At 38.9% G+C, this 144,179-nt stretch overlaps 5 protein-coding genes and 2 non-coding genes across 25 annotated transcripts; 4 read left to right on the forward strand and 3 right to left on the reverse strand.

Moving 5' to 3' along the window:
* Nucleotides 1-20,639: 20,639 nt before the first annotated feature.
* LOC141611938 (uncharacterized) lies at nucleotides 20,640-24,660 on the forward strand. 19 transcript variants are annotated; one of them, XM_074430597.1, is made up of 6 exons: nucleotides 20,640-20,890; nucleotides 21,176-21,292; nucleotides 22,654-22,692; nucleotides 23,608-23,662; nucleotides 23,829-23,894; nucleotides 24,396-24,660. In XM_074430597.1, exons 1-5 carry the CDS (start codon nucleotides 20,656-20,658, stop codon nucleotides 23,830-23,832), a joined length of 450 nt encoding a protein of 149 aa, XP_074286698.1. In that variant the 5' UTR covers nucleotides 20,640-20,655; the 3' UTR covers nucleotides 23,833-23,894; nucleotides 24,396-24,660. The 19 variants fall into 19 exon arrangements, 1 of the variants encoding a protein (XP_074286698.1); XR_012528910.1 differs by having other exon boundaries at nucleotides 20,655-21,292; nucleotides 23,097-23,662; XR_012528918.1 differs by lacking the exon at nucleotides 23,608-23,662 and adding an exon at nucleotides 23,097-23,146 and having other exon boundaries at nucleotides 20,658-21,292.
* A 1,156-nt stretch (nucleotides 24,661-25,816) lies between these two features.
* LOC141614095 (uncharacterized) lies at nucleotides 25,817-26,960 on the forward strand. The gene is made up of 2 exons (XM_074432849.1): nucleotides 25,817-26,458; nucleotides 26,502-26,960. The coding sequence occupies exons 1-2, from the start codon at nucleotides 25,817-25,819 to the stop codon at nucleotides 26,958-26,960; spliced, it is 1,101 nt and encodes a 366-aa protein (XP_074288950.1).
* Nucleotides 26,961-46,830: 19,870 nt separating this feature from the next.
* On the reverse strand, nucleotides 46,831-48,642 carry LOC141614096 (putative mitochondrial protein AtMg00860). Its single transcript, XM_074432851.1, has 4 exons — nucleotides 48,517-48,642; nucleotides 48,025-48,159; nucleotides 47,035-47,385; nucleotides 46,831-46,953 (listed from the first exon to the last, which is right to left on the reverse strand). The coding sequence occupies exons 1-4, from the start codon at nucleotides 48,640-48,642 to the stop codon at nucleotides 46,831-46,833; spliced, it is 735 nt and encodes a 244-aa protein (XP_074288952.1).
* Nucleotides 48,643-48,866: 224 nt separating this feature from the next.
* On the reverse strand, nucleotides 48,867-110,019 carry LOC141614097 (uncharacterized). Its single transcript, XM_074432852.1, has 2 exons — nucleotides 109,709-110,019; nucleotides 48,867-49,185 (listed from the first exon to the last, which is right to left on the reverse strand). Exons 1-2 carry the CDS (start codon nucleotides 110,017-110,019, stop codon nucleotides 48,867-48,869), a joined length of 630 nt encoding a protein of 209 aa, XP_074288953.1.
* LOC141616512 (small nucleolar RNA R71) lies at nucleotides 60,263-60,369 on the reverse strand. Its single transcript, XR_012530858.1, has one exon. It is a non-coding gene; the product is annotated as a small nucleolar RNA R71 (small nucleolar RNA).
* Nucleotides 110,020-113,203: 3,184 nt separating the features above from the next.
* LOC141614098 (uncharacterized) lies at nucleotides 113,204-114,232 on the forward strand. The gene has a single exon (XM_074432853.1). It carries the CDS (start codon nucleotides 113,204-113,206, stop codon nucleotides 114,230-114,232), a length of 1,029 nt encoding a protein of 342 aa, XP_074288954.1.
* A 2,159-nt stretch (nucleotides 114,233-116,391) lies between these two features.
* TRNAR-ACG (transfer RNA arginine (anticodon ACG)) lies at nucleotides 116,392-116,470 on the forward strand. The gene has a single exon. It is a non-coding gene; the product is annotated as a tRNA-Arg (tRNA).
* Nucleotides 116,471-144,179: the final 27,709 nt, after the last annotated feature.

Raw genomic sequence — 144,179 nt, forward strand, 5'->3', positions numbered from 1 at the left:
TGGAAGAGGCTGAGCAACAGTTGGAGCCACTGTTGCATGAGGAGGATGTCCAAAATTCAGGGGGAACTAATCGTCCTCCTACACAAGATAATGCTACCTCATCCAGGGGGAACAAGGATGGTGAAGAACAGCCCAACATAATCATAAACGAACCACAATCACCTCCTTCAAACAATCCTCATGCAAGAGTCCCCTCTACTGTTGCAGACGAACAAACCGAATCCTCTAACCCACTTATCCCCAAAAAATGGAAACACCAAAGCTCACATCCTTTATCAAATCTAACCAGTGACCGAACCTCTGGAATAAAAACCAGATCATCGCTCCAAAATTTCTGTGCACACAATGCTTTCATCTCGCAAATTGAACCAGACCATGTCACAGTAGCCTTCACTGATGAATGCTGGATGATAGCAATGCAAGAGGAATTGGAGCAATTCGAAAGGAACAAGGTATGGCATCTTGTCCCTAGACCCTCCCAACGTACTGTAATTGGTACACGGTGGGTCTTTCGCAATAAGCTAGATGATGTTGGAGAAATCGTAAGGAATAAAGCTAGACTAGTGGTGCAAGGTTTTAACCAACAAGAAGGAATTGATTATGATGAAACCTTTGCACCGGTAGCTAGGCTTGAAGCCATACGAATGCTTGTAGCTTTTGCGCCTTTTCAAGGTATAAAGCTTTTTCAAATGGATGTCAAAACCGCATTTTTAAATGGATACCTTGATGAAGAAGTGTTTGTTGAACAACCTCCGGGCTTTGTAAACAACGAGTTCCCCAACCACGTTTTTAAACTTGATAAAGCACTTTATGGATTAAAACAGGCTCCTAGGGCTTGGTATGATAGGCTTTCAAAGTTTCTATTGGAAAATGGTTTCTTACGTGGGTCCGTGGATAAAACGTTGTTTATCAAGTCACAAGGAGATGAAATGTTGCTTGTGCAAGTATATGTCGATGACATTATTTTTGGAGCAACTAACAATGTTCTTTATAAGTACTTTTCTGATTTAATGACTTCCGAATTTGAAATGAGTATGATGGGAGAATTTGGATTTTTTCTTGGTCTTCAAATCAAACAATGTGAAAATGGAACAATGATTCATCAACAAAAGTACTTAAAAGAAATGCTAAGTAAGTTTGGGTTGACTAATTCTAATCCTATGCCTACACCAATGGTGCCGAATGTCAAGCTTGACAAGGACGAAAATGGTAAGAGCATTAGTGAAAAGGTGTATCGAGGTATGATCGGTTCCTTACTCTACTTAACCGCTAGTCGACCCGACATACAATTTAGTGTGTGTGTTTGTGCCCGTTTCCAAGCAAATCCTAAGGAATCATATTTCAAAGCCGTCAAACGGATTTTTAGGTATTTTATTGGAACACAAGGGCTATATCTTTGGTACCCAACTCACTACGAACTTGATCTTGTAGGCTTTTCGGATGCGGACTATGCCGGTGATACATTGGATAGGAAAAGCACTTCGGACATTGCTACATTCCTAGGACCGTGTCTCATTTCATGGGCTTCCAAGAAACAAAACACCGTTGCATTGTCCACGGCCGAAAGTGAATATGTGAGTGTCGCTCTATGTTGTGCACAAATTCTTTGGGTACGTCAATAATTGCATGACTATGGCCTTATTTTCGAGACTACCCCTATATTTTGTGACAATACTAGTGCGATTAATATATCAAAGAATCCTATACAACACTCACGAACTAAACACATCGACATACGACATCATTTTTTACGTGATCAAGTTGAAAAAGGTAATATATGTCTAAACTTTTGTAAAACTGAAAATCAAATTGCGGACATTTTTACAAAACCGTTAGAAAGAGAACAATTCGAAAGACTTCGGTCGGAAATTGGTTTATTAGGTGACATATCGCTAAATTAAATCACTTTTTCCAATGATTGATTAGAGGAAGGATTTACATGTAATTAATTTTAGCTAATATGGTTGAATGCATGCAAATGTCGAACAACATAAAATCAATAAATGTTCGTGTGTACTTGAGCTAATTTTTGCATTGAGCCTCCAAAACCACTTTATATCCCATCATACCCAAAGCCTACACCCTAGCCTCACTCTCCCAACACTCAACCGTCCACTCACCTTGTTAACCACACCAACCCCTCATTTATTTCCATGTTCCCACACTAAGACTCCCTATTACCCACTAAACAATAACCAACCCTCACCTTTTTCGAATTACCAAACCGTCAACACCCCTTCCCTTTCCACTCTCTTAAAATGTCCCCAAAACAAAGGTTCTCAAAAGAGGTTCTCCAACTCAGAAATACATTCAACCCAAAATATATTGCCAAAAAGAAAATGTCTCCCAAAACCGCTGCCAAAACAAATGAGACCATCCCTGCCACTGCCAAGCCAACAGTTGCACGAAAGAAGACAACCGCCAAAAGAGGCAGTAGTCGTGGCAGAGGAGGTCGAGGTAGGAATCCTCCTATCTCTCTACAGTTAGATGCCGAGGTGGACTTTGACACCGATGAAGAAGACTCCGGTTCTAAGGGAACCAAAAAGGATGAAGACATTAAAAAATTAAGTGATGTTGTCGAAACAAATGAAAAAGAAGATCAACCAAGTGAGATGAAAGAGGGGGAACTTGAAGGCGAGAAATCGAAAGAAAGTAAAGAAAAATCAGAGGGAGACAAAGAGAAATCAAAAGAAAGTGAGGAAAAATTAAATGAAGAAAAAGAAAAAGAAAATGAGGGAGATTCAAAAGAAAGTTCAAAGGAAAAGAAGGAGAAAAGTGGTGATGGAAATAATACAGTTAATAAGGAAAAGAATGATGATAATGATGTGCTTTTAAAAGATTTAGTGAGTGAAAGTTTGGAGAAGAATGAGATGAGTGAGATGGATGCAACTAAGGCTTCCACTGTTGAAAGAGAAATCGGTCCTAATGCTGAAAAAATTGATGACGATCCAAAAACTGATTCAACAAAGACGGCGCATGTTGAAGAAGTAGTTGATGTTGAGGATCATGGTGATGCCAAGGAGGTGTTTGATGATGGGCTTGACCCATTATTTTCAAAACCCGCATCAAGAACCCGGTCCAGGCGAAGGATGATTGAGATCTTCGGTGATGATGATGATGATGTGACACCGGAGGCATCCCCTCCAAAACCCAAATTACTCAAAGGAAAAGGGGATCCAGTTCAAAGGCCAAAGCACCCAAACGGCCTCGTTATCATCGAGATTTGCCAAGTATAGATGAGAATGAGATTATTGAGGAGAAGGTTTCACTCAACACATGCATGGACCTTGTCATTGCTCCTTTTGGCGAATCATTCAAAAATGACGTCCTTAACCATCTTAATTCTCTCGATCTTCCGGATGAGATTCTCAAGCTATGCCACGGTATGCTGATCTGTTGCTTCCACAGTGGAAGGCGTTATAAGAAATCTTGGTATGACACCTCTCTTACTTTCAAATACTTCAAAGACGTTATGTATGCACAGGGTTGGGTGAATTTGTTGGACAAATATAGTCCCATGTACTTGTCCGAAATCATCCAAGTCTATGCAATAGTCAAGGTAGATGTTGCATCTGGAACTCTTTCTACCTACATAAATCAGAAACCCTTTGTCCTTACAATCGACCAACTTGCTGCCCATCTGGACATATGTGATGTCGGGCTTACCTCCTTTCCCAAACGTGATTGGGGTGAAGTTGACGAGGTCACCTCTACCCAAGTCATGAAGGTTCTTCGATCTCATGATGACAATGGCCCAACCAACATATATGCCCTCGAACTAACCGCACCCATTAGGTTCATCTTTAACCTTGTTTTCCGCAACCTAGTCCCTAGCAACAATAGCCGTGGGAGATGCTCTCTCCTTGATATGCTCCTTATTCATCACATTGTCAAACACAAACCCATAAACCTTCCTTGCCTTATGTTTCACCGAATTCATGAGATGTCCACTGAATTTCAAAGCGGCAACTTCGACAAAAATGCCGTAGTCCCTTATGGTATGTGGCTCTCTATTATCTTTATGAGGGAGGGGTTAGTGTTGAAGGGAAGCCCCGCAATTGAAAAATTGAGTGATGAAATGACACCGGGTCTTCTTTCTCGGATGAACTTGGAGATTAAGAATGGGAAATTGGAAAGGAAAAATCAGTCGGGTTCTACAGTGGGGTCTACTGTTGAATTGGGTGTGGTGCTAGCAAAGTTGGATGAACTTCTTGGAATTGTCAATCGGCTGGTCAAGGAACATGGCAAGTTACGGGATGAGGTGGGTGATCTTCGCACCATGAATGAAGATCTACTTGAACGTCTTGAGGCTAACAAGCCGAATTCCTCCTCTTAAGCTCATGCCTTCCTAACCCGTCAATCTCTTATTGATCTTCGGCTCTTTGTTGTTTTAAAGACTATTTTGCACTTTCGGATGTTTGTTTTTTATCTTGCTTGAACTATTTGTGTGTGTTTAAATCGTGTTGCTCAACTTTTGGACATGTTTTATCCTCCCTTGATGATGTCAAGAGGAGGAAGTAATTAACCATGCTTATGTGTGATCTTCTAACTCTTAGGCTAACGTCCACCTTAATTATGTCTTAGCTTCCATGATTAGAAGTTTTACCTAAGCCAAGCATGTTGCACCTTTCGACTACCTTGATCATGTTTATATATTATGTTTATGTTGAAATAACCAAAGACCGACTAACCATGGGCTAAGGGGGAATATCACACATGTTTGGACTTGTCATCATCAAAGGGGGAATTTGTTAGAACACATTGTGTTGATGATGCCAAGTCCCTTTGCTATTTGATTGTTTGTTCTTAGTTGAAATGATTAGTGATTGAAGCAATCAAATGGACTTTCAACAATGATTCAAGATGATCAAGCTAATCAAGAAAGTCAAGACAATGATATTTTCTAAGCCTTAGTCGAAAATGTAAGAGTAAGTGCAACATTCTCATTTAAGTCAAGTAATGGCAAAACCATGCAACAGTACGCTGTACTATGGTTTCTGGTACTGTCATACGGAGGAGGAATTTCGACCAAAATGTTTTAAGTGTTAAAACTTTGCAAAACTTCAAACCTTAAACATTTGAATTTTCAAAAGCTTGAAAATAATCTGAAACTTTGGAGTCACAAGCCCACTTGACTAAGCCTCTAGATTTGTGCAAATACCTTCTACTAAAATGGCAAAGAAGACTTGTCAAACTTCTAAAGTAAGAAAAGCTTTTTGCCATTTTGGTAAAATGTCACATGTTGAGTGTAGTAGCTTAAGTTTTCTGATTTCTTAAGCCCCAAGCCTATAGTCTAACACTTACCATCACTCAAGGCTATCATTTTAATATTGGATTTAGTTTTTCTAAGTTGTACTTACCTAAGACTAAATCCACTATAAATAGAGTGTCTTAGTCACATTTATTTCTTAAGACTTCCAAAGCATTTATTGTAAAAACCTTATAAATCATTTGTGCATTTAAAGCTTTGTTCTTCAAGTGTTTGCAAAACGTTTTTCTGATTTTAAATTCTTCAAATTATTTTCGAAAAAGCTGTAAAACCTCCAAGTATCAGTTCGATGTACTGTGACATAATGAGTTTGTTCCATGATTCTCGTGTTAGATCTTCATTGTGATCTCCATGTTCATTTAGTGAACTCTTGAGATTCAAGATTCTGTAATACCTTGAGATAGAACCCATAAACTCTTGAAGCGGAGTAGCTTTAAGTTTGAGTGCAACCGGAGTAGGTTGGCAAGTTATATTCATTGTAAGGGGTTTAGTAAGTTTGAGTAAATTTCTAAACAAGCAATAAAATAACGGTTGGACGTAGGCCTCGGAGTAGAGGCTGAACCAATTTTTAAAATGTCGTTTGTTTGTTCATTTACTTTTACGTTCTTCCACTTTGCTATTTCTCGCATGTACCTAATCAAGTTCTGTGTCACAGTCACCTATACTGTGACATAAAACTGCTGTACCTTATTGTAAACTTACATTCAATTAAGTTTCTCAAGTCGTGTACTTCAATATTCTTAGCTTAAGTTAATTAATTAACCAAGTTAAGGATAAAAATTTTAAAAGGTACACCTAATTCACCCCATCCCCCTCTTAGGTGTTAATCGTTCTTAACTCTTCAGGGTGGTAAGCAGTTATTGAGCAGGTATAATATGACGCGTATGGGATAGTTGGGATGAGTCATCCTGTGGCAGTTAGAAGTCTTCCGCTGTGTCAGACGATGTTTTATAATTTGACAGTTTTATCGGTAGACCGTCTGAGAACCTTGTATTTCAGTTTAACAGTTTTGGTTTTGGATCATGTAATCACTTTAAACTATATTGTTATTTAAATTATGTTTCTTCATTGTCATTTGATTATCATTGCCTCGGGTAACCGAGATGGTGACGTTCTTATACCTTAAGTGGTCCTGGTAAGGCACTTGGAGTATGGGGGTGTCACAAAAGCAGTTTCTAAACATCATTTTACAAAACCTAATCATACGTACGACATCCTAATCACTCCCGAATCTCTCCTCTGTGTGTGTGGTCATCGTAGCTTTTGCATTCAATCTTTCATTCTTCCGTCGATAAGTCCTTATCCCTATGTCATTGATGATTAATTATAAGGTTTGCTTTATTTATGAATTTTGGGGAAATGGGATTGTGCAATGTGTAATTGTGTTATGTGATTATTGTTTAGGCGAGGACTTCGTAGAGGAGCCGTTCTAGTGATTGTCTCCATCGTTGCTGATTGTTGCTAAGGTAGGGTTTCCCTACTCAGTTACTGTTAATTGATTTAAGATTGTGTTTGTTTTGCAATTGTTGTTATCTGCTGATAATCGGAGTATGGGTGTTGTGGTGACGGTGGTGATGTGGTTGTGTTGTGACGGTTGTGGTGTTGTGACAGCTTTGATGCTGTGGTGTGTGTGATTGTGGTGGGGTCACTTGCGGGAGTGGCTTCACACCCTAGTTCGCCCTCCGTGGAACCCGTCACGGGAGGGGATGTGCACATTAAGGGACAGGGATTGTTAGTTGCTCGTTGATGAGCTGGACTTGGTGGGGATGGGTGCGGTCACCCATCAAGCGGAGTGGATTACCTGTTGCGATGGGCAATGGGCGGGCTACACACTTCGGTGTGTAGTCGATTCTTGTGGAGGATGATCAGCCGGTTACATTACTTGTTTGTCTTATCTTGATTGAACGGTACTGACCCCGTCGTTGTTGTTTTATAAAACCTGCGGTGATCCATTCGGGGATGGTGAGCAGATTGTGACAGGTAATGCAGATGTTTAGCTATGAGACAGTCATGGGGAGTCATCACTCGAGTCTAGCTTCCGCCGTCAAGAGACTTAGCTTGCATTCGTTGTAGTTGTTAGACCTTTCACAGTTATACTTTGGTTTGGTGTTGGAAACATGTAATCACTAACTCTTTATACTTTAATAAAGGTTGTTTGGAATTGGTAACTTTGATATACTAACCTCGGGAAACCGAGATGGTAACAGCCTTTCATGCTAGGGTAGTCCTTGGTAAGGTACCTTGGTATGAGGGGGTGTTACATGCTTGGTCATTGAATTTAATCAATTTAGCTCCATTTTGCCATGAAAATGCAAGGTTTGCACTCCTTTCCTACCAATGGATCAAAACCTCAAAGAATATGCAAAACGGGGAACTAAATATAGTAAATGACCCAATTATGCACTAAAAAGAATAGGAACGAGCCTCATTCGGGAACTAAATATGCTCAAATATGAGTCACATCAATTGACAACCTTCCATCAATCATCAAGTACTTCTATTATTCTTGCTTTATTATTTGGAATCATCTTCATAGGTATAATTCTCCCTTAATCTTGTTTAATTATTGTTAATCACTTCCATTTATTCATCATGTTTTGCCTTGTTAGTATGATTGACAACCTTATTAGCATGTTAAACTTGATAATGAGTGAGTAGTTTCCTTAGCTAGGGGTAATGGGGAATTAGGGGAAACCAACATGGGGAATGATTCATGCTTAATCTAATATGTTTTCATAATTAAATTGCTTGTTTGTTATGATTTCAACTTATGCACATGTTATGTTTGATGAAATGCGAGCCTATGAATCCTTGCATTTTTTACCCATCACCTATCTTTTCAATGAGGCTTGTAAGCTTATACACCAACTCAAGCCTCATTAGACAATGCATATAGTTGAATAGGAAGGATTAAGTCGACTTGTAGGTGTTTTACAATCTAATCGATTCGGCTCCGGGACCCAAACCTTCCTAGGGATTGTAAGCTTATACACCAACTCGATCTCATCACAACAATAAGTGCTTGCTATATAATAGAGAATATGTTTATATGATCAACTCCCATGAATCCCCTATGAACCCATGACACCCTAATGCCTTTAATCAATTGTTTACACCCCTTTAATCATCTTGCTTGTTTTCAATGCTTTACTTTTATCTTGTTGATTAGTTTAGTTGATCTCCTATCTCAACCCAAATTGTGACACCCTAAGACACGACCATTTGCAATTGAAAATCCTACATCAATACCCGTCCCTTGGGATCCGACCTTTACTTGCCTCTTTGCTAAGAGTAGTTTGTAAAATTATAAATATTGTTTTGGTTGGTAATTTTTGACGACGAGTTTAAACCGGACCAAAAATGGCACCGTTGCCGGGGACGGTGTTAACTTGATTTGATTTTCATTAATTATTTTTAGTTGTTATCTTTCTTTACCTTGGGGAAGTCAATCTCCTCATGGTTGTTCTAATTGTTTTCGAGTTGTTTGATATTTTGCATGACTAGGAGATCACAAGGTAATCCTTTACCTATTGATCTTGAGATTGAAAGAACCTTAACCAACAATACAAGAGTTGCTAGAGGTACTTTAAGAGGTATTGGAGAGATTGTGGACATTCAACGAAATAACATTGAGTTTAACAACCCTTTTGCAAGAGAAGGAGAGGACAACCCAATACAAAATCCACCACAAAATCACCCCACAATGCCTAAATTTTCATCACATTCCGTACCAACCGAGGAGAACCTACCAAATGGTACTCCTACACCACCACATTTAACCGGTAATTTCATTGCCAAATCCGCATTCATACAATTAGTTGAGAGAAGTCAATTTGGGGGGATGCCTAGTGAAGACCCTCATTCACATATGGAGACTTTTTGTGACTATTGTGATGCGATTTCTCAAACCGGAGTTACTCAAGATCAAATCCGATGGGTATTATTTCCTTTTTCTTTGATTGGTACCGCAAAGCAATGGTTGAAGAGCCTAGACAAGGCTACCCTTGGTATTGATTCATGGAAGAAGTTAACACTTGCTTTCTACAAGAAATTCTATCCTCCGGAGAAGACTAACATGTTGAGAGCCCAAATCACCGGGTTCAAGCAAAGGGATGAAGAATCATTGTATGAAACATGGGAGATATTTAAGGACACTTGGCGTTCTTGTCCACACCATGGACTTAGCGAGTGGTTCCTTGTGCAACAATTTTGGAATGGTCTATATGAAGACTCCCGCAACATCTTCAACATGGGATCCAATGGTATGTTTACCGAAGTTGATGACAATCAAACATGGGCCAAAATTGAAGAAATGGCCCTCCATAATTCACAATATAGTAGGCCTCAAAAGGCTACTAGAGGGGGAAAGCATGAGGTAGATTCCATCACACAATTGGGTGCTCAACTAAGTGCTCATATTGACACCATCAATTTGAAGTTTGAGAAGGCCATGGCTAAGCCTGATGAAGCTTCCAAATCACCCAAACAACATGTTAATGCTATGGTGGCATCATCCTCAATTCCAAGTGGAGTATGTGAGGGTTGTGGAACTTTGGGACATGACCAAAGTGAATGTAGGGGAACAAGTGAATGCTTTCCATGCATACAAGAGTGGCACCCCTTATTCCAACTATTACAATGAGAATAACAAATTCCATGCCAATCTTTCATACAAAAGCCAAAATGTTCAAAATCCTCAACCAACATACACCCCACCTCCAATGAGAAATAAAGCTCAAAGACCCTTTTACAACCAAAACCAAGGTTATGAAAATCAACCCTCTTACAATCAGTCCAATGACCAAGGCTTTGATGTTCAAAAAGCGGTCCTCCAAATGCAAAAGAACCAACAAGAATTTTTCACCCAAATGCAAAAAGATAGCCAAGCCAAAGACATCACCATCAACAACATACTAGCCCACACCAAGATGCTAGAAACCCAAATGACTCAATTAGCATCTTCTAGCTCTCAAAGACAAAAGGGGCAATTACCACCTCAAAGTAATCCCCCAAGACATGAGTCGTTAGTGCCATCCATTTGAGGAGTGGTACAAGATCTGAAGGGCCGAAGAAGCCAATTGATGAAGATATTGTGGATGCTAGTAACAAGCAAAGAGTTGTGGAGAACTCTAAAGAATAAGAACCCACCATCCAAGGAGTTTCAAAGAAGAAGAATGAAGAGAAGGCTAAAGAGCCTATTGTGATTAGACTTCCATTCCCAAGTCGTCAAGCTAAGCCTAAGTTTGATGAACAATTTGGAAAGTTCAAGGAGATTGTGAAGAACTTAGAAGTTTCAATTCCATTCACGGAATCGATCAATCATGTTCCGGCCTATGCAAAGTACATAAAAGATATTCTTACCAAGAAGAAATCCATCCGGAAGCTAGAGACTATTGCATTCACTAAAGTGAGTAGTGCTATTCTTCAAGGAAGTTCACCTCCAAAACTCAAAGATCCGGCAAGCTTCTCTATTCCATGCACCATTGGCGACACTACAATCAACAAAGCATTATGTGACCTTGGAGCAAGTGTAAGTGTCATGCCATACTCGGTATGCAAGAGGCTAGGAATGGGAGAACTCAAGTGCACTAACATTACTCTTCAAATGGCGGATCGATCAACAAAGATAGCTTTAGGGGTATGGGAGGATGTGCCCGTGAGAATTGGCAAGTTCTTCATCCCGGTAGACTTTGTCATTATAGACATGGAGGAGGATTCCAACATTCCTATCATTTTAGGAAGACCTTTCTTGCACACCGCGGGAGCGGTAATTGATGTGAAACATGGAGAGCTTACACTTGAAGTGGGGGATAAAACAATCACTTTTAATCTTGACAAGACAATGAGAGCTCCCCGACTACATGAGCCATGTTTCATGATTGATCATTATAGCCGAGAAAGTGATAGGAAGAAGTTGGCATCTCAATGCAAAGATCAAGCTATAGGTAAAGAATCACCACCCATATGGAAGAAAAAAGTGGACAATCCTCAAGATACTCTATCCGGAGAGCAAGGAAATTTCAACAACAATGAGAGCTTGAATAACTCACCACCAATCATGAAAAGTAAGGAAGAAGGCCTCATTGGCCATGACAACAAGAAAGAGGAGTTGTTTTCATTAACCCATGATACAATTGGGGAGCAAGCTAATGAAGTATGTGGTCTATGGGATGACGAATTTGAAGGATTAGTCGATCCTTACATTGGCAATGCTATGACCTTAGACCAAGGCTTTGGTGATCAACTTGACTCAAGTCACCACCATGAAGAACACAATGTGCAAAGCTCTATTGAAGATCTTTATAATGAGAATGAATAATCCTTCGACTACTTCTACAAGGTGTTGAGCAACATCAACAACACCTTGGATATGCCCCCTTGATATCTCATTCAAGAATGAGAGTTTGGTGGAGTCCTCCCTAAACCCCCATTTGTAAATATTCTAACCCCTTAACTTGCATTTCATTTCTTGTATTGCATTTTTGTCAATTTTGGATTTGCAATTTCATACTTTGATCGAGATTCTTATCATGAGAGAAAGTGAGGGAGGTATTTTAATGTGTTTTAATATGTAGCGTTTGATCTAGGGTGGGGATATCAATTGCCTAGGCTATCCGAGCCTTCATAGTGCACCCACGATGATGAACAAAGGATTGAAGAAAGAATGACATGGGAAATGAAGATCCCCACGGGTGGAACTGAACTCTTGGGTACAGGAAGGCCCGAGCGTCCCAGAGGGAACCCGCTCATCTTGGGCATGATCCGAGCATCCTGGCTCTAAGACGCTTGTCTTGAGTGTGCTGAAGATTGAAAATTTCGGTCTGTTTTAACATCTGAGCAGACTACGTAGAAAAAGCCCGTCCCAGTCCAGAAGACGCTCGTCTCAGGAGAAATCCGCGCGTCCTGGCTACTTCAAAAGTTTATGTTCCTTGCTGTTTAAAAATCCGAGCGTCCCCAAGGGAAGACGAGTGTCTCCTGCAAAATATGCCCGTCTCCTGAAGAATTCGCGCGTCTCAGCACGGGTTAGAAATTACACAGCTCACTGACTGAGGATCCGAGCGTCCCCAACCCAAGACACCCGTCTCCCACTGCTATTTGAATATAACACGGGATTAAAATCCCACATCCCCAATTCATTTCTTTCTTTCAAAACACAAACACACACCCAAAACCCTCAATCCCTTCATCAACAAAACACAAATTCCTCAACCAAATTCCCCAAAATCAAACCCAAACTTCCTAAAATCACAATCAAACTACTCCTTTATCAACAAAACACCAACCAAACATCAAAATCCTCAAAAATTGAATCGATTTTCTAGGGTTTCAAGGCAATTTGGAAAATCTCAAAATCGATTAGGGATTAATTGGAGCTTGAGGAGACTAGGAGCATTCAAGCAAAACTTTGGTTTGTTGATACAATCTTAACAAGGAGAATAATATGGCAAGAACAAAAGGTGGAAACAAGGCACCCACAACATCAAATCTTTCCAAAAGGCAACAAGCTCTTTTAGCCTCAAAAGGCTATGGTAGTGCATCAAGCAAAGGTGGAGATTCAAGAAGTTGCTACTCCTATGGTGGAAGCTACTTCTACTCCGATCATTGAACAATTGCAAGATTATCCGGAGGTAACTTTCATAAGCGATTCTCATAGAAAAGCATTTGTATCCCTTGCTAGAAAGACAATTTTGCTTACCAAATTTATATGTCAATATGCTTTAGCCAAATTGGGTGTTCATGAGAGGACTAAGAATTTTTTCGAGTCTATGAAGTTGAAAACACTCTTCGATATGCAAGAATTGACTTAACCTTCCCTTACCTTAGAGTTTATAAGCTCTTTGAAAGTCACTAAGGTACAGACTCGGAAAAATGTTGAATTCCGCCTAGAAAACAAGGATAGAAAAATGTCTTTGGATGAGTTTGGCAAGGTGTTTGGTCTTAAGGACCATTCTCCTTATGTGAAGAAGCCTTCGAAATATGACCCCGCACCACTTTGGAAAGCAATCACCAGGAGAAAATTTGAATCCTTCCATGAGTGTCATGTTCTTTATGTCCACAATCCGGGCATAATAGTGTGGAATAAGGTTGTGGGCAACACTTTAATTGCAAGGAAAGGCATTAATCATTTTACCGAACTCGACTTTATCTACCTTGAATCCACCATGAATGTCAACAAAAAGTTCACCAATGAATACAACATACTTCAACTCTTACTTGAACGGTGGCTTACAATTGACCATGGTAAAGATTGAGCGATTTTTATTGTGAATGGAGGATTAGTAACATGGTTAGCCAAACACTTTAACACGGATTTCAACAAAGACAACACATACACACCGGTTAAAGGAGGCAACCTTCTTGATATGGCCACCATGATCAACATGTTTCATTGGATAAAGAATGATAATCTTGACAACATGTTTGAGTGGCTCACTAAAGAAGCTAAGTCCTTCATATTGCCTAACAAGATATGCCGTCTCAATGTCCGAAGTCCAAACTACCTTCTTCCCGTCTCCGATGAAGACGAGATGATTATGAAACAACATAGGGAATCTAATGCCAATCCCTCCTCCTCCTCTATTGTGACTCCACCTTATCCAATTACCTATCAAGAATCCACACCAAGTGGCGCAAACGTTATGATAGGTAAAGACTACTTGACTCAATTATTGCAACACATGCATAAGCAAGCTTGTGAAGATCGGGTCAATGCTTACCGGGCTCAATATCCGCCCCCCCTACACTTAGCTAGGCAAGGACTCCTTGATCCATCATGTCCTTTGCCTAGTTGGGCGGATAGGGAAGTATTCTTTCTAAGTCCTCCTAGAGATGCCACCGTGGAAAGTGAGGTTGCTAAGGGGAAGGAGATTGTTGTTGAGAGCGGGGAAGGTAGCTACTCTTGCCATGAGGAAGAAGAGGAAGAAGTGAAAAGCTCAAGTGATGAAGATTATGGTGAACCCTCCGGGTTTATGGAGGTAGATGATGATGACGATGATGAGGAAGTTGATGAGGAAGGTGATGATAGTGATGAAGATGTCGCCATGAGCGACAATTGAGGATTGACAAGCTTTTTGGAGGATGTCACAATCCATTGTGAGTTTCCTACACCTCCTCTAGCTTTGTTTATTTCTCTTGTTTTCAAAAATTTTATCTTGATCATTTGTTTGAGTCCTAGCAACACTTAAAGGACTCTCACCTCGGTCTCATTGAGGTGTCTTATTTTGTTGCCACTTTTGAAAATCCAAAATGACAAATTAATCTCATGCATTGCATACTTGTGCATGAATTTTCCTATTTTTGACATTAGAAATCGTGTCTCACTTGGTTTGGGGAAGTTCAAGCACAAGCATTGGGAGTTAATCTAAATTAGCTTTCCAACAAATAAATTCATGGATCACATAGTGTAGTATAGAATACATCACTTGTGTATATGTTATGTAGCTTGCATAGTAGTATAGAAATCATGCATTCTCATTTAGCTTGCATAATTTCCTATCGTTTTGGCCAGTGAGGACAATGCCCATACTAGTGTGGGGATGGGAAATTCTAACTTGACTTTTAAATTGAAAAATGATAAAAATTGAAAAATTTTGAAAAATACAAAAACATGTCTTTTTATTTCATAAACATAAAACCATAAAAATTTGAAAAATTGAAAAACCGAAAACATGTTCATTCCTTTATAGTGTAGAATTGTATATATTTTGTATATACTCGTTTGTTTATTTGTCTATCCTTCTTTCACATTGATCGACTATGCCACATCCGAGACATGAGGATTATGAAGACCGCATGGTATGATCTTTCCAATCTCCTTTTGCCTCTCTATGTTAATGACTATGTGGCTTTATTTTGACGGATGCGGTTTACACCAATGTGATTGTAGGAGTTGCATTTATCTTATATGGCATACTAGTTGACAGAAGCATATGCATTAGAGTTGTATATATTGTTGGAGTTAGTGTCCTCCACAATAGTGCGTTAACATAATAAATCTCATTAATAGAATATCATCAGATATTTAATTATTTGATCCTCGTCAGTTGATTAACGTAAATCGATAACGGTTGGCTGACTAGAGTTTGACGTTATTGTCGTGAGACGGCGGTGATCAACTGACCTCTTTCGGTCACACCTAAAGGAACGAACCCCAATTGATAACTAATTAATTGTATGAGATACAATTTATTTAGTCCCTTGATTTATAGACTAAGAGGTTAGTCGATTATTATTAGAGAGATTTCGAGTTGCGAACTCGAGGAGCGGCAGTTATTATTTAATTATGCGATAATTAAATAATAAGTTTTGGGAAACGGGTTTTAGTTAATTAACTGTTAATTTACTAAAATTGTACTAATTGATTAATGTGATTAATATTAGTACGTAAATAATATGTGTAGTGGTACACGTATATTTACGGAGTGAATTGGACGAATTAATTATGGAAGCATTTAAACATGATACGATGTTTAAAATGAAAATTACACGGATTTGTGCGACAAATATAAAAACCAACATGGACCCGTATATGGTCATGTGGACCGTGTAAAATAAGTGTAATGGATGATTACTCACATAATCAATTTACCTTATTTTGTATACTACCATAATATATATCTTATACTAGATTTTGCATGTGATGTAAGATAAAATTATAAGACAAAAAATTTGTCCACTTGAGGACTCCACCCGCCACTTCCATTTCCCCTTCTACACTCCATATATTTGTTCACTACTTCACTCTACCTCTTATACATACTTCACTTATTCTTTGCATGTGAACATCTTCTACAATCTCTCTACAATAATTCTCTAGTATACATTATTACTAAAAAAAGTTAGTAATATTACTAGTTTTATTATCAAGGGCTCATATTAACAAGTTACTAGTTCATACTTGTTAATATTTTTGGGTAGTTCTTGGGTGCAACTTGGAGGAGACTTTCTAGTTGAAGGTTTTTCAAGGAGGATCATCCACATCATTTTAGCTCAAGAACAAATTAGTAAGGAGAACTAATTTGTGCCCACTTTACCTTATATTGAATGTAAGGAAATTGTTTTTCCTTATACTTTCTTTTTATGCTTTCATATTAGCATGCATGTTACATAGATCACATAAACAATAATTTATGAGATAAATTTATTTTATTAGAGAGTCTAATATGGATCTATGATCTTTCAAGTGGTATCAGAGATAAGGCTTGTAATTTGCATTAGTTCTTTATTATTATTATTATTATTATTATTATTATTATTATTATTATTATTATTATTATTATTATTATTATTATTATTATTATTATTATTATTATTATTATTATTATTAAATCTCGCTTTAAATCTCGATCAATACTCATACTAGGCCTAATAAAATCGGCCCACTTAATATATCACACGACCTAAGGTCTTATTACTAATTAAGTCCAATTCCCGACTTGCTTACTTACTTTATTATTTAACTAACGTCTTTCTTGCAACTATTATTAGAAATGCCATTAATTAATTATTTGAATCACATTATTTATTCTCATAATTATTATCAAATTACGGGGTATTACATTTATGCAATTTGCAAACATTTGATTTTGATTTGGTACTTGAACTCAATTTGATATTTTGTGCCCATTTCCTTTTTGTTTGACAAAATGATGATAGAAGTGAAGGAACGATCGCATGGCTTCAAAGGCCACCTTGAAGTAAATGGTAGCCAAGGAGTTATCACACCACAATGCACTCTTGACTAGGCCTTTGACCATGGGACAAAAGATACTAGTATGACACATCCTAGGGTGTCTTGAGAATATTCTAGCAAACAAAGTCTCAAGGAGAAAAATTATCTATAAAGGCAAGTATATACAATTCTACACTACTAAATGAAAGAACATGTTTTTGGTTTTTGAAATTTTCAAATTTTTATGGATTTTGTTTTTATGAAATTAAAGAACATATTTTTGAGTTTTTTTTTTCGAAATTTTTCAAATTTTTATGTATTTTGGAATATAAATTCCCATCCCCTACTTTATTTTAGATATTGTCCTCAATGTACATGTAGGAGTAGGGATAAAAAGGAAATACATGTTTTTGGTTTTTTGAAGTTTTATGGAAATTGAAATATAAATGCAATGATATGATATGAATGAATGCATGCTCTAAGTAAATGCAATTCTATATGATATATATAACAAATGAATGCAATCTAAACTACACTAGATGATGTATGCTTGCTATTAAATTGGAAGCTAATTTAAATTAGCTTAGGTCACCTATGATCAAACCTCCCCAAACCGATTTAAGTACTATTTCTAGTGTAGGAGAAATGAGGTTTGGTCATTAGTGACTATGCATGAATGCAAATTTAACTATATGCAACTAACTATATGAGACATGTGATATATATTTTTTTTTTGGTGCGAAGACATGTGATATATATTACAATGCCAGCTATACTATATGAACTAACTAATGCATATGTAATATGGAATATAATACAAATACAAGCCTTAACTATATGATTAATTACAATGTATGTCACTCATGGCTTAACCTCCCCAAACTGATTTTAAACACTATTGCTAATGTAGGAAGAAAGGGATTGAATCATGAGGTAACTACATAAATGCAACTATACATGAGAGATAGGGAAAGAAAGGGTTCTTACAATCATGATCTCAATGGTTTGTATATTTGTAGAAGATGAAGATGGTAGATAGGATGCATATATAGCCATGTCACGAGCCAAATGAGAGAAAAAGTGAGTTTCAGGGTCAACTCGGGCGGGCTGGGCTTAGCTCGCCTTGATTCTGCTTCAGCTTTGGAATTTTAGCATCAACCCGCTCGAGTCAATTTTAACTCCCTCGAGTTACTGCTTGACCCGCTCGAGTCGATTCTGACCCGCTTGAGTTGAGGCTTTGGGCGCTCGTTTTCTCTAGAATCCGCCCGAGTTCTCATGCAGTGAAATTTTTTTTCCTTTGAGCTTCAACTCGTGCGAGTTTACCTCGGTCCCCACGGATTGATGCAAAAATCGGCGCAAAGCTCGAATCCTTCATTTTCTTCATTTCTTTGCATTTCCTACCTTCTCATTTTCCTCATTTTCTTTCAAAATGCTCAATTAAAATATGAGACCCATCCCTTTCATCTCTCATGCAATAATTAAATGAATGAATGCAAAATGGCACTAAATGCATATATACAAGTTAATGGTTATTGAGGAACTCCATCAAACCAATGATTGTCAATAAATAATTTCATAGAAAATTATCATTAGCACTCAATGCACGAGAAGTCGGTCAAATTCTTGGGAGTGGGACATAAATAGGCATGGATAGCACCACAAGATTATGCAATTGAATAATTCCCAAGTAATAGACCGAACAAGCATGTCAAGAACACTATGACAAAAATCATAAGAGATGTGATGGATGGAAGGAACATGAAACGAGTTATTGCTTAGCACTTCACTCAACTCGTCGTCAAAATAGTCAAAATCACCACATTCAAGGCAAGTACTCTCATTATCCTCCAAGGTGACATCAATGGTGTCTATTTGGGATTCCCAAATGTCATCATATTCTTCATCCCAACAAGGACCATTATCAAAGGGGTTGTCATAACAAGGCCCACCAAGTTCAATACAATTGTCTCCCGGCAATATGCCATCCTCAAAGGGTGAGTTTTCACTCAAGATCACATCCATCTCACTCTCAACTTGCCCATTAACATCAAATTCCATGGAAGTTCGGTTCATTGTTACACAATAAGAGTAGGATAATGGGGTCCAAGCATTGGTTTCACAATAAAAAAATATACTCCTTATCATCATCACTCTCTTCATCTATCACTCCATCTTCCCAAGAAGGGGCAAATTTGTGAACATAGTAGGTTGGCTCAAGGTTATAGGAAGGTGTCTCATTCTCACAAATCTCATTTTCATCATAGTTTTCCTCAATGAATTTTTAAAATGTGGTTTTTATCGCTTCCAACATACCTTCCTTGGCACTTTCAAATATGTCATGCACAATTTGTTTAAGATATACGATGGCCATGAACTCAACAAATTCCAAAAATTCCTCACAACTCATCTCACATATCCTACCACCACTCAAGTGAAATGCTAAGTTGTGGGTTTCAAGGTTTATGCCATCACAAACAACACAACATGCTTCATAATTTGAAAGAGTAAAACCATGATGCCAAGCATAAGTCATATAATCTTCAAATCTTGCAATATACTTATCAAATGACTCATTTTAAAATTGCCAAAAAGTGAAAATAGACATGTTGAACATATAAAATAAGGCAAGTACAAGAAATAAAATTCTCAAAGAACCAAGATCCATAAAGAAGAATCACAACTAAAACTAGACAAATGAAAGATTAAAATACACAACACCGTCCCCGGCAACGGCGCCATTTTGATGAACGTGTCGTTGTCCGCCATCAAACACATTTATACCCAACTACTAACATAGCAAGCATGTAGGAGTCGAACCCAAAGGACAGGGGTACTCAAATTGTTAAATGTAATTGTAGTTGCACTAAGGGTTGTCACAATTGGTTTGGGTTTATGATTTTAAACTAATGAAAGCAATAAATAACAATGAAAGATAAAACAAGCAATAAAAATAAGGATGTGAACAAATGATTAACAACACTAGGGAATCATGGGATCATAGGGGGATCATGGTGAAATAGCATAAATGAGTCACATAGATGCAAGCAATTATTATTGTTGGAATCGAGTTAGTGTATATCTTACAATTCCTAGGAAAACTTAAGTCTCAGAGCCAAGTCGATCAAGACTTTACAACACCTACAAGTCGACTTGGTTTTCCCTATTCATGGTGACATAACATAAATGAGTCCTAGAAAGGTTTAGGTCCCGGAGCCGAGTCGGTCACGACTTTACAACACCTACAATCGACTTAATTCTTCCTATTCAACTATATGCATGGTCTAACAAGTCTTGAGTTGGTTTATGTCTTACAAGTCTTGTTGAAAGGATAAGAGAAACATGCTAGGTTGTCAATCAAGCATTTCATCAAACATAACATGTGCATAAGTTGGAAATACAATAAGCAAGCATTCATATGATCTCATTAAGTATAGACTTATCCCATGATTGCTCCCCTAATCCCCAGTTAGGAAACTACTCACTCATTATCATGGAAAACATGTTAACAATGGTGTCAACATTAGTAGAAAACCATTAATTTACGGCTCTTCATTTGAGGCTTTTTTTTCTAAACGCAGCAAATAAGAACTGAATTTTAAATTTTTTTTAAAACACAGAATGTTATTTGAGGCGTTTAGGCCATTGAGCGCCGCAAATAGAAGTATATGATGTGTTTTTATCAAAAACGCAGCAAAAAACAATATTAAATAAATAAATGAAAAATACTAACCCCCCCTATTCATCATCACTCATAAGTCATCCCGTCAATATTCCCAACCCCAAATCCCTTTATTATTTCCTCACTCTCTCTAGTCTCTCCCATCTCTCACTATCTCACACCCTCTCAATCCACCGTGTCGACAAAGGTGGACAGCCACCACCTTCCACTACGCACCACAACTGGCCACTGTACTTCCGCGCACCATCGTTTTCCTATCTTTCCTCCTCGGGTTTGTACCCTAAATTTGTTCCTCAATTCGGGTAATCTTATTATGTTATTTATATTGAAAGTTTTGATCTTTGAGTTTGTATTGTCATCTTTCTCTATCTTCTGTTGCTATTGTTTTTTGGGTTTGTGTTTTTTGATTCATTGATTTGGAGGATTAGGGTTGATGGATGTTTGATTCGATTTAAGTAAAAGGGTGGAAAGGGCGTATTCCATGGCCACTGTACATCCGCTACTCCTCTCCCACCGTCGTTGTGCGCACACAACTAACACCAATCCTCTTCCACAGTCGTTGCGTCTCCCCCGTCCACTGCTCAGAATTGTTTATGGCTCGATCTCGCCTACGCCTTCATCTCTCACAATCCGGACGTCCCAGCACAAGTAGCACCATGCCCACGGTATTCAGGTTGTTGTTTTACTCGTCTCCTCTCTGCCTCCTTATTCTCTTTTCTATATTATAAGTACTCTGTATTATTTCAATTGAGTAATTTCATCTTACTTAGTTAGGGTTTACAGATAATTGAAATTGGGGCTTTTTATTCAGATCGAATTCACCATTTATTTTTATACAAGCTAATTGTTATTTACTAGAAATTAAGCTTGTTTAATCATATTCTTATTTCCGAACATTACTCATCTTTGATTTTTGATCATTTAACCAACCCCAGCTGAGGTTTATTTCATAATTTATACCGAGTTCGAGATGGGTGTTCGCCTAGCAATGATGCTCATATGCTTGTCGTTGGTGTTAACGAGCACGAGTATAAGACAAAGCTTTACATTATGTCCAAATCTAGCTCTACCACCAACTGCATTACTTCCTTGACCAAAATTTGCCCTCTCCTTGCACTCTTTCGTCTTGTCAGTGTATCATTATCTTTATTGTACTCTTTTCTTAATCTATAATACAAATTTCACTCTTGGTATGTTCTTTTTTAAACATTTGTAATTTATCTTACATTCTTACTAAGAGGGGTATGAATCGTATTGGATTAGTTATCTATGCAAATGTGTTGTTTTTCTACACAGACGACCGGTTTCAACTTTCAAGCGAAGAAAGATTTCTATTTTTCATTAAATGTACGCCCTTTCCATTTTTTTGCTGAAGCAAAAAGAGATTTCTATAGAAAATAATGTGTCTTTGCCTCTCATTTTTCTGCTGAAGCAAAATGGCTATCAGATAAATGGACACACCAAATTTGTTATGAATTTCAAAGGGCCTTAAGGATTCGTTTCCTGCTGACGCTACTACTGTGACTTGTGTCTAGTTAACTCCTGATGATAACCTTAGCTATATCCTCTTAAGAGGTAAAATGTATTTGCTATCTTGATTATCAATGTTGTCACTATTCGCTAGGTATAACTCTTTAATCTTCGTATTTATTTCTGATATTGTAAATGCCAAGTGAGGTTTCAATATAAAAAAAATTACTTATGCGCTTATTTATAACTGATGTGTTGAATATTTTGGAAAGGCAAAGGGATAAAGGTTTCTCAGCCTACATCATTATATCCCTACATGAATTTTTGCTCGTTGTCGACTCTATTTATCTACATGGTTAAATTAAGTTGAACTTTTCAACATCGGGCCAGATTACATGGTAAGTAATGCCTCTAAGAAATTCCACAGAAAGTGCTTCAATGTTAGCTTACCTATTGTAATTGTTAACTAATTTAGGGTTAGATTTTGAACTTACTGATTAATTGTAATCCCGTAGTCAGCTTTCCTTTTCTCTGCCTTTTGAACTTATGATGGCCATTTTTCAGGAACTCAATTGTGGCAGAGAAAGAACAAAGACATCAGATGTATGACAGATATTTTTCTCTGCCTTCTGAACTTCTATTTTTTTAATTGTTTTTATTGCAATCAGCTGCCTAATTATGACTCTGTTCCATACTTCCATATACCAGCAAGCTGCTAAATTATGTCTTCGCTTTTTTACATAACAAATGCATAGCAGCTGGCTGGAAAACGAAGCAGTTTAACAGCCGCATTAGATTCTATTAACTTGTAGACTTTTGTGAAATTTGTGATGCTACTGAATCTTGTGTATCTTTATCTTTAGTGTCACAAAGTATTGCAGAAAATTATGTTTTCAACTACTGTTTTAACTACAAACATGTTGTGCATTTTTGACATGCCACTCTTTACGTCATGCTTGTTCCGAAGTTAACCATTCTATGAGCCTCCCTTATCATATTCCTTTCAGAGATTGCCGACAAATATTTGTCTCGAGCTGTAATTGCAATTGCAGAAAAGGTGAGTTTGGCGTTCCTGTTGTGAGCAGGCCAGGGGGATTCGGCCCTTGTTTGGCGTTCCTGTTGTGAGTTTGGATTTCTTGAGCTATTTATTATAATGTAGTCTTGTATGAGATTGTTTCAAATGTGAGAGTAACTCAAGTCAGTATATATTCATCATCTCATAATAAGGTAAGTTGGTTGGTCTCGCATGTAACACAATCTCATATAAGTTCATTGTGATCATGCAACTGTATTTAAACTCTTTAAGTTACTGTTGCATGTCCTTATTGGTAATGTCAGACATTGCCTATTTATCACCTATGAAGATTTTTTACTAGACTTTTGGCTTTTAGCCTTTAGGGGTTTTTATTAGTGACACCATCCCACACAATAACAATGCATGCTGTAAAATATTTTCTCTCATAATTTTCTCATTAAATGTCTGCACTTCACAATTTTGTATGCCAATTGTGATGACAGTTCCGCTGCTCCGTGTTTCTTTTGCTGGTGAATATTGTATGAGGCAGTCTCACATGTGAGGTTTTACAAGTTTACTGAAACATTGATGGATTCTCCATTTATATTTGTAGTTAATAGTTTGGTCTCACATCTAAAACCATCTCAAAGGTGTTTATATTCATTTAAAGCTTTGCAAGTCCTTATTGCTGATTTTAGTTCTGCTCCATTTTCTGCTCATACAGGTAGGATATGTGAACTCTTTGGCAATTGGTAAATCAGGAAGGTTTCTTGTTGCTGGGGTTGACCAGGTGAGGCCCATTTAGTGCTTGTGTCATTTGTAAAACCCAGTTGCTCGTGAAAGATTAGGTGAGTCCCATATGTAAATGAATGTTTAGCTGCATTGTTGGTTGCCTAAATTCATGATGGATTAAAGTTTGCTGGCTTAGATACATATCAAAGTATGAGTTGCCTATGGGATAAGACTATTTTGAAGAAAACCACTTATGTGATTAAGAGTGGTCTGTTCACCAAAGATGTGAATTTGGTTAGAGGTATGTTTGGATGCATTAATTTGTCTTAGACCTGCTCCCTTAGAATTGGGAAGTAAGAAATAGAACAATAGATACAGATAAAAGATGTCAACTCGTTGCCACCAAACAAGTAAGCTTTTTCTGAATTTTAAGCAATTGAGTTTCCCATTTTTTTGTGCTCATTATGCAAGTATTTTTTGTGTGACCATTGTTTTCGCAGTTGACAAGCACGACCAATATGCCACAGCTTATTTTCCATTATTTGTGTGTTGAATGCAGAATTACTAGTAGGCGTGTGGTCGTTTGAGATGGAGATGCTGCTAGGCTTGTGGTTGGCTGAGATGGTGTTGCGGCTAGGCGTCTTAGAATATTTAGTTAATTTAGTTAAATTCTTTAAGTTTTAGATTGCATTTGTATTATTTTTGGAATCATGTATGTGTTTTATTTCTATTTGGTGTATGAATTTAGAATATTTACTAAAATCATTTAAGATTGTATTATGGAAGAATATATTTGAGAGTTAAATTAAATTCGTTTTGTTTTATTATTGTATTTAAAAAAAAAAAATTTTTTTTTTTGCTACTTGCTGCGTTTTTTTTTTTTAAAAAAACGCCGCAAATAAAACTCTTATTTGATGCATTTTTTTCAAAAAAACGCCTCAAATAGGTATTTATTTGCGGCGTTTTTGAAACGCAGAAAATAACTTTGCTATATGCGGCCCCCTTATTTGCTGCTACATCAAAAACGCCGCAAAAGACCCCTTTTTTGGAGCCGCAAATAAATATTTTTGTACTAGTGCAATCATCTTAACAAGTATAAACATGATGGAAGAGTGAAACAATATGCAATAATTAAGTAAAGAGTGTAGAAAATTTTACCAATCTTAAAATGAACAAATGGAAAGGAAAGAATAATAGATGAGAACTTGATTGATTCATGAAGAGTTGTCAATTCTCCAAATAATAACCCATTAATTTTCAATTACCCAATAAGAAATCTTGAACAATAATTGAAGAAAGATTAAATTGCAATTTGTGGAATGACTTAAGATTAATCTATTCTAATCTACTCCTAATGAGAGCTTAATCTAATCTAAGATAATTTAATCCCTTGATTATTACAAATGGAGTATATATAGTGGGTACAACATTAGGTTTACGCAAGGGTAGATTAGGAAATAAGCTTAAGTTTCGAATAGAGCCTTACACGTTTCAAAGGGGATGCGTGGGAGGCAGTTCTGGGCATCAACTCGAGTGAGTTGTGTTCGACTCGAGCGGGTTGCCTTCGACTCGAGCGGGTTGAGGAGCAGACCTTCTTCCCTTGCTTTTACGCCTATGATTCCTTCATATACTCTTATTCCTATCATTCTTGGTCATCATTATTGCCTCCTCTTCATACTAGTCCATCCAAGATCATCAACAAGCTTCTGAATATGCGCGAGAGACGGGAAATCCGCCCCATTATCTTTATTCCTACAAGACGTGTGAAATGCACTAGGAAAGCAAATAGGAAGCAATTGACGGATAAAATGGCTATGAAATGCTATATTAGTATGCAAAATTAGGTTCAATTAGGGGACTAAATGTGTGTAATCATGAACCACATCAATGACAGTAGTTTATGCTAGCAATAATGCTAGAATTAGGGATGCTCTCGAGTCTCAGCTGATCAGCATTAGTTAGTCAGTGGATGCTTGGATCATGCTTGGGGATTTCAATGTAGTCAGGGATGTTAGTGAAAGAGTTAGGTCTACTCCACCAACTCTTTCTGATATTTTATATTTCAACTCCTGGTTGCTTAACTGTGGAGTTGATGATGTTAATGGTTCTGGTTGTGAACTGACATGGAAAAATAAGCAGGATATAAGCACCTTAGTTTGGTCAAAACATAATAGAGCTCTTGCAAACACAGCTTGGATTAATAAATTTCCTGCTACCTCAGCTAATTTCCTTCCTTCTGGGGTTTCTGATCATTCTCCAGTTCTTGTCACTGTTTTTGCAGACAAATACCATGGTGCCAGGTTCAGTTTTCTCAACTGTTGGGTGAATCATCCAGATTATCACTCCTTGGTGAAAGAATCCTGGTTAGAGCCTTTTACTAGATGTCATATTTATAAACTCTTTGCACGGCTTAAAAATGTAAAGAAGAAGCTAGCTCAAATGCACAAAGAGAATTTCTCAAAAATCTCTCAATGGATAAAACTTTGTAAGGAAAACCTCTTTGATTGTCAAATGAAAATTCAGCAGAATGTTCATTCCCCTGAACTATATGATAAGGAGAAGGATCTTCTTCATAATTACATAGCTCTCAGGAAAGCTGAGGAGAACATCTTAAGACAAAAAGCAAAAAATTGATCATATCTCTTGCAATGATTCTTCTTCCAAGTATTTCTTTGCAAGAATCCATGAAAGAAAGCAGCAGCAAATTTTAGGGCAAATAAAAGATAAGGATGGTCTGGGAAGAGCTGGCCTGGATGATGTAGCATCTAGTTTTGTTGATTATTATAAGAGTTTGTTAGGCTCCTCATTAGCTATATCACCTATTGATGATCAATACATTCAACAAAGTCCATGTGTGAAAGATGCTGACTCACTAGTACTTCTGAGGCCTTTTGAAGCTGCTGAAATTAAGAATGCAGTGTTTAGAATTGGACCAGATAAGAGTCTTGGTTCAGATGGATTCTCATCTGAATTTTTCAAAGCCTCTTGGGATTTGGTTGGCCCTGATTTTTGTAAAGCTGTTCAAGCTTACTTCAGAAATGGTAGGCTCAATAAGCAAGCTAATGCAACCCTCATTGCTCTCATCCCTAAGAAAAAAAATCTCTACAAGTGTTATGGATTTTAGGCCAATTTCTTGTTGTACAACCTTTTATAAAACAATCACCAAGCTTCTCTCTAATAGAATGCAGGATATTTTGCCAAAAATCATTGGTGTTGAGCAAACTGCTTTCATTAAGGGCAGAAATATTCTGGAAAATATTATGATGTCCCAGGCTCTAGTGAAAGGATATGGAAGAAAATATCTAACTCCCAGATGTCTAATAAAGGTTGACATACGAAAGGCTTTTGATTCCCTCTAATGGGGATTTGTTCAGAGCATGCTTTCAGCACTTAAGTTCCCAAAGCAGATTATAGATTGGATTATGGGTTGCATCACAAGTTCCTGGTTTTCCCTTATGATAAATGGTTATGTACAAGGGTTCTTTAAGGGTGAGAGTGGCTTAAGACAAGGAGATCCACTGTCGCCCTATCTTTTTGTCATAAGTATGGAAATTCTATCAAGATTCTTAAGGAGAATTTGCTTTTAGGATAATGTTTCTTACCATCCTAAGTGCACTAAGATTGGCCTTACTCATCTCATATTTGCGGATGATTTGATGATATTCACAAGAGGGGATGTTCCCTCAGTGGCAGCTGTTACTCAGGTGCTGACACAATTCTCAAGCTGGTCTGGGTTGTATGCAAACACTCACAAAACTGATATCTTTTTTGGTGGGGTAACTACTGATGTTAAAGCTCAAATTCTGCTGAATAAAGGGTTCTTTGAGGGGTGCTTTCCCTTTAGATACCTCGGCCTTCCCCTAAATAAAGCAAGGATTCAAGCTGATACATATGGAACACTGATTAACAAGAACGACACTCACTTGCAGCATTGGTCGTCCAAATACTTTCTTATGCTGGAAAAGCTCAATTACTGAACTCAGTACTTTTTGGACTTACTAATTTCTGGTGTGCAAATGTCATGTTGCCTAAAAATATAATCAAAAACATTAAAAAGATGTGAAAAGATTTCTTTTGGAATATTGAGGAAGGGCATAGAAAGACGGCTTTTAAAAGCTGGAAGAGTATATGCTCTCCATGGAATGAAGGAGGGCTGAATATAAAGGATTTTCTTTCCTGGAATAAAGCAGTCCTTGCAAAATGGATATGGGTCCTAATAAAGCAGCAAACTAGATTATGGTATTCATGGAATAAGGCCTACCTTTTCCCTAACATTTCCATTTGGGAACTGCAAAGTAAAAGCCAGCATTCAGAGAGTTTCAGAAGCATCCTAACTGTAAGGAATGAAATGATACAAAGATCAGGATCTTTGTCTGCAGCTACTTCTCTTCTCACTTCCTGGTCCCATGGAAATACTTTCAGCATTAGCAATGCTTATAACTGGTTTCGAGCTCTCTCTCAATCATGGCCTTGGGCGTCAGTACTAAAACATAAATACATTCTGCCAAGTCATGGTATTATCTTCTCACTTGCTCTCCAACAGCAGCTTGCCACTATGGATAAGCTTGCAACTAGAGGAATTTATATCATCAACATGTGTATCCTCTGTAAAGTTGATGCTGAGACACATAACCATTTATTTTTTTAGCTGCTCCTATGCGAGAATAATACAGGAGGAAATACTTTAATGGTTGGGTATAGAATATCAGGGGCATGACTGTTTAACTATACTCAAATAGAGTCAGAACTGGAAGCATTACAGACATTGGAAAAGTGGATGGCTGCGAAGTTGCATTGCCGCAGTCTGCTACTATGTATGGAATAAACGTAATACTCGTTTATTCAATGGGATGGAAAGAACAGCAGGCCAGCTCTTAGGCATTATCAGGTTCACATTTAGTGTTCAAGTTTTGAGAAGCATACATTGTAACACCCCCATACACCAAGGTGCCTTACCAAGACCACCTAATGCATGGAAATGCTACCATCTCGGTCACCCGAGGCAATGTATATCAAATAGACCATTAAGAAACATACTTAAATAAGTAAAAGTGTTTAAGTGATTACAATTCCAAAACCAAAACTGTAAAGTAAATACAAATGTTCAAAAACCAAGCCAACTGAAAAGAAATTTAAGTTCATGACACAGCGGAAAACTCTAATGACAAGTGATGACTCTATCCCAGCTATCCCTCGTGCAAGCCATCTTATACCTGCTCACCAACCCCGAATGGATCACCACAGTTTTCAAAACATTCAAACGAGGTCAATTACTGATTACACAAAACACAATACATAAGATACAACACACAAATTACCCAAACTCCGTCACAACTCCACACACCTGACTACACACTAAAGTGTGTAGTCCTGCCAGAATACCCATCGCAACAGATATTTCATGCCGCCAGTGAAGGACCGCAGTCGTACCCACCAAATCCCCGCTCATCTATTCCGAGCGATAACCCATGTTCCTTAATGTGCACATCCCCTCTTATGGCGGGTTCCACAGAGAACGAATCAAGGGCGTGAAGCCACTCCCGTAAGTGACTCCACTCAGCCGAGGACATGCCTCACGAACCACAGACAATTACATAACTAACTATACAACAACAACACCAACACAATACCAATACGATAAAGATCAACAATAAACAAAACCATCACCAACATCTATATAATCAATAACCGACTAGGGAAACCCTACCTGGAAATAAGCAAATCACCAAATCGTCACAAAGCAGCTACTCAAAATCGTTCCTCTACGAAACCACCTCCTATAATCACATAACCATACTATCACTATCTAACGTACATCATACTCCCAAAATCCCCAAACATACCCAATTAGGGTTTTAAACAAAAGAACCAAAAGGTATAAAAACTATACAAGGATCTTACCCTCGACACGACGAACTCAACGGCGTAAAGAACACGACGATCCGACGACCCCAGCCTTTGGGATTTGATAGCAACGCGAAAATGAAAGTAACGTAACTTGCTTTTTCTCTTGAGAGTGTTTAGAAAAGATAAAAGTGATAAAGGAAATGATAGAATACTTTAAATATTAATCTCGCATTGTTAACAAAACTCAACTAAAATAATCCGCAGAACCGACTTACTCGATCGAGTAAGTCACTTACTCGGTTGAGTGACCCTTACTCGATCGAGTGCCACACTTACTTGATCGAGTACCCATCGGACAGTGTACTGTTTCATAACCAAACTCACTTACTTGACAGAGTAAGCCCCACTCGATAGAGTACCCATAAGCATAGAAAACCGTAGTATTACAGGCTTCCCTCATTAAAAAGAACTTCGTCTCCGAATTTCAACCCATACTCAAAAACAAAACAAACTAACTCAACCACGACACAACAACGCAACTAAAAACTCAAAACAAAACAAAAAAATTCTAAAAAAAAACTCCCAACCACAACTCAAACTGACAAAAAAAAAACTACTAACTATGCAAAGACTAACATAAAACCACACCCAAAACCTTATGCGATCATCTTCTACCCCCCTAAAAGAAACATGGTTACGTCCCCGTAACCAAACATAACTGGTCAAAAAGAGACGGATATCGTTCCCTCATAGCCTCTTCCGCCTCCCAAGTAGCTTCCTCAACCTCATGATTAGACCATAAGACCTTAAGCAACACTTTTTCCCCGGACCTAGTTTTCCCAACCTTGCGATCAAGAATCTGTTATGGCACCTCAAGATAAGACAAGGACTCATCCAACTCTATGTTCTCTACCTCTAGCACATGGGAAGGATCGCTCACATACTTCCGTAACTGAGACAGATGAAACACATTATGCACCCGATCAAAAGCTGGTGGTAACGCTAACCGGTAAGCAACCTCTCCCACACGATCCAAAATCTCATATGGTCCGATGAATTTCTGGCTCAGCTTCCCTTTCTCACCAAACCTCATAACCCCACGCATATGAGATACTTTCAGAAGAACCTTATCCCCAACCTGAAACTCTATCTCACGGCGATGTAGGTCTGCATAACTCTTTTGTCGATGCTGGGCCGCTTTCATCTTTTGCCTAATCACCTTAACCTGTTCTATCATCTTCTGTACTATCTGTGGTCCTAAAACCACTGCCTCAGTGCTATCATCCCAGCAAATCGGACTCCTACACTTCCTCCCATACAAAGCCTCAAACGGTACCATCCCAATACTCGTATGGTAGCTGTTGTTATATGAAAACTCAATCAAATCCAACTTATCCTCCCAGCAACCACCAAACTCCATCACACAAGCTCGTAACATATTCTCCAAGGTCTTGATAGTTCTCTCTGTCTGCCCATCTGTCGCAGGATGAAAAGCAGTACTCATCTTCAAGGTAGTTCCCATCAGATCCTGCAACTCTTGCCAAAACCGTGATATGAATCTCGCATCTCGATCCAACACTATATCCTTAGGCACACCATGTAACCGAACCACATGCTTCCTATAACCCAGAGCTAGCTGAACTTTACTCCATGTGTCTTTCATAGGAATAAAGTGAGCTGACTTAGTCAAATGGTCAACTATCACCCATATCATGGTGTTACCCTGCTGGCTCCTCGGTAAACCCACTATAAAGTCCATAGAGATAGATTCTCATTTCCACTCAAGTACCTCAAGAGACTGAATCTTACTCTGTGGTCGTCGTTGCTGTCCCTTAACTCTCTGACATGTCAAACATCGAGCCACAAACTCAGCTGTTTCCCTCTTCATCCCAGGCCACCAGAAAGTCTTCTTCAAATCTTTATATAATTTGTCACCGCCTGGATGTACTTAATACGGTGCGTAATGAGCCTCTGTCATGGCTAAATTTTTCAACTCCTCATCACTAGAAACACACCATCTCCCATCAAACCGAACACTCCCATCTATATGAATAGAAAATTGAGACACTGTCCCTTTCTCTACTCCAGCTCTCCACTCCTCAATCTTAGGATCCAAAGCCTGCTTCCTGCGAATGTCACCATAAAGATCTGGCTCCATCGTCAAGTCCCCTCTAGCATCCCCTTTTTGTATCACGTGTATCCCCATCTTCCCCACCTCGTCTCTCAACCTCATTAAAGACATAGTTGTGCATAGAGAATGCACACTTTTCCTGCTCAACACATCAGCAACCACATTCACTTTCCCTTCATGGTATATGATATCCATGTCATAATCTTCTATTAGCTCCATCCATCTCCTCTGTCTCATGTTCAGCTCCTTTTGAGTAAAGATATACTCAAAAGGAGCTGTTCCTTTTGAGTATATCTTGAGAGATGCTGCGGGAGAGTGGTGGGACAAGGTAAGGGAGAGTGCTTTGGACTTGTATGTGTGGCAACGGAAGTCAGCTCCTATGCCAATTGTCGAGAAAAATTGGCGCACATGTACCCATATAATCCTTTGGGTTGAAACGAGCTATGTTAATGCTCATTTTAGCAAAGTCTACCCCGGCCTCTTTGTCCTTCCCAAACTTCTTTAAGGCCTCAGTAAGCGCGTCTTGATGCTCAAGCATCTTAGCAACCACATCTATACTCATCAACTCAACTCTAGCATACAAAGCGGATCTCTTTGGCGGCATCTTCAAGCAATATAAGAAAAGAGGTAAACGTAAACACACATCCCACAACTAAACACGTATATAACTTGTGCAGACCCCACTCGACCGAGCAACTCAACCCACTCGATCGAGTTGAGGTCACTCGAACGAGTTGCCCACTTACTCGATCGAGTACCTCAACTCCAGAACCTGCCCAGAAAGCATCACATAACCCACTCGATCGAGTCCCTCACTTACTCGATCGAGTAGCCCTCGCTCGATCGAGTTCCCAACTTACTCGATCGAGTGCCCCAAACTAGCAGCGATTGTTCAAAAACGTCATATACCCCACTCGACTGAGTCCAACTCACTCGATCGAGCCCAACCTACTCGATCGAGTACCACCCCACTCGATCGAGTCATGCTGACTCGTTAGCTACCCGCATGCTCAACTTAACTACTTTTCACAACAACTATATATATATACATATATACAACAACGCAACATCCTATTCACATGTTTCTTTAAAACCACGTTATAAATCAACATCATGCAATTCATTATTCATAACAACATATTATCATACAAACTACTTACGTTTCGCCACCACATTCTCCATTTTCCACATTCATTTATCCACCGATTCATACAACACATCATTCAATATATATATGCATTATAACTTAAATAAACACATAGCGATCCCATGACACCCCATAGTGATCGGTTCAAAGTTGTAGGGCGAGATCGCGACTTTAGGACGTCTCCCAAGCCTTTGCATTAGCTCCTAACAACTCCTACCCGGGTTCATTTTATTTTGACTTCCTAGATTCATTGGGTTAATTAGTTACAGGTTCCAAAATCGTCGCTCTGATACCACTTTGTAACACCCCCATACACCAAGGTGCCTTACCAAGACCACCTAATGTATGGAAATGCTACCATCTCGGTCACCCAAGGCAATGTATATCAAATAGACCATTAAGAAACATACTTAAATAAGTAAAAGAGTTTAAGTGATTACAATTCCAAAACCAAAACTGTAAAGTAAATACAAATGTTCCAAAACCAAGCCAACTGAAAAAAAATCGAAGTTCATGAAACAGCAGAAGACTCTAATGACAAGTGATGACTCCATCCTAGCTATCCCTCGTGCAAGCCATCTCATACCTGCTCAATAACTGCTCACCATCCCTAAATGGATCACCATAGTTTTCAAAACATTTAAACGGGGTCAGTTACTGATTACACAAAACACAATACAAAAGATACAACACACAAATTACCCAAACTTCGTCTCAACTCCACATCCCTGACAACACACTAAAGTGTGTAGTCCTGCCAGAATACCCATTGCAATAGATATTCCACGCCGCTAGTGGGGGACGCAACCGTATCCACCAAATCCCCGCTTATCTATTCCGAGCGATAACCCATGTTCCTTAATGTGCAAATCCCCTTATGTGGCGGGTTCCACGGAGGGCAAATCAAAGGCAAGAAGCCACTCCCGCAAGTGACTCCGCTCAGCCGAGGACACGGCTTGCGAACCACAGACAATTACACAACCAATTATACAACAACAACACCAACACAATACCAATACGATAAAGATCAACAATAAACACAACCATCACCATCTATGTAATCAATAACTGAGTAGGGAAACCCTACCTGGAAATAAGCAAATCACCAGATCGTCACAAAGCAGCTACTCAAAATCGCTCCTCTACGAAACCACCTCCTATAATCATATAACCATACAATCACTATCTTACCAGATCGTCATAAACATACATCATACTCCCAAAATCCCCAAACATACCCAATTAGGGTTTTAAACAAAATCAACGAAAAGGTATAAAAACTATACAAGGATCTTACCCTCGACACGACGAAATCAACGGCGTAAAGAACATGATGATCCGACGATCCTAGCCTTTGGGATTTGAGAGCAACGCGAAGATGAAAATAACGTAACTTGCTTTTTATCTTGACAATTTTTAGAAAAGATAAAAGTGATAAAGGAACTGACGGAATACTTTAAATATTAATCTCGCGTTGTTACCAAAACCCGGCTAAAACAATCCGCAGAACCGACTTACTCGATCGAGTAAGTCACTTACTCGATCGAGTGACCCTTACTCGATCGAGTCCCACACTTACTCGATCGAGTACCCATCAGACAGTGTAATGTTTCGTAACCAAACTCACTTACTCGACAGAGTAAGCCCTACTCGATAGAGTATCCATAAGCATAGAAAACCGTAGTATTACAGTCTTCCCTCCTTAAAAAGATCTTCATCCCCGAAGTGCAACCCATACTCAAAAACAAAACATACTAACTAAACCACGACACAACAACGCAACTAAAAACTTAAGACAAAACCAAAAACTCGAAACAAAACTCCCAACCACAACTCAAACCAACTCAAAACAACTCAAAACAACTATTAATTATGCAAAGACTAACATAAAACCACACCCAAAACCTTATGCGATCATCTCCTACCCCCCTAAAAGAAACATGGTTACGTCCCCGTAACCACACATACCAGATCAAAAAGAGACGGATATCATTCCCTCATAGCCTCTTCCGCCTCCCAAGTAGCTTCCTCAACGTCATTATTAGACCATAAGACCGTAAGAAACACTGTTTCCCCGGACCTAGTTTTCCGAACCTTGCGATCAAGAATCTCTTTGGCACCTCAAGATAAGACAAGGACTCATCCAACTCTATGTTCTCTACCTCTAGCACATAGGAAGGATCGCTCACATACTTCCGTAACTGAGACACATGAAACACATTATGCACCCGATCCAAAGCTGGTGGTAACGCTAACCGGTAAGCAACCTCTCCCACATGATCCAAAAAATCATATGGTCCGATGAATTTCTGGCTCATCTTCCCTTTATTACCAAACCTCATTACCCCACGCCTAGGAGATACTTTCAGAAGAACCCTATCCCCAACCTGAAAATCTATGTCACGGCGATGTAGGTCTGCATAACTCTTTTGTCGATGCTGGGCCGCTTTCATCTTTTGCCTAATCACCTTAACCTGTTCTATCATCTTCTATACTATCTGTGGTCCTAAAACCACTGCCTTAGCGCTATCATCCCAGCAAATCGGATTCCTACACTTCCTCCCATACAAAGCCTCAAGCGGTGCCATCCCAATACTCGTATGGTAGCTGTTGTTATATGAAAACTCAATCAGATCCAACTTATCCTCCCACCAACCACCAAACTCCATCACACAAGCTCGTAACATATCCTCCAAGGTCTTGATAGTTCTCTCTGTCTACCCATTTGTCGCAGGATGAAAAGCAGTACTCATCTTCAAGGTCGTTCCCATCAAATCCTGCAACTCTTGCCAAAACCGTGATATGAATCTCGTATCTCGATCCGACACTATATCCTTAGGCACACCATGTAACCGAACCACATGCTTCCTATAACCCAGAGCTAGCTGAACCTTACTCCATGTGTCTTTCATAGGAATAAAGTGAGCTGACTTAGTCAAATGGTCAACTATCACCCATATCATGGTGTTACCCTGCTGGCTCCTCGGTAAACCCACTATAAACTCCATAGAGATAGATTATCATTTCCACTCAAGTACCTCAAGAGACTGAATCTTAATCTGTCGTCGTCGTTGCTGTCCCTTAACTCTCTGACATGTCAAACATCGAGCCACAAACTCAGCTGTTTCCCTCTTCATCTCAGGCCACCAGAAAGTCTTCTTCAAATCTTTATATAATTTGTCACCGCCTGGATGTACTTAATACGGTGCATAATGAGCCTTTGTCATGACTACATTTTTCAACTCCTCATCACTAGAAACACACCATCTCCCATCAAACCGAACACTCCCATCTGTATGAATAGAAAATTTAGGCACTGTCCCTTTCTCTGTTCCAGCTCTCCACTCCTCAATCTTAGGATCCAAAGCCTGCTTCCTGCGAATGTCACCATAAAGATCTGGCTCCATCGTCAAGTCCCCTTTAGCATCCCCTTTTTGTATCACGTGTATCCCCATCTTCCCCACCTCGTCTCTCAACCTCATGAAAGACATAGCTGTGCATAAAGAATGCACACTCTTCCTGCTCAACGCATCAGCAACCACATTCACTTTCCCTTCATGGTATATGATATCCATGTCATAATCTCCTATCAGCTCCATCCATCTCCTCTGTCTCATGTCCAGCTCCTTTTGAGTAAATATATACTTGAGACTCTTGTGATCTGAAAACACCTTAACGGTCGTTCCATAAAGATAGTGCCTCAAAATTTTGAGACTAAACACAACTGCACCCAACTCTAGATCATGTGTCGGATAGTTCTTCTCATAAGGCTTCAATTGCCTAGAAGCATAGGTAATTAATTTCCCATTCTGCATCGTCAACACACATCCTAACCCATTCTTTGAAGCATATGTATATGCCTCAAAGTTCTCACATCCTTCAGGCAAAGCTAAGACTGAAGCTGTGGTCAAACGCTCCTTTAATAATTGGAACGTTGTCTAACAACTTTCGTCCCAATGAAACCTGTTCTCTTTCCTCATCAACGCTGTCATAGGTCTCGCGATCTTTAAAAAGTCTTTCACGAACCGATGGTAGTACCCTGCCAAACCCAAGAAACTCATGATATCTGCCACATTCTTTGGTGATTCCCACTTAGACACTGCCTCTATCTTTGTTGGATCCACAACTACACCATCATTGGAAATCATATGCCCCAGAAAGGCAACTTCCTCGAGCCAGAATTCACACTTAAACAACTTTGCATACAGCTGATTGTCACGCAAAGTCTATAACACCAACCTCAAGTGCTCCTTATGCTCCTCCTTAGTCTTGGAGTAAACTAAGATATCATTTATGAACACCACCACAAACCGATTCAAAAACTGACTGAAGACCCGGTTCATCAAATCCATAAACACTGTCAGTGCATTAGACAACCCAAACGACATCACCACGTACTCATAGTGACCATACCTTGATGTAAAAGTTGTCTTTGGTATGTCCTCATTTCGAATCCTCACTTGATGGTAACCTGACCTCAAGTTAATCTTGGAAAAGACTGTTGCCCCATTCAACTAGTCAAACAGATCATCTATCCTTGGCAAAGGATACTTATTCTTCACTGTAACCCTATTCAGCTCTCTGTAGTCGATGCACAACGTCAAACTCCCATCTTTCTTTTTCACAAACAGAACTGGTGCTCCCCACGGCGATACACTAGGTCTAATGTATCCTTTATCTATCAAATCATCCAGCTGTTTTTTCAGCTCCTCCAACTCCTTAGGACCCATGCGGTACGATGCCTTAGAGATTGGTCCCGTCCCTGGTTTCAGCTCCACACTGAAATCTATATCCCTTGTAAAAACCCGGATTATAAAACAACGAAAAAACTTATATAAAGTAAATATCAGAGTACGATACTGATAAAAGGGGTCAAGGTGGCGGAAACACCTGACCAATCCGGTTCGCTACTAAAACCAAAACAGCTAATACATCATTCAAAGGGTTCTTAAAACTTAAAAGCAAACTCCTATTTATTATTAAGCTCGCCTCGCACATTCCCAAGCAAGCATCATCGAAACAGCAAACATCTGAACAACCCGAGAAAGGGGGGGGGGGGGGGTCGACAATCAGTCGGGAGTAATTAGATGCTCTCCCAGTCATGTTTACAACAATTGAATATAATAAATAATTATTAACAATTGAAATGCACAATTAGTAAACATGTGAGACCATCTATATTCATGAAGACTCATCATCAACATACCATCAAACAAGAACATATTAGGATAACTACCTAATTAATAATTCCAAAAATTAAACCACATGAGACGACACATGACAACAACCCATGTTATGACACCAATTAGAAACTTAGGATAATCAAACTCGGCGTAACCATAATCAAACCGATCAACCCTCAGAGCGTATAACGAATTGCCTCTGACTAATAGAGCGTATAACGAACTGCCTCCAACTACTAGAGCGTATAACAAACTACCCTAACAACAAACACATTGTATAGAATGAACACCGTTAGAGCGTATAACGAACTGTCTCTAACCACTAGAGCGTATAATGAACTGCCTCTAGACATGGAGCGTATAACGAACTTCCTCTATAGTCGGTATGGACCGTATAACGAACTGCATCCACTGTGGACCGTATAACGAAATGCATCCACACTATGTGTAGCGTATAACCACTGCATACATGCATAAGACCTGGCCAGACCTCTTGGTGAAACACAGTGCATATAACGAACTTCCTCTGCTACACCGAACGACACTCGGGGAACAGACCGTATAACGAACTGCCTATGCTACCCCCCCCCCCCCCGACCATAGACCTTAAGAATCCCAGAAGGGTAGAGTTTGTTCATTCCGATAGTATATAACTGATACTATCGTCATCTATACAACCAACCCAAATCACAAGTACACAGTATAACTGACATTACCAACAATGCATGAACAAACATCACGACTCAACTCGTAGAATAGTGTAACTGACTGTACTACTTATCATATGAATAGAGTAACCAAAGACTTAAGCTAACATAATGTTATACTACAACTGGATATGACTCTACATATGAAGCAATTACTAATGATCAATGTTATAGTAACCTTAACCATAAAATGAACTTTAGATGTGAGGCTATACTAACCTCGACTATAACTTCCACAATACCTTTGAAGTTATAGTAACCTCAACCATAACCTTGACACGAAACTCAAAGTTATACTAGCGTAAACCATAACCTTGAGCCATAATCCCTGGGTTACATTAGTTACAACTATAACCTTGACTCGCACTTCAATGTTATAGTAGGTCCAGCTATAACCTTGAATTCATATTTCCAAGGTTATACCTCGAACAACCCATAACTTGAGTAACAGCCCAAAGTTGTACTAACTTCAGCTATAACACTTGAATCATAACATAATTCAATATCTGTTCTGATGACGAGAGAGATGAGAGAGAAAAAATCTAGAGAAATAAGCGATTTTATAATCTGAGTTTCATGGCTCGAGCAAAAAAATCGATAAACCCTAAAAATAATTTCAAAAAAATTTAAATAAAAATCAGGATAATTCTATTAATGATCAACCTTTAATGGAGTCTCTTATTGTTACTGATGTTACGAATGAAGCAAGTTCTAGTAGAGTTTCTGGGCTTAATCTAGGTTCAATTTTGGAGGAATCGGAGGAAGAGTGGCAAAGCGTGGGGAGCAAGAAGAAGGGTTTTGGTAAGCAGGCTTCTCCTATTTCAACTCCGTTATTGCAATTATGTGATGAGGTTGTTCTTCAGGAGATTGAATATTGGTCCACGACGGTTTATGGGTTCATCCTTGGTGCTAACCCTCCTTGGGAAGTACTGAATGGATTCATAAAGCGGGTGTGGGTTAATCATAAGGTGGATAAAATCTCCTTTCTTCCTAATGGCATGTTTGTAGTGCATTTTGAGACGATGGAGTGTAGGAACTTGGTGTTGGCAAAGGGACATTATCTTTTTGACAACAAACCGGTTATCCTTAAGCCTTGGGATCCTAATGTGCGAATGTCGAAGGAAGGGGTGAAAGCTGTACCCACTTGGATTCGTCTAGTGGGTCTGGACCTCAAGTTTTGGGGGGAAGCATGTTTGATGAAGTTATATGGGTTGGTTGGGAAATTTCTCCACCTAGATGGAGCTACCAAAGATAAGACACGTTTAGGATATGCGCGTGCCTTAATTGAGGTAGAACTAAATCAACATTTTCCCTCTGAGATTAGGTTTTTGGATAGGAAAGGTCAGGAGATTAAGGTGTTGGTGGAATATGAGTGGAAGCCTGTTCTATGCACTTCGTGTAAAGGATATGGACATACTGCTAAGGTTTGCAGGAGGAAGGAGGGCAGGATGCCTAGGAAAGAGTGGAGACCTAAGACCACTGCTCCTGTTGTTCATCCCATCCCATCTGTCCCAAAGAAACTTCAGGGTCAGAAAAGAACTCCACCACCTCAAACTCCTGCTGTCCTGATACCACCTGTGAAGGACACACCTGTGGTCATAGGTGGGGTCAGAAGGAACATTGATTTTACTCCTGCTCGTATTATTACCAGAACTCTGAAGAATATGGGGAGTGATCAATCCATGACATTGGTGGAAAGGAGCAGGTCTTTCTTGGAAGGCCTGAACAAATCTATTCACACAGCTGCTAAACTGGGAGGAAGGGGTATTAGTTCCTCCAAATCCCTTGATAATGGTTAATCTAGGATTTTGGAACGTTAGGGGGTTAAATAGTCCAAACAAGCAGAAGGATGTTAAGTGGTTTTTACATCATCAAGCTGTTGGGTTGTTTGGCCTCCTTGAGACTAAGGTAAAACCTCAGTCTCTTAATAAAATTGCTAGTAATGTTTGTAATGGGTGGAGTATTACAACTAATAGTAGTTACCATAAGGGAGGGAGAGTGTGGATAATCTGGAACCCTAGGATTTTCCAAATTCTCAGTGTCTCCTATGATCAACAGTTTATTCATGTTTATGTGAATGAGCTTAGTTCCAATAAAACTTTTTTCATTACCATAATTTATGCTTTTAATAGAATAGAAGAGAGGATCCCTCTATGGAATAATTTGAAGCAGCTTGCTAGTAATATCAGGTGTGCTTGGTTGGTGTGTGGTGATTTTAATAGTGTTTTGAATCCTAATGAGAGATTGGGAAGTGAAGTCACTGTAGCTGAGACAAAAGATTTTAATGAGTGTGTAGAGGTTTGTGGTCTTATGGAGATGTGTTCTAGGGGGGCCTACTTTACCTAGAATAATAAACATGAGAGTACCACTAGAGTCTATAGTAAACTGGATAGGTGCTTTATCAATGACGACTGGTTGCTCTTATTCCCTGACTCTATTGCCAATTTTCTGCCTGAGGGTAACTTTGACCATAATCCTTGTGTCATTGATACTGCTATGGACAGACAGAGGGGGAAAGCTCCTTTCAAATACTTTAATATGTGGAGCACTGCTCCTGAATTTCAACAGATTGTTCATAATTGTTGGGAGACCCAAATTCAAGGGGTTAAGATGTTTAAGGTAGTAAGGAAGCTGAAATTACTAAAAAAGGAGCTTAAAGGTTTGAATCAGTCTCTGTTCTCAAATGTGGAAAACAGTGCTGAGGTTGCTTATGCTCTGATGATAGATCTTCAAAAACAATTGGTGTTGGATCCTGGAAATAAAGAGCTTATGGATGCTGAATTGGAAGCTGCCAAATCTTATCAGTTGTTCGCTAATGCTAGACACAGTTTTCTAGCTCAAAAAGCTAAAGCTGATTGGGTTATGGAGGGGGATGAAAATTCTGCCTATTTCCATAGTAGGATTTAGGGGAGGAATTCTAGGAACAAAGTGCTACAAATTATTGATGTTTCTGGCAATGTTTTAACCAAAGGGGAGGAGATTCAAGCTGCCTTCATTGACTACTATAAGAACCTGCTGGGGGTGAATGGTTGCACTGCAAAGGTTCAGATCCCTACTGTGCAGTATGGAGGCCAAGTGGTTACTGATGAACTAGCTCAGGTGCTACTGAAAGGGGTCACGAAGGAGGAGATTAAGGGTATTGTTTGGAGTATTCCTAATGAGAAGACTCCTGGACCTGATGGATATTCCAGCAAATTTTTCAAGGATGCTTGGAGTATTATTGGTGAGGATATTACCTTAGCTATTATGGATTTTTTCCATACTGGCAAATTACTTAAACAATTGAATGCTACAACTCTCACCCTTATCCCAAAGACTGATATCCCAAAAAGTGTCCTTGAGTTTAGACCTATAGCTTGTTGTAATGTCATTTACAAGTGTATTTCTAAAGCTCTTTGTGCTAGAATTAGTGAGGTTTTACCTTCAATTGTGAGTCCTACTCAAGGGGCTTTTGTTAAGGGTAGGCAAATAGTTGAGAATATGTTGATTTGTCAGGATCTTGTGAGGCTTTATGGAAGGAAATCTGTCTCTCCTAGGTGTATGATTAAAATAGACCTTAGGAAGGCTTATGATACAATTGAGTGGAGCTTTGTTGATCAGATGTTGAGTGCCTTGAAATTTCCTGGGCTCATGAAACAGTGGATCATGGAATGCATCACTACCCCTTCCTTTTCCATCAATTTTAATGGGCAGACCACTGGATTTTTTCAAGGAAAGAGAGGGTTAAGACAGGGAGACCCTTTTTCTCCCTTGATTTTCACTCTTTGTATGGAGTATCTTAGTAGGATACTAAAAGTGGTTGCTGATAAATGTGATTTCCACTTCCACCCTTTATGCAAAAGAATTGGCCTGAATCATCTAATGTTTGCAGATGATCTGCTAATTTTTAGCAGGGGGATGTCCAATCAGTCACTCTTTTACTTAGATATTTCCAAACCTTCTCTGAAGCAAGTGGCCTTCAAATGAACCCTACCAAATCCAATATTTACTTTAATGGTGTGCCCAAGGAGATAGTTGCTTAGATTTTGCAACTAACACAATGCTCTAAGGGTACTTTACCATTCAGATATTTGGGGATACCTATCTGCTCCAAGAGGCTAGGGAAGATGGAGTGTAATGTTCTGGTGGAGAAAATTGTTAGTAGAATTAAGAGTTTTGGCTCAAGAAAGTTATCTTATGCTGGCAGGCTAGTTATGGTGCAGGCTGTTCTCCTCTCCTCTCCTTGCACCAGTACTGGGCTTCTATCTTTGTGCTTCCAAAATATGTCCTGGTTAAAATTGAGGGTATTTTTAGGAATTACCTCTGGAATGGGACAAATAACTATACTAGGACACCTTTGGTGGCTTGGGACACTATTTGTCAGCCAAGGGAGGTTGGTGGATTGGGGCTAAGGAAGTGTGAGCTCTGGAATAATGCATTGATTGGCAAATATGTTTGGTGGATGGCCACGAAATCTGATCATCTTTGGATCAAGTGGGTTGACCATGTGTATATGAAAGGCATGGATTGGGTTTCTTATCAGCCTTTAATTAATTCTAGTTGGGCATGGAGAAGAATCTGCAAAATCAAGGATCTTTTTCTAAATGCTTACACTGATAGCAAATGGTTGGGCAGTGATAGTGCCTACACCCCTGATGCTGGATATACATGGCTAGCAGGAGCTAATCCTAAGGTTCCCTGGAGTAAGCTGTTATGGCACAGGCACATTGTGCCTAAACACTCCTTCCATATGTGGCTTATTATTTATGATAGATTACAGACCATGAGCAGACTCAGCAGGTTAGGGATTTGCAATGATGTGAGCTGCTGTATATGTGGACTAGGCAGTGAAACTATGGATCATCTTTACTGGCAGTGCCCTTACAGTGCAAGTGCTCTTTCTTTACTGCAGACCTGGCTGGGGTTGGATATTCCATCCACTAAACCTTGGCAATAGTGTATGAGGATGAGAAGGAGATCAATATTGCAATGGAGGTTGGTTGTTGCCAGTGTTGCAGGATTGATGTATCTGATCTGGCAGGTACGAAATGAAGCTCGAGTTCAGGGAGTTGTGAAGACACCAGAGTTTATTGTTCAACATTTGAAGCACAGCATGAAGTGTAGAATCGGGAGCAAAGCAAAGCGACCTCGATTCCCGTGAGATATGAATTGGTTATGTAATAGAGATTTGATGTAATGATTAGATTCTACTCTGTTTATTGTTGTTTGAATTATGGGGATGCCCGTTAATTCTGTTGGAAAAACTTTGTAATTGTTCGTTGGTTGGAATGAAAAGCTTACATTTTCACCAAAAAAAAAACACTTGAATCATCATTAAGGTTATACTAGCTTTAGCTACAACTTCGGAGAGCACTCTTGGCCGCCTATCATGCCGCCATTAGGGTTCACTCGTAAACCCTAATTACGCTCATGACACCCATATTTAACGCATAAGCAACATATGACATGTAATTAATGCATAAAAACGTATACAACCAAGCGAAACATATTTAATCATGATAACAAATAATCAAACATGTACCAATCATGTAAAACAATCATTAAATCATATTAATTACATCAATTGGCATAAATACAATTAAAAGAGAAACACCTAGTTACCTTATTAAGCAATTAAACCCTAGAGATCGTCTTCCACGATATAGATGTCTTCTCCAGGTGTAGTTTCCACGCCTTTATTGAAATCATCCACGTGCCAAAGATAACGAATCTAATAAATATACTAACTACATATATATATATATATATATATATATATATATATATATATATATATATATATATATAAGCTATAAAAACTATAAAACTATGCGAAAACATAAAACTTACGAAGAAGATAGATAAATCCCAGAACTAGGATCGATCTAAGCAGGAAAGATGATGAAGGAAGGAGGAAAGAGACGCGGCACGAAACCCTAGGAAGGGTGGAGGCACACGGCACAAAGGAGGAAGGAGGAGGAGAGAAATTAGGTTTAGGGTTTTGAGAAAAGAGAAGCAAGGGTTTGGTTTCCCTTCTTATTTATAGAGAAGCTCATGGGTTAATTTCAAGCTTAGGCCCAAAACTCACCCATATACACTAAACCACACGTGAAACCCAAGAAAAGAATGGGTCTTCACCGTTTTCGAACCCAACGGGCTAAAAAGACAATAGACGGATATTTTTCCGGAAAATAAAATATAAAATATGGGAAAATAAAATTAAGAATTATATTACGGAAATTAGGGGTGTTACAATCCAACCCTCTAAAAAGAAGTTTCGTCCTCGAAACTTGATAAGAGAACTACCTCACTAGAAAAGATATGGATGCTTCTCTCGCATAGACGCTTCAGTTTCCCAAGTCTCTTGCTCAAACTTCTGACTCCTCCACAGAACCCGAACCAAAGGTACAACCTTATTCCTTAACCTCTTCTCCTAAAGTTCCAAAATATGAACAGGACGTTCCTCATAAGTCAGGTTAGGCTCAACCTCGATAACATCGGCCTGTAGAACATGAGAAGGATCACTGCGATAACGACGCAACTGCGACACATGGAAAACATCGTGAACCTTCGACAGATTCGGAGGTAAAACCAACCTATAGGCTACCTCGCCAACTCTCTCGAGCACCTCATACGGTCCAATGTACTTAGGACTAAGCTTGCCCTTAAGCCCAAATCTCTTAACACATTTCATCGGCGAAACCTTAAGAAAAACCTTATCGCCAACTTCAAACTCAATCGGCCTACGCCGCAAGTCTCCATACGTCTTCTGTCGATCCTGGGCTGCCTTAAGCTTCTCACGGATCAACCTCACTTGCTCAATCGATTCCTGAACCAACTTTAGACCAAGAACGACAGCCTCACTAGAATCGTCCCAACACAAAGGACTACGACACTTTCTTCCATAAAGTGCCTCGAACGGAGCCATCTGAATACTAGCTTGGTAACTGTTATTGTAGGAGAACTCCACAAGCGGTAAACTCTTCTCCCAACTAAGTTGGAACTCCAAAGCACAAGCTCGCAACATATCCTCGAGCGTCTGAATCGTACGCTCAGTCTGACCATCAGTTGCCGCATGAAAAGCCGTACTCATCTTAAGCTCGCTACCCAAAGCCAACTGAAGCTTCCTCCAAAACTAAGAACAAAACCTCGGATCACGGTCGGAGATGATATCCTTAGGAACCCCAGGAAGACGAATGATCTCACACTGATAAGCATTCGCTAGTTCCTCAAGACTCCAAGTCTCCTTCATCGGAATGAAATGCGCAACCTTAGTCAAACGATCAACCACGATCCAAATCGCATTCATTCCTCTCGGCGACTTCGGCAAACCCATAACGAAGTCCATCGAAATCGAATCCCATTTCAAAAGTGGGAATATCCAAGGGTTGCAGTAGACCACCAGGTCTATGATGTTCTAACTTGACCTTCTGACAGATCAGGCAACGACTCACAAACTTGGCGATCTCTTTCTTCATACCCGGCCACCAAAAACGTAGCTTCAGATCCTTATACTACTTATCACCACCATGATGAACCGAATAGGGAGTACTATGAGCCTCCTTGTGAATCTTACATTTTAAGACCTCACAGCTAGGCACACACCAACGACCTTGGAATCATAGACCATCATTAGTTCCAACGTCGAAGTCTCTGGCGCGCCCTTCGCTTATAGTGACTCGAACTCCTTCTAAGTATTCATCCTCTCTTTGCTTAACTCGGATCTCATGAAGAATCTCGGGTTCAGCAACCATCGCACTCAAATCTAAAGTACCAGGAAGAACTACTTCAAGGCTCATCTTCTAGAACTCTCGACTCAAGTCGTCAGGTAACACCATCACCGATCTCATAGCATGGCAGACTTTGCGACTCAAAGCATCGGCAACAACGTTTGCCTTACCCTCATGATACTGCAGTTCAACCTTGTAGTCGTTAACCAGCTCCAACCAACGTCTCTACCTCATGTTAAGATCTCTCTGAGTGAAGATATACTTCAAGCTCTAATGATCCGTATAAATGTTGCAAGATACTTCATACAAGTAGTGTCGCCAAAGCTTAAGTGTAAACACCACTGCTGCTAACTCAAGATCGTGAGTCGGGTAGTTCATCTCGTAAACTTTCACCTGACGGGAAGCATAAGCCACAACTTTACCCTTCTGCATCAAGACACAACCCAACCCAAACTTTAACGCATCACAAAAGACATCGAACTCAACGCCCTCTTTTGGTAGAGTCAACACCGGAAAGGTAGTCAACCTTTTCTTCAACTCCTGGAAGGCAGCTTCATAAGCCTCAGTCCAAATGAACTTGGATTCCTTCTTCATTAACTGAGTCATCGATGTCGCGATCTTAGAGAAATCATGCACAAACCGACGAGAGTACCCCGCTAGTCCAAGGAAACTCGGAACCTCGTTCACATTCTTTGGACTCTCCCAATCGACCACGGCTCGGATCTTCGATGGATCAACCATAACTTCATCGCCAGATATCACATGACCCAAGAAGGTAACTTCCCTCAGCCAAAATTCGCACTTTGAGAACTTAGCATACCACTTCTGTTTACGCAGAGTCTCCAAGATAACACGAAGATGACTCTCGTGTTCAGCCTCATCTCTCGAGTAGATCAGTATGTCGTCTATGAACACCACGACACACTTATCCAAATACTCGCTGAAAGTGCGGTTCATCTGATACATAAAAACAGCAGGTGCATTAGTCAACCCAAACGGCATCACCACGAACTCGTAGTGGCCATACCTCGAACGAAAAGCAGTCTTAGGAATATCCTCATTTCTAACTGGAATATGATGGTAACCAGACCTCAGATCGATCTTAGAGAACACACTAGCACCATGGAGCTGATCAAACAAATCCTCAATCCTCGGCAAGGGATACTTATTCTTGATAATAACCTTGTTCAGCTCACGATAATCGATGCACAACCGCATACTACCATCCTTCTTCTTGACGAACAACACAGGAGCACCCCACGGCGAAGCACTCGGTCGAATAAAACCCTTATCGATCATATCGTCAAGTTGTTTCTTGAGTTCCTGTAACTCAGCTGGTGCCATACGATAAAGAGCTTTCGAAATGGGACCAGTTCCAGGTAGCAACTCAATCGAGAACTCTACATCTCGCTCAGGAGGAATACCAGGTAGATCCTTAGGAAAGACATCGGGAAACTCGTTAACCACAGGGATATCCTCTAACTTAGGCTCAACTGAAACACCCTGAGCACAGCACAGATAGATCTGATAACCCTTTCTACCCATGTTAACCATCTTCAAAGCAGAAACCCACTTAACAGTAGGTGTAACCCTAACACCCTGATAAGAAACCCTCGAACCTGTAGGACTCTTAAGCACGATCTTCTGATCACGACATAGGAACCTAGCGTCATAGCGAGATATCCAATCCATACCCAAAATCACATCAAACTCTCTGAGTTTGAATTGGACGAGATCGGCTAGGAGGATTGCCCTTGCGATACTGACAGGTACGTCCTTGTAAATAACGGAGCAAGAAATCATCTCACCTATAGGGAGGGATATAGAGGTATGAACGGATGAAGAAGAAGAGAGTCCAGCACGGACGGAAAAGGATTCGGATACGAAAGACATCGATGCACCCGTATCAAAAAGAACAAAAGCAGATAAAGAATGAACGAGAAAGGTACCCGTAACCACATCTGGATTAGCATCTACCTCAGCACGACTCATAACGAACACTCTTCCAGTCTTCGCAGCATCAGACTTAAGAGCATCAACGTTGGGCTTCTGGGGACAATCAACAGACTTGTGTCCCGGCATATGCAAGTAAAGCAAGTGATCGGGGCACCAGTAGCACAAGTCATACCCGGGTGATACGCCTTCCCACACTTGTAGCAAGTAAGGTCCCTCTTCGCTTGACCTTGATCACGCGTAGCATACGAACGAGCCTCATACTTCTGCTTCTTTTGGGAAGTACTGGGAGCAACATAAGGTCTCTTCACGAACTTACTCTTCGCACTCACCTCAGCCTCGGTAGCAAGAACTTAATCATAGATACTAAGAGCACGATCATGAGCCTGTTGGACAGAAGTTGAAGGAATACCAGACATAGCAATCCGGACTTTGGGAGCTAGATTCTTCTCATAGCGACGAGTCCTTGAAACCTCGTCCATATCCACAGAAGTAACGAAATGCGACAGCTTCACGAACTTGTTGGTGTACTCCTCAATGGTCATGGAACCTTTCTGTAGATGAAGGAAATCCTGCTCCTTCTGCCAATGCATCTCCTCAGGATAGAACCTCTTCTTCAGCGCTTCAGAGAAAACAGCGCAACCATATCCTGGTTGAACTTCCAGACCAGCTCTAGCAAGAGCCCACCAGTTGTCGGCCTCATCCTTCAGATAATAGGTGGCGATATCCACCTTCTGATCCTTAGGACAACTAGTAGCAAGGAACAGCTTCTCGATCTCTCGAATCCAAGCCTCCAAAGCAGTAGGATCATTCGCACCATCATAAGTAGGAGGACGGTGATGAGCAAAGCGATCAAACACAGTCTGCTGTGGATGGTTGTTATTGTTATTGTTGTTATTCTTGAGGTGATTAGTGAAACCTTCGGCCATGGATGCCAAAGCGGCCTCAAGTCTCCTGATGCAATCTGCACCAGACTCACCATTTTCGTTGCGCACCATCTATAAGAACGAAATCTCGTTATAAGTGGTAGAACCTAAGTACCACTCCAGACAACTACTAAAACACTTTATAAACATAAGAAAACCAACAAATACTAGGTAATTTATTTTAGTCATCAACTAAGCGAGAGTTGGGAGCGTGTTCGGTCTGATACCAACTGTAACAATAGGATTATAAAACAACGAAAAAACTTATATAAAGTAAATATCAGAGTACGATACTGATAAAAGGGGTCAAGGTGGCGGAACCTGACCAATCCGGTTCGCTACTAAAACCAAAAAAGCTAATACATCATTCAAAGGGTTCTTAAAACTTAAAAGCAAACTCCTATTTATTATTAAGCTCACCTCGTACATTCCCAAGCAAGCATCATCCAAACAGCAAACATCTGAACAACCTGAGAAGGGGGGGGGTCGACAATCGGTCGAGTAACTAGATGCTCTCCCATTCATGTTTACAATAATTAAATATAATCAACAATTATTAACAATTGAAATACACAATTAGTAAACATGTGAGACCATCTATACTCATGAAGACTCATCATCAACATACCAACAAACAAGAACATATTAGGATAACCACCTAATTAATAATTCCAAAAATTAAACCACATGAGACGACACATGACAACAACCCATGTTATGACACCAAGTATAAACTTAGGACAATCAAACTCGGCGTAACCATAACCAAACTGATCAACCCTCAGAGCGTATAACGAACTGCCTCTGACTAATGGAGCGTATAACGAACTGCCTCCAACTACTAGAGCGTATAACAAACTACCCTAGCAACAAACACAGTGTATATAATGAACGCCGTTAGAGCGTATAACGAACGGCCTCTAACCACTAGAGCGTATAACGAACTGCCTCTAGACATGGAGCGTATAACGAACTACCTCCATAGTCGGTATGGACCGTATAACGAACTGCATCCACACTATGTGTAGCGTATAACCACTGCCTACATGCCTAAGACCTGGCCAGACCTCTCGGTGAAACACAGAGCGTATAACGAACTGCCTCTGCTACACTGAACGACACTTGGGGAAAAGACCGTATAATGAACTGCCTCCGCTACCCCCCCCCCCCCGACCGTAGACCATAAGAATCCCCGAAGGGTAGCGTTTGTTCATTCCGATAGTATATAACGGATACTATCGTCATCTATACAACCAACCCAAATCACAAGTACACAGTATAACTGACATTACTAACAATGCATGAACAAACATCACGACTCAACTCGTAGAATAGTGTAACTAACTATACCACTTATCATATGAATAGAGTAACCAAAGACTTAAGCTAACATAATGTTATACTACAACTGGATATGACTCTACATATGAAGCAATTACTAATGATCAATGTTATAGTAACCTTAACCATAACTTGAACTTTAGATGTGAGGCTATACTAACCTCGACTATAACTTCCACAAATACCTTTGAAGTTATAGTAACCTCAACCATAACCTTGACACGAAACTCAAAATTATACTAGCGTCAACCATAACCTTAAGCCATAATCCCAGGGTTACATTAGTTACAGTTATAACCTTGACTCGCACTTCAATGTTATAGTAGGTCCAGCTATAACCTTGAATTCATATTTCCAAGGTTATACCACGAACAGCCATAACTTGAGTAACAGCCCAAAGTTGTACTAACTTCAGCTATAACACTTGAATCATCATCAAGGTTATACTAGCTTTAGCTATAACTTCGAAGAGCACTCTTGGCCGCCTATCACGCCGCCATTAGGGTTCACTCGTAAACCCTAATTACGCTCATGATACCCATATTTAACGCATAAGCAACATATGACATGTAATTAATGCATAAAAACGTATACAACCAAGCGAAACATATTTAATCATGATAACAAATAATCAAACATGTACCAATCATGTAAAACAATCATTAAATCATATTAATTACATCAATTGGCATAAACACAATTAAAAGAGAGACACCTAGTTACCTTATTAAGCAATTAAACCCTAGAGATCGTCTTCCACTGTAATACCCCGTATTTTATATAATCGATTAAACAGATATTATTATATATTAATTATTATACTTTTTTTTTTATGTTGGTTGCATCGTAATATCGTGAATGTTATTAAGTCGGGTTATATCATATATGTTGAGTCGGGCTATATCACCTTTTATCTTTTGGGTCAAGAAGCGTATCACCCTTTTACCCAGGCACGTTTACCCATGACCCATTTACCATCTAACCTAAACTTTAACCTTTTTACCCTAGCTCTACAAACCCTACTCCCTCACCCGCCTCCCTCTTTTCATCGGCACCAATTTCAACCCTCACGCAAATCGAGAGCAACGAGAGTGAGTGTGGGTGTTGACGGCGCATCAAGGAAGGCTTTAGGGTGTTTGTCGACGTCCGTAGGCGACCCTGGTGGCTGTTGTGGTGGCGGAAAAGGTAAGAGTACAACCCTTTCCTTCTGTTTTCGCCATTTCTGTCGGGTTTTGTTATTGTTTCGTGTCTTAGGGAGGTGAGGCTGGTGGTTGTTGATGGGGTAAGGGAATGGGGTGGAATGTGTCGAGTGTGGTGGTGGTTGTTAGGGAGGTTTTAGGTGGTGTTAATGGCAGGGAGAGGCGGCTTCGACACAGGGTATCAAACGGGTTTATATGCGGGTTTTCAGGCGGGTTTAGACGGGTATGTTTGGGGTGGCGCCACCGTGGACTCGGGGGAGGTCGAAACGGCGGCGCCATGGCGTGTGGGTTCGTGGACTGACGGCGAGCAGGGCTGTGGTGGTTTGGCAGGGGATAGGTGTTGGCTGCGGTGGTGGTAAGGCGAGAACAGGGGGGTGGTTGGTGAGGCTCGGTGCTGAACCAGGCTAAAAGACGGCCCTGGTTTGACTCGCCGGCAACAGTCGACCCTAGTAGGGGTGGTCGTTGGTGGCTGGGTCAGACTGGGGGTTTGGGCTGGTGGCTGACACGGGCTGGTGGCGGCGCGTGGGGGCGTGGGAGCGCGTGTGATGGGACGGGGGTTGATGACGGGTTGTTTTTAGCTGTGAAACGGTTTTTTCATAGATTAATTGTTAGAATTCGTTAATTTATTGTATTAATTATTTAATTTAATTCCCGAGTCTTTTAAAATAATTAGAGACGGGTTTTGAGTCGGGTTTGTTAAAATGGAAAAGCTGCGAAACTTTCCATTTTAAGAGGTTACTATTTTAATAACTTCTATTTTGGGAACGGGAATAGCTTAAGTAATTGTTTATCATTTATTTATCTTTCAGAGGGCGAATTGTTGTGGAATATTACTGAGCACCCAACTATTTGACTGCGGTATTGAGGTAGGGAAATACACTTGACTTATTATCGTTGTTGTTGAATTGTGTTGACTTGTTTGTGTTTCATATGACCAAACTGTGAACGTGACTTGATTCATGGTTGTTGATTCATGTTATGATTCATATCCTGGAATGTGCTTGACTGAATTGATCGTGTTGAGTATATTGTCACAACATTCGGTACCGGCATGATTCTATGATTTACCAGTTCAATGATATACATATTGTGTTGCATTAATTTCTTGAGCATTCATATGCATTGGAGATGGAGGATGTGGTGGTGACGTGGTGTGGTGATGATGTTGTGATAAGGCCCAGGCGGGTTCTGCAGGACTTGCCCTGGTGTCCTCAGCTGCGAGCTGGCAGATCGGCTACGGTCGATATATAGTCTACCGGGGATCGGTATGGCTGGGTTGTCCGGGTTATGAGATACGAGTTGAGATGGAGATGGAGGTGACGGAGGAGCATGCATATCATACTTTGTTGTTTCATTATATTCCCTACTCAACCTCGTGGTTGACCCTGTGTATTCGTGAACACCTGCGATGATCCAATTATTGGGGAGCAGACTTGACAGGTTTATGAGATAGGATGGGAGCTTGATGGGCGTGAGACACTGGATCAGAAGACTTAGTAGCTAGATCATCATTTAGAAGACTTCACTTTTATTTATGTTAGTTCTTTGTAATTTGATGTAAATGAGGTTTGTAAAAAGTTAAGTTAAAGAAATTATGTAATTTGCCTTGGAGTTTAATTTGTTATTCACTACCTCGGGAAACCGAGATGGTAACAGTCCGGTTTATTAGGGAATGTCTTGCTAGAGGCTCCTTTATAAATCGGGGTGTTACAAAGTGGTATCAGAGCGAACGATCCTCAGGCCTAAACCAATGAACTCAATGAACGTAGGAAGTGTCTAAATAAAATGAACCCCTGGGTAGGAACTGTTAGGAGCTCACAGTGCGGTTAAGAAGGCGCCCTTAATGCGTGCTCTTTTGCCCTCTTAGTTTTGAACCAGGTAACCGAGATAAATTGAGTGAATGGGGTAGTTAGAAGGAAAACCTTGGATATAATCGAGTTGATGTATACCTTAAGACCTATATATTCTAACCACTCTGCAGGACAACGTTACGGTAAGTATTTTGTATGCATGATGACGTGATCATATGATGTTGTGGAGATGAGAAATAAATTTTCGTGTTCAGGTTGATAATCAATGAAGTGTTGGATTGTGGTAATCGTGAGCGTAGAAATAATTGCGAATTGATGATATTTATCTGGATGGATGTTGAATGACGTGTTGATAGTGCTATTATGTCTAATGATATGCGGTTATGTGATCCCGAAGCCATACTAGTATAGTATTGTGGTAGTAATCAGAAACACTATTGAATAGTATGTTTCTGGTCATAGCAATCGTGATTTAGATGTCAGGAGTAGATCGAGATGCGAAGGGATTCTATGGGATAAATGTTTACGTAAGCACAAAGTGTGAGATCTAAGTTGGGATGGGTTAGTATACATAGTATGTTCATAAGAGCTTGTAACATAGTAAAGAATGACCTAGTGCTGAAACTCGTTTTGTTTGATTTTACTCTTTAATTGACCTTACTGCCATTTCTTTTCTGTTTATTGCCTATGGATGAAAATTTTATGGGAGATAGCCTCGGGAGTTAGTGTTCATTTGGCTTTAGTTTCATGCTTATAGGATATACGGATTAGGAGTAATAAATATTTTAGTGGGCTGTGGTCAGGAAGTTCCTGTGCAGTGATGTTTTGACTAACGATTTTGTAAAAATCGTCATTTAAATTATATTAATAATTTTTGCATAATTCCAACTCCATCGATCAGAATATTCGCATATGTTTTCAAATTGATAAGCCACGAAAATTCTTGATGTCTCTATATTAAATGGTAAGTTTTGCAAACTGACCCAAGTTTCGGACCAATTGCTGCCACATACTTGTTTGGACCAACTGAGTTGCAAAATCCTTTAAAAATTGAATTCTTGAGCTTTGGACCTCATTCTTTTTCTCACGAATTATTAACTCTCTGTATGTTATAAAAAGTAATATAACTCAAGTTTTCGTTGAACGGTTATTTATTCGTGATTTTTGGAAGTTACAACGTGAATCATAACTTTTAAAATGTGAATTCTATGTTGAGTTTTCATACAGTTGTTCGATTATTTCATGAGCCTTATTAATGTGACCTTGTAATGTTTTATATGATGATAGTAGCACGCATGTTCAGTAGTTATGTATCTTAACAAGTGATAAAATTAAAGTTTAGTTGATAACATTGCTGGCATGATAGCATGAGTGAAATTGAACAGCTTAAATTGATTCCTAATCGAGGGTGAAATATTTTATACGAGTCCAGTTGTTGCATATTTTATATGTTTGGCATGTTGTAATATCTCTGGTGTGTTCATCATATTTGTATAGTGGTCGGGTATATATAAATATAAAACTATATTATCATATCTTTGTAAAATGTTAACTTGATTGTTCTAATATACTCGCATGAATACTTATAGTAATTATGCTTAAATGTTTACACATGGGTGATATGGAAGTAATGTAGTATTGTCATGGATCATATGTTGTAACTTTTATTGGGAATTATGTTTTCAGAATTTATATCATACAAACTGACTAACTCGTGTTGCATGTCTGATGAGTCAAATGGTTTTGATTATGTGTTACGTTTTCTATGGTTTCAAAGTGTTTAAGTAGTGCATATGCACCGTATGTTTTAATACTCCTGGTGATTGATTAGTAGTAGGGGGGAATGAATGCACATATGGTTCAATTGTTCGGAATTAGTAATAGTTTTGACTTGGGAGAGGAATTTGGTGGGGTCAATGTTAGATTGTATGCTGGTATACGTGCATCCTTGTGGTTGATCTTTCTAAGGTTGTTGATCTCTAGTAGATAATGCGAACTGTGATGATCTTGAGTTGACCAAAACCCTGGTATTACAACAGCTACTCTGAAAACTTGTTATAGAACTTTCGCACACTTAAACCTCGTGAATGTATCCTCTATCTTAACACCCTTCTACGGTAGCATCCTTGTGTCTTAATTTGTTTAACTTTTCACTTTGTAGGATGGATCCCTACAATGTACACCCGCGAGACTCACATGTCACTTGATGCTGACTTCAATGAGCATTGTGAGAAACTTTGTCTTGCCATGGACAAGTATGGCCATAATGGGCATCCCGAGTACTTAACTAATACTCGCTTAAGAGCGTATACCCTTATTGATACTATCCCCGACTGGCATACTAAAGGACAAAGAAACACTTCTATATGAGAGAGTTGTCCACCCATTGCATGAGGTTATGCCGTGACCCCAATTACTGCGGTGGGGCCAGATACCCGCCCGAGCATACCTTTGACTTTATATCAGGCGACCTGAGATACGAATTTTATGCTAATGTACCTGATGCCGAAAGTACGACTGAACCACCCAAACCAGACTTTGGGGAAGAGGTGAACCAGGAAGGGAATGACATAGAAGTCACCAGAATCAGAGTAAGCGCGACCTAAGGGCTGTTAGGTTAGGGTTAGTAACACCATGATCGGTCTGTTGTGAAACCGTGTAAACCTTTGGCTCCCTTCTTATTGTTCTTTTAGTTTGATGATTGTGTTTTTAAGTTAAGCATGAGCTAAGTAATAAGTGTTACTTGTTGACAATCAATTAATTCCATGAATAAAACCTTGTTTTCGACTTTAATGTTAATGCGCAATCTCTTATCATGTGTTCTTTCCTGTTACATGTGGTTGACAGTGATTTTGTTGCATATGTATATGAAAGTTGAAAAGAGGTTACGAGGACGTAACCATGTTTCTAGTTGGGTAGGATTGTAAAATCTTAATGTTTATGTTGCACTTGTTTACAGATTGTAGTTTTGATCAAGTTGATGTTTCGTTGTGGGGTACCTATGCAAATGAGTTCTATATGTTTTGTTCCTACTTCTGTTAGTTGGTTGATGTGTAAAAGGAGAGTGTGGTTAAACTACTGGTATTGAGTTATGAGTTATGGGGCCTATGAGCCGAGTTATATTTACGGGAGTTATGTTCACGGTCTAATGTGACCATGTTTATTGAGTTATTTGAGTTTGAGATCGAAATTTAGATGGAAGATGACGGTGTTCTCAAGTGATTATTTAGTTGTTATACATTTGTGTTCTCAGGTAATTATTGGTTGTAGTTAGTTGGGTTAAGTGAAGAGGAGTTAAACTTCGGGACAAAGTTTATTTTTAGGAGGGTAGAATGTAACATTTCGTGTCTGTTATGTTTAATTGATGTGTCAAAAGTGTGTGTTAACTGTGTTAGAAATGCGTGACGTCCGTATGTACGATATACAATACCCCTTCTGATGTTTGAGTACGGGAGCGAACTTCGGGACGAAGTTCATTTTAGGGGGGGGGAGACTGTAATACCCCGTATTTTATATAATCGATTAAACAGATATTATTATATATTAATTATTATACTTTTTTTTTATGTTGGTTGCATCGTAATATCGTGAATGTTATTAAGTCGGGTTATATCATATATGTTGAGTCGGGCTATATCACCTTTTATCTTTTGGGTCAAGAAGCGTATCACCCTTTTACCCAGGCACGTTTACCCATGCCCTATTTACCATCTAACCTAAACTTTAACCATTTTACCCTAGCTCTACAAACCCTACTCCCTCACCCGCCTCCCTCTTTTCATCGGCACCAATTTCAACCCTCACGCAAATCGAGAGCAACGAGAGTGAGTGTGGGTGTTGACGGCGCAGCAAGGAAGGCTTTAGGGTGTTTGTCGACGTCCGTAGGCGACCCTGGTGGCTGTTGTGGTGGCGGAAAAGGTAAGAGTACAACCCTTTCCTTCTGTTTTCGCCATTTCTGTCGGGTTTTGTTATTGTTTCGTGTCTTAGGGAGGTGAGGCTGGTGGTTGTTGTGATGTGACCATAATTGGCGCATATTTAGCCCCCGAATTAGCCTTGTTTCCATGCTTTTTAGTGCTTATTTGGGTCATTTCTTATCTTTAGTTCTTTGTTTTGCATATTCTTTGAGATTTTGATCCCTTGGTAGGAAAGGAGTAAGAATCTTGCATTTTCATGGCAAAACGAGACTAAATTGATCGAATTCAATGACCAAGCATCAAGGAGAGACAAGATTAGAAGGCCTTTGTACATATCATAGTAGAAGAGCAATGTTGAGGAAAGATCCTTGAGTTCCCAAGGAAATCCCCAAGGAATTTATGAAGAAAAGGGAAGAAAAGAAGAAGTTACTATGTTGATCGACAATCCGAGCATTGTCGCAATCCGTCCGTCCAGCCCCTGCACAATCCGAAAGCGTCCCGTGCAAATCCGCTCGGATTCCCCTCAACAATCCGTCCGGATTCCCCAGAATCCGCTCGGATTCCACCGCCCAAATCCGTCCGTCCCGACCTTATTCCGCCCGGATTTCCCCACAGCACGGGTTGTCTACTTCAAGCTACGAAAAGAGAAGCCCTTCTCTCAGAAAATACCGGGTCCTCCTTGCTCAACTTAAAAAGTGTAATTACTAGTTTAGCCCTTAGTTAACCCTAATGCATCCTCCCTAATTTTCACTATAAATACCCCATTAGGCTAATTAGAGGAGCATGTTCTTCTTATCAATAATTAGTGTAGTTAATATCAATCAAATCTCTCTTCAATATTGTAATCAAGTATTAATCAAGTTTTAATCCAAGTTTTAGTTCTTTAATCTCTCTTTTGTTCATCCTTTATTTTGGGTAATTGAAGATTATTTGGGTTATTATTGGGAGATTGACAACCTCTCAATCTAGCATTCAAGTACTTCTATTATTCTTGCTTTATTATTGGAATCATTAGTAGGTATAATCTCTTAATCCCTTTTTAATTATTGTTAATTACTTTCATTTATTCATCATGTTTCATATTGTTGGTATGATTGACAACCTTGCTAGCATGATCAACATGATAATGAGTGAGTAGTCTCTTAGCTAGGGTTAATGGGTGATTAGGGGAAACCAACATGGGAAATGATTCATGCTTAAATTAATATGCTTTCATGTTTTATTTGCTTGCTTGTTTTGATCTCAACTCATGCACATGTTATATTTGATGAAATGCTAAGCCTATGAATCCTTGCATTTACTATCATCTCCTATCTTTTCAATGAGACTTGTAAGACATAACCCAACTCGAGTCTCATTAGACCATGCATGTTGTTGAGTAGGGAAGATTAAGTCGACTTGTAGGTGTTGTACAATCTAATCGATTCGGCTCCGGGACCCAAACTTTCCTAGGATTGTAAGATATAACCCAACTCAATCCATCACAATAATAATTTCTTGCTTATAATTTGAGAACATGTTTGTATGATCATATCCCATGATTCCCCTATGATCCCATGACACCCTAGTGCCTTTAATCAATTGTTTACACCCCTTTTTATTCATCTTGCTTGTTTATTTTCATTGTTATTCTAGTTTAGTAACCTTCTACATCAACCCAATTTGTGACACCCCTTAGACACCGCTAGTTACAATAGAAATCTCATTTCAACTCCCGTCCCTTGGGATCCGACCTTTACTTGCCTCTTTACTAATTGTAGAGTTGCTTGTTAAGCTATAAATTGTGTTTTGATTCGACCGTGACCAACGACCACATCTTAATTTGTGAACACTTAGCGGCCTCGCATTAAAAATGGCGCCGTTGCCGGGGACGGTGTTTGTTTGACTTAGATTTCCTTTTTGTTATTAGTTGTGTCTTTCTTCGCCTTGAGGAAGTAAAACTCCTCAAGGTTTGTTCTAATTGTTTTTAGAGTTGTTTGATATTTTGCATGTCTAGAAGGTTACAAAGTGATTTGTTACCTTTTGACCGTGAAATCGAAAGAACCTTGACGAACAATAGGAGACTTGTTAGGAGGAATTTGAGAGGTGTTAGTGAAGTTGTTCAACCCACTAGTGAGTTTGTCAATCCTTTCGCAATAGAAGGAGAAGAAAACCCATTACACAATACCCCACAAAATCCACCTACAATGCCAAAATTCTCGTCACACTCCGTACCCACCGAGGAGAATCTACCAAATGGTACTCCTACACCGCAACATCTCATCGGAAATTTTATTGCCAAGTCCGCCTTCATCCAACTAGTTGAGAGGAGCCAATTTGGGGGGATGCCTAGTGAGGACCCTCATTCTCATATGGAAACCTTTTTCGATTATTGTGATGCTATCTCTCAAACAGGCGAGACTCAAGACCAAATTAGATGGGTTTTATTTCCTTTTTCCTTAATCGGCACCGCAAAGCAATGGTTGAAGGGCCTTGATAAGGCCACCCTTGGAATAGATTCTTGGAAGAAGTTGGCTCTAGCTTTCTACAAAAAATTCTACCCACCGGAAAAGACCAACATGCTAAGAGCTCAAATTACGGGTTTTAAGCAAAGGGATGAAGAGTCTTTGTATGAAGCTTGGGAGCGGTTCAAGGGAATTTGTCGCTCATGTCCTCACCATGGACTTAGCGAATGGTTTTTGGTGCAACAATTTTGGAACGGTCTTTATGAAGACTGAAGAAATATCCTTAATATGGGATCGAATGGGATGTTCACCGAGGTTGATGACAACCAAACTTGGAGCAAAATTGAAGAGATGGCAATCCACAATTCACAATATAGTAGACCTCGCAAGGCTACTAGAGGAGGAAAGCATGAAGTGGACTCCGTTACTCAATTAGGTGCTCAACTTAGTGCTCACATTGACACAATCAACTTGAAGTTTTAACAAGCTATGGCTAGACTTGAGGAAAACTCAAAATCATCGAAGCATCATGTTAATGCCATGACGGCATCCTCATCAATCCCAAGTGGGATATGTGAGAATTGTGGAACTTTGGGACATGACCAAGGTGAATGTAGGGGAACAAATGAACTAGTGAATGCTTTCCAAGCATACAAGAGTGGTACCCCTTATTCCAACTTTTACAATGAAAACACCAAATTCCATCCAAATCTCTCATACAAAAGCCAAAATGTTCAAAACCCTCAAACAACATACACTCCACCACCCATGAGAAACCAAAATCAAAGACCCTTTTACAATCAAAACCAAGTTTACCAAAATCAAAATCCATACAATCACCAAAATGACCAAGGCTTTGATGTCCAAAAAGCGGTCCTCCAAATGCAAAAGAACCAACAAGAATTTTTCACCCAAATGCAAAAAGATAGCCAAGCAAAAGAAACCACCATCAACAACATTCTAGCTCACACCAAGATGTTGGAAACACAATTGACTCAACTAGCATCTTCGAGCTCACAAAGACAAAAGGGGCATTTACCACCTCAAAGTAACCCCCCTAGACATGAAACGGTTAGTGCCATTCACTTGAGAAGTGGTACAAGGTATGAAGCACCGAAGAAGCAAGTTGAGGATGAAGTTGTGGAAGCTAGTGAAAAGGAAGAAATTGTGCAAAACTCCAAAGATGGAAAATCATCAAAAGAAGAAAGTTCAAAGAAAAATGAAGACAAGGCCAAAGAGAAGGAGCCCATTGTGATTAGACTACCTTTTCCAAGTCGTCAAGCCAATCCCAAATTTGATGATCAACTTGGAAAGTTCATGGAAATTGTGAAGAATTTAGAAGTCTCAATTCCTTTCACGGAATTAATCAATCACGTTCCGGCCTATGCGAAGTACATGAAAGATATCCTCACAAAGAAGAAGTCGATCTGGAAACTTGAGACTATCGCCTTCACTAAGGTGAGTAGTGCAATACTTCAAGGGAGTTCACCTCCAAAGTTAAAGGATCCGGGAAGCTTCTCAATACCGTGTACCATTGGCGACACGACGATCAACAAAGCCTTATGTGATCTAGGGGCTAGTGTGAGTGTCATGCCGTACTCGGTAAGTAAAAGGTTGGGGATGGGAGAGCTTAAATGCACCAACATCACACTCCAAATGGCCGATAGATCGACGAAGACACCGTTAGGGATATGGGAAGATGTCCCCGTGCGAATTGGGAAGTTTTTCATCCCGGTGGACTTTGTCATTGTTGATATGGAGGAAGATTCCAACATTCCAATCATCCTAGGAAGACCTTTCCTACACACCGCCGGTGCGGTGATTGATGTGAAACATGGTGAGCTCACTCTAGAAGTGGGAGATGAAAGCATAACTTTTAATCTTGACAAGACTATGAGAGCTCCTCGTTTGCATGAGCCATGTTTCATGATTGATCATTATAGCCGAAAAGATGAAAGGAAGAAATCGGAACTCCAATGGAAGAAGAAAGTTGAAGATGCTCCATTCAAAGAGCAAGTGAATAGTAACAAGGAGAGCTTGCAAAGCTCATCAAAATCAACCAAGGAATAAGAGGATGGCCTCATTGGCCAAGAGAAGAAATTGGGAGAGTTGTCTCCATCTAAGAAAGAGATTTTCAATGATCAACTCAATGAAGTTTGTGGTCTTTGGGACGACGAATTTGAAGGGATTTTTAATCCCTACATTGGACATGCCATCGATCATGATCAACAATAAGGGCCACGGTCTATTGAGGACCTCTACCATGATAATGAACAAGCTTTTGATTACTTCTTCAAGGTGTTGAGCAACATCAACAACACCTTGAACATGCCCCCTTGACATCTCATCAAGAATGAGAGTTTGGTGGAGTCCTCCCTAAACCACCACTTGTAAATATTTCTAACTCCCTAACTTACATTTCAATTCTTGTATTGCATTTTTGTCATCTTTGGATTTTTATTTACTTTGATCAAAATAATTGTCATGTAAGAGAGAAGTGAGGGAGGGACTAACAATTTCAATTGATGTGTAGTGCTTTACCTTAGTGTGGGGATGGCAATTGCCTAGGCCATCCATGCCTTAGTAGTGCCCCCATAATGAAGAACACAAGACTTGAAAGAAAGAATGGAAGAATGATAAAGGGAATGCGCTGTGCACGGGTGGAACTGAATCCGTGTACATAGGGGAAGAATCCGAGCGGATTCCCAAGAATCCGCCCGTCTTATGCAATCCGAGCGTCCTGCAGAAAAGACGCCCGTCTTGAACTGAGCTGAATTTTGAAATTTTCTTGACTGATAAAGAATCCGAGCGGATTTCTGAAAATCCGCCCGTCTTGAAGAATCCGTCCGTCCAGGGGAAAAGACGCCCGTCTTTGCAGCTGAGGAAAACAAGCAAATTTCTCTGGACAGAAATCCGTCCGTCTTTAGAAATCCGCTCGTCCCGTGTTCAGAAAATCCGAGCGGATTGTACCAAATCCGCCCGTCTTTAGGCGAGTTTTTGCAAAGGTAGAAGAAGCAGAATCCGCACGGATTGAGCCTAATCCGCACGGATTGGCCCTGCAGTTTTGAAAATTTCGGCGTCTTTATAACCCCTCCCACCTTCATTCATTCATTCATTCATTCATTCATTCATAAACACTACCCACAACATCAAAACCCTCATCCTCTCCATCATAAAAACAAAAACCCTCAACAACATTCACCAAAATCAAATCAAACCATCCTTCCAACAACAAATTAATCACTCCTTCTTCAACAAAAATCAAAACCAAGAACAAAATCTTCAACCTTTGAGTCGATTTTCGTTTTCATAAAGGCAAAGCCTTTCACCTTCAAATCGATTTGGGCATCCTACAAATTGAAGATTTTTCACTCTTTTCTTGGTTAAGCTCACCAATGGCAAGGACTAAGGGAGCAACAAAGGCACCAAAGGCTAAGGCACTCTCACAAAGGCAAAAGGCTCTTCAAACAAAAAAAGCTTTGGCTATGGTGGTGGCAACACCAAACTTGAAAGTGCAACAACAACAACAACCTTCTATGGGACCATCAACATCTTCTACTCCGGTAATTAATCAACTTTTGCATTATCCGGAGGTAACTTTTATTTCCGATACCCATAGAAATACCTTTGTCAAGTTTGCTATGAAGTCATTTCAATCCACCAAATTCATATGTGAAGATACCTTGGAAAAATTGGGTGTTCTTGAACAAACAAAAGCCTTTTTCAAAGCCATGGGGTTGAAGAAATTGTTTGAAGCAAAGGAATTGACATACCCCTCCCTTGTCTTGGAATTTTTAAGTTCTTTGAAAGTCACGAAAGTTGAGAATAGAGAAAATCTCGAGTTTCGTCTAGCTAATGTTAGTAGACGCATTACCTTTACGAAATTAGGTGAAATTTTGGGTCTTAGTGATGAATCGCGTTATCTTAAGCATTATGGAAAGTATGACCCCGAGCCTCTTTGGGAGGCAATCTCCGGGAAGAAATTTGAGGATTTTCATGCATGTCGTGCTCTTTTGGTCCATCATCCGGGCATAAGAGTATGGCACAAGATTGTGGGAAATACCATAATTGCTAGGAAAGACACCAATCATTTCACAAGACTTGATTTTATTCTCCTTGAATCGGCTTTGAATATCGGAAGAATTCACACCAAGCCTTACAATTCTTTGAGGCTATTGGTTGATAGATGGCTTAATGTTGATAGTGGGAAGAAGGGCACGACCGTTATTGTCAATGGCGGCCTAGTCACGGTCCTAGCTAAGCACTTTGATCCTAATTTCAATAAGGATAAGAAGTACAAAGCAAAGGAAGGTGGCCATCTTATTGATATGCATATTATGATTCACAAGTTCAAGTGGGTTGCTCAAAACCCCCTTGACACTAAGTATGGATGGCTAACTAGTGAAGCTAGATCGTTCACCTTGCCCTCGAAGATTTGTCGCCTAAGCGTCCACCGGACCAATTATCTACTTCCCCTTTCCGAAGAAGCCGAGTATATCATTCAACAACAAAAGGGTGATCTTGAAACCCCCTCCTCTTCCATTGTCATACCACCTTACCCCTTTGAGTATGAAGAGTTCAAGCCGGAAGGAATTGAAATTGGGAAAGACTATGTGACTCTTCTCATGCAAGCAATGCACAAGCAAGCCCATGAAGATCGGAAAAATGCTTATTTGGCTCAATATCCACCCCTCCTACATCTAGCTAGGCAAGGACTCCTTGATCCATCTTGTCCTTTGCCTAGTTGGGCGGATAGGGAAGTCTTATTTCCGGGTGCATCTAGGGACGTGGTGGGAGACAATGAGGTTGTTAGAAATGATGAAGAAGTTGATGATAATATTGAGGAAGAAGCAAGTGAAGAAGAAAGGGATGGTGAAGATGATGAAGATAAAGATGAGGAAGAAAGTGAAGAAGCAAATGACAAGGAAAGTGGCAATGTGACCACTTCTCATGAGGGAAGTGGTGATGATGATAGCATGATGGAAGACTAGCAAGCCTTGGAGACTCCTACACTCCCATGGTTTGTCTATATCTCTTTGTATTTTATTTCATTTTGATCATTGTTGGAATAGTCCTAGCAACATCAAAGGACTCACACCTCGGTGCCATTGAGGTGTTCTTATTTTATTGTTCCCATTTGTAAAATCCAAAATGACAAATTAGTTTCATGCATAGCATAGTGTGTGCATGAACTATACCCATCCTTGGACATTAGCAATAGTGTCTCACTCGGTTTGGGGAAGTTAATGCATACACAACGGGAGGTAATCTAAATTATCCTCTCCGTCATAACAAAAACCATGCATCATGTAGCGTAGCTTAGTATAGATTGCATTTAGTATAGAAATCACGCATCATCTTTGCATAATTTCCATCATTTTGGCCATTGAGGACAATGCCCATATTAGTGTGGGGATGGGAACTCTAACATTTAACTCTTATTTAAAAATCCAAAAAATTTGAAAAATTTCAAAAACCCATAAAAATTTGAAAAATTGAAAACCCAAAAACAAGTTCATTTCCTTTGTGTATATTGTCTTGTATATATTGTGCTTGTTTTATCCTTGTTCACATTGATTGACTACGCCACATCCGAGACATGAGGATATTGAAGACCGCATGGTATGATCTTTCCAATCTCCTTTTTTTCTCTTTATGTTAATGACTATGTGGCTTTATTTTGATTGATGCGGTATAACAATGTGAACTTAGGAGTTGGATTTAGTTTATATGTCATATTAGTTGGTAGAATCATATGCATTAGGATGTTTATATGGTAGTTGCATCATGGCATGTAGTTTGCATGTTAGAAAATTTTGCGAAACCGTCTACTTGGGAAGCTTGACAAGTGTATATAGGCCCTAGTAGATGCTTTTTCTTCTTAAGACTTTGCTTGTTAGAATGCTTGTAAAACACCCTAGGATGTGTCATGCTAGTATCCTTTGACCCATGGTTTAAGGCCTAGTCAAGAGTACCTTGTGGTGTGATAACTCCTTGGCTACCGTTTATTCCAAGGTGACCCTTGAAACCATGCACCCATACATCCATCATCCATGTTCTACCACATTTTTGTCATCAAAGGGAATGGGCACAAAAAGAAATCAATTTGAGTTCAATGAAATGAAAAGTGAAAGAAAGTTTGCAAAAATGCATCAAATGAAAAGAGGAGCAAAAATAGAACTCCTAAGCTTCAAATACAAGGCACCCTCGTTACTAATTGGGGTGACTTTGAAAATGTTCAAAAAGAAATGCAAAAAGTTGTCAAGTATTGAAATGCCAAAAATCAAAAAGAAATGGCAAAGGAAGTGTTCTCAAATGTCAAATACCACAAGAAATTGGGGGGAAAAACAAAAACAAAAGCGAACTCCCACACTGAAACTCAAATATCTATTGATCCCTTTATCCATCGTATCCATTTTTGTGCATGGTAGAGAGGGGACGACCCTTCTTCTTGTCTAGGCAAGAGGGGGAATTCCGTGATCCTCCAGTGTTTCTAACACCATAGGGAGTCTACTCTTGACAAAAGCATTTAACGATTGAGGACAAAGGTACCCTAGCTTGACACAACTTGGAGGTGATTTATTGGTATCCTTCTAGGCTTAGTAGTTTGAACAAATTGCATCTATGAAGGATTGTGTACCCTTGAATTGCTTCCCTTGTAGATAATTTCCGCCACTTAGATGAGGAAAGTGGCTATTCTTTTTGTAGATGCATCCATTATGTGTTTTTGTGTGCTTAATGTTTGGATGTGTCGCCATTTTGGCAAGACCCACCTTGCCTTGCAAGAAGGCATCCTACCTCATGGTTGTCTTGTTGTGAGTTGAAGGGGCGGACTGAGACCCGCTAATTGTCTCATATCGGCTATATTATTAGGATAGGTTAGTATTGGTCCTAGTCTTTGTCACCTCTTTACTCGGGACGAGCAAAGGTTCGGTTTGGGGATATTTGATGTGACCATAATTGGCGCATATTTAGCCCCCGAATTAGCCTTGTTTGCATGCTTTTTAGTGCTTATTTGGGTCATTTCTTATCTTTAGTTCTTTGTTTTGCATATTCTTTGAGATTTTGATCCCTTGGTAGGAAAGGAGTAAGAATCTTGCATTTTCATGGCAAAACGAGACTAAATTGATCGAATTCAATGACCAAGCATCAAGGAGAGACAAGATTAGAAGGCCTTTGTACATATCATAGTAGAAGAGCAATGTTGAGGAAAGATCCTTGAGTCCCCAAGGAAATCCCCAAGGAATTTATGAAGAAAAGGGAAGAAAAGAAGAAGTTACTATCTTTGACGACAATCCGAGCGGATTGTCAGCAATCCGTCCGTCCAGCCCATGCACAATCCGAGCGTCCCGTGCCTGAATCCGCTCGGATTCCCCCTCAACAATCCGTCCGGATTCCACAGAATCCGCTCGGATTCCACCGCCCAAATCCGTCCGTCCCGACCTTATTCCGCCCGAATTTCCCCACAGCACGGGTTGTCTACTTCAAGCTACGAAAAGAGAAGCCCTTCTCTCAGAAAATACCGGGTCCTCCTTGCTCAACTTAAAAAGTGTAATTACTAGTTTAGCCCTTAGTTAACCCTAATGCATCCTCCCTAATTTTCACTATAAATACCCCATTAGGCTAATTAGAGGAGCATGTTCTTCTTATCAATAATTAGTGTAGTTAATATCAATCAAATATCTCTTCAATATTGTAATCAAGTATTAATCAAGTTTTAATCCAAGTTCTAGTTCTTTAATCTCTCTTATGTTCATCCTTTATTTTGGGTAATTGAAGATTATTTGGGTTATTATTGGGAGATTGACAACCTCTCAATCTAGCATTCAAGTACTTCTATTATTCTTGCTTTATTATTGGAATCATTAGTAGGTATAATCTCTTAATCCCTTTTTAATTATTGTTAATTACTTTCATTTATTCATCATGTTTCATATTGTTGGTATGATTGACAACCTTGCTAGCATGATCAACATGATAATGAGTGAGTAGTCTCTTAGCTAGGGTTAATGGGTGATTAGGGGAAACCAACATGGGGAATGATTCATGCTTAAATTAATATGCTTTCATGTTTTATTTGCTTGCTTGTTTTGATCTCAACTCATGCACATGTTATATTTGATGAAATGCTAAGCCTATGAATCCTTGCATTTACTATCATCTCCTATCTTTTCAATGAGACTTGTAAGACATAACCCAACTCGAGTCTCATTAGACCATGCATGTTGTTGAGTAGGGAAGATTAAGTCGACTTGTAGGTGTTGTACAATCTAATCGATTCGGCTCCGGTACCCAAACTTTCCTAGGATTGTAAGATATAACCCAACTCAATCTATCACAACAATAATTGCTTGCTTATAATTTGAGAACATGTTTGTATGATCATATCCCATGATTCCCCTATGATCCCATGACACCCTAGTGCCTTTAATCAATTGTTTACACCCCTTTTTATTCATCTTGCTTGTTTATTTTCATTGTTATTCTAGTTTAGTAATCTTCTACATCAACCCAATTTGTGACACCCCTTAGACACCGCTAGTTACAATAGAAATCTCATTTCAACTCCCGTCCCTTGGGATCCGACCTTTACTTGCCTCTTTACTAATTGTAGAGTTGCTTGTTAAGCTATAAATTGTGTTTTGATTCGACCGTGACCAACGACCACATCTTAATTTGTGAACACTTAGCGGCCTCGCATCATGTTGATGGGGTAAGGGAATGGGGTGGAATGTGTCGAGTGTGGTGGTGGTTGTTAGGAAGGTTTTAGGTGGTGTTAATGGCAGGGAGAGGCGGCTTCGACACGGGGTATCAAACGGGTTTATATGCGGGTTTTCAGGCGGGTTTAGACGGGTATGTTTGGGGTGGCGCCACCGTGGACTCGGGGGAGGTCGAAACGGCGGCGCCATGGCGTTTGGGTTCGTGTACTGACGGCGAGCAGGGCTGTGGTGGTTTGGCAGAGGATAGGTGTTGGCTGCGGTGGTGGTAAGGCGAGAACAGGGGGTGGTTGGTGAGGCTCGGTGCTGAACCATGCCAAAAGACGGCCCTGGTTTGACTCGCTGGCAACAGTCGACCCTAGTGGGGGTGGTCGTTGGTGGTCGGGTCGACCGGGGTTTGGGCTGGTGGTGACACGGGTGGTGGCGGCGCGTGGGGCGTGGGAGCGCGTGTGATGGGACGGGGGTTGTTGATGACGGGTTGTTTTTAGTCAGAAACGGTTTTGTCATAGTTTAATTGTTAGAATTCGTTAATTTATCGTATTAATTTTTTAATTTAATTCCCGAGTCTTTTAAAATAATTAGAGACGGGTTTTGAGTCGGGTTTGTTAAAATGGAAAAGCTGCTAGATCTGGAAAGTTTCCATTTAAGGAAACTTTCCATTTTAAGAGGTTTCTATTTTAAAAACTTCTATTTTGGGAACGGGAATAGCTTGAGTAATTGTTTATCATTTATTTATCTTTCAGAGGGCGAATTGTTGTGGAATATTACTGAGCACCTAACTATTTGACTGCGGTATTGAGGTAGGGAAATACACTTGACTTATTATCGTTGTTGTTGAATTGTGTTGACTTGTTTGTGTTTCATATGACCAAACTGTGAACGTGACTTGATTCGTGGTTGTTGATTCATGTTATGATTCATATCCTGGAATGTGCTTGACTGAATTGATCGTGTTGAGTATATTGTCACAACATTCGGTACCGGCATGATTCTATGATTTACCAGTTCAATGCTATACATATTGTGCTGCATTAATTTCTTGAGCATTCATATGCATTGGAGATGGAGGATGTGGTGGTGACGTGGTGTGGTGATGATGTTGTGATAAGGCCCAGGTGGGTTCTGCAGGACTTGCCCCGGTGTCCTCACCGCGAGTGGCGATCGGCTACGGTCGATATATAGTCTACCGGGATCGTATGGTGGGGGTTGTCCGGGTTATGAGATACGAGTTGAGATGGAGATGGAGGTGACGGAGGAGCATGCATATCATACTTTGTTGTTTCATTGTATTCCCTACTCAACCTCGTGGTTGACCCTGTGTATTCGTGAACACCTGCGACGATCCAATTATTGGGGAGCATACTTGACAGGTTTATGAGATAGGATGGGAGCTTGATGGGCGTGAGACACTGGATCAGAAGACTTAGTAGCTAGATCATCATTTAGAAGACTTCACTTTTATTTATATTAGTTCTTTGTAATTTGATGTAAATGAGGTTTGTAAAAAGTTAAGTTAAAGAAATTATGTAATTTGCCTTGGAGTTTAATTTGTTATTCACTACCTCGGGAAACCGAGATGGTAATAGTCCGGTTTATTAGGGAATGTCTTGCTAGAGGCTCCTTTATAAATCGGGGTGTTACATCCACGATATAGATGTCTTCTCCAGGTGTAGTTTTCACGCCTTTATTGAAATCATCCACGTGCCAAAGATAACGAATCTAATAAATATACTAACTACATATATATATATATATATATATATATATATATATATATATATATATATATATATATATATATATATATATATATATATATATATATATATATATATATATATATAAACTATAAAAACTATAAAACTATGCGAAAACATAAAACTTACGAAGAAGATAGATAAATCCCAGAAGTAGGATCGATCTAAGCACGAAAGATGATGAAGGAAGGAGGAAAGAGGCGGGGCACGAAACCCTAGGAACGGTGGAGGCTGTGGACGCGGGCCCACGAGGGTCGCTCAGGTAGAAAACGAGCAAGCTTTGCATTTGTGGAGTCGCCACCAATTTATTGTGGAAAATTGGAAACCGTTCGAATACCTCATGCCATGTCAAGACACAAAGTAGTGACATGAACACCATGAACTCGTTACCCTTAGCATTCTATGTCTAGAATGACTCTCGTGGATGCCAATGAACACGGATGTTCACAGAGATCTGGAGTAAGGGGTGAGGGTACGTATTAGGAAGATCTTTTGATCGAACACCTAATCCCGCCCGCCTCGATAGCGGCCTCTACTAATGATTAGGGAAAATCGTCTATACTCGATATGTTGAAGGTTATATGCATGCAATGCAACATCCATTAGATTAATCCTAACATGTGATAATTAACTAAGTCGGTAGACACGTAATTTAACATGCATTAATGTCGAGGTAGAAGTTTAGGTTAATTGCATGTGAGAACATACAAGCAATATGATAAAGAAATAAAATACAAATTCAATAAAGAAAATTACAATAATTACAACAAGTTAATTGATTTACGTCGAAAATACATTTAAAAGGGATGGTTTGAGAAAAAGAAAGGAAAAATAAATTAACGAACAGATTATTAGGTGATAATACGAGTAATAGTTAATTAATACATAAGCTAGTAACTAGGTCAAAGAAACAACGGAAGTTCAGGGGCAGAATTCAACCCGGAACAGGCGCAGCACTACTGCGTCCTTTAGAAGAGGCGCAGTGCTCACTGCGTCTGTTCCTGAGGTGAATTCTGGCTGTGAAGCCGGAATTGCATATCTTTAATGGTCATTGGTGAATTTAATGCTTGATTATCGATATTTGACTCGGATAGAAGTGGATTAACATATTATTTACATGTGAATTGGTCATGAAAACAATAAAAACATGAGACAAAACTAATTAAAATAAATTAATTACAAGATTAATTACAAGGATTAATAATGAATTAAATTAAATAAGTTATTATTGACGAACTAATGATGGTGATGATAAATAACAGATGCAAATATACAAAAGTGAATTTGAGAGACTTGATATTGATGACCTGAATCTCTAAAAACCCGAATTTATTGTAATGACGAAAACCCGCAAGTATGAGTTATAAGGGATTTAAGTCGGGAATTAAAAGATGATAAATTATTAATGATTTACATGTTAAAATTATTATGCTAATAAGAACAAACAAAGACAAAGCAAATAATAAACGAACGAACAAAAGACGAAGGAAGAAGAAAGAAAGGAGGAACTGCGGCAGCCTTAGGAAGAGGCGCAGCAGGTGCTGCGTCCCTTCGAAGAGGCGCAGCAGTTGCTGCGTTCCTTCTTGACATATGTCTCCCGTTAATCCGTAAAAAAGGATTGAATAAAGGTTTTATAAATCGGTTTTGAATATGTTTTCGACGTAAATCTTACAATAATGATTACAAAAATAAAAACAATAGTAAAAGATGGGATTTACACCCTCAGACTTACATGTTTGACGAAACAAGAGTAACTAAGTTAACGTTTTAGTGATGCTCGACTCGAATGTACGACGAAAGTGCCCTCTAAGAGGAAATTAAACAAAGTTGATTAAGTTGATTGATGTGGAGTTGGTCAAATTGGACGGTCATGCAAAACGAGGCTGGTACTCAGAAGGATCCGAGCTTACGTGGTCGAAAGTTCAAGCACGTAGACGCCAAAAAGCAAGAGCGTGGTCTTAGAATGCAAAGGGAGAAGAGAAGGGCGGACACTCGCGTGAGAAATATGAGGACCGAAGGTCCCTATTTATACTAATAACACGAAGGAATTAGGGTTTCAGTTAAACTTTCGAAGTAAATCTCGAAAAGATCTTAAAATACGCAGAAAGGAGCTGGGGAAGAGACGCAGCAACCACTCCGTCTCTTGGAAGAGGCGCAGCACCTGCTGCGCCCTTTTCCCAAGGGTTTCCTCTTGCGGAAGAAAGATTTCCGCGTTTCTATTATGGAATTGCGGTTTGATCTTGATTTCCTTATTATATAAAATATAATTTCGGGATATAATTTACGAAAGATTAAAAGATTGAAAATATGGAATAGAAATATCCGGAACATTCCAGAATATTCTGAATCGGCATTTTAAACGGTTATTAGAAAATGAAGACGGTTTTTTGACTCGGCCTCCAAATATACTCTAATTACTGTCAAAACGACCATAATGGTGCGTAGATGACAACCAAAGGGTTGACACAAGTGTTTGAGCTATCACTTGACGATAAACTTATGAACTGTCATAAATCATTCCGTGTACCAAACATGCGGCCCAATCATCACCGGCTGGTTTGCGGGAGGTGCAAAAATGAGGTATCTACAGAGCCCCCACTTTGACTGAGGCTTGGACAAGGCGAAAGTCAAAGTATAGCCATCAGGTCAATCGAAGATTACAACCTGACGACTATGGCGACGCGAGGCGGCTCAAGGGGTCTGAGCCAAGGACCTGTCGTCGGGAACATTTTAGAGTCTGTTGACTATCGGGGAGGGTTGTTTAAAGACCATTAGACTACATAAGGAGGCTCGCCAGCCATAAGAAGAGACCATACCTGAAATTCCTTGAGATTCCTTACTCTGTCGGACTCCAAGGGGAAGCAAAACGTAAGATTGAAGAGGGCAGCAGGACGTTGGTAGGAACTGCTTGGAGAAATCTGCTTGGGTCAGTCTTAAAACAAACTTCGACAAAACTCGAGATTGATGTTGAACTCCACTTGTTGAGAGGGACGATTCGGCTGTCCGGAACTCTCGCTGGGGGAACATAATTGAGGTTGATCTCCACGTCTTGAGAGGGACAATTGGTTGTCCGAAACTCTCGCTGGGGGAACATAACCGAGGCGTGTCAAAACACCCCTCAGAGGGTATCCGCTCATTGTGGTAAGCGAGGTCTTGATAAAGTACCGCGACAGTTCGCAGTTTACTCGAAAATACGGGTCCAGGTGAAGAATAAACATCAAATGGACCAAATATATGATATATGGTGTTGAGGAAGAGGCGCACCAAAGATGGGCCCACAAATAACGAACTTATAACGAATTTTCGAAAATTGACTTGGAGGGGAACGGAGGAAGAGGCGCAGCAAGAGCTGCGTCTCTTGGAAGAGGCGCAACACCTGCTGCGTCCTTTCCTGGATGTGTTCCTGTCTGAGTAAAAACTCGATAAAAATCGTGTTTTATTCATAATTTTCGAAACATAAATCATCAAATACTCTCTCAAATTCCAACCATTTATCGCCAAAATTTGATCTAAATCCTACATTTGTCACGACTAATCGAGGTATGTGTATTATTTTTGCATTAATCTTCCGCATTTGAACAATTTGGACCGACAAATTAGGGTTTCCAACCCTAAAAATGTCGAAAATTTGGGTTTTACCCCAAACGATTTTGCCTTGTAAAATTGACTTTGTAAATTGATAATTGGCAGCATAAGGATCATAACCATGTGTTCATTTCGAATTTTCATTGAGTTTTGAGTGTTTGAGTGAGATTGTGACGGTCTCACAGCTGAACCGTAAATTGCTTCGAAAATAGCCTTAGGATTGCCCATTTGTGATGAACCTTGATATTTGGAATCCTTGTATGATGGGTAAACTTTCTACCATTTCCGATTTTTTATTTGTGACGGCTTTTTCACGACACTTTTCTAGGGCATAATCACCGTTATAACGGAATGCTGTCGAAATTCCGACTCGAACCCATGACTAGGCTTCAATTTAGACTTGACTTGACCCATACTATAACACGAGCGGTCGGGTTTTTGGGAAAATGGCCAAAGATGGCGATAAAAGAGCGATTTCGGAGCTTTGAAAGCTCAAAAATCTCCTAACTAAGGCTCGCCGTCACTCGACGCGGCCTAATTCACTTTAATTTTGCAGGTGATGAGGCTTCTACGTCCAGGAGGACTCCCATAGATGAGGATACTGTTTTTGACCCTTCTCTTACGTTCGAGGAGGCGTTAGAGGAGGCTTTTGCTGCAGTGGCGGCCGCGGAGGAGGTCGCCGAGGAGGAGGCCCCATGGCGGGCCAATGCCGGACGAGGCGGTCATCATCAGAGGGGAGCACCCGAGTGGGCTGAGAAATGGGATAGCCGACATCTCATCTGGGCAGCGGAGAGTCACTTGTCCTACAGGACGGTGAAGAGCTTGGTAAATCGAATTGACCATTCTTTCATTTACCTTCTTTTACCCTTCTTTTGCTATTCCTTTTCTCTTTCATTTGAGCTAAAGATAGCTCTTACTTTGAATCAAAATAGGAGGCCGGGAACATTAGGTCTTTCTCGGGTTACACTACGATAATGGAGGCTTACGGGAGACTGTCGGCGGAGGAGCAGACCATCATCGAGCGGGGAGCGTTTGGTGCTTTGGTACGAGCGTGGAGGGATATCAAGGGAAGGAAGATTCGGGCTAACCTTTTCCTGATTCGAGCTTTCCTTGATCGGTTATGGGACGCGACCTCGACATTTCACATGCCTTTTGGCGAGGTTGGGGTAACGTTGGAGGATTACGGCATGATTTCTGGCTTGTCGTACGGGACTGAGGCGGTGGTGTGGCCGGAGACAGCCATGAGAGTGGACTCGGCTGAGGCTAGGAGTTTGATCGGTTGGAACCTGGCGGCGAAAGCTGCTGCGGTTCTCGGGTTGGTGCCGAGTTCCTACGCCCGGGATTACTTTGCTGGGAAGATCCCGACGATGGTTGTGATCGATGGGAGGGAGACGACTCCTCCTCCCTGTACTGCGGAGCAGAGAGCTCGTTTGTGGTTCTGGTGGTTTTTGTCTTCGCTCTACCTTGGAGACAAGGGGGAGAGGCTGTCGACGAAGCTTCTTCCATTCCTTTCTGACGTGAGTGGCCTAGGTCATTGGGACTGGGTCACTCCCGGCTTTGCGGTCCTCACTCGCTACATGAGGGCCATGGTTCATCCTGAGTTGGTGCAGAAGAGGACTTCTCCTACCACTGTTGGTCCTGGACTGCTGCTGGAGGTATGAACCTTCATTTCGTATCATGAAAGATCATTTCCTTTTCTTATCAAATCACGAAAGATCGTCATTGATTACCTTGTTTGCAGGCGGGGTGTCCTCCTACTTTCCGGGCTTCGCGCCCAAGAAGACGGAGCCAGGGGAGACAGCCTATCCCGTTGTGAGGGATTGGGTAATGTGTCGCAAGAAGAGTCAGCGTTCTTCTCACGACGTCTGTCAACGGGACGTGAACGCCATGCAGCTGAGTGGCGTGAGTATCACTTTCCTTTATTTGCTTTCTCATCGCTTCCTTTTAGAACTGATCATAAGAATGACCTCTTATTTTCTTATCTCAGTGGGTGCCCAGGCCTTAGGCGGACTACACTGGCGCCCCTCCTTTTGTGGCTGAGGTCCTTCGACCTAGGAGCTCGAGCCGGTTGCTACTGAGGACATCGATGGGTCCCGTGTGGTACTTGGGCGAGCGTTTCACTCGCCAGTGCTCTCGATATGCCTTCACGGTCCCCATCAACCTTCCTCGGACGATGTTCAGGGAGCCTTCTGATGCTGAGAGGGAGGCTGACTTGGCAGACGTCGGTGGTGTCGCTCTCCTTTTTCCTGGCGAGGACTACTCGGCGTTCCTCTACCAGAGGTTGGCGTACTGGCCGGTCGTGGTAAGTACTTCACTTTTCTTTCGATTGGTTTGAAAACATGATGAATGATCATCGATTAATGGAAACCATTTGAATTTTCGCAGGAGGTTGAGGCGGCGGGTTTCGAGCCCCCAGCGTACCCCGAGACCTTGGAGTATACTGATGCGGCAGGGATGACGACGATCTCCGAGCTTCGCGACTTTGGCGAGGCGGTGACAGATGCTGGCCTGGACGAGTGGCAGCATCTGATTCGGAGGATAAGTTCCCCAACTTAATTAGTCTTTTCTATAAGAATACATTTGTTTAACTTTGTCCAATCATTGAGAATTCTTGTTTATTGAAATGCAGGTAGCGCCATCTCGGTTCGTGGCTTTGTAGAGGGTAGCCAACCGGCTACGGGCTACTGCCGTCGAGGCACTTGCTGGCGGTCGAGGACGTCAGGTATGAACCTTCTGATTACTTCGTTTTTGAATTTTCTAACTTTCTTTATGTTTGAAATGATTAACATGAGCCAATTCTTGTCATAGAGGGAGCGTGACTTGGAGCGAGAACTAGCGCAGTCCCGAGAGGAGACAGCTCGCCTGCTGAGGGAGCTAGAGGTCCGCGACGCCGAGATCGCTGCTCTCGAGGCGAGAGTTACCGAGTTGGGCGGCGACCAGCAGTAGTTCGTTTGTTTTCCTGTTGTTTTTTTTGTTGGCTGTACTGCATACACTTTTGCACATTTTTAGGACCTTTAATTTGGACTTTCGGACTTTGTTTCGGGCACGAGCCCCCAGTTTGGTGTACATATTTCTTTTTGGTTGTATATATGACGGCCTGAGTGCCTTTGCTGTTGGGTTATCTTGTTTGTACCCGCATGTTAGCTTTGAACAGGTTTGGTAGATGACGGTTTATGCCGTCATACTGCCGAAAGTTACATAGAAATTGCACATAAAACACGTATTTGTACACATGGCTTAAATTAGCGCAAGACAAATACTCGTAAAAAAATGCAAAAAAATTGCCTAACATGACCGGACGGTAGGGAGGGTTACCCCCTAAAAAAAATGAAAATGAAAACATATAAGTTTTAAATGTGATATGAAACGGGAGTGAAATGATTCCCCAAAAAAGAAAATTAAAAAGAAATGGATAAGTTTGCTGAATTGACGAAAATGCCGATCTCGCCTCGAAATACGTGCCCGTGAATTTAGGAAACTCGAAATACGGTAATTGGACGGAATTACCAAAAATAATAACCCATACGAATAAGAAATTATGCGTTAAGGAATTAGGAAAGATCCAACGCGGAAAATCGCAGAAATACATTTGAGGAAGAGGCGCAGCAGGTGCTGCGCCCTTTCCCCATTGTGTCAGTCCTGACAGATTTTAGGAAATAGCTTTTAGTATAAATATAGACGTCGATGGAGGTTTTACTCACATAAATCTTCCGTCTTTCTTCCGTCTATTACATAAAACTCTCTAATTAATCATACATCATGAATACTTTAGAAATCCGTCTCAAAGAATGGACCAACGAATTTTCAAATGTGGAGAAACACGATATGGGTGCCTACAACTTTGGATCGATTTTGAGCTTGAAGCCAATTAAGGTCGTCAAACCGTTCTTGGATGCTTGTCTTGAGTATTGGGACCCGAACTTCCACGTGTTTGCCTTCCCTGGAGGTGATATCTGTCCGTTTCCTGAAGAAATTGCTGCAATTGGTGGTTGGGACCCAGAACATATGCCTGCTATTCCCTCTACTTCTCAAGGATATAAGAATAAATTTAGGGATTTGCTTGGATTGACAAGAGCTGAGGTTGATCATCTTGTGACCTCAAAAGGAGTCCGAATGCTTGATTTTATCGATCGATTCATAAATAGGGCAGACCCTTCTATCTCCTATGTGGCGAGGCGTAGGGCATTTTGGTTTTGCCTATTGCATGGTTATGTCCTTCAAGGGCATATTGACGAGGATATGAGAGGTGATCCTCGCTATTTGAGCCTAGTTGAGCAGATGGAGCTGCGCAGGAGCCCAACTTGCCTATGTTTAGAAGAGATCCTATTGGGGTTAGATAACAGCAAAGCCAACCGCGACCTTCCTTATTTAGGAAGTCCCATCATCTTGCAGGTAAAAGAATACAACTTTTCTTTCTTTTTTTTTTTCCTTTTTTTCTTTTTTTTTTCTTTTTTTTTGTTTTGGATACGAATACCTGCTTTGGTAGGTTTGGCTTATGGAGCGTCTGCGACTGATCGAGCCCCCAGTTAATGTTCCTGCTTACCATGCTGGCTCAATTGCAATGAGGACCAGGCTTTACATGGTGGATTTTACTAGGGTTTGCAACTACTGGGAGAATAAGTTGAAGAACGAGGATGGACCCCTGATTAGATGGATTGTACCCTGGTGGCATCTTAAGTCTGTGACTGGAGTATCATCTCTGGATCCTACCCGATCAGTGCGTATTCCTGGCTTGGAAATCATGATATGCATCTTCCCCGAGAGGCTGATGAGGTAGGTTGGATTGAAGCAGACGATTCCGAGGCTTGACACTATTCCTCAGACTGCCATGGCGCTTACTACTGAGAGCTGAAGAGAGTGGGCCATCAAATGGGCTCAAAGAAACATGCGGTTCCTAAACTCTTCTGTTAGCGCATTATGGGTATCAGATTCCTACTTGCAGTGGAGGAAGGCTACTACTCCTGAGGAGAGCGAGAGACTAAGGAAGCGCGAGCCTGTTGACTACAAGGTTCGTGACGTAGAGAAGGAGAAAGAGAAGCACTTGACCGAGGGAGAGGAAGAAGCCGGATTTCGAGTTGTTCATCCGTCGAAGAAACCGAAGACTTCTCCCATCGTCGAGAAGGTGATTGATAAGAATGGCAAGGCTAGACCACGAGAGAGACCATTGGTGATTAGATCTGAGATAGCGCAGGAGTGCCCGGCTCGTGGTCGAGATAGGAAATATGACAAGAATGACAAAGGCAAAGGGAAAATGGAAGAATAGCCTAAGTCTTAGTATTATTTATTATTATTATTATTGTTTGTAATAAAAATGGTGGGGTTTTTAGAATCCTAGCCTATTTATTTTAGTATTATTTTTATTATGTGGCATACTATTATTGTTATTATGGAAGGAAATAAATAAAAGGTTAATTGGTTACGCAACCGTTGTGATTTTCTTTTATTATTCTTGTCGAATTCCAAATGCATATGCAAATGTCCTTCTATTTACATTTAAAATAATAGTGGGTTGTATCCTATGAAGGATTGCCTTCGTATTCATTTTTAAAAAAAAAAATGAAATCAAACCCTTGCGCGTAATTCAAGTAAATGTAAAAGAATAATTGTTCTAAGCAAGAGCTTGTAATGAACTAGAAAATAAGCATGAGCTTTTACTTACTCCTAAAGCACAATTCAGTTTATTTGATGATATGAGGATGACGATTTGTCAAAATGCAAGAGCAAGGTGACGTAAACTTTATTTCAGCTGGCCAGGGGCCGTTTTTTTATTCCGTGCCACAGGAGCGACACGTGGTGTTACGCGAGGTGCGTTTTTGTTCCTATTCTAGGCATATTAACGTTTCAGTTGGTCGAGGTTAGTTGGGTTGGCAAATTCATTCCCATCTAGGTCTGTGATTCTAACTGCACCCCCTGAGAGTATGGACTTGACTAGAAATGGTCCGGCCCTGTTGGGTTTGAACTTTCCTCGTGGATCGACAGGTAAAAGAGCTCTAACTGATTTGAGAACTAAGTCTCCTTCATTGATGTTTCTTGGCTTAACCCTTTTGTTGAAGGCTCGTTTGATACGTGCCTGATACGTTTACACATTATGTAATGCACGCAATCTACGTTCATCCAGGAGGATGAGTTCTTCATACCTATCCCTCTTCCAATCGACTTCTGGGATTTGACTTTCGAGTAGAATACGCAAGGATGGTATTTCGAGCTCGACTGGTTGCACGGCTTCCATGTCGTAGGTCTAATAGAAAGGAGTGGCCCCAATGGGTGTCCTAACAGATGTGCGGTATCCCCATAAGGCAAATGGTATCTTACTTGGCCAATATTGATAATTGTCAATCATTTTCTTGAGGATTGTGACAACATTTTTGTTTGCTGCCTCTACTGCACCATTAGTTTGTGGTCTATACGGCGAGGAATGGTGATGTTTGATTTTGTACTTGGCTAGCAATTGTTCAGTCTCAGCCTGGAAATGCGACCCATTGTCACTGATGATCTCATGTGGGCAACCGTATCGACAAATGATATTGGTTTGTATGAATTTTGCCACGTTCTTGGCTGTTAGACTAGTATAAGAAGCCACTTCTACCCATTTGGTAAAATAGTCGATAGCCACCAAAATGAAACAGTGACCTCCTGTTCCGGCTGGGGTGATCTTTCCGATGATGTCGATTCCCCAAGCAGAAAATGGCCAAGGAGATGTCATGGTGTAGAGTAGTGAATGAGGGACATGTTGCACAATCCCGAAGATTTGGCAGTTATGACAATGTCTGACATATTTGATACAATCGGATTCCATTGTAGTCCAATAATACCCCAAACGCGTGATTTTCTTTGCCATCATTGGTCCACTCATGTGAGGGCCATATTCTCCATCATGGACTTCTTCCATCACTTTCCGTGCCTGTGAATGATCAAGGCAACGCAGGACCACACCAAGAGGTGTTCTTTTATATAATTCTCCATTCATGAGGACGTATTAGGAGGCTAGTAAGCGTATAGCACGTTGTCCCCTTTTGTCCATGTCTGGTGGATAGGTGCCGTTGAGTTTGAAGTTCAGAATTGCTTGGAACCAAGGTTCCTCTGGGTTTTCTTCTTCATATGTAATTTAGTGCACATAAGCTGGTTCTGACCATCGTTCGATGCATAAAGGCATTTCTACCATATCATCCGGCATATTAATCAAAGATGCGAGTTTTGCAAGAGCATCTGCAAATTGATTCTCTTCTCGAGGTAGGTGTAGGTACGTTACTTGATCGAAGAATTGGGAAACTTGGTCTATCTTGGCTTGATATGGTGCTAGGCTTTCACTCCGAATTTTCCAAGATCCCGTAATTTGGTTGATGATCAAAGATGAATCTCCATGTACCCGAAGATTTTTGATGCCTAAACCTACCGCTGCTTGTAGCCCAATGAGGCAAGCCTCATATTCTGCCGCATTATTTGTCACCTCGAAGTCGAGTTTGACAGAGTGTGGTGTATGCTCGCCTTCAGGAGAAATGAGCAACACTCATATTCCAAATCCTCTTAAGTTCGATGCTCCATCAAAATAAAGGTCCCAGGAGTCTACATCTGTTTGGAGTATATCCTCATCTGGAAATGAGCAGGTGTCTATTGTTTGTGCATCATTGATGGGATTTTCTGCGAAGAACTCGGCAACAACGCCCCCCTTTATAACTTTTAGAGGTACATACTTAAGATATAACTCTGAGAGCATCAAAGTCCATCTCGCTAGGCGTCCATTGAGAACAGATTTTTCGAAGAGGTATTTGACAGGATCCATTTTGGAGTATATTTTGACGGAGTAGCTAAGCATGTAATGGCGTAGCTTCTTCGATGCCCACACAAGAGCCAGGCATGTCTTCTCGAGTGGTGTGTACTTGCACTCATACTCCAAGAACTTCTTACTAAGGTAGTAGATATCTCTTTCTTCTTTTCCCACCGTTTGGGCAAGCATGGCACCCATGGCGGTTTCAGTTACTTTGAGATTTAAACCAAGAGGTTGATCTCGTTGGGGTGGCATGAGAACTGGTGGTTTGGCTAGTATCTCCTTGATTCGGTCGAATGCCTTTTGACAATCATCATCCCACAAGGTGTTATCCGTTTTCTTTAGCTTTTTGAAGATAGGTTCACAGATCATGGTGAGTTTCGATATGAATCGACTTATGTACTGCACCTTGCCCAAGAATCCTCTGACTTCCTTCTCTGTTTGAGGTTGCGGCATTTCGATTAGAGCTTTGATCTTGGAAGGGTCTATTTCTATCCCTCGTTGGCTAACGACATATCCCAGGAGTTTGCCGGATGTTACTCCAAATGCACATTTCTGTGGATTGAGTCTCATGTTGTACTTTCGTAGTCTTGAGAAGAATTTGCGAAGGTTCGGAATGTGCCCCTCTCTATCTTTGGACTTGACAATCATATCATCTACGTATACCTCAACTTCTTTATGCATCATGTCATGGAGTAGTGTAGTTGCGGTGCGTTGATATGTAGCTCCGGCATTGATTAACCCAAACGGCATAACCGTCTAGCAATAGGTGCCCCATTGAGTGACGAAGGCGGTTTTGTGCATGTCTTCTAAGGCCATCTTGATCTGATTATACCCTACATATCTATCCATGAAGGATAGCAACACGTGATCCGCTATATTATCCACCAATATGTCGATATGTGGTAGAGGAAAGTCATCCTTGGGACTCGCTTTGTTTAAGTCTCTGAAATCAACACAAACACGGATTCTCCCGTCCTTCTTGGGTACGGGTACTATGTTGGCTACCCAGTCTGAGTATTCGGATACTTTGATGAATCCGGCTTTGAATTGCTTATCGACTTCTTCTTTGATCTTAAGAGCCCATTATGTCCCCATTCGACGAAGCTTTTGTTTTATGGGTTTGAAACCTGGTTTGATTGGGATTCTGTGCTCTGCGATATCCCTGTCGATCCCTGGCATATCTTTGTAGGACCAAGCAAAAACGTCTTTGAACTCGTGTAGGAGGTCTATAAAACTGGCCCTTTCGGCGGGGCTTAAGGTCGTTCCTATCCTAAGTTCTTGGGGTTCTAGTTCGGTTCTTACGTTGATGGGTTCGGTGTTTTCTATAACGGGTCCCCCTTCCCCCTCTTGTAGTATTTCTTTGGCTATGTAAGGAGGTATTTCGATTGAGTCTGGGTCTGGGTCATCTTCATTATCATCGTAAACAGAATTGCATTCAGAATAACACAAAGAGTAAGCAGAACCTGATTTATTCATATTAAAATTTGAAAAGAGTTGAAACAAAGAGGACATCTGTTCAGTAGTCAGTGGCGGTAAAGGGACAGCTGTTGGGAATGGGAGTGACGACAGGAGGAGACTCTCTAGGGACTTCTCTAGACTCCGACTCGGACTCCGACTCTGACTCTGACTCGAATTCATCGTCTTCTGGTTCTCCTTTGAACATCTCTCCTTCTCCAGTGGTGAGCTTGAATAATCTTCCTTGGTTGTTCGTCCACTTGATCGATTTTCTCCATCCTTTCTGTTGATTCGAACTAGTTTCTGTGATCAATGCGGTAGGGTTGAAGTGATCGTCTTGAAGTACCATGGTAATGATCTCGTCCTGCGCGGCTCTAACAAACCGATCTTCTCCAAATAGTAAGCTAACAGCTTGTTCGTCTAAGCAAGGTGCTTGACGAGTCTTAACGGTAGGAACCGTTTCTGTGGGAATAAAGTAGCAATCGTGAGATCTCGATTCCAGCTAGTTGCTTTTCTATGTAGTGCCAAGGCTCGGGAAACCCGTGAAAGAGTTCTTGACTCCCTTCTCTAACGAAGTATCCATTTAGGGTAGGGAGGTAGGGCCACATTTGGATTCCAACATTCTTGCGGTTTTGGAATTGAGTGAGCATTTCCAGGGCTTCCTCCTTGGTAGGTTTGTATCCTAGTCCTAGTGGTATCCTTTGCGAGTTGCCTTCTTTGTAAGGTGCAAAGGTATTTCTTTAGACAGGATTCAATGGCATTCCCGGGAAGTATCCCTGTGATTTGAGTATGTGGTTGACCACTAAATTAGATTAGGGATCGAAATACAAAGGTGCCAACTCACTCTCTACAAGGTTTATGTTATGGAAGCCCCCAAGCTCATATACTGGATCTGCAAGTACTTGGTTGCTTGACCTCTTTTCTATTACCACCTTGATGGGTGACGAAGTGATCGTCACCACTTTACTATTTAGTGGGATCTTTATTTTCTGGTGGAGAATGGATGTTACCGCTTTGGAAGCGTGAATCGAAGGTCTTCCTAGAAGTATGTTGAAGGATGCTTCATTGTCCACTATTTGGAAGTTATCCTTTCGTTCAATTGGCCCTGTGGCTATGGTAAGGTTAACTTGTACTACCACTTTTCGTCGTGTACCATCATATGCGCGAACACCTTGGTTGGTAGGTGTCCAATCTGACTCTTTCATGCCTAATTTGTACGCTGTTTTTAATGGTATGACGTTGACTGCCGAGCCATCATCTACCAAAGTCAGTGACACATTCTTCTTTAAGGAAATGACAGTAATGTATAGAGCCAAGTTGTGACTAGCGCCGAAAGGTGGCAAATCTTCATCCGAGAAAGTAACAGGGTTACTTAGCTTATGCGAATCTTGGAAGACCAAGTTGACTACGTCATCGGGTGTGGAGTTATGCGCCACATTTAATTTGGCCAAAGCTTGTAGTAAAGCTTGGCGATGTGGGAACGAGCTTGCAACTAGTTGCCAGACTGAAAGATCATCCTTTGTCTTCTGTAGTTGCTTTAGTAAATGGTCAGTAGAGGTATCTTCGTTATCATTTGGCGTGACAACGTTGGTATTGCTGATTGGACCATTTGCTATGGGACTATTTTGAAAAATGTTTTGAAATGGACGCCCCGAACGAGTAAGGTGGTCTATATCTTGGTCCTCACTATTTTGAACTATCTCCTCTCTGAATTTGACTAGGTAGTGTTTTGTGAGGTATTCATCTTTATCATCGTCGGCCCATACTCCATTGACAGTAGCAAGCTCTCTCAACCTCATGATTTCGGCCTCCAATTGGATGATTTGGTCGATTAGTTCATCAACCACGGCTATTACTTCTTGCATTGTAGCATTTTGAGAGAGGTTTAGTGGCGCACGTTCTTTGGGTGTCATACTTGGATTACGTAGGGTTGCCACTACACTTTCTAATTATGAGACTTGCCTATTCACACTCTTTGCCCATGCGATAAATTCGGTGATAGTAGGGGAAATGGTGGAGTAGTTCCCTTCATCTTCTATTGCATGTATCTCATCTTCGACTGGAGAAATGAGGTGTGAACAATTTAAGGTAGATTCTTCACTTGTAATCATCAGAATTCCAAGAGGATTCTGAGTATTATTAGGCTTGCCTCCAGGCGGTATTGGTAGGCGACCGTCTTCAATCATGTCTTGAAGTACATGTTTTAGCTTGTAACATTTTTCTGTATCGTCTCCCTTACCTCTATGATATTCATAGTACGAATTCTCGTCCCAGGACTTGGATTTCTTTTCTGGTTCAGGTGTAGGCCCTATGGGTTGAATCTTACCCTGTTTCATCAATCTCTTCAGAGCATTGGAGTATGTATCCCCAATATTTGTGAACGTTCTTTGTGGGGTACTCTTCTTTGATGGTTCGAGAAGGTTAACCTCATCAGTCTTGCTAGTAGAGCCGTAAGAATGACTTGTTGAGCCTTGATATCCACGACCTACCATTTTGGACAAGAGTCCTTTACGGATGTCATCTTCGATCCTTGTCCCTAGTACAGTTAAGTCTTTGAAGGTCTTAATGTTTTGGTACCTCAAATGACTTGCATAAATGGGCTTTAGGTTGTCCATGAATTTTTCCACGAGGGTAGCTTCATCTGGACTTTCGACAAGTTGGGTACTAGTCTTCCTCCACCTACTTAGGAAGTCGCTGAAGCCTTCTTTATCATTTTGGGTAAGAACCTCTAAGCGCATATTGACTTGGATCTCAGCATTATCCGCATATTGCTTAGCAAACTCGATCGCGGCATCATCCCAGGTGGCAATCTTCTTGTGTTCTAGGGAATAGAACCATTGCTTAGGAATGGTGTCAAGAGATGAAGGAAAGATCCTTAAGAACATCTCGGGTTTAATGCCTTTGATAGACATATAATCCTTGAAAGCACGGATATGGTTCAATGGGTTTTCGTGCCCCTTGAATTTCGGGATATCCGTCATGTTGAAGTTGGTTGGCAATTTGGAACTCACGGCCTCATACTTGCAATTGTTTTCCATATAGATATCATCCCCTTTGAGGTACATCAGTTGTTCCTCCAAACATTGGAGTCGTTTTTCAGCTTCGGTCAGACCTACAGGAGGGTTGACCTCTTGTGCTCCCACAAAAGGTGGTGGATTTTCATTCGCGAAGTCATTCACAAATTCATGAGGCACTTCATTTTCTGCAGGAGGCAACCTAGTTTCTACAGCAACAATTCGGCCCTCGATTGTGTTGAGGCAATTATACACTTGGTCTTGGCTAGCTTAGAGACGAGTTTGTTTGAATGCATTAATCTCATTAATTTACATATTCATATATGAAATGATTTATTTAGTCATAAAATAAAAGCTAGATCTTATGCATGCAAACATAAATAAGATAAGAGAAGAAATCATCAATCTTACTATATGATTTCGGATTAATGGGCACCAACAAATTCACCTATTTGTTAGTTCTTGAGATTCCTTAAAATGGATGAACAAAGGTCCAAATTAGAACCTCTCCCAAAAGTGAATACCCAAGGAAACCTCTTAATAACTAATATTATTTTGTACTAGAAATAATACAAGTCTTACTTAAAATATGACACAAAATATTAATTTTGTTCTCTTGTAATTTTCGGCCAAGAGAGGAAGAATTTTGAGAGATTTTTATTTCTCTATGTTTTCACAATTGTAGAGAGAAATTCCTATTTTCTTACACTAGAAAATGTTAAATGAAGAAGTGAATAATAATTAGAGAAAACATTTTGTTTCTCATAGTGGAAAACCGGTGGGAGGGGTGGTAGAGGGAGCCAATGCATGAGGTTCATTTTCTTCCCAAGAAAAATAGGGTTGCATGGCTACTATTAGGCTTTAATCATCATGTTTTCCACTTAAAATAAAACACAATATAATCCTTAAACACCCTCCATTTTCGGCACATATATATTAAATGGGAGGTCCATTTTATTTTTGTCATTTGTCAATTGTGACATATGTGACATGTTACTTGACATGTGAAATTGTAATGTATTTTTAACATATTAAAAATCAACATACTCATAAAATATGTCATATACAAAATCGACTAGTAATTCGTAATTACTTGTACCAAAACGGTTTATCAATTATAAATCACAACTTCTTGTATTTATAATAAATTATTGATTCAATTTCAATTTCAATTGTTTCGTAAACAATAATTTTATCCAAGTAATAAAACAATTCGATTACTTAGACCGTATCTAATTTAATCGAATTACAATAAGACACGTTAACTTTACTCACAAAATTATCCGTCAATTTTAAGCAATTTAATTAACTCGTATCGGTATACGATTAATTAAATAATCAATTAAGAGTATTTCCCTATAGGTATGACCTAAGGGGATCAACTGATCACCACCGTCGCACGACAGTAATGTCAAACTCTAGTCAGCCAATCATTACCGATATGTGTGGACCAGTTGACTGTAAAATATTACATCCCACATGTATTCTTAAAATGAGATTTAAACATGTGATCATCATGATCGATAACCAGTGATCGCATTATTGTCGGAGGACACATATTCCAACAATCTCCCACTTGTCCTCGACAAGTGTGCGTCACCAATTCTCTTGTCCTATTACTATCTCCCACTCAATGCAAGGTGTCTTTCAGGTCGTACTTGCAAGTGATCATATCGAGAGTGGTTTCCTCGATCTGGAGAATAACTGATTGACCGGAACTATCTACCATAGATACCTTCCGAGCGTGGCCACGCATTTCCAGTTCATTACTCCTCGAGTGGCCCTGAGATATTGTTATAACCCTGACAAGGGGTGGACAATTCCTATCGCACTTATTCCCTTCGACTAGCCACAACCATCATAACCCAAAATATGCCCATTTGACCCCATTTACGAAGGTTGTAGTAACATAAATCAAAGTTAATCTGATACTGTGCCACCTTAGGCGAATAGTCTTTAGTCAAAAGAATCGACTCATTAGAATACTATAGCAGCTCTCGCCACGACTAGGCTATATAAATTTGCCATAACTCTATAAACGGTCATTAGCCCGAAAAAGTGTTCCTAACAGTCTGCCTATGTGATCGACTAGTCATTCTCATATGACTCTATGGCACTTGAACTTGCCATCAATCACATCACACTCTAGTCACTTCGAGACATCACCTCATACAAGTGACTATGGGCGATTACTATGTCAATTTAGTTCACTTTAATGGGGTTCAATCTTGTCTCCACAACCCATTTGAATATGACAAAGTAATGGAAAAATAAAAGACAAATATGATTATGCATATGATCAAATAAAACAACTCTTTTATTTCATATCAAAATCTAACATAAAAATGGCATGCGTTTAAGTCCCATGGACGCAACATGTCCATCATGCTTAGCCTGCGATGAAGGCTTGGTGAGCGGATCAGCTATGTTATCATCCGTCCCAACCTTACATATCGCAATTTCCTTTCTTTCAATGAAATCTCTAATTACATGATATTTTCTAAGTACATGTCTAGATCTATTACTAGACTTTGGCTCTTTGGCTTGGAAGATCGTCCCACTATTATCACAATAGAGAGTGATGGGATCATTGGCGGTAGGTACTACTCTTAGACCTTCCGTGAATTGCCTGATCCATACAACTTCCTTGGCGCCTTCGATCTTTGCAATGTACTCGACCTCCGTTGTTGAATCTGCAGTCCACAGCTTCCTTGAAGCTTCTCCAATCTAACAAAGACCACCATTGAGCATGAAAACAAAACCAGCTTGTGATTTCATGTCATCTCTATCCGTTTGAAAACTTGAGTCCGTGTAACCATTAACACGGAGCTCGGTGTCTCCTCCAAACACTAAGATAGAATCCATAGTTCTTCTCAAGTTCTTAAGGATGTTCTTGACGGCTATCCAGTGACTCTCACCTGGATTTCCTTGATATCTACTCGTCATGCTCAAGGCATATGAGACATCAGGACGTGTGCATATCATGACATACATGATTGATCCAACAGCGGAAGCATAAGGGATCAACTTCATGCGTTCAACATCATGGGGTTCGGAGGGCAATTGAGACTTGCTCAATATTGTCCCAGTTACCATAGGTACCAATCCCCTTTTTGATTTGTCCATGCTGAAACGTCGAAGAATCTTATCAACATAAGATTCTTGACATAGTGCCAATATCCTCTTGGATCTATCTCTATGGATCCGGATACCTAATATGCGTTGTGCCTCTCCTAAATCCTTCATTTGGAAGTGGTTACCTAACCACTTCTTAATGGAAGACAACATCGGAATATCATTTCCAATGAGTAGTATGTCATCGACATACAAGATTAGGAACACAACATTGCTCCCACTAAATTTAATGTATAAACATGGTTCCTCAACACTTCGAGTGAAACCATTCTCTTTTATCACATGATCGAATCGATGATTCCAACTTCTTGATGCTTGCTTAAGTCCATAAATGGATCTCTTAAGTTTGCATACTTTGTTAGGATTTTTAGGATCAACAAAACCTTCGGGTTGTATCATGTACACCTCCTCTTCTAAATGCCCATTTAGAAAAGCGGTTTTGACATCCATTTGCCATATTTCATAATCATGAAATGCGGCAATCGCTAACAAAATCCGTATGAATCTTAGCATGGCTACGGGGGCGAAGGTTTCATCATAATGAAGACCTTGGACTTGGGTAAATCCTTTTGCCACTAGCCTAGCTTTATAGACATCATCATGTCCTTCTATGCCATTCTTGACCTTGAAAATCCATTTGCATTGAAGAGGTCTTACCCCTTTAGGCAAATCCACCAAGTTCCAAACTTGGTTTTCATGCATAGAATCCATCTCGGACTTCATGGCTTCAAGCCATAAGGAGGAATTTGGACTAGAGATTGCGGCTTTGTAGGTGGCGGGCTCGTCGCTTTCTAAAAGCAACACATCGAGTGTTCCATCTTCTTCGATAAGTCCCACATATCCATCGGGATGGCGAATAACTCGGCCCGTTCTTCTAAGTGGAGGAGGGACAACCGCGCTAGACGATGAAGGAACATTTTCTTGCGTCTCTACCTCGGTTTGTGGCTCTTGAACTTCATCAAGTTCAAAATTTCTCCCACTCTGTCTCTTAGAAATAAATTCGCTTTCTAAGAAGACAGCCTCGCAAGACACAAACACTTTGTTTTCTTGAGGTTTGTAGAAGTAATATCCTCGAGAGGTCACAGGGTAACCTACAAAGATGCATTTTTCGGATCTTGGGGCAAGCTTGTTGTCAGTCTTTGCCTTGACGTAAGCATCACATCCCCAAATCTTCATATAGGATATATTGGGAACCCTTCCCGTCCACATCTCATATGGAGTCTTTTCGGTTGTCTTTGTGGGACTATTATTCAAAGATCTAATCGCAGTTTGAATCGCAAATCCCCAAAACGAGTTTGGTAGCTCGGTTTGACTCATCATTGATCGAACCATATCAAGTAGGGTTCGATTTCTACTTTCGGCTACACCATTGAGTTGTGGTGTTCCGGGTGGAGATAGTTGTGATATTATGCCACAACCTTTCAAGTGTGAATCGAATTCATTGCTAAGATATTATCCACCACGATCGGATCGTAGTGCTTTTATCCTTTTGTTCAATTGGTTCTCTACTTCATTTTGAAATTCCTTGAATTTCTCAAAAGCTTCACTCTTATGCTTCATTAAATAGACATACCCATGTCTACTCAAGTCGTCGGTGAAGGTTATGAAGTAGTCATAATTTCCTCGAGCGGTGATACTCATTGGTCCACACACATCGGTATGTATGAGTCCCAATAGCTCACTAGCTCGTGTTCCTTTATCGCTAAAAGGATTGCGAGTCATCTTGCCAAGAAGGCAATATTCGCATGTTCCATATGATTGATAATCAAATGGTGTAATCACATTAGTCGAAATAAATCTTTTGATGCGATTCTCGTTTATATGACCTAATCGACAATGCCAAATGAACGATTCATTTGGATTACTTGATTTGAGTTTCTTTGATTGAATGTTTGTTGGACCATATAGTTTATATGTTTATGTTTTGATGATGTCAAGGTATTTTATATTGTATATACTTGTTGTGCGTAATAGTTTGTTAAGTGTTTTAGCATTAACCTTTTGCGAACAACAAAGAGGATTGTGACGGTTACATGAGAAGTTCAAGCCCTCTATCAAGATCAAACAATCCAAAGATTCATTCAAGTATTATGTGAAGACGAAGTTCGTCTAGAAGATTAATCAAGCTTGGATGATGATGTAGCCTATACTCGAAGATCTCCTTGAAGATTAGAATAGTATAGGTGATTATCTCGTAATGGTAATTAGAGAATGAGTTTCCTAATTAGTAAAGTTATAGCTTTGCAGCTATAACATTACTAGTAAAAGAGTTCAATGTTATAGCTCTTCTACTATAACATTGAAATGCTGAGTTTTCATACACGACTTTTAAATGATTCGAAAATTGTTTTTACAAATTCTTAAAGTTTATTTTATATGTTCTAAGGAAAGTATTTATTTTCTAAAGCCCGGTTTAGTGAGGTCCGGTTTTATGGTTGGCGTTGATTGATAGTTTTTGGGTCAACTTATGAGTTGGACTCTACTATCAATTAAGGTTCCATCTAGCCTCTTCTAAACCTAAATTCTAATTATATACTAAGATTAGGGTTTGCATGGTTCACGAGCCTATGAGCCGTGTTATGCCGTGTTACCTAAGAGATATTAGGTAAAGATTTTATTCTATAATATAATCTTTACATATCTTGTATATCTTACTTATATATTTGTTTATGATAAAAGATATTCTTGTTTTAGGAAATCTTATCATAATCTTAGAATTTATAGTAAAGATAATATTTGAAAGATTATATTCTATCTTTTAGAATATTCTTTATTATCTTTTATGGCCTTTAGGTAAGAGATAATAAGAAGATATAATTTGCAATTATATCTTATTTCGGCTATTAGGGTTTTTGTTGAAACCGTGTGGCCCTCCTCTTCTTTGCCTATAAATACTTTGTTATTTGCAACATCTAAAAGAGAGACTTTAAGCATAAAAATTGTTTTCATATTTTAAAGAGCAAACCGTGTGTTTTTAACGAAAACCGGTTTGCAAATTTTGAAAGGTCGTGTGTCACAAAACTCGCATACTTGTTTTTCATTTATCGTTATAAGATAATAGTGCTTAGTTGAATTCTTAACTTGTTCATTAACGTGAACCTTTGTTAGAATCATTAGTGCTTTCTTATTAGCGTAAGTTAGTCACTCGAGTATTTAACGGTACTCATTGAGTTACAGCTAGAGTTAGTTGTACGAGTTGGGTTAGTAAATTTGTAATCCGTAGAAAGGTACTAAATTTATTAATCGAGAATAGTGGACGTAGGTTTCGAATTGTGATACTGAACCACTTCAAAAATCCGTGTGTCTCTTCTTGTTTCGTTCTTTCGTTTACTTTGCTTACTGTCATTAGTTGATTAGTTAAAGTTTAATCAATAAACTTTAAATAATCAATTACATTCACACAATCGAAAAAGCTTTCAAAAAGTTTTAAATCCTCAATTCACCCCCCCCCCCCTCTTGAGTATTTTGGATCAATAGACTCTTCAATGTTGTAGATGTCATTAGTTGGATTCGAGGTTTCTAAAATATAAATGCCATTAATGGAAGGAGCTTGGCCTATAACCAAGTCGTTCCTTGAAATAATACAACGATTGTTTTTAATGACAAAATAAAAACCGTCCATGTCTAACATAGCGATAGAAATAATGTTTTTAGAAAGTGTAGGCACATAAAAACAATTATGTAAATACAACTCAAATCCATTAGGCAAAGCTAATACATAAGTCCCCTTGGATTCGGCCGCTACTCGAGCTCCATTTTCAAGGTGTATATCCACATCTCCTTTACTAAGCCTCTTCACGTCTCTTAACCCCTGTAAATGATTACAAAGGTGAGAACCACAACCGGTATCCAGTACCCATGTCGTAGTGGAAGTATAGTTTACATCAATAACATAAATTTCCTTAGGAATTTTACCTTTTGGAACGATGATTCCTTCCCTTATATTTCGCAAATATATAGGACAATTCCTAAGCCAATGTCCCATGCCATAGCAATAATGGCATTCATCTTCAACTTGCTTGAAGTTTTTCCCTTTCTTTCCCTTCTTCTTGAACCTTTTGCCCTTAGAAGCAAGAGTTTGATTGCTTGAGCTCCCACTAGTTTTGGCATCTTTCTCTTCCAAAGATAAAGATCCTATAGATTTTATGAGGCGGTCTTCCTGAGACCGGCTCACAAGAGATCTTGTAGTAGTAGGTGGTCTAGAAGAAGTGATTAAATTTATGTTTCCATCCGAACCTATCCCAAAATGAAGTTCTCTAGTAGTGTCGAAATCATTGTTGAAGCAAACGTCGTCAAAAACATTGTGGCAAGACTCAATAGTTATCGGTGTAGTAGCGTTTGATGGATTTATTGTAATGAACTACAAGTATGGAGGAAAAGGAAATATTAACATTTGTCTTTTAAATCATACTTGTAAATAATATAACAAGATATGAGCATTTATATAGTGACCTCTACCCAACTATAATAAATGATTCCAAGATCCAAATTCATATTAACTTGGGGACGGTAGGGCCGATTCATCCCTTATCAATATAACTCGGTGGATTAACTCTTTAATCGATTCTACTTTTAGAACTCTTGGTCGATAAAATTACATTAATATTTATCTTTAGCCCAAAACACATCCGACAATGGTCGAGAATAATTTTGTTGAGTTCAACCCAAATTTCGAATAAATGTGTCCATGATCCAAATCCACATCAACTTGGGCACGGTAGGGCCGATTCATCCCTTATCAACATGAATTCGGTGGATAGACATTTATCACCCACTTCCCCTACGTAACAAGGTTTGTACCCCGGTATGGCCGAGCGCACTCTCTCATGAAATAGGTTTTCATGGTTTCTACTTTTTGGTAAGGCTAAGTCTCAATTGTTTATTTTAGCGAGAGGTCATGTCAATTTATTATCTATCACGTTTTAAGTGAACTAAAGCGGTGAACTACGATAATTGTAATTGACACGGTCGATAAACTCGATTTAAAATTCATGTTTAGTTATGGCGATTTAGCGATGCATGCAACATATAAATAAAATGCAAAGCATAAAATAAAATCCTAGTATGGCCTTCCTAAAATAGTAAATCTAATAAACTATTACAAATTCGGAAACCAACTCCTTTGGTCCCTTAGACTTCGGTCTTGGCACGCATTTTAAGGCAACACTTTCTTTGATGGATCGCCTTCTTGAATGGCACCGTCTTCAAGGAACTCCGGAATAATTACATTACATAATGAATTACATAATTTCCTATTATACATTTGTAATTAAAATAAAAATAAATCTATTAAATTATAAAATGGTGATACGAGATCACAATAATTACAACCGAATCGATATTCCCATACATTTTGGGTAATATCAATTAAAACTAAGGCCATACTAAGTAAAATTACATAATTCAAAAATTATATACAAATTAAAATATGACAATCATAAATAAAATGCAGCATTATAATATGTATGAACATGCTAGATTTTATGCTAAATCGCCTTTTAAGAGCCAATATCATATATTTATCGGTTTTCATGGATTTGCGTGATTATAACCTGTTAAAATCACAATAATTACATAAATTCATATTTATGTACAAGTTAATTATCCTAACCTTCTTAGGACTCAAAATTAGTCTCCACTAATATTTTGACAATAATTAACCTTGATTTCATAATATTGTTCATAAATGGACCTAAAAATACAAAATTATGCTATAAACTTCAAATAAAATTATAAGAATTTCAAATAAATTCGAAATTTGAAATTTAAACTCATGAACATTTTGTAAAAATACCATGACACTCATAATATTCAAAACTTAGGTTAAAAATTTCGAAAAATTATCGTGAAAAACAATGTTGCGGTTTATCGATTTTAACAATTATGACCATAAAAATATGAGAAAAATTATTTTTATCAACTTTTCACTTTTAGATCTGAAATATATGATAAAATGCAACATGTGACGTTTTTCCTTTAGTCATGAAGTATGTTTTAGCATTATTACTAATTATAGTCACTATTTATGTGATTTTTCATCAAAAATTCATAAATTATGCATAAAGACTTCATTATAGCCAAATATTTTACACACATCTTGTAAAATTTCATGTGACAACATACTAAATTTCCATGACCAGATTCGAAATATAACTCATATTAACCTATTTACCCATTTAAATACGATTTTAACTTGAAAAATCCATATTTTGAGCAATACAACTCATTTTATTATGAACATTTACAGGCCATCAGTAGATAATATATGTGAAAACATATCCAAAAACCACTGAAAAATTCTAAGTTTAGCTCTTTTTCGTCAAAAAATGACATTTTTATCAAAAAAATCACATTTTAATGCCAATAATATATAAAATGAACAATAAAATCCATAAATAAATCAAAATGTCCTAAAACTCACTTAGGACCAGAAACTTTTAACATGGAAAGTTATTTTTAGGTTTATCTTCATAAATCCAAATTAATTAGTTTTGTATGTTAATCATATAACTCGGAAAAACTATAAACCGATTTGCATGCAAACAACCTAAGGCTCATGATACCGCTTGTTTGAATGCATTAATCTCATTAATTTACATATTCATATATGAAATGATTTATTTAGTCATAAAATAAAAGCTAGATCTTATGCATGCAAACATAAATAAGATAAGAGAAGAAATCATCAATCTTACTATATGATTTCGGATTAATGGGCACCAACAAATTCACCTATTTGTTAGTTCTTGAGCTTCCTTAAAATGGATGAACAAAGGTCCAAATTAGAACCTCTCCCAAAAGTGAATACCCAAGGAAACCTCTTAATAACTAATATTATTTTGTACTAGAAATAATACAAGTCTTACTTAAAATATGACACAAAATATTAATTTTGTTCTCTTGTAATTTTCGGCCAAGAGAGGAAGAATTTTGAGAGATTTTTATTTCTCTATGTTTTCACAATTGTAGAGAGAAATTCCTATTTTCTTACACTAGAAAATGTTAGATGAAGAAGTGAATAATAATTAGAGAAAACATTTTGTTTCTCATAGTGGAAAACAGGTGGGAGGGGTGGTAGAGGGAGCCAATGCATGAGGTTCATTTTCTTCCCAAGAAAAATAGGGTTGCATGGCTACTATTAGGCTTTAATCATCATGTTTTCCACTTAAAATAAAAACACAATATAATCCTTAAACACCCTCCATTTTTCGGCACATATATATAAAATGGGAGGTCCATTTTATTTTTGTCATTTGTCAGTTGTGACATATGTGACATGTTACTTGACATGTGAAATTGTAATGTATTTTTAACATATTAAAAATCAACATACTCATAAAATATGTCATATACAAAATCGACTAGTAATTCGTAATTACTTGTACCAAAACGGTTTATCAATTATAAATCACAACGTCTAGTATTTATAATAAATTATTTATTCAATTTCAATTTCAATTATTTCGTAAACAATAATTTTATCCAAGTAATAAAACAATTCGATTACTTAGACCGTATCTAATTTAATCGAATTACAATAAGACACGTGATGTGACCATTATTTGCGCACATTTAGTCCCCTAATTGAGCCTATTTTGCATACTATTATAACATTCTATGGCCATTTTACCCGTCAAAACCTTCCTATTTGCTTTTCTATCGCATTTCATATGTTTTGTAGAAAAGAAGATAATAAGGCGGAAATTCCCGTCTTTCGTGCATATTTGGAAGCTTATTGATGATATTAGATGGACTAGTATGAAGAGGAGGCAAGAATGATGACCAATGATGTAGGAATAAAGAGTATAAAGAAGGGTCATAAGGTTTAAAGCAAGAAGGAAAAGCAAGGAAGCCATTCATGAAGAAAATTGCTCGGAACGCAAACCAAGAGTTACTCCTTTGGCTCTGAAAATATGCTAGATGGAACGGCGTCGAAAAAACAAGCGATCTAGGCTTTTGAATCACTCCAATAGGAGTCCGGATGAGAAAATGACGTCCGTTTTACAATCCGAGCTCAAACAAAGAAGCTGTACAGCAATCCGCGCGTCTTACGCTGAAGACGCTCGTCCCCTGCTACAATCCGCTCGGATTGCTCCCAATCCGCTCGGATTCCCTTGGTACAATCCGAGCGTCTTGCTCCAAATACGCTCGGATTCCCTTGCTACAATCCGCCCGTCCCGACACTAATCCGCTCGGATTTCTTCATAGCACGGATTGTCTTCTTCAAGCTACGAAAAGAGAAGCCCTTCTCTCAGAAAATACCGGGTCCTCCTTGCTCAACTTAAAAAGTGTAATTACTAGTTTAGCCCTTAGTTAACCCTAATGCATCATCCCTAATTTCCACTATAAATACCCCATTTGTAATAATCTCTTTATCAAGTTTTATTAGATTAGAATACACATCTTTTTAGCTAGAAAAATCCTTCTTTAGATTAAATTAGGAGTAGATTAGAATAGATTACTCTTTAATCTTTCCACACATTACACATTAATCTCTCCTTAATTATTGTTCAAGTTTATTATTCAAGTTTATTATTGGGTAATTGAAGATTATTGGGTTATTATTGGAGGATTGACAACCCTTCCATCAATCAATCAAGTTTCTTCTATTATTCTTTGCTTTATTGTTTGGATCACCTCAAGTTTGGTATAATTCCTCTACTCTTTACTCTTTATTGTTCATTTCTTCATTCTATTATCATGTTTATACTTGTTGTGATGATTGACACCATTAATGACATGTTTTCCATGATAATGAGTGAGTAGTCTCTTAGCTAGGATTAGTGGGTAATTAGGGGAAACCAACATGGGATTGATTCATGCTTAATCTAATATGTTTTCATAATCAAATTGCTTGCTTGTTGTGATGTCAACTTTATGCACATGTTATGTTTGATGAAATGCTAAGCCTATGAATCCTTGCATTTTTACCATCTCTTATCTACTCAACTTGACTTGTAAGATATAACCAAACTCGAGTCTTGTTAGACCATGCATAGAAGTTGAATAGGAGGAAAGTAAGTCGACTTGTAGGTGTTGTACAATCTAATCGATTCGGCTCCGGGACCCAACTCTTCCTATGAACCGTAAGACATAACCCAACTCGGTTCCTCCACAACACTAATTGCTTGCAACCTTGTAAACATGTTTGTATGATCAACACCATGAATCCCCCATGACCCCATGATATCCTAGCACTTTTAATCATTTGTTTACATCTTTCCCTTTATTGTTTGTTTTACCTTATTGTTTGCATTAGTCTAGACACAACTACAAACCCAACCAAATCGTGACACTAGCATAAATTGAGATAGATAGACTTAGAACCCAAAGCACACCGTCCCATGGATCGACCTCGACTTACCGCTAGCTAGTAGTTTGTTGAGTATTATAAATGTGTTTGATTGGATGAGTGACGACATCGTCCACGTCAAAATGGCGCCGTTGCCGGGGATGGTGCTATGTGATTAAGTTCTTACTTGTTTGTCTATTTTGATTTTGCTTCCACCTTGAGGAACTTGTTCCTCAAGGATCGTTTTTACCATTTTTCTTGTAGTTTCCATGTTTGTAGTTGTATCTTTATCTTGACTATGATGATGACCCAAGACTTGGTACATGGAGTATGTGGTGGACCTTTTGAGTATGACTATGGGTATGGGGAGTTTGAGGAGCAAGTCAACACAAACCTACCTTATTATTTGTACAACGAAAATCCTAACCACTACCCCAATTTTTCCCACCAAAATCACCACACCCAATATCAAAAACAACCACCCACCCAATACCCATTTCACAATGAACTTCAATTGCCACAATACAACCACTTTTACACCTACCCACAACAAGAAGATGAACCCATTGAAAATGTGATTCTCCAAATGATGGGAGATCAACAAAACTTCTTCAAACAAATGCTAGAAGAGAGCCAAAAACAAGATAATGTTCTTAAAGGCATTGTTATCCAAAGAGAGGAGTTGGAGATTCAAATTGCCCAAATGATAGAATCCCAAGAAACCACCCCCCACCACTCCTTGGACATTGACCATGAATGTGAGTTTGAAGGAGTTACCTTTGATGAGAAGTGGGAAGAGCCAACCTCTTTGGGCTCTTGTGAGTATGAAAGTGTGGTATTTGATGATGAAGACATGAGGTTGAGTAAGCCAAATACTCTTAGCCTTTGTGAGTATGAGGGTGTGTCATTTGAAGTAGATGTTGAGGTGTTGGAGAATGAGTTGGTGAAGAAGAGTGAAGCTCCTATTTATGATTCATATGGAGAAAGCGATGATGATGCATCTATGGAAGAAGATGATGAGGGAAATATGGACTCAAATGATGAAGGGAGTTATGGGATTAGCTTTCTTGAGGAACCCATCCTTGAGAAGTTTGAAGATTGCTTCGATGAAGAGGAGGAATGCCTTCATGAGAACCTTTTTGCACCCACTATGGAGCCCATGATAGTTGGAGATGACATTATGGACCTTCTCACGAAAGTCAAATCGTCATACAAGAATTACTTAGTGGGGAAGCTCAAAGAAAAGGTTAAGAAGGAGTCTATATGTGGAAATTTGGCATCCACTATCCCAACTCCTAAGACATCCCATCATCAAGACAATGAAATTTCACCTTCTATTCTTGGAAGATCACCTAGTCCAAGCATTTGCGTCATCAACTTTGGAAGAAATAGGAGCAACCGGAAAAGCCCCCATGACAAGAATCTCAAGTTTGCTAGTTTTAAGAGCCGGGAAGGCCACCATCACAAAGCAAAAGAGAAGGGGAAGGAGTTCAAAGGGAGGTCCCTCATGGATTGGCCCTACTCTATTTTTCAATGGTTCAAGATTTATTCATGCTTACTTGAGGACCATTCACAAACCTTTGATCAACTATTGAGAGCATTGAGCTCCATGGATAATGCAATTTAAACATAGTTTGGTGGAGTCCTACCTCAAACCACCATTTGTAAGATATCCTTTCCCTTGACTTTGCATTATATTTACACTTGCATTTAGTTATGTACATATACATTTAGCTTGCATTTGTATTATATTTCATATTACATTTACATTAGTTAGTTCATATAGTATAGTTTGCATTGTATTATATCTCACATGATTCATGTAGATAGTTGCATATAGATTAGAATTCATGCATTGTCACTAATGGCCAAACCTATTCATTTCTACACTAGAAATAGTGTTTAAATCGGTTTGGGGAGGTTTGATCATAGGTGACCATAATTTACTAGAAATCATGCATCATATAGTATAGTTTAGATTGCATTCATTTATTATATATGTCATATAGAATTGCATTTAGTTAGAGCATGCATCCATTCATACCATATCATTGCATTTGTACTTTATTTCAAAAAATCAAAAATCCAAAAACATGTATTTTTTTTTTCATTCCTACTCCTACATGTACATTGAGGACAATGTCCAAAATAAAGTGGGGGATGGGAATTTACATTCCAAAAATACATAAAAATTGAAAAATTTCGAAAAATCACAAAAATATGTCTTTTAATTTCATAAAAAAAAAACCATAAAATTGAAAAATTGAAAAAAATCCAAAAAACAAGTTCATTTCTTTTTTAGTGTAGTCTTGTATATATTTTGTTTGTTTTATCCTTGTTCACATTAATCGACTACGCCACATCCGAGACATGAGGATATTGAAGACCGCATGGTATGATCTTTCCAATCTCCTTTTTCCTCTTTATGTTAATGACTATGTGGCTTTATTTTGATTGATGCGGTAAAACAATGTGAATTTAGGACTTGCATTTAGTTTATATGGCATATTAGTTGGTAGAATCATATGCATTAGGATGTTTATATGCTAGTTGCATCATGGCATGTAGTTTGCATGTTAGAAAAAATTTTGCGAAACCGTCTACTTGGGAAGCTTGACTAGTGTATATAGGCCCTAGTAGATGCTTTTTGTTCTTAAGACTTTGCTTGTTAGAATGCTTGTAAAACACCCTAAGATGTGTCATGCTAGTATCCTTTGACCCATGGATTAAGGCCTAGTCAAGAGTACCTTGTGGTGTGATAACTCCTTGGCTACCGTTTATTCCAAGGTGACCCTTTAAACCATGCATACATCCATCATCCATGTTCTACCATATATTTTTGTCATCAAAAGGGAATGGGCACAAAAAGAAATCAATTTGAGTTCAATGAAATAAAAAGTGAAAGAAAGTTTGCAAAAATGCATCAAAAGAAAAGAGGAGCAAAAATAGAACTCCTAAAGCTTCAAATACAAGGCACCCTCGTTACTAATTGGGGTGACTTTGAAAATGTTCAAAAAGAAATGCAAAAAAAGTTGTCAAGTATTGAAATGCCAAAAATCAAAAAGAAATGGCAAAGAAAGTGTTCTCAAATGTCAAATGCCACAAGAAATTGGGGGGAAAAACAACAATGAAAGCAAACTCCCAAAATGAAACTCAAATACTATCGATCCCTTTTCCATCTTATCCATTTTTGTGCATGGTAGAGAGGGGACGACCCTTCTTCTTGTCTAGGCAAGAGGGGGAATTCCGCGATCCTCCAGTGTTTCTAACACCATAGGGAGTCTATTCTTGACAAAAGCATTTAACGATTGAGGACAAAGGTACCCTAGCTTGACACAATTTGGAGGTGATTTATTGGTATCCTTCTAGGCTTAGTAGTTTGAAGAAATTGCATCTATGAAGGAGTGTGTACCCTTGAATTGCTTCCCTTGTAGATAATTTCCACCACTTAGATGAGGAAAGTGGCTATTCCTTTTGTAGATGCATCCATTACTTGTTTTGTGTGCTTTAATGTTTGGATGTGTCGCCATTTTGGCAAGCCCCACCTTGCCTTGCAAGAAGGCATCCTACCTCATGGTTGTCTTGTTGTGAGTTGAAGGGGCGGAGTGAGACCCGCTAATTGTCTCATATCGGTTATATTATTAGGTTAGTTTAAATAAAGGTCTAGTTTTAGTCACCTCTTTACTCGGGACGAGTAAAGGTTAGGTTTGGGGATATTTGATGTGACCATTATTTGCGCACATTTAGTCCCCTAATTGAGCCTATTTTGCATACTATTATAACATTCTATGACCATTTTACCCGTCAAAACCTTCCTATTTGCTTTTCTATCGCATTTCATATGTTTTGTAGAAAAGAAGATAATAAGGCGGAAATTCCCGTCTTTCGTGCATATTTGGAAGCTTATTGATGATATTAGATGGACTAGTATGAAGAGGAGGCAAGAATGATGACCAATGATGTAGGAATAAAGAGTATAAAGAAGGGTCATAAGGTTTAAAGCAAGAAGGAAAAGCAAGGAAGCCATTCATGAAGAAAATTGCTCGGAACGCAAACCAAGAGTTGCTCCTTTGGCTCTGAAAATATGCTAGATGGAACGGCGTCGAAAAAACAAGCGATCTAGGCTTTTGAATCACTCAAATAGGAGTCCGGATGAGAAAATGACGTCCGTTTTACAATCCGAGCTCAAACAAAGAAGCTGTACAGCAATCCGCGCGTCTTACGCTGAAGACGCTCGTCCCCTGCTACAATCCGCTCGGATTGCTCCCAATCCGCTCGGATTCCCTTGGTACAATCCGAGCGTCTTGCTCCAAATACGCTCGGATTCCCTTGCTACAATCCGCCCGTCCCGACACTAATCCGCTCGGATTTCTTCATAGCACGGATTGTCTTCTTCAAGCTACGAAAAGAGAAGCCCTTCTCTCAGAAAATACCGGGTCCTCCTTGCTCAACTTAAAAAGTGTAATTACTAGTTTAGCCCTTAGTTAACCCTAATGCATCATCCCTAATTTCCACTATAAATACCCCATTTGTAATAATCTCTTTATCAAGTTTTATTAGATTAGAATACACATCTTTTTAGCTAGAAAAATCCTTCTTTAGATTAAATTAGGAGTAGATTAGAATAGATTACTCTTTAATCTTTCCACACATTACACATTAATCTCTCCTTAATTATTGTTCAAGTTTATTATTCAAGTTTATTATTGGGTAATTGAAGATTATTGGGTTATTATTGGAGGATTGACAACCCTTCCATCAATCAATCAAGTTTCTTCTATTATTCTTTGCTTTATTGTTTGGATCACCTCAAGTTTGGTATAATTCCTCTACTCTTTACTCTTTATTGTTCATTTCTTCATTCTATTATCATGTTTATACTTGTTGTGATGATTGACACCATTAATGACATGTTTTCCATGATAATGAGTGAGTAGTCTCTTAGCTAGGATTAGTGGGTAATTAGGGGAAACCAACATGGGATTGATTCATGCTTAATCTAATATGTTTTCATAATCAAATTGCTTGCTTGTTGTGATGTCAACTTTATGCACATGTTATGTTTGATGAAATGCTAAGCCTATGAATCCTTGCATTTTTACCATCTCTTATCTACTCAACTTGACTTGTAAGATATAACCAAACTCGAGTCTTGTTAGACCATGCATAGAAGTTGAATAGGAGGAAAGTAAGTCGACTTGTAGGTGTTGTACAATCTAATCGATTCGGCTCCGGGACCCAACTCTTCCTATGAACCGTAAGACATAACCCAACTCGGTTCCTCCACAACACTAATTGCTTGCAACCTTGTAAACATGTTTGTATGATCAACACCATGAATCCCCCATGACCCCATGATATCCTAGCACTTTTAATCATTTGTTTACATCTTTCCCTTTATTGTTTGTTTTATCTTATTGTTTGCATTAGTCTAGACACAACTACAAACCCAACCAAATCGTGACACTAGCATAAATTGAGATAGATAGACTTAGAACCCAAAGCACACCGTCCCATGGATCGACCTCGACTTACCGCTAGCTAGTAGTTTGTTGAGTATTATAAATGTGTTTGATTGGATGAGTGACGACATCGTCCACGTCAACACGTTAACTTTACTCACAAAATTATCCGTCAATTTTAAGCAATTTAATTAACTCGTATCGACATACGATTAATTAAATAATCAATTAAGAGTATTTCCCTATAGGTATGACCTAAGGGGATCAACTGATCACCACCGTCGCACGACAGTAATGTCAAACTCTAGTCAGCCAATCATTACCGATATGTGTGGACCAGTTGACTGTAAAATATTACATCCCACATGTATTCTTAAAATGAGATTTAAACATGTGATCATCATGATCGACAGTTGTGATCGCATTATTGTCGGAGGACACATATTCCAACAGAGTTAACGCGGCTAGGATTAGATCATTACCATTCGGTGGTTGTCCATTGAAACTTGCGTGACTAATTCCAGGCATCTTGAAAAACTGGATAAGAGATCGACGACAAATCAAAACACGATCGACCATTCTAGCACACTTACTCAAAGGAAGGTTTGACTTGTGAAGTGGGAGTGTGCCACTTGTGTCAAGTGAGGTTTGAAGAAATGACAAAGCTTGGAAATGTTGGTCCTAGTCAACTATAGTGTAGTTGTAGGAGTGGACTCGAAGTGAGATTTTGAAATGGGCTTCGAAGCCCGTATTTTGACTCGACAATTGGACAGAGTTTCGACTAGTTTTGCGCTAAATTTGGCCTTTTTCGAAAATTTACATTTTTAAAAGAGGCTTTGATTTTACAAAATTCGTCATGGTTTCGTTTAGAAAATGGTGATCACATATAATAGAAGCATTTATACAGGCATTATAACGGGATGCTGAGTGCATTTAAAAGGGTTTTTGGTTTAAAGGGTGGGTTGCCATACCGAACAATCAAACCCGGGGTCTATGGAGAGGCTCGTACCAAACAGGAGTAAGGTCGATTCCTAGTCCATTTCCTCGAGTAGTGAAAGCCCTTGATACAAACAAGAGTAAGCACCATGGTATGGTTGACGTCAATCGCTATCCATCGTTAGGCCCAAATAAGAATTTGGATCGTCTAGATGGGACGATTGGTCGAATGGGTTGGGTTGGGCCTAGGAAGGCCGAATAAACGATCTAGGAAGACCGAGTTATGAAAACCGACAACTGTCTTGTACAAAATATTCCCTAACCTTGTTCAAGTTTCACCCTTGGCTACACGTAAGTGTATTAGTCCCCAGCAGAGTCGCCAAACTGTGGACGCGGGCCCACGGGGGTCGATCGGGTAGAAAACGAGCAAGCTTTGCATTTGTGGAGTCGCCACCAATTTATTGTGGAAAATTGGAAACCGTTCGAATACCTCATGCCATGTCAAGACACAAAGTAGTGACATGAACACCAAGATTTCGTTACCCTTAGCATTCTATGTCTAGAATGACTCTCGTGGATGCCAATGAACACGGATGTTTACAGAGATCTGGAGTAAGGGGTGAGGGTACGTATTAGGAAGCTCTTTTGATCGAACACCTAATCCCGCCCGCCTCGATAGCGGCCTCTACTAATGATTAGGGAAAATCGTCTATACTCGATATGTTGAAAGTTATATGCATGCAATGCAATATCCATTAGATTAATCCTAACATGTGAGAAATAACTAAGTCGGTAGACACGTAGTTTAACATGGATTAATGTCGAGGTAGAAATTTAGGTTAATTGCATGTGAGAACATACAAGCAATATGATAAAGAAATAAAATACAAATAAAATAAAGAAAATTACAATAATTACAACTAGTTAATTGATTTACGTCGAAAATACATTTAAAACGGATGGTTTGAGAAAAAGAAAGGAAAAATAAATTAACGAACAGATTATTAGGTGATAATACGAGTAATAGTTAATTAATACGTAAGCTAGTAACTAGGTCAAAGCAACAACGGAAGTTCAGGGGCAGAATTCAACCCGGAACAGGCGCAACACTACTGCATCCTTTAGAAGAGGCGCAGTGCTCACTGCGTATGTTCCTGTGGTGAATTCTGGCTGTGAAGCCGGAATTGCATATCTTTAATGTTCATTGGTGAATTTAATGCTTGATTATCGATATTTGACTCGGATAGAAGTGGATTAACATATTATTTACATGTGAATTGGTCATGAAAACAATAAAAACATAAGACAATACTAATTAAAACAAATTAATTACAAGATTAATTACAACGATTAATAATGAATTAAATTAAATAAGTTATTATTGACGAACTAATGATGGTGATGATAAATAACAGATGCAAATATACAAAAGTGAATTTCAGAAACTTGATATTGATGACCCGAATCTCTAAAAATATGAATTGATTTTAATGACGAAAACCCGCAAGTATGAGTTATAAGGGATTTAAGTCGGGAATTAAAAGATGATAAATTATTAATGATTTACATGTTAAAATTATTATGCTAATAAGAACAAACAAAGACAGAGCAAAGAATAAATGAACGAACAAATGACAAAGGAAGAAGAAGGAAAGGAGGAACTGCGGCAGCCTCAGGAAGAGGCGCAGCAGATGTTGCGTCCCTTCGAAGAGGCGCAGCAGTTGTTGCGTTCCTTCTCGACATCTGTCTCCCGTTAATCCGTAAAAAAGGTTTGAATAAAGGTTTTATAAATCGGTTTTGAATATGTTTTCGACGTAAATCTTACAATAATGATTACAAAAATAAAAACAATAGTAAAAGATGGGATTTACACCCTCAGACTTACATGTTTGACGAAACGAGATTAACTAAGTTAACGTTTTAGTGATGCTCGACTCGAATGTACGACGAAAGTGCCCTCTAAGAGGAAATTAAACAAAGTTGATTAAGTTGATTGATGTGGAGTTGGTCAAATTGGTCGGTCATGCAAAACGAGGCTGGTACTCAGAAGGATCCAAGCTTACGTGGTCGAAAGTTCAAGCACGTAGACGGAAAAAAGCAAGAGCGTGGTCTTAGAATGCAAAGGGAGAAGAGAAGGGCAGCCACTCGCGTGAGAAATATGAGGACCGAAGGTCCCTATTTATACTAATCACACGAAGGAATTAGGATTTCGGTGAAACTTTGTAAGTAAACCTCGAAAAGATCTTAAAATACGCAGAAAGGAGCTGAGGAAGAGGCGCAGCAGCCACTGCGTCTCTTGGAAGAGGCGCAGCACCTGCTGCGCCCTTTCCCCAAGGGGTTTCCTCCTGCGGAAGAAAGATTTCCGCGTTTCTATTATGGAATTACAGTTTGATCTTGATTTCCTTATTATATAAAATATAATTTCGGGATATAATTTCCCAAGGATTAAAAGATTGAAAATATGGAATAGAAATATCCGGAACATTCCAGAATATTCTGACTCGGCATTTTAAACGGTTATTGGAAAATGAAGACGGTTTTTTGACCCGGACTCCAAATGTACTCTAATTACTGTCAAAACGACCGTAATGGTGCGTTGATGACGACCAAGGGGTTGACACAAGTGTTTGAGCTATCACTTGACGATAAACTTACGAACTGTCATAAATCGTTCCGTGTAGCAAACATGCGGCACAATCATCACTGGGTGGTTTGCGGGAGGTGCAGAAATGAGGTATCTACAGAGGCACACGACACAAAGGAGGAAGGAGGAGGAGAGAAATTAGGTTTAGGGTTTTGAGACAAGAGAAGCAAGGGTTTGGTTTCCCTTCTTATTTATAGAGAAGCTCATGGGTTTATTTCAAGCTTAGGCCCAAAACTCACCCATATACACTAAACCACACGTGAAACCCAAGAAAAGAATGGGTCTTCACGGTTTTCGAACCCAACGGGCTAAAAAGACAATAGACGGATATTTTCCCGGAAAATAAAATATAAAATATGGGAAAATAAAATTAAGAATTATATTACGGAAATTAGGGGTGTTAGATCCCCCTTTGGTGGCACCCCTAGTATCTCCTCCGGAAAAACATCTGGAAACTCCCCCACCACTGGTATCTGATCAACTGTCGAACTCACCTTATTATGGTCTTTCACATGGCATAGAATTAAAGGACACCCCTTCCTCAGATAAGACTTCGATTTCACTGCTGCAATCGCTTTGACTTTGGGTTTGACAACAAACTCACGATAAGACACACTAACTCCTCTCTTTTGGTGACAATCTATTCTAACCTTTTACTTACCTAGCCAATCCACACCAATTATCATCTCAAAACCATCCATAGGAAACTCTAACAAATCCATTGGGAGGTCAACCTGCCCAACTATCATAGACACACCCCTATACAACCTCTCACAAGATACAGATTCACCCGATGGTATAAAAACCTCATCTTTTACAGACTCAAACTCTCTCAAACCCAAAAGCTTAGCATGACTCGATTATACAAAGGAGTGTGACGCCCCCGAATCAAACAAAACTAAGGTAAAAACACCATTAACAAGGAAAGTACCCGTGATCACATGAGCATCATCCTCAAAAGCTTTCTTTTCCATCATAAATAACTTGCCATTGGTCTTCTGTCCACCTCCCTAGACAGTACTAGCAGAAGTAAACGGCTTGGCAGCCGACCCCTGGTTGTTGTTAGCTGTCGGTTTCTGATAAGAGTTACCGCCATTGTGGTTAGATCCACCGTTGTTGTTACTCTGACCACCCTTATTGTTCCATGACCCAGCCGGCTTGTTGCTAGCATAACTCTGAGACGGACCCTGAGAGAAACTCCCCTATGACGGTCTCTGAAAACCCCTTCCCACAGCACTACGACACTCTTGTCTCTTGTCGCCTATACCACCACAGTTGTAACAAGATATACCCCAACTGCTACTACCACCACCACGGCCACGCCCATAGAAAGTTCCACCACTAAAACCCGATCCCGATGAGTAAGCCCTTGCTTGGTTATGGTTGCCCCTCTTATAACTGGACTGACCACCAGCCTCACTGTCAGCCTTCCTCTTCTCGGGACCCCTCTCCCTATTCTCTTTGGCCATTTCGACCAATCTCTTAGCTCTTCCTGCTCTCTCATACACTTCCTTAACATCTGTAAGGACCCCAACCGGTAGCTTCTCCATAATCTTATAGGTCAAACCCTTCTCAAATCTTAATGCCAAGTTCTCCTGACTCAGCCCCAAATCCTCTGCATATCTAGACTTCTCATTAAACTTATGATAGTACTCAGCCACAGTCATCTCCGGAGTCATTTTGAAATCATCACTCCTTTCTCAGCTTACTACGGACATGCTGAGGTACAAACTCTCAGCGCATAGCTCTCTTAAACTCACTCTAAGGTATAGCTGACTTCCGTTGCCACACATACAAGTCCAAAGCACTCTCTCTTACCTTGTCCCACCACTCTCCTGCGGCATCTCTCAAGTAGAACATAGCTTGTTCTACTTTGAAGTCCTCGGGACAGTGAACCACATTCAGGATATTCTCCATCTCCCTATGCCAATTGTCGAGCAAAATTGGCACACCTGTACCCATATATTCCTTTGGGTTGAAACGAGCTATGTTAATGCTCATTTTAGCAAAGTCTACCCAGGCCTCTTTGTCCTTCCCAAACTTCTTTAAGACATCAGTAAGCGCGTCTTGATGCTCAAGCATCTTAGCAACCTCATCTATACTCATCAACTAAGCTCTAGCATACAAAGCGGATCTCTTTGGCGGCATCTTTAAGCTATATAAAAAAAGAGGTAAACGTAAACACACATCCCACAACTAAACACGTATATAACCTGTGCAAACCTCACTCGATCGAGTTGAGGTCACTCGATCGAGTTGCGCACTTTTTAGATCGAGTACCTCAACTCCAGAACCTGACTAGAAAGCATCATATAACCCACTCGATCGAGTCCCTGACTTACTCAATCGAGTAGCCCTCGCTCGATCGAGTTCCCAACTTACGCGATCGAGTGCCCCAAAAGAGCAGCGATTGTTCAAAAACGTCATATACCCCACTCGACCGAGTCCAGCCCACTCGATAGAGCCCAACCTACTCGATCGAGTACCCCCCTAGATCGAGTCATGCTGACTCGTTAGCTACTCGCATGCTCAACTTAACTACTTTTCACAACAACTATATATATACATATATACAACAACGCAACATCCTATTCACATGTTTCTTTAAAACCACGTTATAAATCAACATCATGCAATTCATTATTCATAACAACATATTATCATACAAACTACTTACCTTTCGCCACCACATTCTCCATTCTCCACATTCATTTATCCACCGATTCATGCAACACATCATTCAATATATATATATATATATATATATGCAATATAACTTAAATAAACACATAGCGATCCCATGACACCACATAGTGACCGGTTCAAAGTTATAGGGCGAGATCGCGACTTTAGGACGTCTCCCAAGCCTTTGCATTAGTTCCTAACAACTCCTACCCGGGTTCATTTTATTTTGACTCCCTAGATTCATTGGGTTCATTAGTTACAGGTTCCAAAATCGTCGCTCTGATATTACTTTGTAACACCCTCATACACCAAGGTGCCTTACCAAGACCACCTAATGCATGGAAATGCTACCATCTCGGTCACCCGAGGCAATGTATATCAAATAGACCATTAAGAAACATTCTTAAATTAGTAAAAGAGTTTAAGTGACTACAATTCAAAAACCAAAACTGTAAAGTAAGTACAAATGTTCCAAAACCAAGCCAATTGAAAAGAAATCTAAGTTCATGACACAGCGGAAGACTCTAATGACAAGTGATGACTCCATCCTAGCTATCCCTCGCGCAAGCCATCTCATACCTGCTCAATAACTGCTCACCATCCCCGAATTGATCACCACATTGTTCAAAATATTTAAACGGGGTCAGTTACTGATTACACAAAACACAATACATAAGATACAACACACAAATTACCCAAACTCCGTCACAATTCCACACACCTGACTACATACTAAAGTATGTAGTCCTGCCAAAATACCCATCGCAACAGATATTCCACGCTGCCAGTGGGGGACCGCAGCCGTACCCACCAAATCCCCGCTCATCTATTCCGAGCGATAACCCATTTTTCTTAATGTGCACATCCCCTCCTGTGGCGGGTTCCACATAGGGCAAATAAAGGGCGTGAAGGCACTCCCGCAAGTGACTCCACTCAGCCGAGGACACGCCTCGCGAACCACAGACAATTACACAACCAATTATACAACAACAACACCAACACAATACCAATACGATAAAGATCAACAATAAACACAACCATCACCAACATATATGTAATCAATAACCGATTAGGGAAACCCTACCTGATAATAAGCAAATCACCAGATCGTCACAATGCAGCTACTCAAAATCGCTCCTCTACGAAACCACCTCCTATGGTTTATGGGCTCTGGGAGGAACGGAATAACAGGATATTTCTTGGTCAAGACAAGCCAATCACTACCATTGCCAAAACTGTGCAGTTCACAGTCACTGCCACACTGCTGAACAAAGAGATTGGGACATTGCAGGACGAGCTACTTGATGTATTCAGTCCTTTAGGGGCACATGTAGTTCCATAGAGGGACTCTTACATTCTTGGAATACTTTATGTATTCTATAGTCTACCTAGTTTGCTAGAGGATATTCTTTGTAAGAAGAAAACTCGTGTATTTTGAATATATGAGGAATAATAATAATAATAATCATAATCATAATAATAATAATAATAATAATAATAATAATAATAATAATAATAATAATAATAATAATAATAATAATAATAATAATAATAATAATAATAATAATAACAATAATAAGAATAATAATAACAAGAATAATAATAACAATAATAATAAGAATAATAATAATAATAATAATAATAATAATAATAATAATAATAATAATAATAATAATAATAATAATAATAATAATAATAATAATAATAATAATAATAATAACAATAATAACATCGGCATAACCTCGTCCGTGACACTCTATTCGACATCTGCTATAGATCCGGTGTTTCTGCGGGAAAGGAGGTTGATATCGGGTTGGTTGACGGGCATGTTGGCTCTCTTCGTCCTGCGGATTTGCTGCTTTATTCTTGGGACAGAGGGCGTGATGTGTGCATTGACTTGACAGGGTCTTCTCCTTTGACTCAGACTGGGATGACGGATTTTGTGCCTGGCCGGGTTGTCGTTGATGCTGCTTAGCGTAAGTGTGCTAAGTACGGGGATTTGTGCTCGGCAGCGGGTTATGGTTTCCTTCCCTTCTCTTTCTCTTCATTTGGGGAGCTGGGTTCGGATGATGTTGCCTTGCTCAAGCGGATCCAGAAATTCTCGGTATCTCAGGATGTGGGGGCTCGGGTGGCCGCTTACATTTTTACTAGACTTAGCTTTGCTGTTGCTAAGGGTGTGGGAGCCCAGATTGTCTCTCGGCTCCCCACCAATTTCATGTAAACTTTTATTTTTCTTTTAATGAAAGCCGCGCGCATCCTTTTATAATAAAATAATAATAATAATAATAATAATAATAATAATAATAATTATAATAATAATAATAATAATAATAATAATAATAATAATAATAATAATAATAATAATAATAATAATAATAATAATAATAATAATAATAATAATAATAATAATAATAATAATAATAATAATAATAATAACAACAATAATAACAATAATAATAATAATAATAATAACAATAATAATAATAATAATAACAATAATAATAGTACAAATAATAATAGTAATAATAATAATAATAGGTATCTTGGAGTCCCTATGAAAGCAGGTAGATTGACTAAGTCTGAGTGCAATACTATAGGTGAGAAGATGGTAAGCAGAATTAGGAGCCTTGGGGCAAGAAAACTTTCCTATGCAGGTAGAGTAGTACTAATCAACTCAGTTCTTAATACACTCTATTCATATTGGGCAAGTATCTTTCTTCTACCTAAAAGCATTATCAAGAGAATTGAGGGTATTTGTAGAAACTATCTATGGGATGGTAATGCTGAGTATCACAGAGTCCCCCTTATTGCTTGGGATAAGGTTACCTTACCTAAAGAAGAGGGAGGACTGGGAATCAAGAAAGCACAGGTATGGAATTATGCAACAGTGGCCAAGTTGGTGGACTGGATTTATGGGAAGGCTGATAGGCTTTGGATTAGATGGGTCAATCAAGTGTATTTAAAAGGAAGGAATTGGCATGAGTATGTCCCTCATGCTGATGCTGCTTGGTCCTGGAAGAACATATGCAAAGTCAAGGAAATGATGAAAGATGGGTACTCTGATGGACAATGGACTGCTGATACTAAAGGGTATTCCATAAGAAGTGGATATGAATGGCTTAGGATGCAACATCCTAAGCAAGATTGGGTACCTCTGGTTTGGAGCAAATGGAACATTTCCAAGCATACCATTATTGCGTGGATCATCATGAACAGTGGTTTGAATGTGAAGGAAAAACAATGCAAAATTGGCTACTGTACAGATGATCGATGCCTAATCTGTGACAGTGATACTGAAACACATGAGCATCTGTTCTTTAATTGCAGATACAATCAACAAATAATGCACCAGATGGAGAACTGGTGTGGATTTCCATCGCAGGCTAACAGGAGTATGGGAATGATGCCTACTAAAGTGTGCCTGAAGCAGAAAGTTCAATACCTGGTGATGACTGCGTGCTATTATCAGGTTTGGACACAAAGGAATAGTGCCAGAATGAAGCAAGTGTTGATTAAACCAGAGCAAGTATCTGAGCACATCATTGAGGAAGTCAGGAGTAGACTCAGAAGGAAGCTTAAGGAGCCTGTATCAAACACTAATAAGATATGGCTGACAAAATGGGGTATACTATGAGTGTGATAGCAGTATGAGTAGACGTATAAAGTGTGTGCATATCTGTTTTTGTTTAGCTCTGGCTCTGAGTAGCAGTTTTTACTGTTATTTGAAAACTCTCTTGTAATTAGCCTTTTTTTATCTTAATATATTCTCACATTTCACCAAAAAAATAATAATAATAATAGTAGTAGTAATAATAATAATAATAATAATAATAATAATAATAATAATAATAATAATAATAATAATAATAATAATAATAATAATAATAATAATAATAATAATAATAATAATAATAATAATAATAATAATAATAATAATAATAATAATAATAATAATAATAATAATAATAATAATAATAATAATAGTAGTAGTAGTAGTAATAGTAGTAATAGTAGTAATAGTAATAGCTCTTTATTTGATCACCTAAACCCGCCCGCCTCGATAGCGGCCTCTCCTAATAATCATGGAAGTTATTATACACGATATGTTGTCAGTTGTATGTATGCTATGCAACATCCAACATTTTAAACCTAGCATGTGAATATTAACTAAGTCGGTTAACAATAAATTTAGCACTCAAATGGGTCAATGTTGGAATTAGATTCGTTACATGTGAATATGCCAAGCAAGTAAATCATACAAGATAAATATGAAATACGATGAATTACAATGGATAGAAACTACAATCAATTAACTTGAATTTACGTCATAAATATGCTCAAAAAGGAAGGATTTGAAAGGAAACAAAAGAAAGAAAATAAACTAAATTTTATGAAAATACGTTGAATTAAGAGCGATTATAAAGATAATAGTCGATTAGAATCCTAATTAGAAGCCTATGTCAAGATGAGAACGAAAGGGTTCAGAGGAAGAAGTCAACCTAGAACAGGCGCGGCATCTGGTGCGTCCTTTGGAAAGGCGCATCAGCTCATGCGGTTGTTCTCGAGCTGGGTTCTGGCTGTGAAAGTCAGACCTGCGAGTTAGTTATTGTTAGTTAGCTAAATATGTCGATTATTGATACATGACCCGAATAAAAGTGATTTAATATGTTTATGTATACTAATATCATTGCAAGTTAGATTAAAGAACAAATTAAATAAATTATTAGGCGATTTACATAATTATAACTATACGATGTCGGGTTTTATAAAGGTTAAAACTTTGAACTAGAAAACGGAACTAAAGCAACAAAACTTGAAAAATAAAGAGACTATGTACAAAAGACGAATTCTAAAGACTCGATATGGGAAATCGAACCTTTAAAATCCGGGTATGAATAAGATGACGAAAACCCGCAAATATTGAATTATAAGGGATTTAAGTTAAAAACAAAGGGTTGAAAAATAATCATAAAAAAACTAATTTGAGAATTATTAGACGAAATAAGAGAAAGAACGAACAAAGAAGATAAAAGGCGAAAGAAGCGAAACCCAAGGAAGAAGAAGAAGTGCAGCAGCTGAAGGCAGCCTCTGGAAGAGACGTAGCAGAGGTTGCGGCCTTTCTAGAAGGCGCATCAGTTGATGCAATTCTTCTCCACGTCAGATCTCCGCTATATCCGTCAAAAGGTTTTAAAAAGGTGATTTTAAAAGACTATTTGAGCATGATTATGATATAAATCCTTACATAATTATATATACAGAAAATAAAAGAAAAAAAATTGGGATTTACACCCTCAGACTTACATGTTTGACGAAGCTAGATTAACTAAGTTGTCGTTAGTGATTGCTCGACTCGATGTGTGATTGAAAGTGCCCTTTAAAAAGGATTTAAAACAAAATGATTAGATTGATTCGTGGTTCGATATTCTGGTGTCCTAGGCGTAGGGGAACCACACCAATCCATCCCGAACTTGGTGATTAAACTCTACTGCGATGACGATACTGTAGGGGAGGTCCTGCGGGAAAATAGCTCGACGCCAGGATGATAAAAAGCTTAACACCTATCATTCTTATTACTTTTTCATATTGAAAAAATAATAAGAATGAAAAGGTCGTCTTATTCAAAAACCCAATTATGACATTCCTTCTCTTCCACTTCACACCTCGGAATGCACCGATCTTATTCTTATAGAGAGAAACGCGCTTTCATATCTTATTAACCCGAAATGAAATGGCTGGGGAGAGAAAAGTTTCCTTTTTTTGAGGATACTACCGGGAGCATATACAGTGGAGGCGGGGTGGGGCCTGTAGCTCAGAGGATTAGAGCACGTGGCTACGAACCACGGTGTCGGGGGTTCGAATCCCTCCTCGCCCAAAACCGACCCCGAAGGGAAGGGCCTTTCCCTTTTGGGAGTAGGAAAATCATGATTGGGATAGCGGAGCTAAAGCTATGGAACTTGGATGTGGGTCTTTTGTCAAAGTGGAATGGGCCTTATCTTTTTTTTTATTATTACGTGTTATCATGCACTTACTATTACTTATAGTATGCCCCCATAATATTTTTTTTACGCCCCATAACTCTTCCTCAGCCAGAGAATAGCAGAGCAAGTATAAGTATTAGTAGCATAGCAAAAATGCGTTCCTCGTCATGTCATTAATATTTTTTATGTTTGCTCGCGGTAATTGCAGCCTCTCGGGAGAATCAATGACTGCATCTTTGATACACTGCTAGTACATCCGAGAATTATTAATTGGCTAGTTGTAAATAGCCCCAGGACTTTGGAACAAAAGATTATCCCGGACCTACACCGAAGTATTGACGGAGATTATCAAATAGCGCATAACAGAATGAGAATGTGATACGATACGACGAGATAGAAAAAAAGACAGGGAAGAGGTTACCCACTTACCTACTCTTAACGGTCAAAGCGAGCCTCTTCATTCTGAATTAAAGAATGAAGAATTCATAAAATCTCCCCAAGTAGGATTCGAACCTACGACCAATCGGGCCAACAAATGACCGCTCTACCACCGAGCTGCGAGGAACAACGCCAGACTCAATCTCATAGAATTAAATTACCGGTCTCAACCCATGATCAATATGAGCTCGAAGCTTCCTTCGTAACTCCCGGAACTTCTTCGTAATGGCTCCCTTCCATGCCTCATTTCATAGAGAACCTGAAAGTGGCTCTATTTCATTTTATTCCATCCATATCCCAATTCCAATCATTTAATATCCCTTTTATGTCATCGACATAAGAGATGTCGTTTCTAGTCTATCTCTTTCTATTTCTAGATATGGAAAGTTAAAAAATCATCATATAATAATCCAGAAATTGCCATACAAAAGAAAAAGGGAGGTTTGTGATGATTTTTCAATCTTTTCTACTAGGTAATCTAGTATCCTTATGCATGAAGATAATCAATTCGGTCATTGTGGTCGGACTTTATTATGGATTTGTGACCACATTATCCATAGGGCCCTCTTATCTCTTCCTTCTCCGAACTCAGGTTATGGAACAAGGAGAAGAAGGAACCGAGAAGAAGGTATCAGCAACAACTGGTTTTATTATGGGACAGCTCGTGATGTTCATATCTATCTATTATACGCCTCTGCATCTAGCATTGGGTAGACCTCATACAATAACTGTCCTAGCTCTACCCTACCTTTTGTTTCATTTCTTCTGAAACAATCACAAACTCTTTTTTGATTATAGATCTACTAGCAGAAATTCAATGCGTAATCTCAGCATTCAATGGGTATTCCTGAATAATCTCATTTTTCAATTATTCAACCATTTCATTTTACCAAGTTCAATGTTAGCCAGATTAGTAAACATTTATATGCTTCGATGCAACAACAAGATGTTATTTGTAACAAGTAGTTTTGTTGGTTGGTTAATTGGTCACATTTTATTCATGAAATGGGTTGGGTTGGTATTAGTTTGGATACAGCAAAATCATTCTATTAGATCTAATGTACTTATTCGATCTAATAAGTATCTGGTGTCAGAATTAAAAAGTTATATAGCTCGAATCTTTAGTATTCTCTTATTTATTACCTGTGTCTACTATTTAGGCCGAATGCCGTCACCCATTTTTACTAAGAAACTGAAAGAAACCTCAGAAACGAAAGAAAGTGAGGACGAAACAGATGTAGAAATAGAAAAAAAGTCCTAAACGAAGGAGACTAAACAGGAAGAAGGGGGATTCACCGAAGAAGATCCTTCTCCTTCCATTTTTTCGGAAGAAAAGGAGGATCCGGATCCGGACAAAATTGATGAAACGGAAAAGATCCGAGTGAATGGAAAGGACAAAACAAAGGATGAATTCCACTTGCACTTAAAAGAAGCATACTATAAAAATAGCCCAACTTCTTATTCTGGCAATCAAGAGATTTCGAAGTTAGAAATACTTAAAGAAGAAAAGAAAAACCTATTCTGGTTTGAAAAACCCCTTCTTTCTCTTCTTTTCGACTATAAACGTTGGAATCGTCCAACTCGATATATAAAAAACAATCGATTTGAAAATGCGGTAAGAAATGAAATGTCACAATATTTTTTTTATACATGTCAAAACGATGGAAAAAAAAAAGAATTTCTTTTATATATCCACCCAGTTTATCAATTTTCTGGGAAATGATACAAAGAAAGATTTCTTTGTCTACAACAGAAAAATTATTATATGATGAACTATACAATTTTTGGATTTATACCAATGAACAAAAAAAAAAACAGCTTAAGCAATGAATTTGCTAATAGAATTGCAGTTCTAGACAAAGGACTTTTTTATATAGATGGACTCGATAAAAAAACTCAATTATGCAATGAGAAAACTAAAAAGGAATATTTGCCAAAAATAAATGATCCTTTCTTAAATGGACCCTATCGTGGAATAATAAAAAAATGCTTTTCACCCTCTATTATAAATGAAACTGTAGTCCAAAATTGGATAGATGGAATTTTTATAAATAAGATTCATAGTATTCTTCGTAATGATTATAATTACCACGAATTTGAACAGAAAAAAGATACATTAAAAAAAATCAATATCAAAAGAAATTAGGCATTTCATGCCTTTAATGAGTCCATTTTCTGGGGAATCAAAATCGGAAAGGAATTCATTTACGTCTAGAAGAAGAACAAATTAGTTCAGAAGATCAAGAACAATTTTTAAAATTTTTAGTTGATGCAATCATAGGACTAAAAATAAATAATAAAAAAATGCATTGGAATAACAGAAATTAGTAAACAAGTTCCATGCTGGTCATACAAATTAATTGATGATTTAGAGCAGGAAGAACAAAAAGATGAGGACGATGTACCAACGGATCATCAAATTCGCTCAAGAAAAGCTAAACGTGTCGTTATTTTTGATGCTAACGAGCATAATATCGATATCGATATTGGTAACATCAATCCCAATACATCTGATCAAATAGAAGAAGTAGCTTTGTTACGTTATTCATAACAATCTGATTTTTGTCGAGACATAATAAAGGGTTCCATGCGGGTTCAAAGACGTAAAATAGTTATTTGGGAATTATTTCAAGCAAATATACATTCTCCCCTTTTTTTAGACACAATAGAAAACTTCTCATTATTTTCTTTTAATATTTCAACATTAATTAAACGGATTTTAAAAAATTATATAGAAAAAAGTAGAGAATTTAAAATTTCTGATTATTACACCGACGAAAAAAAAGGAAGAAGATCAACAAAGAGAAAATGAAGAAAAAAGCAAAGAAAAAACACGAATAGAAATAGCTGAAGCCTGGGATACCATTCCATTTGCTCAAGTAATAAGAGGTTTGATGTTAGTAACCCAATCAATTCTTCGAAAATATATTCGATTACCTGTACTCATAATAGAAAAAAATATAGGTCGTCTATTCTTACTCCAACGTCCTGAGTGGTCTGAGGATTTCGAAGGGTGGAAGAAAGAAATGCATGTTAAATGTACCTATAATGGTGTTCAGCTTATCGAAAAATAAATTTCCTAAAAACTGGTTAAACGATGGTATTCAGATAAAGATACTATTTCCTTTTGGCCTTAAACCTTGGCATAGATCAATGGTAAGACCTTCTTATCAATATAAAATGAAAAAACAAAATCAAACAGATAAGTTTTGTTTTTTAACAGTTTGGGGAATGGAAACTGAACTTCCCTTCGGTTCCTCCCGAAAACGACCCCATTTTTTTCAACCTATTTTTACCGAACTCGACAAAAAAATTATAAAATTTACAAAGAAATGGGTTCAAGTTTTAAAATTTTTCAAAGCAAAACTAGAATTTTGTCTAACTGTTCCAAATAAAAATTTTATTAAAAGCCTTCTACTTTAAAAAAAAAAAAAAATTAAGGGTAAGTCCAATTCAAGTATTTGGATTGAGAGACGAATCCATTGAAATAAAAAAATAAAAAGATTTGGAAATCAATAATAATATAGTTCATGAATTATCCATTCAAGACGGATTCATGAATCAGACAAGTTATTCAGATTCAGTATCAGAACAAAAAAAAAGGATCTGGCTAATAGAACAAGGACAATAAAAAAGAAAATAGAAAAATTTTCAAAAGACAAAATTTTTAAAACTCTAAAATTAATTCGTCAGCCTAACAAAACACATTATGGTACTAAAAATTTTGAATCACCCCAAAATTTCGATCAGATATTAAAAAGAAAAAATACTCGATTAATTCGTAAATCAAATTATTTTAAAAAATTTTTAAGGGAAAGCTTTTTCGTAGATCTATTTCTATATATTATTAATATTCCCCGAATTAATATAGAATTTTGTCTGAATCAACAAAGAATTTTAGTGAAAAACGCCTTGACAATAATGAAAGAATTAAAGAAAGGGTTGAGAAAACAAATAAAAAAACAATTCAATTCATAAAATCGCTTTTATATTTTGTTAGTCATATTAATAAGAATTCAAAGATTATTTCTGATTTCTCTTTTTTGTCACAAGCATATGTATTTTATAAATTATCACAAGCCGAAGTTATCAACTTTGTAACACCCCCATACTTCAAGTGCCTTACCAGGACCACTTAAGGCATGGAAGTGCTACCATCTCGGTTACCCGAGGCAATGATAATCATAATACAATAAAGAAACATACTTTAAAAGTAAATATAGTTTAAGCGATTACATGTCTCAAACCAAAACTGTTAAATGAAATACAATCAAACCAATATTGTCTGCTAATAAAACTGAACAACTAAAGGACATCGTCTGACACAACGGAAGACTCTTCTAACTGCAAGTGATGACTCATCCCAGCTAGCCCAAATGCATCATATCAAACCTGCTCAACAACTGCTCACCATCCCCGAATGGATCACCACAGTTTTTAAAACAATTAAACGAAGTCAGTACTAATTACACGATACAAACCAACATGAAGCAAATACCAAGCAGCTCAATCAATACATCAATCCCCAGTCTCCATCATCAATCTCCACACAACTGACTACACACTAATGTGTGTAGCCCTGCCAGAGTGCCCATCGCAACAGATACTCCACACCGCCAGTGGGGGACCGCAGCTGTAACACCCCGGTTTATGAAGGAGCCTTTGCCAAGACATTCCCTAATAAACCGGACTGTTACCATCTCGGTTTCCCGAGGTAGTGAATAACAAATTAAACTCCAAGGCAATTTATATAATTATTTTTAACTAAATTATTACAAAGCCTCTTTTACGTCAAATTACAAAGAACTAACATAAATAAAAGTGAAAGTCTTCTAGATGATGATCTAGCTACTAAGTCTTCTGATCCAATGTCTCACGCCCACCAAGCTCCCGTTATATCTCTTAAACCCAAAGTCCGCTCGCCAATATTTGGGTCATCACAGGTGTTCACGAATACACAGGGTCAACCACGAGGTTGAGTAGGGAAAACAATTAAACAACAAAATATGATATGCATGATCCTCCGTCACCTCCATCTCCATCTCAACTCATATCTCATTTCTCATTTCTCATAAGTCATAACCCGGAACGCCCAGCCATACCGATCCCCGATAGACTATATATATCGACCGTAGCCGATCTGCCAGCTCGCAGCTGAGGACACCAGGGCAAGTCCTGCAGAACCCGCCTGGGCCTTAACACAACATCATCATCACCACACCAGATCACCACAACATCCTCCATCTCCAATGCATATGAATGCTCAAAAGAAATTAATGCAACACAATATATATAAATCACTGAACTGATAAATCATAAAATCATGCCGGTTACCCGATGTTGTGATATCATACTCACTACGATCAATTCAATCAATCACCTTCACGTATATGAATCATAACATAAAACAACAACCGTGAATCAAGTCAACACAATTCAACAACAACGATAATAAGTCAAGTGTATTTCCCTACCTCAAAGTGCCAAAGAATTCCAATTAAGCGCTTTAAGCGATCCAGAAAATAAAGCAATGAATTTGATTATCGATCCTTCACGAATCCGTCACCTAAAACAATTATAATATTTATAATTACTAATTACTAAACATAGAAATCTCCCAAAGTAGAAGCTACTAAAATTAGATAGGTTACCCAATATAGAGAGTTCCTAAAATAGAAGTTTTCCCGAAATACAATCCCGACAGCAAACTTATGCCCAACTGTTAACTAAAATAACCCGGTTAGTATTTGACCCAACTTCCCAAAATAGAAAGTTACTAAAGTAGAATTTCTTAAAATGGAAACTTTCCCGATATAGTAACTTTTCTCTTTTAACAAACCCGACTCAAAATCCGTCTCTAATTATTTTAAAAGACTCGGGAATTGCATTTAATAACTAATATGATAAATAAAATATTAAACGAATTAAACGATTTAAGAAAACCCGAATCAAACATAAAACAACTCGAAAAACCCGAATCCACAACCCGTGACATCTCACTCGCCCAAACCCTCACGCGCCGCCTGAACCACCGTGACAACCACCAGCCATGCTCCCCACTTCGACCCCACCACCAACAACCACCGCCAGCCTGGTCGATCGCGCGGCGAGTCGAACCAATCTTGCCTTTGGCCTGGTTCACCGCCAAGCCTCACCAAACGCCCCACTTTCTCCACCTACAACCACCGCAACTCTCACCTGTCCCCTGCCAAACCACCACCATCATGCTCGCCGCCAACCCACGCACCCAGACACAGTGGCACCACCGTTTCGACCTCCCCCAAGTCCATGGTGGCGCCACCCCAAACCTACCCATCTAAACCCGTCTGAAAACCCGCATTATAAACCTGTTTGCTACCCCTGTCGCTGCCACCTCTCTCTGCCACTACCACCACCCAAAACCACCCTAACCACCACCACTACACTCGTCACATACCACCCATTACCATTAGCCCGACACCAACCACCCTTATCCCCTCCTAAGACACGCAACAGCCACCAACAACCCGACAGAAAAACGAAAACAGAGGGGAAGGTTGTGCTCTTACCTTTTTCTGCCGCCACTACCGCAACCAGGGCCACCCACGGTTGTCGACAAAAGTCCCTAGCTCATCCCTGCTGCGTCGTCAACCACCACACACACTCTCTCTCTCTCGAATTGCGTGAAAGGCTGTCATTTGTTGTTGATGAAGAAGGGAGGCGGGTTGAGGGAGTAAGAAAGGAGGGAGGCGGTTTGGGTAGGGTATTATTAGGGTTAGGATATACTATTAGGGTTAGGGTTTAGGGTTAAATGGGCTGAACAGTTATTGGGCCAACTCAAATGGGTTGGCTCACATTTCGAATTCCATATAAACCCGTCTCAATTAACTTACGATAGCTTAACGTAATTATCGACTCAACACTTAACCCGATATAATTAGTAATATAAAATGTATAATAATTAATATATAATAATATCCGTTTAATTGATTATATAAAATACGGGGTATTACAGCAGCCGTTCCCACCTAAGCCCCGCTCATCTCATCTGAGCGATAAACCCATGTTCCTTAATGTGCACATCCCTTCTGTGGCGGGTTCCACAAAAGGCGAATCAAGGGCATGAAGCCACTCCCGCAAGTGACTCCACTCAGCCAGGGACGCACCCCGAAGATCACAGACAGTTAAACAGTAATCACAACACAACCTCAACAACCGTCTAAAACGTTCAACAATACAATATCACAACCGTCTGAAACACTCAACAATACAATATCACAACCGTCTGAAACAATCAACAATTACTATCTATAGCACAATCACCACACACATCATGTAACTAATACTGAGTAGGGAAACCCTACCTGGAAAGCAACACGAAATCAGACGATCACACAGCTGACTCAGAATCTCTCCTCAACAAAGCCTCCTCCTAAACATACACACATATTATCACTACCGTAACCATATAATCATAAAAACCCCCAAATCCCCAATTTAGGGTTTAACCAATATTAACCAAACGATATAAAAAAGATATGTAGAGCTTACCCTCGACGCAAGGATCACAAAGGTATAAGGAACGACAAGATCCGACACTTCTAGCTCCGAGATTTGCTAATAATGCGGCGAGGATGATTCAACGTAACTTCTAATCTTCTCTTGAAGGTTTTTAGATTTTAAAAGTGTTTTGAGAAAAGTGACGAAAGCCTTATATATCATTCCCGCATTATTAACAAAACCCATCAAATATCACCCGTAAACCCACTTACTCGATCGAGTAAGACACTTACTCGATCGAGTGCCCCCTACTCGATCGAGTACCCTACAGACAGACTACTGTTTTGCGTCAAAAACTACTTACTCGACAGAGTAAGCCCCACTCGATAGAGTATCCCAAGACACATAAAACCGTAGTATTACAGTCTTCCCTCCTTAAAAAGAACTTCGTCCCCGAAGTTCAACCCATACTCAAAACAAACATACAAACTCGACCAAGACACAACAACGCAACTAAGAACTCGAAACGAAACCCCAACCTATAAAACACAAACTCTTAACACTACTCCACCAACTATGTCTACCTCCACAACATGACTCACGATATCGTATCAACTCCATTATATCTCTCTCGACACTAATTCCATACACTACCAACTACCATCCACAAACGCTGCTAGCTCCGTAATATATCATCCACTAGCAAATCCAATAACAAGATATTCATAACATCAAACGGAATGTTACATTCTACCACCCTTAAAGGAACTTCGTCCTCGAAGGTTACTCACACTCATAACATCATCTTCCAACTGTCAAAACTATCGAACTCATAATCATCATCATTCAACTGTCAACACTATTGAAATATTCTCGCACTCCTAGACATCACACTACTACAAGCACGGTCATGACCTTTAACAAAATCAACCACAACAGAAAACCATCCTTTATTCTCCATTAAGACTCAAACTTCCAAATATACTACAACATCTACAACCATCAAACTCTCTTTGCCGCATCCTACTGCTCTTAAGATAAATGTTACGTCCTCGTAACTCACTAATACTAAATCCTAGCTATATCTTCTCATTATTCTCATCACCACCGCATGTCAAAGATAACCACCTATTATCTAAACACTCGCCATGCATATATCTTAGGCTCCCTTACTTAAACAATTCTCATACTTCAATTCACTCGTCACACCACCTACCCTATACCTCAAAATCTTTAGCTTAACCAAAACTTCAATTGTTCCCTATTACTGCTAAAACGACATAATCCTCTATACCTGCACCTATCTCCATACTCATAACTCACGATCCACACACACAATTATTACATACACTCACACTAGATCCTCAAGTTCTTTTCTTTCATTACCGCAAAACTAACACATAACTTAACGTGACACTAATTCCCAACACCCTACTCTCACTGTCCCAAAATCTAATTATGAATCACCCGTAAACCCACTTACTCGATCGAGTAAGACACTTATTGTAACATTCCGTATTTGTTATGTTAATTGAGGTGTCAAAAGTGTGTGTTAACCGCGTTAGAAATGTGTGACGTCCGTATGTACGATATACAATGCCCTGCTGATGTTTGAGTACGGGAGCGAACTTCGGGACGAAGTTCATTTTAAGGGGGGAAGACTGTAATACCCCGTATTTTATTTGAGCGAGATATTATTATTTAGTAGTATCGTAAAAGTAATAAATTGATTCATTTTGTAAGACGAGTCGGGTTTATAGTTTTAGGTGGCATTTTTGGGTCAAGATGTTATAACCCATTTACCCATTTACCAAATGTTATAACCCATTTACCCATTTATCATATAACCTAATTTTAACCTAAGTTTAACCTAATTCTACCCTAACACAACCCGCCTCACATTCCCTCAACCCGCCTCCCTCCTTTCTTCAGCTTAGATCTCAGCTTTCACGCAAAACGAGAGAGAGAGAGAGAGAGCATGGGTGGTCACGGTGCAGCAAGGAAGGGCTAGGGGTGGTCGTCGACGTTCTTAGGCGGTCGTGGGGGCTGTTATGGTGGCGGAAAAAGGTAAGGTTCAGCACCTCCTCCTCTGTTTTGTTTTCTGTCGAGATGTTGGTCATGGTTTCGTGTCTTATAGAGGTGTTAATGTTGATTGGTGTCGGGGTAGGGGAAATGAGTGATGAGTGGCGAGTGTAGTGGTGGTGGTTAGGGTGGTCCTAGGTGGTTGTAGGGGCAGAGAAAGGCGGCATCGATGGGGGTGGTCAAACGGGTTATAATATGAGTTTTCAAAGAGTTTTATGGTTGGGATTTGGGGTGGCGCCACCGTTGACTCGGGGAGGTCGAAACGGCGCGTCACCGTGTCTTGGTTCGTGGGTTGACGGCGAGTGGGGCTGTGTGGTGGACGGGGTTATGGGTGTAGAGTGCGGTGGTGGTAAAGGAGAGAACAGGTCGGTTTTGGGGAGGCACGCAGATGAACCGGCGGATTACCCACCTGTTCGACTCGCCGGCGGCAGTCGACCAGGCTGGTGGTGGTCGTGGGTGGTGAGGTCAGAGTGGGTGTTGGGTCAGGTGGTTGTCGCGGTGGTGAGGTGGCTTGTGGTGGTGTGTGTGCGCGTGTGAAGGGGTGCGGGCTGTTTTGGTTTTTAAACGGATTTTTCATCATTTAATCGTTATATTTCGTATCGGGTCGTATTCTAAATTAATTAACTTAATTCCCGAGTTAAGTAAATAATTAAAGACGGGTTGTTTGAATTGTTTGTGTGACTCGGGTTTTTCCTTAAATCGTTTAATTCATTAAAATGGTTATTTAATTTATTTCCGAGTCATCTAAATTAGTTATTTAATTTAACTCCCGAGTTATTTAAAATGTTCGTAGACGGTTTTGAGTCGGGATTGTTGAGTTGTCCAATATTTGATTCGGGTTTTCTTAATCGAATAATTCGTTTAATCTTTTAAATTATCATATCGGTTATTTAAATTAATTCCCGAACCAGTTAAATAATTCAAGTCGGGTTTTGAGTCGGGTTGGTTAAAAGAGAAAAGTTACTATATCGGGAAAGTTTCCATTTTTAGGAAGTCCTATCATTAATAACCCTCTATGTTGGGAACGGGAATAGTTAAGTAATTGTTATCATTATTTATCTTTCAGAGAACGATTTTGAGATGGAATATTATTGGACATCTGTCCATTGACCGCTTAATCGCTTAATTGGATTTGCTGGCACTTTGAGGTAGGGAAATACACTTGTCTTATTATCGTCGTTGTTGAGTTGTGTTGACTTGATTCCTGGTTGTTGACTTACGTTATGATTTATATACGGAAGTGATTGATCAATTTATCGTATTGAGTATGATATCACAACATCGGGTAACGGCATGACTTTATGGTTTATCGGTTCGATGATTTATATACATATTGCATTGCATTAATTACCGTTGAGCATTTCATATGCATTGGAGTTGGAGGAGGATGTGGTGGTGACGATGTTGGGATACGATGTGATGTTGTGATAAGGCCCAGGCGGGTTCTCAGACTTACCCTGGTGTCCTCAACCGCGAGTGGGATCGGCTACGGTCGATATATATATAGTCTACCGGGGATCGGTATGGCTGGGTTGTCCGGGGTATGAGATGAGATATGAGTTGAGATGGAGATGGAGGTGACGGAGGAGCATGCATATCATGTTTATTGTTTCATTGTTTTCCCTACTCAACCTCGTGGTTGACCCCGTGTATTCGTGAACACCGTGATGAACCATAATGGGGAGCAGATTTGACAGTACTAAAGATTAGCTGACTTGGGAGCTATGGGATGCGTGAGGACTTGGCCAGTCTACCTAGAAGTCTAGATCACATAGAAGATTTTATCACTTAATTTATTTTCCCCTGCGGGTTGTATTTATCTTATATTAAGTATTAGTTGGATAATTTGTAATAAACACGTAATCGTTAAGTTTTAATTTAAAGTACTTTGGTTTTGTTGTACTTTGTTATTCACTACCTCGGGAAACCGAGATGGTAACAGTCCGGTTTATTGGGGAATGTCTTGCCAAAGGCTCCTTCATAAACCGGGGTGTTACAAAGTGGTATCAGAGCGAACGATCCTCAGGCCTAAACCAATGAACCCAATGAACGTAGGATGTGTCCAAGTAAAATGAACCCCTGGGAATAAATTGATAGGAGCTCACAGTGCGGTTAAGAAGGCGCCCTTAATACGTGCTCTTTTGCCCTCTCAGTTTTGAACCAGGTAACCCGAGAGAAATTGAGTGAATGGGTAGTTAGAAGGAAAAACCTTGAATATAATCGAGTGGATGTACACCTTGAGACCCATATGTTCTAACCATTCTACAGGACAACGTTACGGTAAGTATTTTGTATGAATGATGACGTGATCATATGATGTTGTGGAAATGAGAAATAAATCTTCGTGTTCGATTGATAATCGTGAAGTGTTGGAATGTGGTAATCGTGAGCGTGAAAATAATTACGAAATTATGATATTTACCTAGGTGGATGTTGAATGATGTGCTGATAGTACTATTATGTCTAGTGATATGCGGTTATGTGATCCCAAAGCCATGCTAGTATAGTCTTGTGATAGTAATAAGAAACACTATTGAACTGCATGTTTCTAGTCATAGCAATCGTGATTAGATTTACGGAGTAGATCGAGATGCAACGGGATTCTATGGGGTAGATGTTACGAAGGTATACAGTGTGAGATTTAAGTTAGGATGAGTTAGTATCGATAGTGTGGTTGTAAGAGCTTGGAACATAGTAGATGAATGACCTAGTGCTGAAACAAGTTTGTTTGATTTTACTCCCTAATTGATCTGGCTGTCATTTCTTTTCTGTTAATCCCCTATGGATGAAAATTTTGTGAGAGATAGCCTCGTGAGTTAGTGTTCATTTGGCGTTGGTTTCATACTTATATGATATACGGATTAGGAGTAATGAATATTTTAGTGGGCTGTGGTCAGGAAGTTCTTGTGCAGTGATATTTTGACCAATGATTTTGTAAAAATCCCCATTTAAATTGTACTGATAATTTTTGCATAATTCCAACTCCATCGATCAGAAGATTCGCATATGTTTTCAAATTGTTAAGCCACGAAAATTCTTGATGTTTCTATATTAAATGGTACGTTTTGCAAACTGACCCAAGTTTCGAACCAATTGCCGTCACATACTTATTTGGAACAACTGAGTTGTAAAATGCCTTAAAAATGAAATTCTTGTGCTTTAGACATAATTCTTTTTCCCCTGTGTTTTTAACTCTCGGTATGTTATAAAAAGTAATCTAACTCAAGTATTCGTTGGACGGTTATTTATTGTGATTTTTGAAAGTTACAACGTGAATCATGACTTGTAAAATGTGCGTACTATGTGAGTTTTCATATAACTGTTTGGTTATTTCATGAGCCTTATTAATGTGATCTTATAATGTTTTATATGATGATAGTAGCACGCATGTTCAGTAGTTATGTATCTTAACAGGCGATAAAATTAAAGTCTAGTTGATAACATGGTTGGCATGATAGTGTGAGTAAAATTGGATAGCTTAAATTGATTCTTAATCAAGGGTGAAATATTTTATACGAGTCCAGTTGTTGCATATTTTATGTATGTTTGGCATGTTGTAATATCTCTAGTATGTTTATCATATTTGCATGGTGGTCGGATATATATAAATATAAAACTATGTTCTCATATCTTGGTAAAGTTGATGGCGTTAAAAGTTAATTTGATTGTTCTAATATACTTGCATGAATAATTATAATAATTATGTCTAAATGTTTACACATGGATGATAGTAATGAGTATGTCCAAATGTCACACATGTAGGTTGCATCTAAGTTCTAATGTCTTTCATATGAGTTGTGTGCCAATAGTTATATTTATTACCTTCATCACATTAAATTATTTCAGTTGGACCTAAAATTATAACATGATAATAAACAATGTTGTTATTCCTTATTGAATATGTTCGTTATTATATTGTCATAAAATGCTAAAGTGATTCTTGCAATTGTATGGGTGTGATATAAAGGAAACTGTTTGATATAACATGACAATTGGCATATCTATATACTCGAGTCGTTACTATCAATTATATTACAATAAAAATTGTCATGATAACTATGTTGGCAATTATAATGGGATAACTCTTTTGATGATTCACATGATATGCATTGGTTTAAATGATAGTCATTATAGTTACATTTAATTGAGCCTACGAGTTGCCTAATTATTCAATCATGCAAATCAGAGAAGTTGTTCTAGTTGCTAATCTTTTATCATAGCTAGTGTTCTACAAAGTATATGATGGCAAATGTATATGTTTAAACTCTTTATACAATGTCTCTTGTTTTGCTGAAAGTGAATTATACTAAGTTGCTGGACACAATTGAATGATATGGTTGCTAAGATGTGAAACATAGGTGTGATATGGAAGTAATGTTGTCGTTGTCATAGATCATATGTAGTTACCTTTATTGGGAAACATGTTTTCAGAATTGATATCGTGCAAACAATTTTTATAATTTAAGATATGAATTATGAGTATGTTGTTGATTGCTTAAATTCATCGACCTAATTCGTGACCTAAACCAGTGAGTGAGTAAAGGGTTGTATGGACATGTCAATAAGACCCTGTGATTGTGATAGATAGTAGTGGTAGATCTATTTCTGAGATATGTTTACAAATGTGAGAAGTTCTTAAATTGTTTTGTTGATTTTGCTCTCGCTCGTTCATAGTCTATAATTGATCATCAAATTTATTAGTTGTGAAACCGTGTAAACCATGATTCCTTTCGTGTTGTTCTTTTAGTTGAAGTTGTGTTTTTAAGTTACGCATGAGCTAGTAATAAATGTTACGTGTTGACAATCAGTTAATTCCTTAATAAAACCTTGTTTCGACCTTAATGTTGATGCGCAACCTCTTATCATGTATTCTTTCCTGTCACGTGTGGTTGATAATGATCTTCTTGCATAGGTATATGAAAATTTGAAAAGGGGTTACGAGGACGTAACCATGTTTCTAGTCGGGTAGGATTGTAAAATCTTAATGTTTGTATTGCACTTATTTGTAGATGGTGGTTTTGATCAAGTAAATGTTCCGTTGTGGGGTACCTATGCAAATGAGTTCTATATGTTTGTTCCTACTTCTGTTAGTTGGTTGATGTGTAAAAGAAGAGTGTAGTAAACTATTGATATTGAGATTGAGATTGGCCACTAGTATTGAGTTGTGGGGCCTGTGTGCCGAGTTATGTTTACGGTCCAGTGTGATCATGGTTATTGAGTTACTTGAGTTCGAGATCGGAATTTAGATGGAAGACGACGGTGTTCTCAGATGAATATTTAGTTGTTATACAGTTGTGTTCTCAGGTAGTTATTAGTCGTAGTTAATTGAGTTAAGTAACGACGAGGTAAACTTCGGGACGAAGTTTATTTTTAGGAGGGCAGAATGTAACATTCCGTATTTGTTATGTTAATTGAGGTGTCAAAAGTGTGTGTTAACCGCGTTAGAAATGCGTGACGTCCGTATGTACGATATACAATGCCCTGCTGATGTTTGAGTACGGGAGCGAACTTCGGGACGAAGTTCATTTTAAGGGGGGAAGACTGTAATACCCCGTATTTTATTTGAGCGAGATATTATTATTTAGTAGTATCGTAAAAGTAATAAATTGATTCATTTTGTAAGACGAGTCGGGTTTATAGTTTTAGGTGGCATTTTTGGGTCAAGATGTTATAACCCATTTACCCATTTACCAAATGTTATAACCCATTTACCCATTTACCATATAACCTAATTTTAACCTAAGTTTAACCTAATTCTACCCTAACACAACCCGCCTCACATTCCCTCAACCCGCCTCCCTCCTTTCTTCAGCTTAGATCTCGGCTTTCACGCAAAACGAGAGAGAGAGAGAGCATGGGTGGTCACGGTGCAGCAAGGAAGGGCTAGGGGTGGTCGTCGACGTTCTTAGGCGGTCGTGGTGGCTGTTATGGTGGCGGAAAAGGTAAGGTTCAGCACCTCCTCCTCTGTTTTGTTTTCTGTCGAGATGTTGGTCATGGTTTCGTGTCTTATAGAGGTGTTAATGTTGATTGGTGTCGGGGTAGGGGAAATGAGTGATGAGTGGCGAGTGTAGTGGTGGTGGTTAGGGTGGTCCTAGGTGGTTGTAGGGGCAGAGAAAGGCGGCATCGATGGGGGTGGTCAAACGGGTTATAATATGAGTTTTCAGGCGAGTTTTATGGTTGGGATTTGGGGTGGCGCCACCGTTGACTCGGGGGAGGTCGAAACGGCGGCGTCACTGTGTCTTGGTTCGTGGGTTGACGGCGAGTGGGGCTGTGGTGGTGGACAGGGTTATGGGTGTAGAGTGCGGTGGTGGTAAAGGAGAGAACAGGGTCATTTGGGGGAGGCACGGCAGTGAACCGGCCAGATTGCCACCCTGTTCGACTCGCGGCGGCGATCGACAGTGCTGGTGGTGGTCGTGGGTGGTGAGGTCAGAGTGGGTGTTGGGTCAGGTGGTTGTCGCGGTGGTGAGGTGGCTTGTGGTGGTGTGTGTGCGCGTGTGAAGGGGTGCGGGCTGTTTTGGTTTTTAAACGGATTTTTCATCATTTAATCGTTATATTTCGTATCGGGTCGTATTCTAAATTAATTAACTTAATTCCCGAGTTAAGTAAATAATTAAAGACGGGTTGTTTGAATTGTTTGTGTGACTCGGGTTTTTCCTTAAATCGTTTAATTCATTAAAATGGTTATTTAATTTATTTCCGAGTCATCTAAATTAGTTATTTAATTTAACTCCCGAGTTATTTAAAATGTTCAGAGACGGTTTTGAGTCGGGATTGTTGAGTTGTCCAATATTTGATTCGGGTTTTCTTAATCGAATAATTCGTTTAATCTTTTAAATTATCATATCGGTTATTTAAATTAATTCCCGAACCAGTTAAATAATTCAAGTCGGGTTTTGAGTCGGGTTGGTTAAAAGAGAAAAGTTACTATATCGGGAAAGTTTCCATTTTTAGGAAGTCCTATCATTAATAACCCTCTATGTTGGGAACGGGAATAGTTAAGTAATTGTTATCATTATTTATCTTTCGTAGAACGATTTTGAGATGGAATATTATTGGACATCTGTCCATTGACCGCTTAATCGCTTAATTGGATTTGCTGGCACTTTGAGGTAGGGAAATACACTTGTCTTATTATCGTCGTTGTTGAGTTGTGTTGACTTGATTCCTGGTTGTTGACTTACGTTATGATTTATATACGGGAAGTGATTGATCAATTTATCGTATTGAGTATGATATCACAACATCGGGTAACTGGCATGACTTTATGGTTTATCAGTTCAGTGATTTATATACATACTGCATTGCATTAATTACTGTTGAGCATTTCATATGCATTGGAGTTGGAGGAGGATGTGGTGGTGACGATGTTGGGATACGATGTGATGTTGTGATAAGGCCCAGGCGGGTTCTGCAGACTTGCCCTGGTGTCCTCAACCGCGAAATGCGGATCGGCTACGGTCGATATATATATAGTCTACCGGGGATCGGTATGGCTGGGTTGTCCGGGGTATGAGATGAGATATGAGTTGAGATGGAGATGGAGGTGACGGAGGAGCATGCATATCATGTTTATTGTTTCATTGTTTTCCCTACTCAACCTCGTGGTTGACCCTGTGTATTCGTGAACACCGTGATGAACCATAATGGGGAGCAGATTTGGATGTACTAAAGATTAGCCGACTTGGGAGCTATGGGATGCGTGAGGACTTGGCCAGTCTACCTAGAAGTCTAGATCACATAGAAGATTTTATCACTTAATTTATTTTCCCCTGCGGGTTGTATTTATCTTATATTAAGTATTAGTTGGATAATTTGTAATAAACACGTAATCGTTAAGTTTTAATTTAAAGTACTTTGGTTTTGTTGTACTTTGTTATTCACTACCTCGGGAAACCGAGATGGTAACAGTCCGGTTTATTGGGGAATGTCTTGCCAAAGGCTCCTTCATAAACCGGGGTGTTACACTTATTCGATCGAGTGCCCCCTACTCGATCGAGTACCCAACCTACTCGATCGAGTACCCTACAGACAGACTACTGTTTTACGTCAAAAACTACTTACTCGACAGAGTAAGCCCCACTCGATAGAGTACCCCAAGACACATAAAACCGTAGTATTACAAACTTATACTTATATAAGTTAAGGTCTATCTTTCAATATCGCGGAACATTTTTATTTCTAAAAAATGAAATAAAAAATTCTTTTGTAACACAAGTAATAACTTCTTCTAAGTTAAAGCCTAAAAAACTTCAAAATTGTGGACGGACTCAATGGAAAAACTGGTTAAAATTAACAAGTAATTATCAATATGATTTATCTCAGCTAAAATGGTAGCAATTTGGACTACAAAAATGGCGCAATCGAGTCACTGAATATTGTGAAGTTGAAAAGAAAAATTTACAAAAAAAACAAAAGGAATTCAGATAAAAAAGACCAATTACTTAATGCTAAAAATAAAAAAATTTCTGAAAACTATTTATTGCTCGATCAAAAAGAGAATTTTAAAAAAACGAGAAATATAATATTTTAGCATATAATTTCATTTTTTATGAAGATAAGAAGGATTCATATAGTTATGGCGAACCATTAAAAGTAAATAAAAACCAAGAATTATTTTATACTTATAATTATTACATATCTACAAACAAATTAATTGATATGTGGCGTAGTATCCCTTTTACTAATTATTTAGGAATAAATATTATTTCGGATATCGAGAAAAATAAAAATAGAAAATATTTTGATTGGAAAATTATCCATTTTTGTCTTAGAAAAAAAATGGACATTGAGGCTTGGATCAATATTAGTAGCAGGAGTACTGAAAATACTAAGACTGAAACGAAAAATTATAAAATTGTTGATAAAATTGAAAAGAAAGATCTTTTTTACCGCACAATTTATCAAGAAATAAAAAAAAAATAAATAAATAAAATATCTTTTGATTGGATGGGAATGAATGAAGAATTACTAAGTCATTCTATATCGAATCTGGAATTTTTGCTTTTCCAAAAAATTTTATTGCTTTATAATGCATATAAAATGAAACCATGGTAGCAAAATGTGATTTGGTGGAGCTAAAAACTATGGGGGCCTTCTTCACTTAGAATAATAAACATGAACACTCCTCCAAGGTTTATAGCAAAATTGATAGGGTCTTGATTGATGATACCTGGCTGAAGCAATTCCCTGACTGTTTTGCTCATTTCTTACCTGAAGGGCTCTTTGACCACTGCCCTTGCCTCATTCAGTTTCATAATGAGGGAGGTAGGAAGGGGATACCATTTAAATATTTCAACATGTGGTCTATGCTGGACAACTTTAAACAGGTGGTGAGTAACCACTGGGATATGACCATTCAGGGAACTCCCATGTTCCAAGTGATCAGAAAAATGAAGCTGCTAAAGCCTAAGTTAAAACAGTTGAATAAAGAGAATTTCAGTGACTTTGTGCCTCTGAGGCTGCCTGTGCTCAGGAATTAGTTTTTCTAAAGAAAGCCAGAGCTCAGTATCTCTTACAAAAGTCTAAAGAACAATGGATGGAGGAAGGGGATGAGAATACAGCCTTCTATCATAATAGTATCAAACACAGAAGAATGAAAAATAGGGTGTATCAGGTGAAGACTCAGAATGGGGTGATGTGTCAGACTCAGCAACTTATACAGGATGCCTTTCAGGAATTTTATGTCAATCTTTTAGGGTCTTCTAAACCAGTTGATCCAATTAATTATGGGATTGTGAGGAAAGGAGCTTGCCTTACTAATGAGCATAAGAATCTGCTGCTTCAACCTGTGACTGATGAGGAGGTCAGGGTTGCTATGTTCTATATCCCTGGGACCAAAGCTCCTGGCCCAGATGGATATAGCAGTCAGTTCTTCAAAGACACTTGGACAATTGTAGGGAAGGATGTTATCAAGGCTGGTAGGAGTGTTTTCACTTCTGGGAAACTATTGAAGGAGTGCAATGCTACTATCTTAACCTTGATCCCCAAAGTTGAGGTACCTGAAGCTGTCCACCAGTTTAGACCAATAGCTTGTTGTAACACCATCTATAAATGTGTTGCAAAGGTATTGTGTACTAGGCTGAGTGCTATTTTGCCTGAGATAATCAGTCCTTCTCAAAGTGCATTCACAAAGGGAAGGGACATAGTGGGCAACATTCTCATTTGCCAAGATCTCATTAAATTGTATAATAGGAAGGCTTGCTCCCCTAGAGTCATGATGAAGATAGACTTGCAAAAAGCCTATGACTCTGTTGAGTGGGCGTTCTTACATGAAATGTTGAAAGCTGTTAACTTCCCTTCAAATATTATTGACATCCTGATGCAATGTGTGTCCACCCCTACCTACTCTATTGCTCTTAATGCGAATATTTTTGGGTATTTCAAGGGGAGAAGAGGTTTGAGGCAAGGGGATCCCCTTTCCCCCTTACTCTTTACCATTTGCCTTGAATATTTGAGTAGGATTTTGGCATGGGTACAGCAGCAAATGGAGTTCAGATTTCATCCCCTCTGCAAGAGAGTCCATTTGAGTCATCTGTGCTTTGCAGATGATCTCATAATGTTCTGTAGAGGAGACATCTCTTCTGTTGTCTTAATGTTGAGGGCCTTCAAAACCTTCTCTAAGGCTTTAGGTTTGAGTATGAATCAGGGGAAGTCAAATATTTACAGCAATAGAGTTGATACTTCTACTATGGCTAGGTTAATCAGACTCTCTGGGATGCAAAGAGGGACTGTTCCTTTTCGATATTTGGGTGTCACCATCACACCAAAAATATTGGGTATTAATGACTGCCATCATTTGATTGAGAAAGTAACTGGTAGAATTAAAAGTTTGGGTGCACGCAAACTGTCTTATGCAGGAAGAGTGGTACTGATTAAGTCAGTGCTGCATAATCTACACAATTATTGGGCTCGAGTTTTTATATTGCCTAAGACTGTCCTTCACAGGATTGATTGTATGTGTAGGCAGTTCCTCTGGCATGGTAATGACATGAAGGAGGGTCCAGCTATGGTGGCATGGGACAGCATTTGCAAGAGTAAAAGGAAGGGAGGGCTTGGATTGAGAAGCCTGTACTGGTGGAATGTTGCTGCAGTGGTTAAATATGCCTGGTGGATTGCTAAGAAAACTGATCACCTGTGGGTTAGATGGGTCCATGCTGTTTATATGAAAGATCAGACTTGGGAGGACTATATACCTGGTCAGGGGACCAGTTGGTCTTGGAGGAAGATTTGCTGGGCTAAAGAGTTAGTCAAGCAGCAGCTCTTTAGTGGTACCCTAGTTGATTACTCCATAAAGCTAGGTTACTCTTGGTTAGTTGAGGAGGGCCCTGATAAGGATTGGCATCAGTGGTTTCAAAATAACATGATGGTTCCTAGACATAGCTTCATCCTCTGGTTGGTAGCTCATCAACGAATGCTAACACAAGACAGGTTGAGGAGAATGGGAATTGCACATGATAACGTGTGCTTTTTATGTGGTAACAGTGAAGAGAGCTTGGATCATTTATTTTTTAAATGTGATTTCAGCAAGCAGTGTATACAGATTCTCAATATCTGGCTGCAAATTGGAGTGCCTGAGACTCAATTCATTCTATGGTGGATAAAGCTCAGGCATAAATCCTTAATGGTAAAGAAGGTACTTGCTGCAATGGTGGCTGCTGTGGTATATCAGATATGGGCATGCAGAAATCAGAGCAGAATGGAGCATTATGTACTATCTCCTGCAGTTGCTATGAGACGGGTTAAGGAAGAGATGAAAATGCGTATCAGATGTACTAGGGTTTACTCAAAACATAAGAGTGCATGTAGATGGATAGAACAAATATGTAAAAGCTAATGTCTGTTGTACTAAGGAAGTATTAAACAAACTGTTGTATGGGTGACTACCATTTTAATAAAAGCTGACATTTTCCCAAAAAAAAAAAAAAAATGAAACCATGGGTTATACCAATAAATTCAATTTTTTCAAATTTTAATGGAATTTATAATTTTAGCGAAAAGAAAAACATCAATAGAACGAAAAAAAACAAATTCTTTTACAACATCTAGAATATTAAATGAAATAAAATCTATGGAATTAGAGAATAGGAATCAAGTCGAAAAAGAAGTCATAAGTCAAAGAGATTCCAGCTCCGATGTTCAAAAAAATTCTGAGTTTGTTATCTCAAAGCACCTAAAAGATATTCAAGAAAATTATATAGGATCGGATATTAAAGGTCGTAGGAAAAAAAAAACAAAACAAGAGTAGTACAGAAGCAGAACTCGATTTCTTCCTTACAAGATATTTGCTTTTTCAATTGAGATGGGAGGGTTCTTTGAATCAAAAATTGCTCAATAATATCAAAGTCTACTGTCTTCTACTTAGATTGACAAATCCCAGAGAAATTACAATATCCTCGATTGAAAGAAGAGAAATGAATCTGAATATAATGCTGATTCAGCAAGATTTAACTCCTCCACAATTGATAAAAAAGGGGACATTTAGTATTGAACCCATTCGTCTGTCTGTAAAGGGCAACGGACAATTTATTTTGTACCAAACCATAGGTATTTCATTGATTCATAAAAGTAAACACCAAAAAAATAAAAAAATAAACATCGACAGTATTGATAAGAAAAATCCAGATGAATGGATTCCAAGGTATAAATTTGATTTACTTGTTCCTGAAACTATTTTATCACCTAGGCGTCGTAGAAAATGGAGAATTCTAATGTGTTTGAATTCAAGTAATAATAATGGTATGTATAGGAATGCAGATCTTATACCAGAATCATATCCAAAACTGTAGTAAATTTTTTGATGAAAACAAAGATCTTAGGCACGAAAACAATACAGTTAAAGTTATAAACTATAAAGTCTTTCTTTGGCCTAATTATCGACTAGAAGATTTAGCCTGTATGAATCGTTATTGGTTTGATACTAATAATGGCAGTCGTTTTAGTCTATTAAGAATACGTATGTATCCACGATTTAAAATGCATTTATGAAAATTTTATATATTCACTATTATCTGCTAGATAAATATATGCCTACGCGTCTTGGCTTCAATTCTGATATACGATAATAATTTGATGACGTATCAATTCAATTAGATTTATAAAGAAATCACCATAATTGTTTTTAATAAAAAATAAGAAAATGTGTATACCAGTTTAAAAAGTTGACATTATTATTACTGATTGATAAAATTTCATATTTAGGAGTAAGGAAGGTTAAGAATTTATGAATAAAAATGCATTTATATCCTCGATTTCACTGAAAAAAAAAGAGGAAAACAGGGGATCTGTTGAATTTCAAGTTTTCTGTTTTACCACTAAGATACGAAGACTTACTTTACATTTGGAATTACATAAAAAAGATTATTCATCTCAGAGAGGTCTACGAAAAATTCTAGGAAAACGTCAACGCCTACTGGTTTATTTATCAAAGAAAAATAGAGTACGTTATAAAGAACTAATCGGTGAATTGAACATTTTTAGCTAATTTTAAGAGTTGATTTGAATTATTTGATTTATTATATCTTGAATTTTGATTACTTTTTTCAATCCATGTCAAAATGAATTCCGGAAAGAATAATTGGGACAAAACGTATGACTGTACCAACTACAAGAAAAGACCTCATGATAGTTAATATGGGCCCTCACCACCCATCAATGCATGGCGTTCTACGACTTGTTGTTACTTTAGACGGCGAAGATGTTATTGACTGTGAACCTATATTGGGTTATTTACACAGATGGATGGAGAAAATTGCTGAAAACCGAACAATTATACAATATCTTCCTTATGTAACACGTTGGGATTATTTAGCTACTATGTTCACAGAAGCAATAACGGTAAATGGACCCGAGCAATTGGGCAATATTCAAGTACCTAAAAGAGCTAGCTATATCAGAGTTATTATGTTGGAGTTAAGTCGTATAGCTTCTCATTTGTTATGGCTCGGCCCTTTTATGGCAGATATTGGGGCGCAAACCCCCTTTTTCTATATTTTCAGAGAAAGAGAATTAGTATATGATTTATTTGAAGCCGCCACCGGTATGAGAATGATGCATAATTTTTTTCGTATTGGCGGAATAGCTGCCGATCTACCTTATGGGTGGATAGATAAATGTTGACTTTTGTGATTATTTTTTAACGGGACTTGCTGAATACCAGCAACTGATTACCCGAAATGCTATTTTTTTAGAACGAGTTGAAGGAGTTGGCTTTATTTCCGAAGAAGAGGTAATAAACTGGGGCTTATCAGGACCAATGCTACGATCTTCCAGAATACAATGGGATCTTTGTAAAGTTGATCATTATGAGTGTTATGATGAACTTGATTTGGACGTCCAATGGCAAAAAGAAGGGGATTCATTAGCTCGGTATTTAGTACGAATAGGTGAAATGGCAGACACTAGTAGAAAAAGTCTCATTAACATCGCCCTAATGACATCAGTTCTTAATAAAACCGATGTAATCACTAATAATAGAGTTTTTAACATCGGTTTTAAAAAAAAACGATGTTAATCATTTTATTTTTATTATTTACATCACTTGTTAGCATCGGTTATTTGAAAACCGATGTTAATTTATTTACGTTGCATCGTTTTTGTTGAAAACCGATGTCAATTTAATTATATAAGATTTATATTTGCATCAGTTAATTAATGAACCGATGTAACAAACTTCCATTATTGTTTACGTGAGAAACCCTTCATTTGTTAAAAACCGACCTCAATTTAATTAGCAAAACCGACCCTTTGCCTCCCTTCCATAGTTTTCACAGAAACCCTATGCAAAACCCTTACAACCCGTAGTCGCCCTTCACGGAAACCCCACGCACAACCTTTCGGCGCCCTCTTCTTCACACCAGGCCGGCCGCTGCACCTTCATTGCTGCAACTTCTCTTCTACGAGTTCAATTGCGAATAAGATGACACTTGATGAGTGAAACACTCCTCGCCACTATACCTCCTTCAACACCCACGATTCCGCCGCACCAGAAATCCCACTTGCCAATCGCCGACGACTTGTTCACTACTCGCTTCGCCAGATCTTTCCCACCACTGGCTCCTCCTCCCTACCAGTTCTCCTTGAATAGGTATGAATCTTGTAATTAGGGTTTATAGAAATTTCATAATTAGTTGCATTATACTGTTGAATGATGTTATTGTTGTTTTGGTATGATAATTATAGCGTAATTGTTGCTGGATTTGAAGTATTTGACTTAAATTGATTTGATTTGATAATTAAAGTTGATCAAATTATAGGTTTTTGGTTCAATTAAAACTAGTACCTATACTTACTTGATTATGTGAATACCCGATGGTGACTCTATTCGGAGGTATTGCTGATCATGACTACTCTAAAACAATATAAGGTATTGTACCATTCTCTTTTGTTGTCATGGGTAGGATTATCCATTAGCGATGTTGTGTAAGCTTTGGGATATAATATGGGAGACCAATATTAGGACTAATATGATTAGCTATAAATGGGGGTGGTAGTTTTTCTTGCTGTGATAGATCACCATTGGATGTTGAATGGAAGTGAGCTGTCCACATAAAACTAATCAGTCCAAAGTGACTAATTCTTGAAAATATTTACCTTTGTTTCTTACTGTAAACTAATGGACTATTTTGACTTTTTAGTTGATCATGTATACGGTCAAGTAAGATCAGCTAACCCTTCCTTTATGTCTTTCACACTTGTAATGGGGTTAAAATTTTATTGATTTTTCTTGTTCATATGCTAATTTAAGCATAATGTTTATCAATATAGATGATGTTGCATGTCCGTGGTCATATTTACTCATATGTTGAGCATGCTAGCCTTACATCTGAGAGGTAAAATAGACATGACAAATTTAATTTGAAAAGTAAACATCTTTGAGATTAGGGAGGTATAAAGCTGGATTCTTATAATTCAATGATGAATTTTTTTGGACAACAAAGTGTAGTAACTTGTTTAAGACTGAAACAAGGCCTCATGTTATGTGAAATTATATTTTATGTGTGTCTTGACCATTCTCTTTTTTCTGTTGCTCAGGCCAGGGAGAGGTAGAGGAAAGAAGAGCAGGAGAGGGTGAAAGAGAACATGCAGAACTATAGAGAAAATGCAAACATTAAGAAGAAGCTCGTGAAAGAGAAGCACAAGAAGCTGCTGAAAGAAGCTGTTTAAGTGCATAGAAGGATAGGAAAAACTCCTTCGATGGGTGGAACTTGAGAAACAACCTGAATTCACTGAAGTCTTATCCTTATTTTTTTTGGTAAGTTTTAAGATATATTGTAGCTTTTCTATTTGCTTACCATTAAGAGTACTGCTCCTCAGAACGGTAAGTTTCAAGATATATTAGAATATACATGATTCTTGAACATGTTATTCATGTTTATCACAAAAACAGTCACATTCTCTGCAGCATGATCTGAACTAGTGGCTGAAACAAAGAACATAGGAAAATAAAACTGAAAAGACAAGAACTTTGAAAGAAATGCGTAAAAATGGAAAGGAATATTAAATAGAAATAAGTGTAAGTATTGAGTTCAGTGTGGAGTTTGAGAAAGTAATGACAGTCGCGCTGTGTTACTTCAGTGTGCAGTATTATGTTGGTTACTGTAATTTGAAAACTCAACATTATGTCTTGAACCACTACAATATTGAACATTTGTGCCTATTTTTTACTTCCTTGATGAGTTGATACTCATACTGACGGGGAGTATGAACACACTAGTTTCTAATATCTCTTTATCGTTACGTTGTTGACTGAATCTAAGTAATGACAGTCGCATATTGTTTTCAAGCATCCTACTGTAAAATAACACAACAAATTAGTTGATCCTTTGTCTAACAAAAGGCTTTGTGTGTGTTTGTGCTTCCTTGTCAGGTTTACAATTTAAATCAAGGAAAAAGGGATATAGGAACTGTCTCAACGATGGGAATCATGGACAATGTCAGCATATTTCCCCAACCTGCCGAAGGTACATATAGTTTCTCCTCTAACCTTCTATGGAGTATTAGCTTATTACACTGCCATTCTGCCAACATGTCATGTTATATTGAATACTGTTTACGTGGTGAACTTCTTGTATGGAATTCGTTATTTGGCCTTCGCAAAGATTACAGATTCTGATAAGATGAAACCCTTGCTAGCCGAATTTAGCTATATGGCTGTATCCGATGCTTCTGAAGTTGTACTCTCACTAATCTGTAGTAGTGTATGTAGTATTCTTCGAGTATTATTTCTAGTTATGGCCTAAGCAGAAGGATTTAATTTACTAGGATAATTCAGACAAATAGCTAGTGATATCACTCTTTTGCACTTATTTTTGCAGCTATGCTCTGGTCAGTATCATCAGACATCAGGAGCATATAGTTGATTGGCTGATAGACCCACTGACCTTACTTTATATAGATTGGGGATTTGAATTTAATCTACATTAGCTATTTAATGGACACGTAGAGACATGCCTGGTCTGTCATGGTAGATTTTCTGCTTGTGGTACTGAGATCTTACGAGTTTTTTGGTTTGTCATTTGCATAGGAGTTAATCACTAACTCGGTTCTGTATAACACTATATATATTGGAAGATGTGTTCAATTTTGCATTAGCTATTGACATGAATG

This window comes from Silene latifolia, chromosome 11 (assembly GCF_048544455.1).
Source record: "Silene latifolia isolate original U9 population chromosome 11, ASM4854445v1, whole genome shotgun sequence".
Taxonomy (NCBI): Eukaryota; Viridiplantae; Streptophyta; class Magnoliopsida; order Caryophyllales; family Caryophyllaceae; genus Silene; species Silene latifolia.

Excerpts from the sequence above, each read along its gene's own strand:
- LOC141614096 (XM_074432851.1), bottom strand. The coding sequence starts at position 48,642 with ATGCCGGGACACAAGTCTGTTGATTGTCCCCAGAAGCCCAACGTTGAT. Across the intron at positions 48,160-48,516 it reads TAGATGCTAATCCAGATGTG|GGTGTTAGGGTTACACCTAC; the intron begins GTTACGGGTACC and ends GTTTCTTATCAG. Across the intron at positions 46,954-47,034 it reads AAGAGGGCGTTGAGTTCGAT|GTGAAAGTTTACGAGATGAA; the intron begins GTCTTTTGTGAT and ends GCTTCCCGTCAG.
- LOC141614095 (XM_074432849.1), top strand. The coding sequence starts at position 25,817 with ATGCTTGGGGATTTCAATGTAGTCAGGGATGTTAGTGAAAGAGTTAGG. Across the intron at positions 26,459-26,501 it reads AGAACATCTTAAGACAAAAA|TATTTCTTTGCAAGAATCCA; the intron begins GCAAAAAATTGA and ends TCTTCTTCCAAG.
- LOC141614097 (XM_074432852.1), bottom strand. The coding sequence starts at position 110,019 with ATGAGTATAGATGAGGTTGCTAAGATGCTTGAGCATCAAGACGCGCTT. Across the intron at positions 49,186-109,708 it reads AGAGAGAGTGCTTTGGACTT|AGCTGGTCTGGAAGTTCAAC; the intron begins GTATGTGTGGCA and ends GGCTCTTGCTAG.
- LOC141611938 (XM_074430597.1), top strand. The coding sequence starts at position 20,656 with ATGAAAAATACTAACCCCCCCTATTCATCATCACTCATAAGTCATCCC. Across the intron at positions 21,293-22,653 it reads ACCATGCCCACGGTATTCAG|GAACTCAATTGTGGCAGAGA; the intron begins GTTGTTGTTTTA and ends GCCATTTTTCAG. Across the intron at positions 22,693-23,607 it reads AAAGAACAAAGACATCAGAT|TTCCGCTGCTCCGTGTTTCT; the intron begins GTATGACAGATA and ends TTGTGATGACAG.
- LOC141614098 (XM_074432853.1), top strand. The coding sequence starts at position 113,204 with ATGGTAAGCAGAATTAGGAGCCTTGGGGCAAGAAAACTTTCCTATGCA.